General features: G+C 46.7%; 4 protein-coding genes and 1 long non-coding RNA gene across 22 annotated transcripts; 1 reads left to right on the top strand and 4 right to left on the bottom strand.

Annotated features, from left to right (window-relative positions):
* Nucleotides 1–7682: 7682 nt before the first annotated feature.
* Nucleotides 7683–25163, bottom strand: RIBC2 (RIB43A domain with coiled-coils 2). 2 transcript variants are annotated; one of them, XM_025881707.2, is made up of 7 exons: nt 24872–25163; nt 23969–24050; nt 20972–21316; nt 17873–17991; nt 15163–15390; nt 10519–10685; nt 7683–7837 (listed from the first exon to the last, which is right to left on the bottom strand). In XM_025881707.2, the coding sequence occupies exons 1-7, from the start codon at nt 25025–25027 to the stop codon at nt 7759–7761; spliced, it is 1176 nt and encodes a 391-aa protein (XP_025737492.1). In that variant the 5' UTR covers nt 25028–25163; the 3' UTR covers nt 7683–7758. The 2 variants fall into 2 exon arrangements, with proteins under 2 accessions (XP_025737492.1, XP_073738735.1); XM_073882634.1 differs by having other exon boundaries at nt 10519–10715.
* A 46-nt stretch (nt 25164–25209) lies between these two features.
* On the top strand, nt 25210–92852 carry SMC1B (structural maintenance of chromosomes 1B). 9 transcript variants are annotated; one of them, XM_025881961.2, is made up of 25 exons: nt 25210–25419; nt 34129–34317; nt 36545–36657; nt 36747–36950; nt 39388–39626; nt 41552–41810; nt 42745–42885; nt 46305–46387; nt 46986–47193; nt 49632–49817; nt 51425–51604; nt 61552–61698; nt 64891–65028; nt 65507–65623; nt 67011–67117; nt 77468–77609; nt 78411–78556; nt 79927–80080; nt 82425–82523; nt 84755–84911; nt 85741–85895; nt 86923–87074; nt 88912–88981; nt 91485–91595; nt 92718–92852. In XM_025881961.2, exons 1-25 carry the CDS (start codon nt 25311–25313, stop codon nt 92817–92819), a joined length of 3708 nt encoding a protein of 1235 aa, XP_025737746.2. In that variant the 5' UTR covers nt 25210–25310; the 3' UTR covers nt 92820–92852. The 9 variants fall into 9 exon arrangements, 8 of the variants coding, with proteins under 8 accessions (XP_025737746.2, XP_073738727.1, XP_073738726.1 ...); XM_073882626.1 differs by lacking the exon at nt 86923–87074 and having other exon boundaries at nt 85823–85895; XM_073882625.1 differs by lacking the exon at nt 91485–91595 and having other exon boundaries at nt 92718–92839.
* Nucleotides 85671–92289, bottom strand: LOC112831505 (uncharacterized). Of its 2 annotated transcripts, none has more exons than XR_003210162.2 (4): nt 92022–92289; nt 88890–91691; nt 86959–87018; nt 85671–86458 (listed from the first exon to the last, which is right to left on the bottom strand). It is a non-coding gene; the product is annotated as an uncharacterized lncRNA (long non-coding RNA). The 2 variants fall into 2 exon arrangements; XR_012375294.1 differs by having other exon boundaries at nt 88890–91712.
* Nucleotides 92853–94556: 1704 nt separating the features above from the next.
* Nucleotides 94557–120941, bottom strand: FAM118A (family with sequence similarity 118 member A). Of its 7 annotated transcripts, none has more exons than XM_073882641.1 (10): nt 112522–112539; nt 111950–112044; nt 109836–109891; nt 108797–109052; nt 105432–105653; nt 103294–103422; nt 101726–102011; nt 99733–99765; nt 98791–98874; nt 94557–95772 (listed from the first exon to the last, which is right to left on the bottom strand). In XM_073882641.1, the coding sequence occupies exons 3-10, from the start codon at nt 109880–109882 to the stop codon at nt 95753–95755; spliced, it is 1077 nt and encodes a 358-aa protein (XP_073738742.1). In that variant the 5' UTR covers nt 109883–109891; nt 111950–112044; nt 112522–112539; the 3' UTR covers nt 94557–95752. The 7 variants fall into 7 exon arrangements, with proteins under 7 accessions (XP_073738742.1, XP_073738741.1, XP_073738736.1 ...); XM_073882640.1 differs by lacking the exon at nt 94557–95772 and adding an exon at nt 96682–96839 and having other exon boundaries at nt 105432–105620; nt 112522–112541; XM_073882635.1 differs by lacking the exon at nt 94557–95772 and adding an exon at nt 96687–96839 and having other exon boundaries at nt 112522–112540.
* A 6552-nt stretch (nt 120942–127493) lies between these two features.
* Nucleotides 127494–135258, bottom strand: UPK3A (uroplakin 3A). Of its 2 annotated transcripts, none has more exons than XM_073882826.1 (6): nt 135121–135258; nt 133926–134081; nt 132664–132943; nt 131008–131090; nt 129220–129337; nt 127494–127796 (listed from the first exon to the last, which is right to left on the bottom strand). In XM_073882826.1, the coding sequence occupies exons 1-6, from the start codon at nt 135170–135172 to the stop codon at nt 127637–127639; spliced, it is 849 nt and encodes a 282-aa protein (XP_073738927.1). In that variant the 5' UTR covers nt 135173–135258; the 3' UTR covers nt 127494–127636. The 2 variants fall into 2 exon arrangements, with proteins under 2 accessions (XP_073738927.1, XP_025737583.1); XM_025881798.2 differs by having other exon boundaries at nt 129220–129352.
* Between the last annotated feature and the right edge of the window lie 6725 nt (nt 135259–141983).

Genomic DNA, 141983 nt, shown 5'->3' on the forward strand with positions numbered 1-141983 from the left:
GTGGCCCTGGAGCTGAAAGGCCAATCTGGGCCACTTACCACATGAGCGAGCCAAGGACAGAGTGACCCTGATGAGAGGCTTAATGGTGGCTGGCTGGCTCCAGTGCTCATCCCGGGGAGGTGTCAGTCCTGTCCTCAGGCTGTCTGAGCTCCCACTGGACATCCAGTCAACAAAGGCACACTTGCTGAGCCCAAGAGCCCCAATGGGAACCTTATGGGGTGATGAGTTCACAGCTCAGCCTGGTGTGGGGGAAATGGCCTGAGCCTCGTCTTTCTCCCATGGATTTTGGAATGCTCCATCCCCACCAATTGTAGACAATAGGGTTGAAATCTCTTCTGGCACTGTCAAAACAAGTGTGTTTGGAAAGCTTTCTAGAACATCTGGTAAGAAGAAAAGACCCACTAAATCACAGGCATTCCATCTCCCCACATTCCCACCCATGTCCACACTGGGCCCGTAACCAGCACTAGCTAGGGATTGGCCCTTGGGGCTCTGGATCCATCACTCATTTGGCAAAAGAAAAGAAGGAAGGCGGACTTACCAGATACAGTGTGGGCAAAACTGACTTTGCCAGGGCTTGGCAGATGGGTGGCTGGGTTCCTAGATGGGGCAGCATGAACTTGGGGGTGTTTGGGCAAGGATGTAGGGTGACACCTGGGCCTTTGCTGATTAGGAGGAAAGCACAGAGGAAGGCCATGTAGGTCCACCTTCCTCATGGTCTTGCCCTCACTTGGCTTCCTCCAACTTCTCTTCATCATTGTTTTAGCATCATGTGGACACATCATAGGCCAAGAAGATGTCTCTTTTGGAAAATGTACTCAGAAGGCCCTCTCACCAGACTCCACCTGCCATGCTCTGGCCTGTGACCAGGCAAGAGGCGTGGGGACCAGTCGCCCCGGCAGCCCCACTCCAAGGTGGCTGTCACAGTGGGTTATACCCACAGCCTCCCCACCAGCCCCGTCTATCTGCCTAGAGAGTCCAGAGGCATGCATGGAAACAAGATGGCCCTGCAAAGGGCGGATGCATGCAAGACACAATGCCACCTGCTGGTGGACATAGGCATGACAGTCAGCTACCAAGCTCATTCCACAGGAATCTGGTAACAGGTGTGTTAAGGCCCCCGCTTTGCTTACTTGATGGGGGTGGGGGACAGAGTCTTGTTTCCTTCTTTTTTTTTCCCCCCCTGTACATTTCCTTCGCTCCAAAAAAGCTGCCTCGTGTGCTTTTACGGTCATCTCCATCGCCCTGTCCCAGGCGAACACCGATAGAATAATTTTGCTGATTCTAGAACTTCACATATATAGAATTGGATTTATGTACTCTTTTGGGTCTGGTACAATGTTCCTGGTTATGGTTTCTGATTCAACTATTTTTGGGGTATGCTAGTAGTTTGTTCTTTTAATTGGTGAGTGGTACAGGTAGAATATTTGTTTACCAGATCACTTTTTGATAGGCATCCCGGTGGTTGATTCTGGTTTGGGACTACTATGAATAAAGATGTTATGAACACTTCTGTAAAAGTCTTTTTGTGGATATATGCTTTCTTTTCTCTAGGAATAACTAGGTCACGGGGTAAATGCGTGGTCAATTTTGTTTAATGTTAAGTGCATGGTTAAATGTATAGCAAGTATACGGTTAGCTTTATTAAAAAAAATGCTTGTTTCCCACCAATGATGGATGAAGGTTCCAGTTGCTCTGCATCTCGGTTATTACTGGGTATGGTCGGTCTTTTTAATATGAGCCATTCTAGTGGCCGTGTTGTGTGGTATCTTGTGGGCTTTTGAAAAATTGAGATATAATTCATATACTATAATATTCACTCTTAAAGCATATAGTGGTTTTTATTATATTCACAGAGCTGTGCAACCATCACTACTATATAATTTCAGAAAATTTCCATCACCCCAGAAAGAAACCCTGAATCTTTTAGTCCCTGGAAAAAAACTAATCTACTTTTTGTTTCTATGGATTTGCCTATTCTGGACATTTCATATAAATGGAATCATGATTTGTGACCTTTTGTATCTGGCTTTTTTCACTTAGCATAATTCTTTCAAGGTTCATCCGTGTTGTAGCATTTATCAGTACTTCATTCCTTTTTATGGACAAATACTAGTCCATTGTGGGTATATACATACACATTTTGGTTATCCATTTATCCATTGATGGACATTTGTGTCATTTGCACCTTTTGCCCCTTGTGAATAGTGCTGCTCTGAACATTCATGTACAAAGTTTTGTGTGGACATACGTTTTTAATTCTCTCGGGCATATAACCAGGAATTGAATTGCCGGGTCCCATGGGAAGTCTGCTCCAGAGATTCCTGCTACCTCAGCTTCTCTGACTCTGAGCTCTTCCTCAGCTCAGTGAGATTAGTGGACTCTGCTTGGGGTCCCCCTTCCTGCAATATAGTGATGTCTTCAGGAAGAAGTGCTGGGCTATTGTACAGCTCACCTCGTTCCCCTTCTCTCAGAGATCACAGTCCTGCACCATCTGTCGTCCAATGTCTGAAACCAGTCGTTTTATTTTGTCCAGTTTTCTGTTGTTTATAGCAGGATAGCCCAGTACTAGTTACTCCATCAAGGCTGGATGCAGAAGACCAACACACTTTTTTAAAAAGCCTATATTCCATAGCTTCGTTATCTAAAGTTCTAGGGAGATCCAAATCTGAATGGTGGTTTCTACTGATGGTTACTCATGGTACCTTGTTTGCTTGCATGTTTTGTATGTTTGTGTGAGCTTGTCTTTGGTTGAATTTAATCTGGGAGGATCCTGAGGAGTCTAAATTGGGACTGCTTTTGTCCAGAGATTATTTATGTTAGGCTCTAGTAGGTTCTGTGGAGCCAAAATTAATCTGAGAACACTGAGATTTAATTTTCCTGCTGGGGATTTCTCTGCCCTCTTTGAAAAACATGGAAACTCTGGGGCTATATAAAAGTGAGCATCTCCGTGTGAATTCTCAACGACCACCATCATCAGCACCACCACCATCAGCAGCAGCAGCATCACCATCATCAGCATCCCCACCATCATCAGCATCACCACCATCCATCTCCACCACCATCACCATCATCATCACCACCAACATCACCATCACCACCACCATCACCACCATCACCATGATCATCACCAACATCACCATCATCACCATGATAATCACCAACATCACCATCATCAGCATCACCACCATCACCACCATCATCATCATCATCACCATCATCATCACCACCATCATCATCACCGCCATCATCACCACCAAAATCACCATCATCATCATCACCATCATCATCACCACCATCACCACCATCCCCATCACCATCATCACCATCATCACCACTGTCCCCACCATCACCACCACCACCATGATCATCACCACCACCATGATCATCACCACCAAAATCACCATCATCACCATCACCACCATCATCATCACCATCATCATCACCACCACCAACATCATCACCATCATCACCATCATCATCACCATCATCACCATCATCATCACCACCATCATCACCATCATCACCATCATCATCACCACCATCATCACCACCACCAACACCACCACCACCATCATCACCATCATCACCATCATCATCACCACCATCATCACCATCATCACCATCATCACCACCACCATCATCACCACCACCAACACCACCACCACCATCATCACTATTCCACAGCCACAGTGAAGACTCATTGCTTTCCAGCAGTCTCTGCCCACCCTTCCCTTTCTCTAAGGGTACAGTCACCTTCCAAGGTCCCAGATATATGCAGAGGTCTCAATTTTTGATACCCTCCCTTTATGAGGGCCTCTTATTTTTCTCCTAATTATTAATCCCCCAAATTCTGGATTCCTATTATCAACCTTGGCCACCAGGACAGCCCCAGTCTCTTTCTCATTAATGTTCTCTGTTTTAGTTTCAGTTCACTGTTCTCTTTATGTGTGTGTACCTTCCATGGTTTCATTTACTCCCTTGTGAGCTCAGCAATGCATATAAATTGCTTGTTGTAATTAATCTGGGATCTGGTCGAGTGGTAGTGGACAAACATTTTAGGATATTCATTCTGCCCTATAGATCATTCCCTTGGAAATAGAAATCCTCCACCTCAGTGACTTCATCTGTGGAAAATGGGGACAATAATCCTGGTTTGTGAGGATTCTTGCAAAGAGCTGAGATGTGTGGAAAGAATGCCCTTAGCATAGTGCTTGGCACAGGTAGAGCATGCGTGCAGCCTCCTTAATGACAAAGGAGGTGAGGCAAAAGCACTAACTGGAACACAATGCACTGTTTACTCTGACAAACGTATATTGCTCATTTAGGCCTTTATTGTCCATTGTATGGGTTTGGACAAATATATGACGACCTGTATCCAGCATTAGAATATGATACCAAGTAGTTTCACTGCCCTAAAAATCCTCTGTGTTCCCCTTGTTCATTCCTCTCTCCCCCCCAACACCCTGGCAACCACTAATTGTTTTATTATCTCCATAGTTTTGTCTTTTCCAGGAAGTCATAGAGTTAGAATCACTCATTATGTAGGCTTTTTCGATTGGCTTCTTTCATCTAGTAATATGCGCTTAAGGTTCCCTCATGTTTTTTTGAGGCTGATAATTCATTTCTGTTTATGACTGATAGTATCCCATTGTGCGGATTCCATTGTCTGGACATCTTGGCTATGTGCAAGATTTTGCAAGTATGAAGAAAGCTGCTATAAACATTGGTGGACAGGCTTTTGTGTGAACATCACTTTTCACTTATTTGGGTAAGTTCAAATAACTTTGGAATCCTATGATTTTTAACTTTTCTAGGCTATTTTGTGTTAATGTGTCTTTTTTCCTTAAAGATTTATTTATTTATTTATTTTAGAGAGAGAGCAGGAGGAGGGGCGGAGGGAGAAGGAGAGAGAATCCTCAAGCAGACTCCCCACTCAGGGGGCTCGATCTCACAACCCTGAGATCATCATCCAAGTCGAAACCAAGAGTCGGACGCTCAACCAACTGAGCCACCCAGGCGCCCCTTAATGTGTCTTTTGTAAGCAGCATATAAGTGGCATTTTTAAAGCCGGTCTGTGGAGAGAGAGGTAAGGAAGCAAATACAGCAAAATATTAATTGGAAAACCTAGGTAGTAGCGTAGGCATCTATACTGTACAATTCTGTCTCTTTTTCTGTTTGGAAATTTTTATAGTAAAATGTTGAGACAAAAAGAAACAAAACAAACCCAGGTCTTCGGGAGAGAGAGAGAGAGAGAGAGAGAGAGAGAGAGAGAGAGAGAGAGAGAGAGAGAGAGTGTGTGTGTGTGTGTGTGTGTGTGTGTGTGTGTGTGTGACTGTAAGGGGCCATGACTTGACTCAGAGGAGAGTCATAGAGAGGCCCCACACCTGGACCCTGGCTCTGCCTTCCAGCCAGCGCTAAGGCGTAAGCTCTCTTCTCCTGTTTTCTCTTGGCAGGAGGGTGACCGTGGCGTCCAACGGGGTCAGGGCTATGGAAGTAACCTGCCCAGTGCCTGGCCTGGGCGGGTCCTTCAATGGCTGGGTTCACTTTCCCCGCCTGAGAACCACGGGGAATGTGTTGTGCTTCTGGCCACCAGCAGAGGGCGCACGGAAAGCAAGCGCGTGCCCGAAGTTTCCAAGCCTGCCCTTCCTCTTGAACATTTGTTATGATGCAAAATTCAGAGAGTTAAAGCATGCCTCTCCACACTGGGCCCGTGATTCCGGGCCTATAATGTGTTATTAGCGGCGGCAGCGGCCTCTGAGCGCTATCTGCCCGTGGCTACCAACCCACATGTGACTCTATCCTGGGCTCCTTTGCAAGATCTACTTCTTTATCTGTATGTCTCCCACTTTATCTCCCTGTTCAAGCGCAGGAGGAGTGACAATATGGATGCGCGATCTCTCCTCCATCACCAGTACCCTCCTCAAAGTGTGGTTTGTTCAGCGTGGCCACCAATGTTCCTAATGGGATTGTCCTAGGAGGTAATGGGACCAGGTGCCCTCTGCATTCTGCCCGTTATGGGTTGAATTGTGTTCCCCCAGAAAGATATGTTGGAGTCCTAAACTCCAGTAACTCAGACGTGACCTTATTTGGAAATAAGGTCATTGTAGATAGAATTAGTTAAGATAAGGTCACTGGGGTGGGCCCTAGTCCAATATGACTGGCTTCCTTATAAAAAGAGGGAATTTGGACACGGATGGGCACATCTGGAGAATGCCATGTAGAGACAAAGGCATAGGTCAGGGTGAGGCATCGATAAGCCAAGGAACCCTAAAAGTCGCCAGCAAACCGTTAGAAGCTGCGGAGCCCTCGGAAGGAACCAGCCCCGCCAACACCTTGATCTCTGGCGTCCAGACTGTGAAGAAGTAGAAATGTCTGTGGCTTAAGCCCCCCAGTCTGTGGTACTTTGTTATGGCAGCCCCAGGAAACGAGGGGGTGTACCATCACAATCACTCAGGAGTGCATGCTCCATTCGGGATGGCCAGCAGCTGTGGCGAGGGGGTGAATCACAGGGGGTGCACTTGATTTGGATGGATCTGGAGGCCTCCTCCCCCGGCAGGAGGAGCATAGTCAACGTGGGTCTGTTGGAATTGCCCCACTGCCTAACGGGGACATCCTAGGGGCAATCTGAGCCAGTAGACCGCTCATTCCTCCGCCTGCCAAGGAGAACACCTCGGGCCCCATAGACTTGTAGTGAAGAAGCTCATCCACAAGAGGCACTAGTGAGATCCCGCATCAATGGACTTGCATGTCCCCCACTCCCCGGCGTAAGATCACAATTCCTATTTCAGCCCCCGCACCTGCAGGAGCCCCCCGCCCCCGCCCTGCCCCGCCTCGCCCTGGGGGTGGCAGCATTACTAGGCGAACTCTGGGTGCTAACTATGAACATTGGCTCAAATGCTTTGCCATTCTGGGAGCCCGCGTGAGCCTGGATTGGCCAGGAGACTGGGACGCGTGTCTTCAAAGTCAGCCTCTCTTCTGGCAGCCCCACCGCTGCTGGGCCCCTCTTTGGAAGCATGCACCCCGGATCCTGCTACTCCGTGGCCCACAGCTCCTCAGGAGCTCTCCCGGTTGAAGTCCACAGGATCCTCTCCTTCCACCCCAGCCCGTGCGGTGCCCCAGGCCGTCTGCATGCTGCGCTCCACAGATAACGTGCCTTTGTGTGTGCCCGGCTCGAGAGTCCCAAGAGCAGGAGGTAAACGGCTCTGCTGAAGCCGCTCTTGCTTTGGGGGGCTGCTAGCAGAGCCAGGAGAGCGAGGCGTTTGAGAGCCAGGCTCCCGGGGCTCAACCCCAGGCCCATCACTGCCCGTCAGTGTGACCGTGGGCAAGTCCCTTATCGTGTCTATACCTCGGGCTCCTCTCCTGAACAGGTGAGTCATAAAGATACCCACCACTGGCTGCGTAAGGGTCAGACACGTAGTGAGCGCTCGTGTTAGCCTTCACAGCAGGCTCACTGGGGGCTCAGTGAGATGCAGGCCCCCTTAAACGCCACTCTCTCTGGGATGGTCCTTCGCAGGGCCGCTTCTGCTCCATCCCTGCCCCCACGGCCCCCACGGCCACTCAGGGGACTCTCTCGGAGCGGAGCTGGACAGAGACTAATGCTCCTCATACACGTGCAAGGGAGAGAGAGGTTCCATGCCTGTTAGTCCGCAGGAGAAAATGAGATGGGGACTTCTGAAACATGGAGTGGATTTCTTTTTTTAATACATGTGACTCTTCACAGCTACTGCATTTTATGCAGAAATGGTTTCTCTTTCTTTAGCGACTTTGTGTATTAAATTGTGTGAAATAATCTTCAGTGGGTTGATTTGTACAGACTTCCTCCATATATTTTTTCCTGATAATAAAACAAGGAGAAAAAAACAATCAGCAAAGGCCTGGTTTCCTAAATATTTTACTTTTTAAATCTATATCTATCTATCTATACATATATATACATACATGTATACATTTATACACTATACACACATATATATACACGTATACACTATACACACATATATACATATATACACTACACACGCACATATACATATATATACACTATACACACATATATACACGTATACACTATACACACACATATATACATATATACGCTACACACACATTCACGTATACACTACACGCACACATAAGCACGTATACACTATACGCACACATATACACGTATACACTATACACACACATATATCCACGTAGACACTATACATACACATATATACATATATACGCTACACACACATTCACGTATACAATACACGCACACATAAGCACATATACACTACACGCACACATATACACATATACTTTACACACACATATATACACATATACACTATACACACATATATACACGTATACACTACACACACATTCACGTATACACTACATGCACACATATACACGTATACACTATACACACACATATATACACGTATACACTATACGCACATATATACACGTATATACTACATGCACATATATGCACGTATACACTACACACACATGCACGTATACACTACATGCACACACATTCACGTATACACTACACACACACAAGCATGTATACACTACACGCACACATATGCACGTATACACTACACACACATTTATGTATACACTACACACACATGCACGTAAACACTACACGCACATTCACGTATACACTACATGCACACACATAAGCACGTATACACTATACACACATATATACACGTATACACTATACGCACATATATACACGTATATACTACACGCACATATATGCACGTACACACTACACACACATGCACATATACACTACACGCACACACATTCACGTATACACTACACACACACAAGCATGTATACACTACATGCACACATATGCACGTATACACTACACACACATTTATGTATACACTACACGCACACACATGCACATATACACTACACACACATGCACGTAAACACTACATGCACATTCACGTATACACTACATGCACACACATAAGCACGTATACACTACATGCACACATAAGCACGTATACACTATACACACATATATACACGTATACACTACACACACATATACATATATACACTACACACACATATTCATATATACACTACACACACACATACACGTATACACTATACACACATATATACACATTTACACTATACACACACATATATACACGTATACACTACGCACATGCACGTACATACTACACACACATACATATATACACTATACACACATATATACACGTATACACTATACACACACATATATATACTACACACACATATACATGTATACACTATATACACATATACATGTATACACTATACACACATATATACACGTATACACTACACACACATATGCACGTATACACTGCACACACACATATACACGTATACATTACACACACACATATCCACATATCCACTACAAACATATATACACATATACACTATACACATATATACATATATACACATATACATGTATACACTATACACACATATATACACGTATACACTATACACACATATACACATGTATACACTACACACACACATACATACATGTATACACTATACACACACATATATATGATTTATACACTATACACACATATATGCATGTGTACACTATACACACATTTATATACTACATATATAGCGTGGCTATGAAGACATTTGTTCATCCCATCTGACTCCCCTCAGATCGTCTCTACTGATCCTTTGGGGCCCCCAACAGAAGTGACCGGCCCAGAGTGGACCCACCGGCAAACAGACACCTGATTGCAGAACATACCGGTGGGTCTCTGCCAAGTTCAAGCCAAGAGCTTGATGAACAGACAGGTAAATATGTAAATAATGTGTTTTTTAACAACAAGTTCACCGACGGATCTGCATTTGATGTTTTCTGTAGGCGGAATTGCGAACAGCTCCTGGAGTCTGTCAGTACGGCGAAGAGACTCCAGCTGGCCCTGGGCAGCCCGGAAGGCCCCTCGCTGCACTGGGTAGCTGCCGCCGTCCTCCCACCACGTCCGAGCCACAGAGCCTCCTAGGAAAAGCCCTCCGACTCCGCCAGGTTCACCCAGTGCCCTCCCCTGGGGCTCCCGTCCCCTCTGTGTACTCCATCACCAGCCCCCATGGCCGAGCCACTGGGGGTCACTAGTGTCCCCACGAGCACCTCCCAGAGTGGGTCATCTGGCCAGTGCCGGGACCAGTGGTTTCCAAGCACTTAATTTCTGGCCTGTGGCTCTCGGCCCTTCTCCCCTTCCTGTTTGAATTCTATACCAGGGGGCTGTGCCGCCCAAGCCACGGCTGCTAGGGGGCCCCCAGGGAGATCCACGGCACGGGCCCTGGGCCTCTGGGTGGGAAAGACTCGGGGAGGGTGGGTCCACACAGCCTGCTCTGACCCTCCCCACGACTCAGCCGGATCTCCGCTCCTACGTGCTGCCTGCTCCCCGCCCAACCCCTCCCGCCTCCCCGGGGCCCCTTCACCCAGGCCCTCACTGCGCACGCTGCTCCTTGGCCAGGCTGAGGTTGCTGCAGTCCAGAGCCCTGCGCAGGTCTCGCTGCTGGCGTTGCTGCCACCGCTCCCTGAGCAGAGCGGCGCGTGCCGTCTGTATACTCCGACGGTCCCAGTCCATGTCTCGCTGCCGCTCTTCCTCCTGAAGCCTCTGGAGGGAGGAGAGGTGACTCACCACCACCTGTCCCCAGACCCAGAAGAGATCCAGGGGATCATCTAGGAGAATCGGCCTCTCCTCTTACAGCTAGGGAAACTGAGGCTTGGGGGGGGGCAGGTAGGTGAGCAACATCGTGCGGGAAATCAGAGGAGACCACCCCCACCTGCCATCATTCCGGGTGGCCCAGGTGCTTCCCACACTTTGAAGGTGTCAGCTGGCCCTCTGAGGCCTGCAGGGACAGCAGCAGCCAGCCCAGGGCTCTGGAGGCAGGGCCTCCCACCCCGGATGCCACCAGTGGGGCGTGCTGCCGAGCACTGGGATCACCCGGTCGCTTCTAGAACATACGGAAGCGACAGCCCCACCCGACAATGGGCTCATGATCTTGGGGGTGAATTTCTGCATCTCAGCTCATTCCCCATTGCCTTCCAGACCCTCTATAAAAACCACTGAGCCTTCGAAGAGGCACCTGGATTAATGCAGAGGGAAGGGGCCACTCCGGAAACCTGAGTAGTTTTATCAGCCAACCTGAGTATAAATTACCTTGTCAGCTCACCCTTCTACAGGCAAAAGGAAGCAAAAGCAGGTGGGGCTGGGTCTGAGGACGAGTACGCCTCCTTCCATTCCATGGGTTCCAGGGCAGGGTTCCCGGCCACCCGATGAGCAGGGCTAGAGTGTCCAGTGGCCCCGCAGTCCTGGGTCAGCAGGCCACCAGGCACAGACGGGCTGGCAGAGGCCCCGGCCCCCTACCCAGGGACTAAGCCGAGGCTAGCATCTGGTTTTGTCACCTACAGGGTGAGTCATTTTGCCTGTCTAAACCTCAGTTTCCTTTCCTGTAAAATGAGGCTGCTCACAGCTGCCCTGAGTCATGACACAAGATGCTTTCATGAAGAATAGAGAATGCCATGGGGACATACTTGCCCCGGACTCAGAGACAGGCAATCTAACTATTCTTTGCATGATCTCCATTTTCCAAACTGTCTCCCTACCTGAAAGAGGCGCAGGAGGGAAGGGCACCAGGGGGCATACAAGGGTGCGGGGCAGGGGAGTATTTATGAGTGGTGAGACCTATTGTAGGCGTTTTTCCCCTTTGTGTTTTTCTGTCTTAATTTTCTACAAAGATGCTGCAGCTTTCCGGACAGATGGTCAACCTTCCCTGCCAGACAGCTGAGCTGAAACGCAGGACGGAAGGACAGAGCAGGGCCTTGCAAGGGGGACCAACGTTCCCTGCATCTGATGCCAACTTCGGGGCTCTTCCCACAGTGGGCTATTTCCCCGCCTCAGCCCTGGCTACCCCCCACTCCCGATGCCACACACTTGACCTTCTGGGCCTGGAGGAGAGCAGGCAGGGGAGACGTCCCACCTGCTCCTCATTCCCTGCGCCAGGCTGCTGCCCCTCCCCCTGTACTCGCCTGACCGTGGCACCTTCCACCCCACCTGAGGTGGTCAATTGCTGACCCTGGGGCAGCCCCGCCCACCTTGCAGGCCTGAGAACTTTCCTTTCGCTGGCTTCTCAGCCAGTCCCTCTCCTCTCCAAAGACCTAGGGCCAACCCATCAGCTGTCACCCCCTGGGCACAACCTACCAGTGACCCTCGAACTCCAATGGACATCAGAACCCCTGGGGGACTTTCCTAGCCACAGACTCTGGGCCCCGCTCCAGGGTTTCTGGTTCCGGAGGTCTGGGGTGGGGCCTGAGAATCTGCATTTCTCCCAAGTTCCTAGGCAATGCGGATGCTGCTGGTCCAGAGACCGCACTTTGAGGGCTTCTGCCCCCACCTTGTCATCACCAAGAATGCCAGCCTCCCTAGGGTCACCACCTTCAAGGGTCCTAATTCCCACCATTCTGACCCGCCTCTTCCACCCGCTCTCCGGTCCCCTGATTTCAACAGTTATTCCATCCCTCACCCCACGCCGGGCCCTCCTACCCACTGACCGCACACTTCCTAGTCCCGGCACCCGTTGCGACCTCATGTCCCTCCTTGCTCGGCCCAGCCTCCCTGGCTGACACCCCCTGGCAGACGCCCTCGGTGCCCTTGAAACTCTCACTTGGTCAGACTTGCGGGCAGGCCCTGAGCATGGACCCCTTACAGCTGAGCGTGGCCAGGGCACATGACCATGCTCACTGGGGATACTTCAAGTTCATGACCTTCAGCCTCCAGGGGGCCCCCGGCTCTGCCTGGCCATCCCGCCCTCTTCCCCTAGGCCGTTCCTTTCCGCCTCTCCTAGATGACCATTAGCACCCCGTTCTCCGTCCCCAGACCCCCAACTGGACCCCCTCCCCCTCAGCTGCTGGCCTCCCTTCCTGTTTCCCCAGGAAATAGGGGCTCCATACGCTGCCCCACCAACACGCCCCACGCCCATGGCCAGGGATGATCAGCCTGGGCTCCTACCCACCGCAAGCCTCAGCTAGTGCTGCCAGGGCCTCATGCGTCTGCCACCCGGGCCACGGGCTCCAGCAAATCCCTGCTGGTGTCAGTGTCCCCTCCACTGTGTTGTCCTCGTGGAGTGACAAGTGTGCTGTTATTTCTATAATCAGAAAGCCAAACACCTTTCTGACGGGGACCCCATGTCCCCACAGCTACCACCCCCTTCCCCTGCGCCCTTTAGAGCAAAACACTTTGGAAGGGTTGTCGGCACCTCTGGTCTCCACTTCCTTCCTGCCTGTGACCTTCTGTGTCCCCCGCCCCTCCTCCAGGGATGCTCCAGAGAGAGGCGCCAGGGACCGCCACCTGGATCCAGCATTCAGCCCGCAGCCCAGTGGCACTGTCTGATCCAGGGGCTCCCCTGCTGGGCCCCTCCTCCCTCCCTGGCTTCCCCTTCTCCAGCCCCTTCATTCTTCCTAAACGATGGTGGGGGTGTGGGCTGTCCCATGCCTCAGTCCTCAGACCCCTTCTGTCTTCACTCACTTCCTGCGTGACTTTAGCCAGGTTCACTGCCTTAAACGCTGTCTGTGTGGCCATATCTCTCTGCCTATATCTCCAGCCCGGACCTCGTTCTGAACTCCAGCTGCTGGCTTTACTGGGACGTCATGGCAGAAAATATTCCTTGTCTACCGGTAGCCATTTTTTCTTTCTTCCTTAATAAAACAACTGCCAGCACCTTACAGCCTGGAATAAACACTACATTTCCCGATCTTCTTTACAATTTGGGGCAACCCTGTGACTAAGTGTTATCCAAGGGAATTTAAGTGGAAGTGTCCCATGAAACTTTTGGGAAGTGTCCTTAGAGTGTTCTTCCTCATTCCTTCTTCCTGCTAGATGGTATATGTGCTGCCGAAGCGAGCACTCTTCCTGCTAGATGGAATATGCATGTGATGGCTGGAGCTCAAGCAGCCAGCGTGCACTAGGAAGTGGGAGCCAGGTGCCAAGGATGGCAAAGCATTAGTCAATGACCATGGAGTTGCCATACCAGCCCTGGACTATCTTCCTAAGGATTTGGTCTCCATGCAAGAGACAAGTTCTATTTTATTTAAGATGCTGTTAGTCAGGGTTTTCTGCCATGATCAGGCACAGAATCCTAACAGATATAGATGTCTAATAGGCACTGCACATATAACATATCCAAAGTTGCACTTGTGACTTCTACTCCAGTTATCAACCTGCTCCTCCCACCATCATCCTATCTCAGTAAACGCCAGCTCCACCCTTCTCACTGCTCAGGCCGGAAGGCCTGGAGTAATCCTTACCTCCTCTGGGTCTCATATGCCACATCCAACCCTTCAACCAATCCTGTTTTCTCTACTTTCAGAATAGATCCAGAATCTGACCATTTCTCAGCACCCTCGCTGCCAGTGCCCTGGACCAGCCAGCACCATCTCTCACCTTGACCACTGCAACAGCCTCCCCAGTGACCCCTCTCCCCCCACACCCCAGTGCAGTTCTTCCTCAACACACCTGCGAGAGGGATCCTGCTAAACGTTAAGTCAGAGCATGTCACTCCTCTGCTCAAAACCCTCCAGAGCTTCCCATCAGTCACAGAAAAAGCCAAGTCTTCCCCATGGACTGCCAGGACCTTGACCTTCCACCACCCAGACCTCCTTCTGTCCCTGTCCTCACTCCACCCCCAGCCACCTGGCTCCTCACTTCTCCCTGAACAGGTTGAGCTGGTCCTGCCTCAAGGCCTTTGCCCTGGAATCTCACCCTGCCTGGTGGTCATTCTCCAGATATCTGCATGGCTCGATCCCTCCCCTTCTTCAAGTCTTTGTTCCAGCATCACTTCCTAGTCTCCTGGTGACCCCCCTCAAGCCCCAAACCCTCCATCCCCTTGGCCCAGCCTTACGTCCACCCAAGCACATCACCCGTGTGTGGGGTTATTTGACTCTCGTCTTCCCCTGCCCCCCCCCAGAACAGAAACCCCTTGAGGGCCTCTTCTAGGGACAAGCGCGGCAGCAGCTATAACCCGACGCTGGAGGAAGGCAGCGGGAGGGTGGCCCAGGGCTACGTGTGCGAGCTCTGGGGGGCGGGGGGGAGGCACCAGCTTCTCCTGGACTTGCTGCTTCTGAACCAGGCGGATCTGCTCCAGCTGCTCCTGGGTCATGCCCTTCCAGCGATCAGGGACCACGCGGTGGGGCCCAAAGGAGCTGGCTGCCTGGTGCGGGTTCTCCGAGAGCAGGTCCCCACGCAGCAGGTTGGAGATCTCAGCCAGGTTGTCTTCTTGTTCCTGTTTTTTCTCTCGAATTTTCCTTTCCAGCGACTCGGTGGCCTGCACAGGGGAAGACATTAAGGAAGATGCCCTGAGTGACCCCATGGGGATTGAGGGACAGGTGGGCACATCTCCCTGGGAGCCCTTGACTTGGAAGAGTTTGCTGAAGTGCACGGGGGGCAGGTGGGGTGGGGGCAGAAGACTCATCAGGCATGGATGTGGGGGGGCCCTTGGACCCAGACTGCCTTGATGATGATGGGCATGTGGGCTGGGCTGAGGGAATCCCCACCTGTTGGTTGTGTGGGTAAAAACTGCAGGTGTTTGCGCTAATCTGTGAAAGCAGGGAGCCATCTCCCCAGGTTAGGCCACTGTCTCCCATTGGCTTGGCCTCACTCACCTCAGGGCAAGGCTCTGTGCCCCTCCCAGGGGCCCCGGTCACCCTTGGATTGCTATAGGCCACAAAGAACCCCCAACAGAGTGGTTCACCACAGTGGTGACTTCTTTTTTTTTTTTCTTTAAGATTTATTTATTTTAGAGAGAGAGCATGCGTGCACAAGCAGGAGGCAGAGGGAGAGAGAGAATTTCATGCAGACTCACCACTGAGTATGGAGCCCGATGTGGGGCTTGATCCCAGAACCCTGAGATCATGACCCGAGCCGAAATCAAGAGTTGGACACTCAACCGACTAAGCTGCCCAGGCGCCCCAAGACTGAGATTTGGGAAGTGTTTCCCACCCATGCCAACATGAGTTAGCCCACTCCTGACTGGCATGGGTGGGTGTCATCATTATCCCTACTCTGCAGATGACAAAACTGAGGCACTTGGCTGGCTTTTCCAAGGCGGCAGACAAGAGCCTGGTCTTGTGCCTGCACAGCTGGGCTCCAGGGCCTGCCTCTAATCCTGACACCACAACACACGTCTAACAAAAGGAGCAGGCCTCACCTCCCCAAGGGAGACTCTCCAATGTGTGCATCCTCTGCTGAACTGGACTGACCTGCTTCAAATTGCTCTTGAGGACAATTATGTAGACCTTTGTATTAATATTCCAGGCTAACGGACAAAGCCTATTTCTAGTCAGGAACTGAGCTGCAGAAGCCACAGGTGGCTTTCCCCCGAACAGGGGGCATTTTCCATGGTGTCGCCTCACAGTGTGCACATGAGGAGTTGGGGGACCCAAGAGTGCCAGCACGTTGCAGGTGCTCACTGAAAATGTCACTGAATGAATAAATACATCAACTAGTGCAGCAACATGGTTTCCAGAAAACAAAACAAAAACAGTCCCCAGCAAGAGGGCTAATAGATAACCTGTTGAGAGAACTCAGAGAGTAAAGAATGGGTGAGCAGTCACAGCACACTGAGAATCAAGAGCCCCATCCGCCAGGAATTCCCTGCAGGGCTGGGAGCAAATGACCTCTCCTCTTAGGCATTGTCTGCAAAATGAAGGGCAAGGACCCGGTGCTGTCTAGGATCTCCTGCAGGCTGCTGATTGTGACCTGGGCTCCAGGGGCCTTAGTCTGTCCTTGGGCTCCGCCCCCCCAACCCTGGCAGTGCGCCCTCCTCAGGCCTCCACAACCCCTCCTTCCTGCCCCACTGAAAACCAACATTCTCTCTGGTCTCTGATCTGGCCTCTCCAGGATTTTCGGATGACATCAATGTCCCACCAGTAGGACATTTTTGAGCTTGTGTCTCCAATATCTTTAGTTCACAATGTGATACTATTAGACCATACAAATAGCATGTACTTCATAATACACACACACACACACACACACACACACACTAACATAGGGATTAAAAACGATGTGGTTAAAAATAAATACTGGAGGCAGGATTCTCCTATTCCCTTCCCACTCTCTGGTGCATCATCTGCTCATCTTCACAGACCATAGTTCTGGTCAACCAGCTTGTGGGCTAAATGAATCCGGGATGGCCTCTATCCCAACCAGGAAGTATAATCGCTTTTGAAAAGAAAATCTGGGGGAGGGGCATCTAATTAACAAAAGGAATAGAGAACAGGGAATGGCCAGGCGAGGAGGAGTGTTTGGAAGGAGGCCCTACAGAGTTTAGAGAGGAGGGAGGTGTCAGGAGCCGCCGGGAGTTTGTGTCAATCATCACCACAGTAATTGCTCCTGTTAATGAGCACCTGTGGACCTGTTCTTGGTAAGGACCAGAGCTCTGAGAGGTGATAGAGAGGAAGTGAAACCAAAACAAGGTGTCAGAGCAGTGCTAGGTGGCACCTGTTTAGGTAGATGTCATAGTCCTCGGTATTGGAGAAGACTCTGAGGTTTAGAGGGTCAACGGAGACCTCACCCCCCCACCCCAGGCTCACATGACTAGTTTTGTTGAATTTCACACCCTGATTCAGCGCTCAGGAGCAGGGACTGGGTCCATTCATCTCTGTAATTGGGCAGCCCTGGCAGGGCTCTGTTGGGGTGTGGTGTGAGCTGGTGAAGGGCTGAGCCTGGGCACAGGAGCCTGGAGCACCCCGGGGGGAAGTGGCTCTGTGCGTGTCCTCACCCCCGAGACAGAGCCTGGGGTGTACCTGGCTCCTGTTGAATTCTTTCACAGCTGTGCACACTGCCTTTCTGGTGGCGCTTTCCAGATTCTGTAAATGCTTAGCTCTTTCATCAAACTGCAGCCTTGTCTTCAAGTAGAGGTCCTCTGAAAAGGAGGCAAAACGCAGTCAAACCTTGTGTGCCCATCCCGAGCTCCTTCCCAGGCACACAGAGCATCTCTTCTTACCCTGCCCTCATGCACAGAGCAGGGGATTCAGGCAAAGCTCTTGGGTGCAGGCACGGGGTGTTAGCATTACTACTGGGGATTGCTGATGTTGGCTGCGGTCCTGGGCCAGGGCACTGATCGGTCATCCTCACAATGGGCAAGGGAGCTCCGCCAGGGGGAGCTGAGGATTTTATTCCCTCGCCAGTGGGAAGCCACTGGAGGGTTTTAAGCTGGAATGGAGGGAGTGGGGGTGACACTGTCCAGCTTGACACTGTTTTAAAAAGTAGCGCTCTGACTGCTATGTTGAGACTAGACTGGAGGGGACAAGAAAGAAAATGAAGGGCAATTAGAAAGCCCTCGGCGTGGTCCCTCCAGGTGGAAAAAAGGTGGTGGCTTGGATAACCATGGTGACAGCAGGGATGGGAGAAACGGACAGTTGCAAATATACACAGGAGGTAGAAGGATGGAAGTTAAGGGTGGCCGGGAGACAAGAGTGGCTCAAGGAGGACTCCCAGGTTTGTGGCTTGACTAGGGATGGAGGTGTCATTCACCGGAGGGAGGAGGGTGGAGGGAGGAGCAGAGCCAGAGAGAAATTCAGGGTTACTTTCCAGAATGTTCTGAGGTGCCTGGGGAGATGTCCAGGGGGCAGTTCAAGGAGCAAGACCAATGCTGAGATAAAAGCTCTCAGCCAGACATGGAAACCTGGGAAGTGGGTGAGATTTTTTAAAGGCCTATGAATGCATTTTTCAACAGGTATCTATGTGCCAAGAATTAAAGATAGAGCCGTGAAAAAAACAGACAAAATCTCCTGCTTCCATTGAGCTTGGGATAGGTTACTGGGGAGAGGGATGACAAATACATAACCGTACAGTATGTCAGTAATCAGTGCTATGGAGAAGTGGATAAGAGAGTGTGGGGATGGGGAAGGGTACAGGGTTGCCATTTAAAATAGTGGTCGGGGGAGACCTCTCTGAGAAGATGGCATTTCAGCAAAGAACTGTAGAAGGATAAGGGGCAGGCTATGCAGATATATAGGGAAATGTTTCCAGGCAGCGGAAACAGTTGGTGCAAAGGCCCTGAGGCAGAAGGGAGTCTGACACACTTAACATTCTAAGTGAGGAAGCCAGGGTGGCAAGGGTGGGACGAATGAAAGGCAGTGTGGTAGGAGATCAGTCCAGACAGTGAAACCTTATTGGTCCTTGAAATGAATCTGTTTTTTATTCTGAGCGAAATGAGAAGCTATTGGAAGGTTTTGAGACAAAGACCTAGCTTAATTTTTTGCAGGTTCCTTCTGGTCGCTGGATTGAGAAGAGATTACAGAGGGACAAGGGCAGAAGCAGGGAGACCACTTAGAGGCTACTGCAATAATCCCACTGAGTGATGTGGATAGCTTGGTCCAGGATGGTCATGGTGGAGCTGGAGGGAGGTAGTTGCAGTTTGAGATGGTTTGCTGCTGGACTGGATGTGGCATTTGGGAGAAAGGAAGGAACCAAGGTGCCTTGGGGTTGGGGCCTGAGCAACTCAAACAGTGGAGTTCCCACTGACAGAGGTGGAAGGTCAACTTTGGGGGGAAGGTCAGTGTGTCTTGTATTGACTTTGATGATTTATTAGACACCTAAGAGCAGACAGACGTCGGGAGGTGACTGGATGTATGCATCTGAATTCAGGGAAGAGTCCAGGCTGGAGACGTAAATATGGGGAACGATGGCCTGTGGGTGGTATTTAAACCCACGAGACAAGCTAAGGTCACCAAGAGAACAAGCGTGGTTGAGAGAGGAGGGGTGCAGAGGGCCCCGGTGAGCAACGGCGTCTGGAGGTTTGGAAAGAGAGGAGAAAATAGCAAAGGGCCTGGGGGGGAGCATGGGGCTGAGGGTATGTCCTGGGAGCCAGTGGAAGAGAGTGGTCCCAGGAGGAGGGGGTAACCCGCGCCGGCAGAGGCTGCCGACGAAGGAGAGGTCTGAAAACCAAGCTTGGGTGGGGCGGCGTGGAGGTCCTGGCGACGGCAGCCAGGCAGGTTCGGGGCAGGGCGAGGGCAGAAGGCTGGCCGGGGGGGGGGGGGGCATCTGGGGAGACATCACTCCTGGAGAGCAGAGTGAGAAGAGGGGAGAAGGGAAGAGGGGAGGGGAGGGGAGGGGTGCTGGGAGGAGGGCGAGCTGCCCAGGGAGGCTGCAGGGAAACCACCAGAGAGGCAAGGCTGGGGTTGGGGGAGTTGGGAGGGTGTGAGGGGGCCTCACTCCCTGTCACAGCTCGTCTGGTCTTCACCAAAGCCCTTCTGTGTCCTGTCACCCCCCCCCCCGGCACGTGCACGAGAGCCGTGACACCGTCCTCTCCATTACAGCGTCTTCCTGGCACGAGAAGTCGCCAGAGATCAGAAGCTGCTGGAAGTCCACACGCAGGGGCACCGGTAAAGCAGAAATGTTGGCCACAGGAGTGCCAGCAGGATGGGCTGGTCTTGCAGCGCCCTCCAGGAGAGAGGCTGTTTCCTGCCTTGGAGGCTCTGTCAGAGAGGATCCCTGGGCCCAGAGGGTCCTGGTGAGGACATGTGACCAGGGTGCCCTTGGCCACACCCCTCAGACCCTACAGGGACATCTAGCACAGCCCTGAGACGAGCCGGCTGCACCCGTGTATTCCCTAATGTCTTCCCAGCAGACTGTGAGCTCTCCGAGGGCAGGGTGCATTCCGAGGTACTGTGCGCCCCAGCACCCCGCGGGAGCCCAGGCTCAGAGTGCAAGCTCGGAGTCGGTCTCCTGCACAACTGACATGTGACTGAAGACATTCGAATCCTAGAATGCAGGCTGACTTTGGCCAACACAGCACATTAGTAGGACTTGAGAGACAAAAATGTTGCGGGGGGAAAAGACCAGGGGGCCGATGTGTTGAAGAAAGTACTGAGACCAGTTTGTCCTTCTTGTTGCATTACCTGCACATCTCTGGTGGGCGCGGGCTTTCTCCCACTCCCTCTGCTGTTGCAAGGACCATTCTCTGTTTTGTTCCTCCTGGAATTTCTTCCTCTCGCAGAAGTTTAAATCCTCTCCCATGAATCTCTGCATTCCTGATACTGTATTCCGAATATCATTATCTGACTGCCTAGCTGGAAGATCTTTCCTAAGGGCTAGGGGGTCTGATAGGTCAAATTCACGGCGTGTTTCTGGCCTCTGGAAGTGCTGCTGGAAGTCATTGATGGCTTTACAGAGGCTTCTCTTATCTTGCCTTTCCCGGCCTTCCAATATGCATGTGATTTTGTCATTTTGCCTCATTTCAGCAGCTGGAAGGAATAGAGCATATCCGTAAGATTAAGGTTAGGAGAAAAAATAAATTTGAATCCACTTTAAAAAATGATTTTTAGTGATTCTAAAGTAATATAAGCCTTTGAAAAGGTAACACAGCCATCAAAGAATTAGTATTCTGAATATATAAAGAGTCCCTACAAATCAGTTTTAAAAAACCAAACAGGGACGCCTGGGTGGCGCAGTTGGTTAAGCAACCGACTCTAGATTTCAGCTCGGGTCGTGACTGATCACGATGCAAGTCAGGCTCTGTGCTCCATGTGAAGCCTGTTTAAGGTTCTCCCTCTCCCTCTGCCCCTGCCCCTCCTCATGCATGCACTCTCTCAAAACAAAACAAAACAAAACAACGCACCAAACAACCAAAGCAAAAAATAGGCCAAGAATAGGATCAGGCAAATCACTATAAAGAAACCTGAATGATCAAAAGGCTTCTGAAAAGATGACTGGCCCTTACAAGATGGGAACCATCTGAGAAACTGGCAAAATATTTAAAATGTTAATAATAGCATATATTAGTAAGGACATTAGTAAGGATAGTAAGGAAACAAGATTTCTCATTCACTGCCTGGGAGAATGCAGCTTGGTACACTTATAACTTTGGAAAGCAATTTGCCAATAAATATCCCATAAAATTGAAAACATGCACACCCAATGACCTACCATTTCTACTTCTAGGTATCTCTCACCTATGTACACTAGGGACATGATACATGGATAGTCACTGCAGCATTGTTTGGAAAAAATCTAAATCAGCCATTGGTAGGGGAATGAATAAAGAAATTGTGGTTAATTCATATAACAAAATATCATAAGATAATTAAAATGAACATTCTACATGTAGATCACTGATTAATTTTTTTAAAGATTTTATTTATTTATTTGTCAGAGAGAGAGCACAAGCAGGGGAAGCTGCAGGCAGAGGGAGAAGCAGACTCCCTGCCAAGCAAGGAGCCCAACTCGGGACTCCATCCCAGGACCTGGAGATCATGATCTGAGCCAAAGGCAGATGCTTAACTGACTGAGCCACCCAGGCATCCCTAATTTTATTTTATTTTTTTTAAGATTTTATTTATTTGAGAGAGAGAGAGAGAGAGAGAGAGAGACTGTGCAAGTGGGGCGGGAGGGCAGAGGGAGAGGAAGAGAAGCAGACTCCCTGTTTAGCGAGGAGCCAAAATCAAGAGTCGGTCACTGAACTGACTGAGCCACCCGGGCACCCCATGACTGATTAATTTTAAAAATATGTTGAATAAAAAAAGTTGCAAAAGGATCCATTCAACGTATTTATGTAAGATGTAGGTGAAATTTTAAAACACCCACACAAAATTGTATCTTAAAACACACACAAAAATTTTTATATCATCATGAATATGTATATAAATAGTACAATATTACAAGAAACCTGCATGGAAATGATGTACCTGTCTGAGCAGGGAGGAAGAGGGAAGATGAGATGGGGGAGTGGTCTATCTATCTCTAAGTATACACACACATATGTAGGGTTTATACGTATTTATGTATATATTTAAACATTTATACATTTTTATATATACATTATAGCATTTATGTATCTATAACTATAGATACACATACATACATACATATACAGAATTTAATTCTCAGAAAGAATTCTTAAAATCAGGTATCTAAAGCCAGTTTGGCAAAATATTAACATCTAATCAGGTAGTAGGTACGTATGTACCTGTCATATTGTTCTTGTAAGTTTGAATAATTTTTAAACATAACATAGAAAAAAGGTGAACTGTTCAGAAACTAGAGAAGAAAATAAACTTCACTCGTATTCTATCATTCCAACATCACCACTGCTTACATTTTGGTATATTTTCTTTCTGTCTTTTTCTAAGCTTATTTTTTTTAAATATATTATGGTAGCCCATGGTATATACAATTTTGCATCCTGCTTTTTTCTATTTAAAAAAAAATCCTGATAGGGGCGCCTGGGTGGCTCAGTCAGTTGAGCATCTGACTCTTGATATGGGCTCAGGTCATGATCTCGGGGTCATTAGATTGAACCCCCAGTTGGGCTCCACACTGGGCGTGGAGTCTGCTTAAGATTCTCTCCCTCTGCCCCTCCGCCTGTTCTCTCTCTCAAATAAATGAATATGTCTTTTAAAATTTTAAAAATCCTTATGGTGCTTTGAAAAAGATAAGCTGGAATTGTTGCACCTGATGTGGGAAAATGAATTCTATTTGAAATTTTTATCTCAGAGCTACCACGCTATCAAATCTAGCTCCGAGTCAGCGCAGGGGTGTGAGTTGGGATTGTGTGTGTGTCATTTAGTGCAAGCAGTGGTCCCCAGGAGAGGGTCTGGAACTTTTGGGCAGAGAATGGTGTGTGTTTAGGGTTTTTCATATCCAGTTTTTAAAGAAAACCAATAAAACGTACATTTACCCTCAAAATATATTTCCTACAACCCACATAGAATTCAATATCTGTTTTCCCTTTAAGAGAGAAAGAATCAGCACATCAAGTTACTTAAACACAAGCCACTGTGACATTTTAAAAGGAGGAGGAGTGGGAAAATGACAAGTTTTACGTATTTGAAGACATGAGGACTGGGTCGAGAGGTACACGGCCCTAAACTGCTAGGGAGGCTTCAGGAAATGCTCACCAAAAGTTTCATGTCTAGCTTTTTCAGTTGCTTCTTTTATCTTCTGGTCATGAACCTGAACATCCCAGGCTTCTGGGTCTCCCTAGGAATGGAAAACAAGGGGAGACAAGTTACAGCCAGATAATTTTAGTCCATCGATGACAATCCTACTTACCTTTTTTAAGCCTTGTTCCACTGTTGTCTTAGGTACACTTCAGGTCTTTTCATACCTGGATGCCTTTGCTTATAGTTGGTTCTTCAGCCTGTCCCCAGAGCTTCCTTCTCCCTTTCTCTTAGTCAATAGATACCTTCAGAACACAGCTTAGGCAACACCTCCTCTGGGAAGCCCTCTCTGATTTCCTTTCCTGGCCCCAGTCTGTGCTCCCCTGACACCCCGTGCTCCCCTCCCTCACGACACTGATTCCACTGCATGTTAATGTGGCCATTTTAATGCTTGCCTCTCCTCTCCTCCATGGGCCACGAACTCTGCAAGGTCGGGCAGGGATTGCCATATTCCCCATTTGCTGGGACCAGCCCAGGCTTGCCACAAAAGAGGAACGCCACCGGCATTTGTCAAGTGGATAGACTGGAAGGAGTCCCTGGCAGCGTAGAAAATCTGTCTCAGAGCAAAGAGACCCACGCTCGGGTCTCTGTTGAGCCACTCAGGGCAGGCAAGCCCCCTCCCTGCCTGCTGCAGGGCTCCGTTTGCCTGCCCCGCAGGTGAGAGGGTGCAGTATGGGGTTTGCGACGGTCTTTCCTGTCCTCAGCAGTCAATACAACGAACCGGTCTTCCCCAGCACAGCTGGTGCTGTTTGCAGCTGTGCCCGCATCAGCTGTTTCACTGCAGGGGTTCGCCTCCGCTGTCCCGCCGCCCGCCTGCCTCGCCACCCCCCTGCACACGCCCTCCCGGTCCGGGGACCTCACCCCGAGGATCCTGTTCCTGGCGTTGAAGATCCGTTTCTGCCTGCACAACTCGTTATGCCTCCTCTTGCCCAGAGCCAAGTACTGCTCCAGGTCCCTGGGCTGAGCTAGCGCCATGACTGGAAGCTGCGAAGAAATCCTAGGGGGGTTTTCAGGCATGCGAGATGAAAAAGGGAAAAGACAAAAATAAAACTAGCTGTAGCCTAAGCGAGGCTGGTTCCGCTGCGATACGCGCGGGCTCCGCAAGCTTCCCGTCCGGCTTTCTGCGGCCTCGGCGAGGGCGCGGAGCCCGGTTTCCTCGAGACGTCAACAAACCGGTTGCCTAGGAACAGCGCGGCGCCCGCTGGGCCCCCGCTCTCCTCTCGCGAGACGCCGCGAAGCCCTTCCCGCGCTTTTCCTGCGGGCGTGCGGGGAAGCCGCTTGAGGCGCGGAGGGCGCCGCCATGGGCCACCTGGAGCTGCTGCTCGTGGAGAACTTTAAGTCGTGGCGGGGCCGCCAGGTCATCGGCCCTTTCAGGAGGTTCACCTGCATCATTGGCCCCAACGGCTCCGGTAACTGGGACCCGAACGCCTCTGCCCGCCCCGCTCGTCCAGGCCGCATTTTGCCAAGGGGGACGTGAGGGAGGCCTCGCGTGCGGGACTGAGGCCGGGGCTGCCCGCGGGTCTCCGCCGGCCTCACCGCAACCCCGACGCCCCGCGACCCGCCCTAGACCCTCACCCTCTCCTCGGGACCCTGACCCTCACCCTCTGCCCTCGCCGCCGGGTGCCCAGTCTCGTCCTCCGGCCCCCGGCCCTCTCTCCGCCGCCTGGACCCTAGCCCCCTGCCCCCGGCCCCCAGCCCCCGGCCTCCGCGGCCCGCACCCCAGACCCTGACCCCCCCCCCCCCCCCCCCCCCCCCCCCCCCACGCGCCGGCCCCTCCACCCTCTGCCCCCGCCCCCGTCACCCTCGGCCGCCCGGCCCTCATCCTCACCGCCAGCTGCCCACCCTCGCCCTCTGCCGCCGGCCCCACCCTTTGCTGCCCAGCCCTCCGCCGCCGGGTGCCCACCCACGTCCTCTGCGCAGCCCCCAGCCCTCTGGCACCTGGACCCCGACCTTCGCCCTCCGCCCCCCTGTACTCAGCCCTCCACCGCCAGGTGCCCACCTTGCCCCGTGCTGCTGGGCCACGACCCCCACCCCCAGGTTTGACTAGGACCCTCCTCTCCTTTGCTCTCTGGCTCCCGGTGCTTTGGGAGTTTCTTCTCCAGCCCTGAGCCCTCGTCACCTCTTGTCATGAGCATGGCTGGCATAATTACAAAGCCGGTTCCGGAGTCCAAACTCGGTGGCATTTCAGCACGTGTTTAACTTGGCTCCTTACACAAACAAAGCCCAAGACAGGTCACAGAAAAACGAGACAGAACAGGAGGTGGGAAGTTCACCTGCGCATCCTGAAGTTAGTCTGCGAGTTCCCGGTTGAGATGCGGCCTGGGTCAGGGTCGATACTGGGCACTTACTGCCTGTTGTGTTCAAGTGGTGAGGGGTCAGGGTCGGTGCTGGGCACTTATGCCTGTTGTGTTCAAGTGGTGAGGGGTCAGGGTCGGTGCTGGGCACTTAGTTGTGTTCAAGCGGGGAGGGGTCTCTGCTCCTTTGGAAGATCGGTGGGGCGGAGCCTTCCCCCTCTGCCTTTTTGAAGTGGTCAGACACAGAGGGGCCAGTGTCTGAGAAGTCTGACGCTGCTGCAAAAATCCTCTTTTTGAAGGGATTTAATCAGTCTTAGGCCTTTGTAGACCTCCCTTGTTTCGGCTGGTCGTCAGTTCTGAGTGAGTCATGAGCTGGTGCTGGTCTAGGTAACATCTGGTCTTAGCTGCAATGCTCTTACCGCTACCTCATTGTTTGACCCAGGCCCCCGCTTGACAGGGGTGACTCGGTCCTGCTACACCTTTCCTCTCCACCCCCTTCCTTTTCTCATCCAAAGATTAAGGGAGAGAGAGAGCTGAAGGAAATAATTGGTTTTAAGGAGCCTAAACAACTGTTTGGATTCAATCAACCTTCTACACAGGAATTTTGTAATAATAACGGCATTCGTGGAGCTTTTACCAAGTTTCTGGCACCCCTATTTCAGTGCTCACAAGTGGGTGTTATCCCATTTTGTAGTATAGGCGACTGAGGTTCAGAGGGGTCAGATGACTCTTCAAGGTCACCCAGGAAGTGGCAGAGCCTGGACTTGAGTTCAGGCCTGGCCAGGCTCCCTACGGCACTGTGGTAAGATCCATAGATGTAATGACCCCAGCAGGCGGAGGGCCTAAAATGATAGTTACTTTGAGATTTTTCCTAACTCACATCTTCTTTGTGGCTCTCTCAGGCCAGATTGATTCTGTTATCAAAAAGACATTGGAAAAAGTAAGGGTAAGAATACAATGAGTATATCCACTCGTTTATCAGGTTGGTAGTCCCACCATTGGTTGATTTTCACTTTTTAACTGGTGATTGTGTGAAGAGTTGCTCAATTATATTTTGTACTTCCAACAGTGTAATATTTTGAATGAGTATTTGGGTAAAGTCTTATACTGCAGTCAGCCTAAATTATTTGCTCACTGCCGTTCAAGATCCGGATAAAGTGGTGTTTTGAACTTTTTTTAAACTAGTGCCAAACGTAAGTTTCAAAATAATCTTATTTTCTTAATTTAACAATACGTATCGTGATTAACAATATATCTTTTTTTTAAAAGATTTTATTTATTTATTTGACAGAGAGACAGCGAGAGAGGGAACACAAGCACGGGGAGTGGGAGAGGGAGAAGCAGGCTTCCCACGGAGCAGGGAGCCCCGATGCGGGGCTCGATCCCAGGACCCTGGGATCATGACCTGAGCCGAAGGCAGATGCTTAACAGACTGAGCCACCCAGGCACCCCTCGTGATTAACAATATATCTTAAGGTTATTGTGAAAATGCCTTTACAACTTCCTCTTGTCCCACATGCCCTGGAAGTTCCATTCCCCTCCTGAGAATCACTGGTAACCCAGAGACTTGACTTAGAATCATACAAAGCCAGTTCATGGATTATTTCAGCATTACCTTTAATATCGTCTCTCCACAACAACAATTTCTGGTTTACTTACTGCTGAATTTTTCATGGGCTATTCACATTCTCCTATACAATGGCCAAAACTCAGTATAATACTGATCCATGACTAATTTAATGGGTGATACTCATTTATATTCATTTGAACACTTGTTCATAAATCATCTTTTTAAAAATCTTACAGAATTACCCATTTAGGTAGATTTTATTAAACCAATTGATAATTTTCTGTTATACTCACTTTCTCTTAAACTTCAATTTAGCTAGTTGTCATTCTTTTTGTGATAATTTCTTATTGCTACCACCTGTCAAAATTTGACATGTTCTCATTTGTTTTTAGTAAATCTAATGTTGGTTTTTTTGTAGGTAGTGGGAAAATTTCATCTTTAATCTTAACCTTGATGTTTTCCACTCAAATTTAGCAAATAGTTTTTGTGTATATACAGTATTAGAAGCAGAAGAAGATACGTAGAATAAGACAGGTTCTGCTCCCGAGGCATTGGGAGTATAAGAAAATGACACACTTATTGAAATAGAAGTCCCGATAACACTGTTTATGGAACTTTAAGCAAGGAAAAATTCTAGATCTGATTTAGGGAGGTATGGACAGGAAGAGGTAAAGATAAGGAAAGGTTTTCTAGAGGACTTACCATTTGAGCTGGCCCAAAGAGTAAAGAATATTTTTCTAGCGATTTGTGAGTCTGTTTGTGGGACAGTTAATAGCCCAAATTGTCAAGAATGTAGTGCATGTGTAGGGGAGCAGCCGTGTATAATGTTGGAATCCTATTGGGTAAGTACTTGCCAGGGTGATATATTTAACTTTATGGAAAAAATAGACTTTGAAGCAGGGACTGTTTAGCAGGGAAGTTCCATAAGTGTGCCTGAGTCTAAGGCTATCCTCTCCACTTGTGATTTACATCCTGCTCCCTCCTCAGTTCTTTGCTTCTGTGATTATCATTCTCGTTTGGATTGTATCTTCCTCCCTTACTGGATAATTTTCATTAGCAATAATACATGCCTTATTAACACTCTTATGACATAGGGTGGATAGTTATATGAAAAGAAAGTATAGTACAATGTTAACTGTAGAATTTAGTGGTAAATATATGGGTGTTTACTATGAAATTCTTTCAACTTTCTTGTGTGTTTGAAAATTTTATAATGAAATGCTTGGGGAAAAGCCCTTGAACTTCACTGTCTCTGTAGGCTGTTGCCCCATTTTATCAGTACAGTAAAACTCTGAACCATCCTCAGTGCTCTTGACTCAGTTTTCAGTCCCAAGCTCCAATGAAATGACACTTATCTAGGTCACCTTTGACCTACATCTTGTAAGAGTCCGTAGCCAATTTCCTTCCTCATCCTGTTTGACTTATCAGTGCTATTTCATTCGTTTAAAAATAATGAAATGCCTAGTATGTGCCATGCACTGTTCTCATCAGTAAACAGATAAAAATCCCTTCCCATATAGAACTTATGTTCAAGTGCACAGAGACAGCAAAATATGAGAAGTATATAGAATATTAAAATGTTAAGTATTAAGAAGAAAAATAGAAACAGGAGGGGAATCAGAAATGCTGGGGTTGTTTTTAAAGAAGTTGGTCAAGGGAAGGTCTTGCTATCTAGGTTGCATGGCAGGTCACATTTCATCTCCCCCTTGAGCCTCTTTGCTCTTCTGACTCTGTATCCAACTAGGTTTTCTCCTGTTTCACTGGCAAGCCTTCAGTGATTGGCTGCTTCTCCCCTGGGTCTCTTAAGCACTGGAGTCCTCCCACCCCCTGGAAATATATCCTCTGTCTGTGTCTACCCTCTGTTCTTTTCCCAGGTGATCTTATTCAGTCCCATAGCTTCAAATGCCATCCTTACGCTGCTGACTTTCAAAATTATATATCTAGGGCTATAATATTCAGCAATTTTTTTTTGCTATTTATAGGAGACATATGAAATAATCAGGGGTGCCTGGCTGGCTCCGTTGAGTTCAAGCCCCACATTGGGCATAGAGATTACTTAAAAATAAAATCTTAAAAAAAAATACTATAATCAGAAAGAACAGTAAATTTCCTCTCCCCTACTTCGCCCAAACTTGTTTCTTCCAAGGTCTTACCTGCTCAGTAAGGGGCACCATTTGCACATTCATTCAGACCAGATACCCAGAGTAATTCTTTATTCCTCCTTCTATACCCCACATCCCTCATCTAATCTTCTGTAAAACCTAATAACTCTACCTCTCAAATACATCCTGAATCCAGTTGTTTCTTGCCACTTTTCGCTGCTATCACCCGGTCAAAGCTGCTAGAGCTCTCATTTGGACTATTGCTATAACTTCCTAACATGTCCCTCGGCTTTCTTTCTTGTCTCTTTGCAATTCATTCTCACAGCGTCAGATTGAGCAGTTAAAAGAACAAACTAAAAAAGTAAATCTATAAATCTGAGCACTGCCCAGCTTAAAACTCTCCAGTGGCTTTCCCCTACACTTGGAATAAAATCCAGTATTTCTTACTATGATCCACAAAACCCTTTATAATCTGGCCCCTGTGTATTTCTCTTCTCTAATATTCTCTTCCCCCATATTTACTATGCTCTAGTCAGAAATGCTTTTTTTTTTTTTTTTTTTTTTTTTGCTTTCCTTACATAGACCAATCTTATTTCTGTTTCAGGGTCTTAGCATTTGCTGTTCCTTGGACTTTAGATTGCTTTTCTCCCAGAGTTCCAAGTTCCATATGGCTGCCAACTAAATGAATTCTCCTTCATCCTTATAAATTCTCCCTGTCACACCCAGAACATTACCAGTCTGGGCCAGTTCTACTACCTTAATAATCTTGTCCTCTTCCCTCTGTTCGCACAACTATCACTGTTTTCAGGCTCTCATCATTTCTTCCTTGGATTAATGGAGTAATCTTTTAGTTGAGTTCCCAACCTTTGGTCTTACCCTACTTTAATCCACGTGCCACACTGTTATCTCAGTAATCTTCATCTGTTCCCACAAGAAAAATCAATTCTATTTCTTTTTTTTAAGATTTTATTTATTTTTTTATTTGAGAGAGAGAGAGAGCACATGAGAGGGGGGAGGGTCACAGGGAGACGCAGACTCCCCGCTGAGCCGGGAGCCCGATGCGGGACTCGATCCCGGGACTCCAGGATCCTGACCTGAGCCGAAGGCTGTCATCCAACCAACTGAGCCACCCAGGCGCCCCCATTTTATTTCTTGATAGATGAGGAAAGGCATTTGAAAAAACTCAATACCTAAAAGGTTGATGGGTTCAAATTAAACATTTTTGATTAGACTCCCCTCATAGGTGATGTTGTATACCTCACATTGTATTACATCACATAATATCTATTTGTTTTACCACTAGTGGTGCTAAGATTGACCCCTGGATTAGGGTGGTGACAGTGATAACTCCGCTGTACAATTAGTTTTTCCCTTCTAACTAGTCTAGTGTTCTAGTATTACTAGTGTTACTTTGACATTAGGCAAATGTTCCTTATCCACCATTTACCCAAATGTTTTTTTAAATTTTATTAAGTTTTTAATTTTAATTCCAATATAGTTAACATACAGTGTTATATTAGTTTCAGGCCTACAGTATAGTGATTCAGCAATTCTATACATTACTCAGTGCTCAGCATGATAAGTGTACTCTTTAATCCCCATCGCCTATTTCACCCTTCCCCCGACCATCTTCCATCTGGTGACCATCAGTTTGTTCTCTATACTTAAGTATCTGTTTCTGTTTCTTTTTCTTTTTTTGATCTGTTTCTTGGTTTGCCTCTTTTTCCCTTTTGTTTTGTTTCTTAAATTCCACATGAGTGAAATCATGGTATTTGTCTTTCTCTGACTGAATGACTTCGCTTAGCATTATATTCTCTAGCTCCATCCATGATGTTGCAAATGGCAAGATTTCATTCTTTTTTTAATGACTAATACTGCACTGTAAATACATACCCCATCTTCTTTATCCATTCGTCAGTTGATGGACACTTAGGCTGCTTCCATATCTTTGCTATTGTAAATAATGCTGCTATAAACTTCGGGGTACCTGTATCCTTTTGAATTAGTGTTTTTGTTTTCTTTGGGTGAATACCCAGTAGTGTCATTACTGGATCACAGGCTAGTTCTATTTTTAACTTTTTGAGGAACCGCCATACTGTTGTCCACAGTGGCTGCACCAGTTTGCATTCCCACCAGCAGTGCACGAGGGTTCCTTTTTCTCCACATCCTCACCAACACTTGTTAGTTCTTGTGTTGTGGCAGGTGTGAGGTGATAGCTCATTATAGTTTTGATTTGCATTTCCCTGATGATGAGTGATGTGCAGCATCTTTTCATGTGTCTGTTGGCCATCTGTGTCTTCTTTGGAGAAATATCTTCATGTTGTCTGCCCATTTTTTAATTGGATTATTTGCTTTTTGGGTGTTGAGTTGTATAACTTCTTTATTTTAGATACTAATCCTTTATTGCGTATGTCATTTGCAAATATCTTCTATTCAGTAGGTTGTCTTTTAGTTTTGTTGATTATTTTCTTTGCCATGCAGAAGCTTTTTATTTTGATGTGTCCCAGTGGTTTATTTTTGCTTTTATTTCCCTTGCTTCAGGGAACCTATCTAGAAAAATATTGTTACAGCCAGTGTCGAAGAAATTACTGCATTTGCTATCCAAATGTTTTTTTTTTAAGATTTTATTTATTTGACAGAGAGAGACACGGCAAGAGAGGGAACACAAGCAGGGGGAGCAGGAGAGGGAGAAGCAGGCTTCCCGCTGAGCGGAGAGCCCAATGCGGGGCTCGATCCCAGGACCCTGGAATCATGACCTGAGCTGAAGGCAGACACTTAATCACTGAGCCACCCGGGCGCCCCTAAATGACCATTGCTTAATTATCTTTCAGTATCCCTTTTTGCAAATGCAAGCAAATATATATGTATTGTTATTTCTAGCCCCTCAGTTCTTTATGCCAAAGTTTATATTTAGTTTTTTACAATATATGCTGTTATAAACTCTTTTTTTCTCTTACTACATCCTCTTCTGTCATCTTTCTGCTGTGTAATTCTCCATTGGCTGCTATACAGTTATTACAAGTATTCCTTTGATTTCTAGACACTTGAGTTGTTTCTGATTTGTTAGAAAAACCTATAATGAATTGCATAACTGTATTTTCCATTGTATAGTTGTACACATATTTCAGGGACGTAGATTTCTGGAAGTGGAATTGCTGGCTCAAAAGATGAATGGATTTAGATAAAGGCTTAGTATCCAAAATATTTAAGGAAGTTATACAACTCAACACCCAAAAAGCAAATAATCCAATTAAAAAATGGGCAGACAACATGAACAGACATTTCTCCAAAGAAGACACACAGATGGCCAACAGACACATGAAAAGATGCTGCACATCACTCATCATCAGGGAAATGCAAATCAAAACTATAATGAGCTATCACCTCACACCTGCCACAACACAAGAACTAACAAGTGTTGGTGAGGATGTGGAGAAAAAGGAACCCTCGTGCACTGCTGGTGGGAATGCAAACTGGTGCAGCCACTGTGGACAACAGTATGGCGGTTCCTCAAAAAGTTAAAAATAGAACTAGCCTGTGATCCAGTAATGGCACTACTGGGTATTCACCCAAAGAAAACAAAAACACTAATTCAAAAGGATACAGGCACTCCCTCTGCCTTTCCCGCCCCTCTTGCCCCTCCCCCACTCCTGCATGTTCTCTCTCTCAAATAAATAAATAAAAATCTTAAAAAAAAAAAAAGGCTCAGGCCTGCTGTTTAACTTTTCTGTACCACCACCTCCTACCAATCATAAATATTCTAGCAACCTTATTGTCTGTGAGAATATCTTGGATGTAGTTAGCCATTTTTAAAAGTATGTGATAGTTAATATTCATAAAATGAGAATAACTGAAATTCAGAGATGATTTGCCATAGTGTAATATTTAATAATGGAAGAGAGTTGGGGTTTATCCCCTTATTTAGATCCTTAAATTTAGGCCACTCAATACTCTACCCTAGCTGCATAGAAGAAACCAGTGATCTACATAAAATTGTTCAGTCACATGCATCTTAAATATAGACGAGGCAGTACTATTGAAACGTGTATTGGCTATATTTCACTTCCATTGGTGGCCTGGTTTATTTGACTCTGGGCAAGGTTTTTTATTATTAAGAAGGAATAACTTTTTCCTCTCTCTTTTCTTTCCCAGGAAAATCTAATGTAATGGATGCACTTAGTTTTGTAATGGGAGAGAAAACAGCTAATTTAAGAGTGAAAAATATTCAAGAACTCATTCATGGAGCACATATCGGAAGACCTGTCTCTTCTTTTGCAAGTGTGAAAATTGTGTATGTGGAGGAAAGTGGAGAAGAGAAAACATTTACAAGGATCATCCGAGGTATTTTTTTGGTAGATAATTGCTTATGAGTCATTTGATTTTTCAAAAGTTAAATCAGATCATCTGTTTTTCTTCTTTTTTTGAAGGGTGTGATTTGTTAGTCCACTGGCATAGCAAACTAGAGATTTGGGTTTTTTCCCCCCTCTTAGATGGCAAATCTCAGAAGCAAGTAATAGAACCTGTTTGATTCTCCACTAAGAGTCTTCTTTAAGCAGATGGATTTGTTCATATTTCCCTGCTGTCAAATAGCATTTTTCTACCTGGTTATTAGGTTAAAATGAAGGAGGTTCTCTTGGTATGTGTATCTAGTTTTCTTAGTGATGAACTGATTATATGTATATTTTTGGTTTGTATTGAAAGTTTTTCTACCACCAAATAGCAACTTGAGTGAAATATTTGAATTTGTATTTTGTAATTATTCAGGAAACAGGGATTTCATGAATAAACCCGTTTCCTGAATAAGCAAGATTGAGAGTTGTTTACGTGTATCTTTTCTCTATGCTCAGAGTTTATAGAGCCTCCATAAAATAGGTATGTCTTGGTTTTGTTTTTTTGTTTTTGGTATTTCATTCTGGTGCACTAGAACATGGTCTTAATGTTCTAATGTATAAATATTGTCTTATTAACTTTCCCCAGATTCAGTCACTGGTAATTCTGGAAATACTTATACCTTAGTGTCTAACTTAAGTATTTCACCATATTACCACATAGATGCCTTTATTGGTGAGTTTTCTCACTTCCTTTGGGTTTTTATTTAAAAGTCTCTGTTACAGTAAAGATTCCCTAGCGCACTCTATTTAATAAATCATCATAATTTATGTTTTCCCATCTTTATTGAGGTATAATTGACAGGTAAAAATTGCATGTATCTAGGGGCTCCTGACTGGCCTAGTCAGAAGAGCATGTGAGTCTTGATCTTATGGTCGTGGGTTTGAGCCCCACCTTGGGCCTAGAACTTACTTTAAAAAAAGGAAAGAAAGAAAGAAAGAAATGCTAATTAAAAAATTGCATGTATTTAAGGTAGACATCTATGTTTTAATATACATTGTGAAGTAACCACCACAATCAAGCTAATTAAATGTGTATCGCCTTAACATGGTTACTGTTTTCTTTGCACGTGCATGTGTGTGTATGTTTGTGGTGAGAATAGCTAAGATCTACCCTCATCGCAAATTTGAAGCATATAATACAGTATTGTTAACAGTAGTCACATTGCCATACATTAGATCTCCAGAACATACCGTCTTGCATAACAGAAACTTAGTAACCCTTGACCAACATCTCCCCATTTTTTTCTCCCCCTGGTCTCTGGCATCCACCATTCTTTTCTCTACTTCTCTGAGTTTAACTATTTTAGATTCCGCATATATGTGAGATCATGCAGTATTTCTGGACTCTCTGTTCTGTTCCACTGGTCTCTATGTTTTTATGCCAGTGCCATACTGTTTTGATTACTGTGGCTTTGTAACATATATTGAAATAGAAGTGTGGTGCCTCAGTTTTGTTCTTGTTCCCTGCCCATCTGTCTTTGTGCTGCTATAACAAATAGCTTATAAACAATAAAAATTTATTTCTCACTGTCCTGGAGGCGGGGAAGTCCAAGATCAGGTTGCCAGTATGGTCTGATGAGAGGCTGTCTTCTGGGTTGCAGACATCTCTTTATGTTCTCATATTGGTGGAAGGAACTAGGGAGCTCTGTGGGGTCTCTTTTGTAAACCCATTAATCCCATCCCTGAGGGCACCACAGTCACAACTTAATCACCTCCCAAAGGCCCCACCTCCTAATACCATCACTTTTGGGGGTTCAGATTTCTACATATGAATTTAGAAGGGACACAAACATTCAGACCATAACATCATCCTATTTAAAATTGTAATGCCTGTTCCCCATACACAGAGACTTCCAAATCCCCTTCCCAGTTCTCTTTTTTCTCCTTAGCACTTAACATTTTCTCATGTGATATTTATTGTAGTTACATATCTCATTTTTGTCTGTCTGGATCATGGGGTATAAACTTGAGATCCAGACTTTCGTCCATTTTGTTCACTGCCGTAGAATACTCCTTGGCATATCTGTTGACTAATTATATGCATTTATTAATAACATGTATGTTATTGCATAACTAACCATTTCAATAAGAAAAATAATTTTACTAAACTTTGAAAGGTTGTTGTTACAGGTCTGGTATTTATACTTCCAGTAATCGTTTTTATTCTTTTATTTAAGGGGGATGCTCAGAATTTCATTTTGATGATAATCCAGTGAGTCGTTCTGTGTATATAGCTGAGCTGGAAAAAATAGGCATAATAATTAAAGCACGGAACTGTCTAGTGTTTCAGGTAAGGAGCTGTACTAGTTTATTTTGTTCATGATTTTGAAAATACACCCATATATTTTATATATTGATGTGCTTTACTGTTTTTAAAAGGGAACTATAGAGTCGATTTCAATGAAAAAACCCAAAGAAAGAACCCAGTTTTTTGAGGAAATCAGCACTTCAGGAGAGCTTATAGGAGAATATGAGGAAAAGAAAAGAAAGTTACAGAAAGCTGAAGAGGATGCACAGTTTAATTTTAATAAGAAAAAAAATGTAGCCGCAGAACGCAAACACGCAAAATTAGAGAAAGAAGAGGTAAGGTTGTGATGGTGGAACCAGTAAGTGTTGGATAAAAAGACTTTCTGTCTGTTAGCATTGCTAGGTATTGGCTTGGGGTTACTAACAAGTTTTTAAAATAAGGTAAGACAAAGAAAGCCCACTATTCATTTAAAATAAACTTTTTGATGTAGTTTCTACTGGTTTGTTTTGTTTTGTTTTGTTTTTTCCTTAATAGGCAGTACAACCTCAACCACAAAAATGTCTGATTTTACCAACTAAAAATAAGCTTGAGGGGTTTATATCTTATATGACAGAGGCTTTCAACTTTTGGATCTTGTCCCCTTACATTCTTAAAAATTTATAAGGTCCCTGAAGAAGTTTGTGTTAATGTGGGTCATATCTACCAATATTTATTATATTTGAAATTAAAACTGAGAAATTTTAAGAATGTATTTTAACAGTCAACATTAAATTATGACAGTAAACATTATACATTGACATAAATGACATTTTTATGAAAAATAACTGCATTTTCTAAAATTAATTAGAAAGGTGACATTGTTTTACATATTTATAATATCCTTAATATATGGCTTAACAGAAGAATCTCCTATCTACTTCTGTATCAAACCTTATTTATGTTAAAGCCTAGCAGCTTTACCCACCATTGGTGCAGGTATCAACACAATGAAAAAAGCAAATGAGGTCTTACTGTTATTATGAAAAGAGTTTTGACCTCAGGAGCTCCCTAAAAGGGTACTGGGAACCTCTAAGAGGCCATAGACGCACTTCACAAATACTGTTCTGTGGTATTTCTTGGTGCCCTTCACAATGCCTAGTATAGTGCCTTATTTATGGTTGATAATTGTTTGTACTTAGAGTGATGTTTGTCAAATGCACATCAGAATCTGTCTTTCTCTTGCATAAAACCTCTATCAGTGCAGTGCTTCTGTCTAGTCTGCCTCCCCAGCCTACTTACATGGCCCCTTACCCACCACTCAAGTTTTAGTTTCCTCTACTCTCCCACCCACTGACCTTTACTGTTTATTGAACATAATGTGCTCACTTCTAGCTCAGAGCTTTTGCTCTTTCCCCTGCCTAGATAGCTGTGTGCCTGATATTTGCATGGCCAATACTCTCTCATTCAAGTTGTCATTAAAAAGATATTGTCTCAGGCAGGCATTTGTTATCCACACCCCAATCTAAGTTGGTACCCCCTCCCTGGTACTATTGCATTACCCTGTTTCTTTTGTAACATATATTGCTGTATGAAATTATCTTGTTTATCATGTTTGTTTGTTTACTCTCTGATTTCCCCCTCCCCCACCATTAGAACAACTAGCTTAAGTGCCGATGTGAGCAGGGAGCGTTTCCGTCTTCTTCTCTACTACATTCCCATCAACAAGGGTCAGGCACATAGTAGGCAATCATTAATATTTGAAGAATTAAATGAAAGGTGGATGTGTTTCTCATTGTGATGTTTCTGTTTCTTCATATTTTTACATGTGTGCGTATGTCCTTGGTTTTGTTAGTGGAGAGGGGCGATGTCAGTGAAAGACTATGATATTCATAATATACTGAAACAGTGTATAGAAATGTAGAGTTGCAGAACTTTAAACTTTATGAGGACAGTTAGAATCATTGAATTTCCTTTTTTACAGTGTCATGGCAAATGGCTGTTTACCTATTACTTGGAATACATCATTGATTAGGAGCTTTCCCTTCAAAGCAGCCCTTTATTCCTTTATTAATAGTACAAATGCTAAGGAAATTCTTCCATTTTACATATATTTTAGAATTTTGTATTCCTGTTAACAGAAAAACTACATCTTAAAGCAGGAATTTTACCTGGAATCCTTGAATTTATCATGATCTCAGGGTCAAGGGGTTGAGCCCCTCTACAGACTTGCATTCAGCAGGGAATCTGCTTCTCTCCCTCTCCCTCTGCCCCTTCCCCTGCTTGCACGCATGTGGGTGCACATGTGCATGTGCTCTCTCTCTCTCTCTCTCTCTCTCAAATAAATATCTTTAAAAAAATAAAAATAAAGTTGCTAGGGACCTTACAAGTCATATAACTTCCTTCAGTTTACATATTAGGAAGCTGATGTCAGAAATATTAATGGACTTGCCATACTCTGAGGTCAAGACAGAAATGAGACAAAGACCAGGTTAGCAGATGCCACTTCATTGTTCTTACCACTGAGTATATGAAAATAAAATCATATACTGGCTTACTGGTTTATTATAAAACTGTATCCAGAAACCTCCAAATAATGCTACTTTTGGCAAGAATACTATTTCTTAATTACATAAGTAATTTATTTCATAAATTTAATAACTTGTGAATAAGAAATAATAGATAATAAATAATTTCATTCCTTAGAGATCATTTGTTGGTACTATTGTTGAGTTTATGAAAAGTCACCTTAAGTATACTCCCTCTTAACTGTCTTTGAATTGTACTGTTTTATAGGCAGAATGTTACCAGAGTCTCCTTGAAGAACTGAAAATGAACAAGATACAATTACAGCTTTTCCGACTATATCATAATGAGAAGAAAATTCATTTCCTGAACACTGAGTTAGAGCGTGTGAGTAGGGACTTGAGTGTCACAAAAGAGTCTCTTTCTCATCATGAAAACATAGTGAAAACCAAGAAGAAGGAACATGGAATGCTAACCAGACAACTACAACAAACAGAAAAAGAATTAAAGTGAGTTTTTAAAAATAGTTATTAACAGCTGGATTTTATGTATATTGGTAGAAAAAATAAAAATATAAGTGACACTTTGAAAGTTGATTTTTTTTAAAAAAACTTTTTACTTTGAAATACTTTTAGATACACAGAAAAATTACAAAGATAGCAAGTTCCCCTATTCCCTACACTCAATTTCTCCTGCTTTTCACAATAATATGATACATTTGTCAGAATTCATTAACCGTGAACTACTATTAACTAAAGTCCATGCTTTACTCATGTTTCCTAATTTTCCCCCAGTGCCCCGTTTCTGACCAAGCACACCACATTACATTTAGCCATCGTGTCTCCTTAAGCTCCTCTTGGCTGTGACAGTTTCCCAGCCTTTCCTTGTTTTTGGTGACCTTGATAATTTTGACATGTATTGGTCAGGTTTTTTGGTAGAATGTCTCTCAATTTGGATTTGTCTGATAGTTTTCTCATAAAAAGGTAATGTTTATGGATTTTGAGGAGGAAGGACATGGGGTAAAATGTCATTCTCATCACATCAGGAATGTCAACAGATAATCTGTTATATGATATACTGTCTGTATAATACATGATAATATGAAACTGATACCACTGTTGATGTTGGCCTTCTCTTGCCTATTTATAACCTCCATTCCACCAGCGAGAAACCTGGCTTCCATTTTGGAAGTCTGCTGTTCATTTTATTTTTTATTTTATTTTTAAATTTTATTTTATTTAAATTCAATTAATTAACATATAGTGTATCATTAGTTTCAGATGTAAAGTTCAGTTATTCACCAATTACATATAACAGTCAGTGTTCATTATATCACATGCCCTCCTTAATGCCCATCACCCAGTTACTCCTCCCCCCCCACCCCCCTCCCCTAGAGCAACCCCCAGTTTGTTTCCTATGATTTGGTCTCTTACAGTTTTTCTCCCTCTCTGGTTTTGTCTTATTTTATTTTTCCCTCCCTTCCCCTATGATATTCTGTTTTGGTTCTTAAATTCCACATATAAGTCAAACCATATGATAATTGTCTTTGTCTGACCGACTTACTTCGTTTAGCGTAATACCATCCAGTTTCATCTAGTTAAAAAGAGAGCTACCCTACGACCCAGCGTTTGCACTACTAGGTATTTACCCAAAGGATACAAATGTAGTGATCCGAAGGGGCACCTGCACCCCAATGTTTATAGCAGCAATGTCCATAATAGCCAAACTATGGAAAGAAGCCCAGATGGTGATCAACAGATGAATGGATAAAGAAGATGTATATATACACAATGGAATATTATTCAGCTGTCAAAAAAGATGAAATCTTACCCTTTGCTGTTCATTTTGAATTCCAGTAATCATACATAGCAGTACCAGAATTGTTAACCCATATCCTCATGGGAAGCAACTTCAGCAACTAGAGTATAATGCTTATGTACAATTCCTTTTGTTTTAGTTTTATAGATGTGATTCATTTTCAAAGTTATTTAGGTTAGCACTTTTCTCCCCACCCCCTTCAGTAAGGTGGTTTCATACATTGGTGATGTAGTGGATGTTTTGGTTATATTCCATATAGGATCCCTTGACCTCCTAAGTGAGCTTTTCTAATTTACACACATTACATTAAGCTTCACTCTTGGTGCTATAAAGTTCTATAGGTTTTGACAAATGCATGATGTCATATGTCCACCATTATAGTATCATACAGAGTAGCTTACCACTCAGAAAATTCCCCTGTGCTCCACCTATTCAGTCCCCCCACCTCCCTACCCCCACCACCAGCCTCTCCTCTGGAAACCACTGATCTGCTTACAGTCTCTGAAAGTTAATTTTTAGAATTTATTTTTAAATGTATGATTTGATCAAAAGAACTTCCTTCCTTTATATAGTATAGTTTTAATTTACTTTAAAGCAAACTTTATTTTCTTTTTAGATCTCTTGAAGCGCTTTTAAATCAGAAAAGGCCTCAATACATTAAAGCCAAAGAAAACACTTCTCACCACCTCAAGAAATTAGACGTGGCTAAGAAATCAATAAAGGACAGTGAGAAACAGTGTTCTAAACAGGAAGATGACATAAAAGCCCTGGAGACAGAGCTGGTTGATTTAGATGGTGCATGGAGAAGTTTTGAAAAGCAGGTTGAGGAAGAAATCTTATACAAGGGGCGAGACATTGAACTAGAAGCCAGTCAGGTGAACAAGTCAACAAATGAGAAAATTTTCATTTCTATAATTTCAGCTTCTTAGAAACAATTTAAAGAATGTTCTCTGATACATTGAGAGATTATCCTCAGACAATCCTCGTCTAAATTATGGGGGTTGAAAATTTTCAGTCTATATTCGGAGTCTAAACTTAATCTTTATAGACTAGGCTATTTTTACTTTATAAGATTAGATGGCATTATAACATTTGTGAGTTAATTAAAGTCATAGCAAATACTTCAACAAGATTACCTGGTATCATTTTGTAAAAAAATTAGGTAATTAAATTATGTTCTTATGTTTTTAAGGTGATAATTTTTTCCTTATGAATATAAAAACTTAAAAATCAGATATACATGGCTTTGAAGAAACATGACCGCTTAATTGGCAGGAGGGAAGTTGATTATTTGAGGTGGTTTAAATGTGGTGGTGAATTAATATCCAATTTGGTATGTAAGATTTAATTATAATAAATTAGTAGTAGATACCCAAGAATTTGTAATTCAGAGTTTTTGAAAGTCTCTCAACTGAATTTTTTATCATTTATCTTTCATTAATTTTATGATAATCTTACATCACAATATATATACTAAAATAACTGTGACTATATAAATAAAAGTTGTAATTTTATCTGAACTCCTCTTGCTTTTGGACTATTAGTGAGTTTTAATCTCCTTTCTCTTCTAAGAATTTCATACAGAGACGTTATAAAGTTGGTTTTGAATACCTTCTTTATCTTTCTAAGCAGTTTTAAAGAAGAAGAGGTTCATTTTGGGTTCACATTATCTTACCTGCAGAAGATGGCAAACTATCATCTAATTTATATAAGACTTTCGATAAGATTATCTGCTAGTAAATAGTATCTTAAAAACTTCCTCTCATGCTTCTTATGTGAGTTAGTAATATTTAAATGCTCCTTCTACAGCTGGATCATTACAAAGAACTTAAGGAACAAGTGAGAAAGAAAGTGGCTATAATGACCCAACCGCTGAAGAAGTTGCAGTGGGAACAGAAGGCTGACAAAGAAAGACTGGCGTTTGAAAAGAGGAGGCATGGAGAAGTTCAGGTACCTTGGTTTGTGCAGACACGATTGGAAACTGTTTCAGTGAACTTTTATTCTCTTTTCATATCAGCTTTTCAGTATATAAATTGATTTACACTAGACATAAGCAATTAATTTAAAAAAATTCTGGATTCCCTGTTTTGCTGCTTAGTACCATTCAGGTGCTCTTTTATCATGGTCTAAGGTAGAAGTAGACAGTGCCTTCTTTCATGTAATTGGTAAGCATTTTCCACACATCTGTGCAGTGACGGGCAAGGGCAGACCATACAGCTTTTGTTCTTACATGTACTTCAGTCCCGTAAGGTGAGGGGGAGGGTAGATAAAGGGAAAAAACAAACAAGTATCATAATAGAGGTGAATGCAGAGTCCTATGGAAACATTAAGGACACAGCCCAAGAGGAGCCTGATGCTCTACGCAGGAAGTGACCAGCAAGACAGCATGATCCTGTTCCCCACCCTGAGTAAGGCAGACCTGTCTTGTTCTGTCACTGACCTGTGTAATCTTGGGAAATAACTAAAGTATTTAACTTCTCTGAGCTTTGATGTCTTCATGTGTATGATGAGGACAGATGTGTCTACCTCACAGAGATGGGCAGGTTGAACAAGATGAAAGGGAGTGTGATGATATGTGAAGTAGTTGGTCTTTCCCTCTATGCCTCCTGACCTCCTTTTCCAAAGACTGAGAATTGGCCTGTAAAATTATTACTGAGGCATTCAACAGTAATAACAGCTTGTGATACTTCATGGAGTTGGTGGGCCATCCTGAAAACAGGACCATTTCTGATAAGAATTGTAAAGGGAAACGGTTCTGAATTATATATACATTTGATTTATATGTGGATATTTGGAATTTAGAGGGAAAATGTTTATTGATTACTTTGCTAGGCACTTTGTATTCATTAGTTCCTATATGTCTCATAATACTATAGAGTCGGTATTTGCTTTAGGGTAGAGATGAAGAAGCTGAGGACTGGGATGTCAAAATGAAATATGTCTCTGGAAACAGGTCTGACATTTTCCAGAGATAACAGCAATAATATTATAATATAGTGTTTATTTGTACAGATCATGTATATACCATGTTTACAGCCCTGCTATGAACCCAATTTATTTAATCCTCAAATAATTTTATGAAGTAGATATTAGTATTATTATGTTCTCATCCTGGTTTTTTTCCTCTTTTCTACATTCTCTGCCTTGGTGATTTATATTCTCATAGCTTTAAATATCACCTGCTGGTGACTCCCAGATTTGTATTTCTTGCTCACAACCTCATATATCCAGCTGCTTTGTCAGCATCTGGATGTTGAACAGATACCTCAAACTTAAATCCCAAGCTGACCTTCTGATCTTCACACTCAAATGCTTGCCACACATGATCTTTCTCATTTTATGTGATGACAGTTCAATCTGACTGGTTGCTCAGACCAGAAAACTTGGAGTCCATTTTTGCCTCTTTTAGGAAATTCTGCTGGCTCCACCCTCAAAGTATACCAAAAATCATATCACTTCTCTCCACTGCTGCTGTTCCAAGTCACCATCTTTTTGTTTGTTTAGACCACTGTGGTAGCCTGCTGGGTTTCCCTGTTTCCATTCTTATCTCCTCCACAACAAGTCTCAGCACTGTACCAAAGAAATGGTTTTAATATCTAAGTCAGATCATGAAACTTGCTCTTTTTAAGTCCTCCAGTGGCTCACCATCATACATAAAGTTTAAGTCAAGGTTCTTGAGTGCCCTACGTAGACCTACCTGATTTGTTCACCTCTCCCGCCCCAATTAACCTTTCAAATCTCTCTTTTTCTATTTTCCCTCTTACTCCCTGCGGTCTAGCTGTACTGGCCTCTGGAACACATCAGACATATTTCTGCCTTTGGGCCTTTGCATGGGTTATTCCTCTGCTTCAAACATGCTTTCACTATATTTCTTCATTTTTAACTCCCTCACTTCTTGCAAGTCTCTGCTCAGATGATGCCTTCTCAATGAGGCCTACCCTGACTGCCCTGTTTAAAATTACAGTCCCCGCTGCACTTCAGCTCCCCTTGCCCCGGCTCTGTTTCTCCCATAGCATTTATCCTAACACACGATTTAATTTACATATTATATTTGTCTGCCTCCCCCCTCTAGAATATAAACCCCACAAAGCAGGGATATTTGTCTGTTTTGTTCACTGATACATCCCAAGTGTCTGGAATACTTCCTTATTTAGAACAGAGAATCAGTAAGTATTTGTCGACCTAATGAATTTCACAGATGAAGGAAATCAAGGCACAAGATAGTTAACTTGACTGAACTAGTAAGTGGAGGAGCTGGGATTTGGTTCCAAACACTCTGTCTCCAGAGTAAGTCTTCTCAACCCCTACACTGCACTGCATCTCATTTTAGTCTTGTTGTGAGTTGGCAGATGAAAACGGGAACAAGTAGGAAAGGTAAACTATTTGATAATCACGAGTGGAAGAGAGGACATTTTGTGGAGGGACAAAAACGGGTGTAGTACCAGAGCAGTAACTACTTTTAAAACACTTGTATAGTTAGTGTCACATTATAAAATTATACATGGATTTCAGCAAATACTCATTGTACATTTTTGCCTTTGTCCATGCTAGTTTTGGAAAAACCTGCTCATCTTTACCTGTTAAATTCTGTAGTCACCACACCACACCACACCACACCACAAAGCCTTCTCTGGCGCGCTTTTTCTCCCCACCAAAAACCTGAATGTAATTTCTTCCTCACCTAATCACCTATTGTGCTTATTCTATAATCTATATCTAAGAGCTCGTATCAGATTGAAGAAAAAGCAGTTAATTGGTACCATTCTACTAGACTGGAAGCTTCTTAAAGGCAGGATTTATAACTGTCCATTGTGAACCTTGTATTTAGATGTCAGTAAGTGGTGGTTGAGTTGCAGTTGTCTTTTGAGTACAAAAACATTAGTAGAAGAAGAATAGCATGTCAGGTTGGAGAGAGATGGAGAAATCTGTACCCATACTCAGTTTCCCACAGGACTGGTGACTCCCTTCTGGGACAGGAGGAGCTTAACTTTCCACAGAACCTGAGGTCACTAGGTGCTGGGCAGTGTTTGGTTTTTCCCAGACAACTGGCATCTCAAATCCAGCATGCCTGGTACCAAGACAGTCTGATTATCCCCTATTATGTATTGAGCAGAATACCTAGGCCTTGACACACTTCTTTGTATGATGATGACCCTGGCCTTTTACATTTTCTTCAGCAATGACCATTTATTTATTTTATTTTTTGAGAGAGAGAAAACACCCTTATGAGTGTTTTCATAAGGTTATATTTGATATGCTTCAAATTTAGAACACCTTACAATTCTATAGTAATTTCTAGGAATATAGTGAAAAATAATTTTGTTTGGAGTTGCTGATACTGGTTTTATGGCTTTTTTTTCCTATTTTAGGAAAATCTAAAACAAATAAAAGAACAGATAGAAGATCATAAAAAACGAATAGAGAAGTTGGAGGAGTATACAAAAACATGCATGTGGGTACAGTTCTTATGGCTTTCTCATGTTTCAAGGGTCTGTTATGTTTGTGGGATATTCATGAAATGAAAGCTTCCACTGACTGTATCCTAATGTTTTCACTCCTCCGTTTTTGATTTGTTTTTCTTTTTCATTTCATTGTAAATAATTAAAAATTACACTTAACCACATAAATAAATACAATATGTAAGTTTTGAAAATATAAACTTTCAAGTGGTGAAATTTTGGTATTAATATTTTATAGTATAAGTTAAGACATGAAAGCTGATATGACCTAAGTATCCTACCACCAGAACTTTTATTTTTCATTGGCGCTTACTTACTACTAAGCCCACAATGACTGCTCTGGTTATAGCGATCTATCCTTACTTTCTCAGTATTCAGAAAAATGTATCTTCTGGATCAACCAAGAATGATCAAAATCTCTTTGGCCATGTCTGGTGCTAGGCTTATTTCATTGTATTTTTCATCATTTAAATTTGATAAGCACTATTCTGTTCCCCTGTGATGCCAAACCACAAGGGAATGTATCTTGTAATTAAATTTGTTGTTTTGTTTTGTTTTTTTGCTATGCAATTTGTTGTTATTATTGTGTAGGGATTGCTTGAAAGAGAAAAAACAGCAAGAGGAAACCCTAGTGCGTGAAATTGAAAACACAAAATCACGAATGTCTGAAGTTAATGAGGAATTGAATCTTATTAAAAGTGAATTGCAGAATGCTGGAATTGATAACCATGAGGGGAACCGTCAGCAAAAGAGAGCAGAGGTTCTGGAGCACCTTAAAAGACTTTACCCAGATTCTGTGGTAATTAGAAATGAATAGTTAATTGAAACAAAAAGGCTAAGCTTTCTTATTTGGGATTAAAAATGTTACTCTTATTAAGAAGCAGAATTATTTCAGAAATCTTTTAGTTTTGTGTTTGATTATTTATATTTAAAACATAATAGTAAATAATTGCAACATAATTTAAATAACTTCCAGTAGTGTCTATAGATAAGTAATTATTGGAGAGAAACATTGATGTGAACATATTACCCAGAAAGTCCAAGTTACGACCAGTATCCCCAAAGGACATGGGTGCCATAAAATAGTCTGCCCCTCCACCCCAAGCAGATAGCCTCAAACTGCATATTCTTCATGGTTTCAATTTTTTTAAAATTTATTTTCAGTAGACATCATTGGCATACTTTTGAAACAATGAATTTTTATTCTGTAAAGCTGATTGTATATCCACTTTTGCTAATGTATTTTATTAGCTCAAATACAGCAATATCTAACCTATTGCTTGGGGTGTCAACTTCACAGAATTATTTCCTCTGGTATTAGGGTTGTGGCATCTGACTCTCGTGTCATTAACTCCAGTTGCCGTCCTTAGTTTATGAGGGCCTGCTTTAACTTTTGATACTGTTAGCCACTTGAACTGTTTTGAAACTGGTCTTGACTTCTAGATCGTGATGAAGGAGTAAGCCTTGGTCACAGAATCCTTCCCCCCAATACCAAAGAAAATGGCAAAACTAGTTTTAAAAATGAGTTTAACGACCAAAGAAGGAAATGGCTATTACATCTAATGCCAGAACTTCAGAAAATGGTGATAGTCCATGATTTAAAAAAAAAAAAAAAAGATTAAACAATAACATTTCTTGTTCTTAACTCTGCAGAAGGAAAACTAACAAACTGATTACTTCCTGAGAATTCTCTCCTAGATTAAGTATTCCTTAATCTAGCAGGAAGCAAACACATATGTATTTGTTTCCTTTCGGTTAAAAAACTGGTGAATCAAGGAACATGCACCTCTGATGTTCTTAAGTGGAAGTGAAGGCCAATTCAAAGCCCCTTCCCAAAAATGGGATTTTCCCTCCTCTCCCATAGTAGAGGAAACTTGGTAAGGAAAAACTCAGAAGAAAGAGTGAAACAGGTATTCAAACAAAAGATACACACAGCCTCAACTCAGCTCTCACTTGCTCCTGTCCTCCAAGCCCTGAGATGCTAAGAAATAGATCAGAAAATACTTATTCCATCACCTATTGCTCAGAGGAAATTACCATCTCAGTTCTAGGTGAGGCAATCAAAACAGTTATCCACCACAGCAACTTCAAGGTCTGAACAGAGCTGCCCACCTTAAACATAAGCAAGGTGAAAAGAATCAATATGTTAGCTATAGGTCCATATGACAATAAAGCGAAAGAGTAATTTAAAAAGCACTTAGAAGTCTAAGAGCCTAGTCTGGGAGAAGGTTACAGAACAAAATCCCCCATAAGTAATTTGTGCTATGGACAATTTAATAAGAGCTTGAATTCATAAAACCAGATTCACATATGAGCTAAAACAAAGTAAAATGTAGAGCTATGAAAACAAATCAAGAACAAACAATATTACTGAACTAATAAATTGCAAGTAGCAAGGAGAATGGGTTACACAGATGAAAATCAAATTACTGACCTAGAAGAAAGATTTGAGTTAATCGCAGGTGAATGGAGAAGGAAAAAACAAAGAGCAGGGTAGTAAATATTAAAGACAAAGATGGTCTATCATAAAGAAATTCGTATTCCTGAAGTAGAACCTATCAAATGAAGAAAGAGTAGAAAGATGTAAAATTGAATCTTCAGGTATTCTGGGGAGCATTGATACAGGATGGTTGACGTTCTGACATTTTCTAGTAAAGGTGTTGATGTTCAGTCTAATTTTTGACCAGTCTTCAGACCTCAGATAACATTTCTTCATAGGAAGATTCCCCTGACTTTTCAAGTCAGCCTGGTCCCTGTTACAAACTCTCAGAGCATTCTGTGCTTTATCATAGTGTGTATTATTGCTCTATTTTGTACGTGCTCGAAATTATTATTTATATCTTTCTTCCCTACTAGACTGAAAGCTTGGTGAGGTCAGAGTGTCTATTATGTTCAGTAATGTTCACACACTGTCTAGCTGAGTATCTGCATGTAGTAGGTGCCTCATTAATTCTTATTTAATAACTTAAGAGAGTGGATGAATACTATTATCATAGCCTTGTAAAATATTTTAACACTTTGGTAAGGGTAATCCCTCCACACTACTCTTTTCTTAGTTTAAGTGCTAACACCTAAATGGATACTTCATGATGAAACCTATGTCCATTTGAATAAGACTCTGTTCAAATAGGTTTATAATTTTATAAAATTAGTTTTTGGTCTTGTTACATAAGAAACAATGAATTATATGTTCCTCAATAATGTGTTTGTTTTTCTCTTTTTTTGAAACCTGTTAAGTTTGGAAGACTACTTGACCTCTGTCATCCTATTCATAAGAAATACCAGCTGGCTGTTACTAAACTTTTTGGCCGGTACATGGTTGCCATTGTCGTAGCCTCTGAAAAGGTAGCAAAAGATTGTATTCGATTTCTGAAGGAAGAAAGAGCTGAACCAGAGACATTCCTTGCTCTAGATTACCTTGATGTAAGAAATTTGTAATGCTTATTAAATAAGCACTTCGTATTGGTAAAATCTTGTCTTTTAAAGTATGTCTTTATTGCCTAAAACTATAGTAGTGATTGAAAAAAATCATAGCCTGGATGCCAGTTAGTCATTCAAATGGCTGGTGTTAATGTATTGGTAGGCAATGAATAGTAATTATTTTTTTCTTAAAAGATTTTTATTTAGGGCGCCTGGGTGGCTCAGTCGTTAGGCGTCTGCCTTCGGCTCAGGTCGTGGTCCCGGGATCCTGGGATTGAGCCCCGCATCAGGCTCCCTGCTCAGAGGGAAACCTGCTTCTCCCTCTCCCACTCCCCCTGCTTGTGTTCCTGCTCTCACTGTGTCTCTCTCTGTCAAATAAATAAGTGAAGTCTTTAAAAAAAAAAAGATTTTTATTTATTTGAGGGAGAGAGAGCAAGAGAACATGAGCAAGGGGGACAGGGGCAGAGGAGAGGGAGAAGCAGGCTCCCCGCTGAGCAGGGAGCCCAATGTGGGACTCGATCCCAGGACCCCCGGGATCATGACCTGAGCCGAAGGTAGATGCTTAACCAACTGAGCCACCCAGGTGCCCCAAGAATAGTAATTTTTGATTTAATATCATTTCTTCCTAATTTAGTTTGCTGTAATTCTACCTTGGTGATTTTGAGGACATTACTCTAGCAGTATACCACCCTGCCTACTAGCCAGCAATTTATTTTGTTCTATAGCAAACTGTAGGAACAGTTAAGACATATGGTCTGTCCATGAAATGCCAACCCTGGATCTCAACTGTTAAATACACAATCACAGATTTACATACATTGTAGTAAACACATATCAGCCCGTGGTGGAACAGACTAAATTTTGGGCCTTAAGGTATGTATTGAGAGGCCTTAGCGTATCCAGAATAAATTACTGCAGCAGGAACTTTGCTTTTATCATAGCTGGTGTCCTTTACTGGTTTTTTTATTGCCTACTAAAGAAAATGCTCCACTTGGTCCAGCTTTCAAGACCTGAGCTGCAGGGGATGCACACAGTGGTTAGAGCTTGTGCCCTAGACTGGACTGCCCTGCATTTAATTCTCAGTCCTGCTTGTCATTAGTTCTCACTGGTTTCTTCTCATGAAAATGAGGTCATTCTTGCTGTTCTTCAGTAATCATTGCAGACACTTTTTTTTTTCTATTTCTGAAACCCAGGTTAGAAGTCATGTCAAAGAAAGTCTGAAGGCTTTCCTGGTCATTTAAGCCTAAAATGATTTTCTGAGTTCCATGAAGTGCCACTCTTATGACACATATGTAAATGGGTATTATCTCCCACTAGACTTTCTAATTTTGAGAGTATTGCTCGTGCATTGCTTTGTCCTAACTGGTCGGTGGCAGAGTTGAATCTGGAAATTATGTCTTCTGGCTTTTGCTGAAGTATGTTTTCTTTAAATGTTACATGAGCCACTGTTGGGATATATAGTTCATCAGGTTCTTGTCAAAATGTTATTATATATAAGTATGTACTATTAAATTTTTTTTGCTGTTATGCTTATTTATGCTTTTTGAGGATGTACTATTTGGTTTTTATTTTAGTGTATCTAATATATCAAGTGTTTTTTAACCTTTTAGATCAAGCCAATCAATGAAAGATTAAGGGAGATTAAAGGCTGTAAAATGGTGATTGATGTCATAAAGACTCAGTTTCCTCAGCTGAAGAAAGTAATTCAGTTTGTGTGTGGAAATGGCCTTGTCTGTGAGACTGTGGAAGAAGCAAGGCATATTGCATTCGGTGGACCTGAGAGACGGAAAGTAAGAGGCTTACATCATACTCTGGGATAACTTGAAGCAGTATCTATAAGACTAACATACTACACACACACAAATATCTACATACACTTTCATATGCTCTTTTTTAGAAGGAAAACCAACGTAGAACCTAAGACAGTTATGGCTTTAGTGGTTGTTATATCAGTTGAGTTTTCAAAGAATTAATTTCTGTAGTATTCCCCATTATCATAAATTATATTTTGGAAATTAGATTTGTTGTAATCATAGCCTAAAGCAGTTAATTTTTTTTACTTGATATGCAATAAATGTTCTTGGCAAATCTCTGATTTTTCCTGGCATTCACAATATAATGCATGTGTTTCTGAATACCAGGGGAAAGATTTAGGTATTTATTTTAGTTCTTCCCTAGCTTAATGCAGACACTATCCTTTTACATGTTCAAGGTTTTAACACATTTAAAGTTATAGAAATAGCACAGTTGAAATGAGGTTACTGAATCCTAACCTCAAGGGAATGATTTTGATTTTAAAAATAACTGTTTTACTTAGTCGAATAGTTGTATTTAGTTAAGCAATGTTAAATTCCTCAAATTTCTTGACGTGTTTTTTTTTTTTAACTACATTTGTGAAGTATAACCTAGTATCCAAGAGCATAAGGTATGAGGTAAGACTGGTGATGCTACTTAGTAATTAATTACATGACTTAAGGCTAATCTCTACATTTCTAATTTTCTCATCTAAAATTGGGGAAATAGGGGCGCCTAGGTGGCTCAGTTGTTAGGTGTCTGCCTTTGGCCCAGGTCATGATCCCAGCGTCCTGGGATCGAGCCCTGAGTCCGGCTCCCTGTTCAGTGGAGAGCCTGCTTCTCCCTCTCCCTCTGACTGCCACTCTGACTACTTGTGCTCTCCCTCGGTCAAATAAATAAATAAAATCTTTAAAAATAATAATAAAATAAAATTGGGGAAATAATAGCACCTATTTTGTAGGGTTAGAGGGTTAAATTCAGTAATAATGTGCACAGTGCCATTTGAGTGCCCAGCAAATAGCTCTCACAAAGTGCTGGTCATTTTTTTTTAACTTGGTCATTTTTCTTTTTTACTTACATCCAGAATGTCCACAGTTGCAAATTAATGCAAAACAGACTGTTCTTATTAAAAGTAGGAATTTTCAGTATTAAACTTATTAACTTATCTAACATGATTAATTTTTCAGACATTTTAGTACTTCTATTGGTAATCTTTTTTTAATTTGTTATGTTAATCACCATACATTACATCTTGAGTTTTTGATGTAGTGTTCCATGATTCATTGTTTGCGTATAACACCCAGTGCTCCATTCAATACGTGCCCTCTTTAATACCCATGACCAGGCTAACCCATCCCCCCACCACCCTCCCCTCTAGAACCCTCAGGTTGTTTCTCAGAGTCCATAGTCTCTCATGGTTTGTCTCCCCCTCCGATTTCCCCCCTTCATTTTTCCCTTCCTACTATCTTCTTCTTTTTTTTAAATATATAATGTATTATTTGTTTCAGAGGTACAGGTCTGTGATTCAACAGTCTTACACAATTCACAGCGCTCACCGTAGCACATACCCTCCCCAATGTCTATCACCCAGCCACCCCCTCCCTCCCATCCCACACCACTCCAGCAAGCCTCAGTTTGTTTCCTGAGATTAAGAATTCCTCATATCAGTGAGAGCATATGACACATGTCTTTCTCTGATTGACTTATTAGTAATCTTAATGAGAACTCAATCACTGTTTTAGTAATCACTGTCATTGATTTCTACATATTAAATTTAAGGAGGTATAATAAGTGAGCTACTAAGGTTATTTTGCTACCTAATTATGCTATAAATGATTTTTGTATCTTTGTAAAACATGTTTTTAAACTGACTTTTGAAGATTTGTGTGGTTAAGTTAAAGAAGTCATATGAAGATAAGACTTTATTCTTTCCTTCATTCAGCAAACAGCTTGCATCTTGTTCACAGTAACTAATGCCTTTCTCCTCTAGACTGTATCTTGTTTTCTTTTCATTATTTCAAAATTTTAATCTGTTTCATTTGTCTTACTTTTATCTTAAATATATTCCAGGAACTTTTATAGTCTTCCTATTGTTATTATTCCACTTACAGAATTTTCTGTTTTAGGATGTGTAAAACATTTGGATAGATGTCACATTTTCACAGAAATTATCTGATGTCTTCATTTGTGCTTTTGGTTTTCCATGGACTTATCTTTCTATAGACTTGATACCATGTTTTAGAATTTTTTTAATTCAAATACTGCAGGTGAAATCACAAAATGATATTTTATATACAAACTACATACAGGATATATACATAATAATAAGTTACAGCAGTTCTGCTAGCTATAGTTTGGTCATCAAGATTTTTATGATAACTCAATTTTTAAATATTTTTTAAATTAACATAACAAAATTTTAAAATCTGGAATCTGTTTGAATACATGTGATTATTCCATCCCTTCCCCTTAACCAGAGAAACAATTATTTGCTTCCTTTCCATAGACTGGATGATTGTTACTCAAAAAAGTATGTGGAAATGTCTATTTATGCTTTGCCCTTTTATAATATGGCGTGGCAAAAAACAGACCCAGAAAAGGTCATTAACTAGCTAATAATTCATGAAAAGATCATTTTTCCAAAAATTACATACATTGAGCAAGAGAATAAAATGCAGGGTACAGAAGGTTGGAAAAAATGGTACCATCTGGAACAGAATATGGCTGAATCTAAACTTCATACTTTATATCAGAATACATTTCAGATGGATTTGAAGTATAAATGTAAGAAATGAAATTGTAATTATACTGAGAGAAAGCATGGGGGAATTTTTCCTTAATGTCAGAAATAGCAAGACCTTTTCAGTATGACAAAAAACCCAAAAACTGTAAAATGTGGGTACATTTAAATAAACCTAAAAAAATTTTGCATGGCCAAAATCACCATAAACAAAATCAAAAGACATGGCAAACCAAGGAAAACATTTACAGCTCATGGTAAAGAGCAAATTTTCCTATAAATCAACAAGGAAAAGAACACAAAGTAGAAAAATGGACAAAGGTATGAATAAACTTATTTTATTAAAGGAAATATAATTGTTCTTAAATATGAAAACTCATCCTCACTTAAAATATGGGAAATGCCCATTAAAATTACACTGAAATACTATTTTCACCTGTCAGATTGATCAATGTTAAAAAAGTTTGATAACACTTTATGAGGAAGGAGGCTCTCCCATTTACTGCTGTGGGAGTATAAGTTTGTATCAGCTCCATGTTGTGGTTTTTAGGAACTTCACATAACAGATAAACTCACATGTATATGAAATGATACATATACAAGATTTATTTATTGAACCATTTTGTGTAACAGGAAAAATTGGAAACAATCCAGATAAGACTAGTTCAATAAAATTATAGTGCTTTCATAGAAAGGAATACTATGCAACCTTAAATAAGAATAAGGTTCTTTGTATACAAGTATGAGACAATCTCCAAGATCTATTCAGTTTTTTTAAAAAGTAATATGTAGACTAGTATATAGTATGTGACCATCTGTGTAAGACAATGGGGAAATAGATGTATACATGTATATGTTTATGAAAAACATTTCTGGAAGAATCCATAAGAAATTCACAGCATTGATTACTTCTTGGGAGAGCACATGGGTAGCAAGGGCCAGGGGAGTTTTTCACTCTACAGTCTTGTATCTTTTGGACTTTGAAATATCCGACTATCTTATCCGTTCAGAAATAAAATGTTAAAGTATATTTTTCATACCAATGAAAGACAACTTTAAAAATATATATAATCCACATAACATAAAAATTATAGAAGCTACCTTAGCAGTTTATAACACTGAAACTCTATTTCTTAAAACAGTTGAAGTTGATTCAGTGAAATGGTTGGTAATCTTGCAGAATACGTTTTTAATGCCAAAGAATTTTTTTCTACCCCATACCATAGCCTCTTGAATTTTTATTTAATGTTATTTAAAAATTCCTCTAACTCCTTATTTTAAATGAAATCCCAGTTGTGTCAGCCAAGTTATTTTTCAGTAATGTAACCCCCAACGTAGGCATAGGACTACTGCCCAGGCCAACTAATGTAAGCTGTAAGTCAAGAAAATTACAGGCTGGAGATAAAAATTATAGTCCTTCTGGAATAGGAATTTGAATTCCTATTGTAAATTCCTATTGTAAATCAAATAAAAATAAGTTATCTGAGACTACATTAACCTTTAGAAGAAATAAATTGTTTTAATAAACCCAGGAACTATTAAAACCCCTAAGACCCACAAATTCTATGAATTGTTGCTCACTACGTTTTTGGAATTGAAGGAGGTATATAACATGATGGTTGAGAACATGAGCATAGATGTTTGACCAACTTGGACTTTAGTCCCTGTGTATGGCCTTAGGCAAGTTACCTAATATCTTTTAGCCCCTATCTATAAAATGGAAACAATATCTACCTCAGCGGCTTGTGAACATGGAATCAAATAGCATAAATGCACTACATGGAGCACAGTACATGCAATATAAATGGTTGCAATAACAACAGCAACAGTCAACTAAGCAATAAAGTAAAAAGAACCTCAGAAAATCATTTTTTGTACCCCTGCTCAAACAGGAAAAGTTGACTTGCCTGAGTTTGGCAGCTGGGAAGAGGGTGCTGGCACTGTAATCCCACACACAGTGTGGCAGATTCTTAGTAGCACAGAGTTCTTGATACACTTCTTTCCAAGCCAGCCCCCATAGAGGTTCTTTGTCAGTATTATGTTTGGTTTTTATATATCAGAAATAGAAGTTAATAAATGTGCAGTTTAGAAATTTTGGAAAATAGAGCTCAAAAAGGAAACTGAAAACCATCCCTAACTTGTCTCCCAGAATAGAGTTGCCAAAGAAGATATTCGGACATACTTATATTAAAAAACTATTCATTGTTTATCTGAAATTCACATTTAACTGAGCATGCTTATTTCTGTTTGCTAAATCTGACATCCAGACTCGAAGGATCTAGTATGTACTATGGTGTCTATGCTATATATTTAGAAATCAGTTTTATCCCTTAACTTTTGTAAGTTTTGTTTTTACGTGTAAATTGGGTTTTTAGTATGAGATCAAATATATATATTTTTTAATTTAATTATGTTAGTTACCATATAATACATCATTAGTTTTTGATGTAGTCATCCACAATTCATTGTTTTTGTATAACACCCAGTGTTCCATGCAGTACGTGCCCTCTTAAATACCCATCACCAGGCTAACCCATCACCCCACCACCATCCCCTCTAAAACCCTCAGTTTGTTTCTCAGAGTCCATAGTCTCTCATGATTTGTCTCCTCCTCCGATTGTCCCCCCCTTCATTTTCCCTTCCTTCTCCTAACATCCTCCATGCTATTCTTATGTTCCACAAATAAGTGAAACCATATGATAATTAACTTTCTCTTCTTATTTCACTTAGCATTATCTCCTCCAATCCCATCCATGTTGATGTAAAAGTTGGGTATTCATCCTTTCTGATGGCTGAGTAATATTCCATTGTGTATATGGACCACATCTTCTTTATCCATTGATCTGTTGAAGGGCAACTCGGCTCTTTTCACAGTTTGGCTATTGCGGACATTGCTGCTATGAACATTGGGGTGCATATGGCCCTTCTTTTCACTACATCTGTGTCTTTGGGGTAAATATCCAGTAGTGCAATTGCTGGGTCATAGGGTAGCTCTATTTTTAATTTTTTGAGGAAACTCCACACTGTTTTCCAAAGTGGCTATACAAACTTGCATTCCTACCAACAGTGTAAGAGGGTTCCACATTCCTACCAACGGTTTAAGAGGGTTTCCCTTTCTCCACAACCTCTCCAACATTTGTTGTTTCTTGCCTTGTCAATTTTTGCCATTCTAACTGGTGTAAGGTGGTATCTCAATGTGTTTTTGATTTGAATGGCTAATGATGAATATTTTTTCATGTGTCTATTAGCCATTTGTATGTCTTCTTTGGAGAAGTGTCTGTTCATGTCTTCTGCCCAATTTTTATTTTATTTTTTTAAGAGTTTTTATTTATTTATCTGAGAGAGAGAGCATGAGCGGGGGGAGGAGGGGCAGGGCAGAGGGAAAGGGAGAAGCAGACTCCCTGCTGAGCACAGAGCCTGACGCAGGGCTCAATCCCATGACCCTGAGATCGTGACCTGAGCTGAAGGCAGATGCTTGACTGACTGAGCCACCCAGCTGCCCCTGCCCATTTTTAATTGGATTATTTTATTTTGGGGTGTTGAGTTGTATAAGTTCTTTATATATTTTAGATCCTACTCTTTATTGGATATGTTATTTACAAATATCTTCTCCCATCTAGTAGGTTGTCTTTTAGTTTTGTTGACTTGTTTCCTTTGCTGTGCAGAAAGTTTTTATCTTGATGAAGTCCCAAAAGTTCATTTTTGCTTTTGTTTCACTAGCCTTTGGAGATGTATCTTGAAAGAAGTTGCTGTGGCCGATGTCAAAGAGGTTACTGCCTATGTTCTCCTCTAGGATTTTGATGGATTCCTGTCTCACATTGAGGTCTTTCATCCACTTTGAGTTTATCTTTGTGTGTGGTGTTAGAGAATGGTCGAGGTTCATTCTTCCATGTTTAGCTGTCCAATTTCCCAGCACCATTGATTGAAGAGACTGTCTTTTTTCCATCGCGTATTTTTTCCTGCTTTGTCGAAGATTAGTTGACCACAGAGTTGAGGGTCCATATCTGGGCTCTCTATTCTGTTCCATTGGTCTATATGCCTGTTTTTGTGCCAGTACCATGCTGTCTTGGGGATCACGGCTTTGTAATATAGCTTGAAATCCGGCAATGTGCCCCAGCTTTGTTTTTCTTTTTCAACATTTCCTTGGCAATTCGGGGTCTTTTCTGATTCCATACAAATTTTAGGATTGTTTGTTCCAGCACTTTGAAAAGTGTCATTGGAATTTTGATCGGGTTGGCAAGATCAAATATATAGTTACTTAACTTTTCTTCACTTTTTTTGGTGGTATCACTTCTGTATTTTAATTTTAATCTGGGATTTATTTTGATGTATACTGTTAGATGTAGGTATTAGATTTCCCCCTAAATGGTTAATTACCTGCCCCAACATCATATACTGAATAATCTTTCTTTTCCTACCTGCCTAATTGAATTCAGTGATTTCTCATTATAATAATCTGGATTATTATACTTGGTTCTTTTTTCACCTACTATAATTTATCTCTAGTATTTGTAGCTATCTTATTGCATATTTATATTTATTATAATCTTTATTATAATTTATAGAATCTAATTTCTTTCAGAAAATAATCAAAATATACCTTGTAAATAAATAAGTAAAATATTAGCCCACAATTACTGTAAAATCATGTCTAAATTTATGTTCTTTCTAAATCTTGATCTCCTGTATTTAATTTTTGGTACTACTCTTCTAGCATGAAGTTCTGGTTTTTCCTCAAGGATTTCCTTGTAACCTCTCTAATCCCCAGGCTTTTCTGATTATACCTCCTAAACATTTTTCAAATCTTTTTCCTTTTTTTCATCCTAGCTATTATTGGCTGATTTCTTACCATCACCTCTAACTCACTTGGACCAATCCATTTTCCAAATAGTTGCCAGAGTGGTCTATTTAAAGCTCCTGTCTGACCATTTCTCTCTCCTGGGTGCTGTCACCCCATTCAGTGCTAATCCAACTCCGTGCCCTCGAAAAACCCCATCAGTCCTCAGTTGTTCTCAATCCCCATTCTTCCTGTGACGGCACACAAAGAGCCCCAATATCTGCCCTGCCTACTGGCCTCACCTCTAAGCTGTTCCTTAGCTCTCATTTTACCTTCTAGGAATTCTAAACTCTTTATGTTCCCTCTTTCCTTACCCCACCCCTGTGGCGCATGCACATACTATCTGTTTAGGTGTCTGTGCGCCACTGCCAGCGTTTTGCCACTGTTCTTTTCCTGGCTGCGTCCTACCTGTCCGTGTCAGAGACTGCAGCTGCCTGCTTAATAGCCCTCTCCCTTTTCTCCATGCTAACAGAAACCTGATCTTACTGTGTAACATCTCAGAGGGGCCACTGGAAGTAAATGGCAGTCATCAGTAGGCCTGCCAGGAAAGTTTCTTAATAGAACCCTTTGACTTTCTTTCTTGAAATATAGACATGATAGCTGGTGCTGTAGGATTCTCCTGGACTACAAAATGACTTTGAAAATTGTCATATGAGAGATCCTGACACACACATCACTAGTGACACATAGTCACATAGTAAAGTAAGCTTTATGGAGAACTTAAAAGCGGAGGAGCCTATGTGGATCTTCATCTTTCATTCAAGAGAGGTATGGTTTGGCCAGGCAAAACTCACAGCTAAAAGTGTTCCAGGAGAGGGATGCTGCCTCCATACCACTTGACATTTTTATGGAGAAGTTGGAGGAGTCAGTGGAATGTGTAACAGTGGGCTTCCTGGTCAGGGAAACTAACTGCCTTCCTGACCAGAGAGAACTTCCCATTAGGAGCTCACTTTCCATGCCTCTGCTGTTGTCATCCAGTAAAGATCTAGTGTTTTCCAAAGAGCCATTTCAGACCCAATGAGCAAACTCATTGCCAGGCTAACAGCTGGGAAGGAAGGGAGCCCCTAAGGCCTTCCAGAAAATAAAAAGGCTATCTCCCTTGAAGAGTTATCCAAATACTAAGGATGACAGAGCAATAATATATCAGGAGTCTGGGTTTTGTTAACTGTGGCGCCATCATACAAACCCTGGAATGCGTACTTCTGTAATTGTGAGAGAGAAAGAAACTGAGTTTTCTGCTAAATATAACTAACTTCTAACTAGTTCCTCTGATACAATGAAAATCTTCCCCTCTTCAGGAAGCTTTCTGTGGAGGATCTGGGTTGGGACCCCCCAGTTTTATGCTTCCAGATTACCCTGTGATTCTAGCTTCTCCTTACTTTCTGTTGTAATGTTATGTTTCTTTCCCTACTAGCATGATTCCCTGGGGGTCAGTGCCATATGTCCCTCCCTTCGGTCGCTCCGGTGTCAGTATAGAATGTCTCAAACACAGCAGCTCTCAGGGACAGTCTGTCTGAATGAAGGAATGGATGAGACTCCTGTTTGTTGGCTTTTTTTCCCTAAGCTCACTCTGCTGGTTTTGGTCTTCCACAGGTGGTCCCCTCCTGCTTTTGTTACATAATTAGAAACATTTGTAAGACATTGAGAATCATTTACTCCATAAAGCATATACTTAATCACAAGACTATAAACTTGAAGCTATTTTATACCTTTGACTCCATTTAAATTTTTTTCTTGGTCCCGGTTTCATATGTACCTTGGAGAATGCACTATGTTTGGTATCCTAAAGTTGCTAAGGCTATTTTCATAATATACCATTGACGTGACAACAGATTCTTCAAAATATAGGATTACATAATACAAACCATTTGATATTAAATACAAATATCCTTGGTGTTTGCTTCTCAATATTGAATATGTTTGGAGCTAATATATAATTTATTTTTTTAAGATTCTTTTCATTCATGAGAGACAGAGAGAGAGGCAGAGGGAGAAGCAGGCTCCCCACAGAGCACGGAGCCCAAAGCAGAACTCGATCCCAGGACCCTGGGATCACAACCTGAGCTGAAGGCAGACGCCTAATCGACTGAGCCACCCAGGCGCCCCAATATACAATTTATTTTGAACCTTTTTAACTGCTGCTAATTTGTTGTCTAGAATTGCTTTGGGCTTTAGCAAAACAGGATGTTTTATTTGTGGTTTGTTTATCGGCTAGTGTCCTTTCATAAACTAGGTATTTTATTAGTAAATTTCAGTAAGTAGTTTTCTCATCTATTAATTCTCAGCTGTAAAAATTGCCATTTTATATCCTATTTTTATCTTCCTTATGTACATTTCTCCAGGATAAAATATTTTTAATTTTACAGACAGTAGCTCTTGATGGAACATTATTTTTAAAATCTGGGGTGATCTCTGGAGGGTCAAGTGACTTAAAATACAAAGCTAGAAGCTGGGATGAGAAGGAGATAAAAAACTTAAGAGACAGAAGAGCCCAGCTGATCCAGGAGTTAAAGGTAAGCCCATGCTGTAAAAGTTGTGGAATACTAAGCTGTAGAATAATTGTGTTTTAAAATTAATTTTTGTGGTCATAAAAGTACCATGCCTATAGTTTAAAAAATTCAATAAAGCAAAATAGAATAAAGTCAAAGACAATATTTCTCTTACCTATCCTCATATCTCAGTGATACTTGCTAAACACAGTTTGATATATAGCTTCTGGAAATTTCCTCTGTATATGCAAGTATATGTATTATTTTTCCTGTTTGTTTTATGATGGGCTTTTGCTACAAATATTGTTTGCAACAAGCTTTTACATTTACCATCATAACAAGGACACGTTTTTATCTTAGCATACAGAGAACCACTTATTTTTACTGAATCCTGCCTGGTATTTCATTGTATAGGTTGTGTTTACTTAACCAGTCTCCAATAATGGACATTTTAGGTTTTGCTATTACAAGCGAGGCATCATTAAACATTCTTCAGAGAAGGAGAATAACCAGTACCTAGGAGTATAAATTCTGTAGCCACGCTGCCTGAGTTTCAGTCCTGGTTCCGCCACTTACTAGGCACTTAGTAGGACCTTGGACAAGTTACTTAACCTCTCTGTACCCTAAGTTTCCCACCTGCAAAATGGGTATAATAAAAGTATCATCCTTTTAAGTTTAAGGATTAAATCACATAATCCAGTTAAAATACTTAAAACAGTGCCTGGCATGTGTGAGTACTATATAAATGTTGTTATTTTAAAATAATTTTATTTGTATAAATATATCTCTAAGATGAATTCCTATATGTGGAATTTCTGGGTGTAAGCAAATGTGGTTTTATACTATTAGATGTTGCCAAGTTCCCATCAAAAGAACACTTGTAGTAGTGTATGTCCCTGGATTGCAACACGAAATATTAGCAGATATTTCCATCTTTGCCAATCTGATTGGTAAAAAAATATATATATGACCCAAATGTTTGAGTATGCATTTCTTAAATTATACCTGAGATTGAGCATTTCTGCTTGTTTTATTGGTTCTTTGTAATTTTTTCTTCAAACTGCTTATTTATCTCCTATGCACATTTTTCTATTAGGTTGCTTATTATTTTATTACCTATTCTAAGAATTATTTGTATAATGAGTAAATTAGTTCTTAGTCATATATGTTGTAAATATATTGTTTGACTTTTGTTGGGTTGAGGTATAATTTATATACAATAACTGCCACCCATTTTAAGCGGGTGATTCAGTAAGTTTGGACAAATGTATGTAGTCATGTAATTGCCCCCGCAATCACAGAATATTTCCATCATACCCTGGTTTCTTTGTAGTCAGCCTCCTTCCAGGACCCCGGACTGAGAGTGGGGATAACAATAGCGCATCTTTCACAGCACTGTTGAAAGGGTTAAGTAGGTTAAAAAATGTAAACTTGATAGAACACTGGTAAGTGCTCAGTAAATCTGAGATATTACTTAGAATATCCACGAAACACTTTAAAAAACTAATTATATGCTTGTCCATAATGGAAACCTCAGTAGCTTTTTAAAAGGTCATCTTGATTATAATTTAATGAAGTTAGAAGTAGTAACTAAAAAATTTTTGTTTGCATAGAAATTAAGAAAAGCCCTTTTAGGTAGTTTGGGGATCAAAGAAGTAATCAAAAGGCAAATTACAAAATGTCTCGAAAGTGGTAAATGGGAAGTCTTTGAGACACATACAAGCTACATCAAGAGGAAATACCTCCATTTTTAAAGAAGAAAGATGAGATATCGGGACATTTATTACTTTAAGAAACTAGAACAACCACCACAAAATAAACAAGAACTTATAATGGAATTTTTTTTAAAGATTTTATTTATTTGACAGAGAGCACACAAGCAGGGGGAACAGCAGGCAGAGGGAGAAGCAGGCTCCCCGCCGAGCAGGTGGAGCCTGATGTGGGACTTGATCCCAGGACCCAGTCGCTTAACCAACTGAGCCACCCAGGCGCCCTAATGGAATTTTTCAAGCTGAATTTAGAGAACAAACCAAAAGAGAAAAGGGACCAGTGAATCTAAAAGCTGTTCTTTTGAAAGACTAATAATAATAAACTCTTTGCAACACTAATAAAGGGAGGAAAAGTTAGAAGCAAAAATAGACTGGGAACGAAAAGATTAAAATAATTTAAGGGATCTTATGAGCAAATAACTATATAATAAAAAAATTGAAAACCTGAAAGAAATGGAAGATTTTCAAAAATCTTAATTATAGATTAAGAATAATTAAATATTTTAATTATTTATAGTTAAATAATTAAAAATAATTAAAAATAAATATATAAATAAAGATTGACCAAAAAGAAGTGGGATATTTGAAAAGTTAGGCAATGGCAGGCGGTGGTGTAGTCTGCTGGCCCAGTCCCTATCTACGTCCTCCTTTCTTCCTGGGCTCTATTAAAGAATCATAAAAAACAAAACAAAACAGCTAGATTTCCCAACTTTCATTGTAGCTACCAGTGGCCATGTGACAGTTTTAGAGCTATAAATGAAAGTGTTGGTTTCATCTCCTGCATTTTATTCTTCCTTACCGGAATGCAGTCGGGAGGCCTGGAGATGCAGCAGCCATCTTGTAAAGAGACAGCAAGCATGAGGATTAGACCATTGTTCTAAGAAGCTAAAAGTTATATGCCCTTGTTGAGGAACTGCACTACCCTAGACAGCTGTTGTGTGAGAATCATAAACCCACATTTGTTTGAAAGCTTCTGTTAGTTGAGTGACCCACCACTGAAAAAAAAAAACACATCAGGAACATAAAACAGCAGCTCTGGGAAACAGTATAGGTAACTGTGCACACGTGTACTCGTGTAAAAACCAGGAGTACAAATACAGAACACACCTGCACTGGGGAGTTAAGCTGGTTGAGTAATGGGGTGGGTGAAGGAGAAAGAGAATGTACTAGAAGCAAGGCTGATCCCATTTATGTCACTTGTGTGCCTTGGGTGGAACGCACACTTCGCGTTCCTCATTTTTCACTCCTGTTTCTGCCTAGGAAGTGTGTTAGTCTCTGAGGGTGCTGTAGGGCATTGTGGTCCCTCCAGATGGCTTGTGCACTTAACTGCCAGTCTCTTATCAGAAGGGGGAAGACCGGGTGTGGGTGACTTATGACACATGAAAGCACTTTAAAAAAGTGAAAGTGCCTTTCTGTTGTAAAATGTTCTGTTTCTCTCCCTTTTTAGGATTTAATGAAGATACTTCGCAAGGAAGCAGATTTGAAACAAATACAGACTCTAGTACAAGGAACTCATACACGACTCAAATATTCGCAAAGTGAACTAGAGATGATTAAAAAGAAGCACCTTGCTGCTTTTTACCGGGTAATATGGGCTTACAGAAAACTTGGTGGAGATGAGAACCAGGACAGAGAATTTCAGGAATTACATTTATGTAGCATCATGTAATTTTTACACTTTACCCCATGATTGAGATTATATTTTAGTTTATTTTTATGGTGGTTAATCTTGACATACAGCTGTGCCTCCATTTACCTTATCTCAGGGATCCTCCCTTTTAAAAAAAAAGATTTTATTTATTTGTTTGAAAGCACAAGTGGAGGGGAGCTGCAGAGGGAGAGGGAGAAGCAGACTCCCCGCTGAGCAGGGAGCCCCATGTGGGGCTCAGTCCCAGGACCCTGGGATCATGACCTGAGCCAAAGGCAGACGCTTAACCATCTGAACCACCCAGGTGCCCGTGGGATTCCCTTTTTATTCTAAAAGGTACCTTCACATATGTTTGTTTCACTGTATAAAGGTAAAATAGCTATGTTAAAAAGAAATCTTTCTCTTTTGTAATTAGGAACAATCTCAGCTACAAAGTGAACTGCTAAATATTGAGTCTCAGTGTACTATGTTGAGTGAAGCAATCAAAGAACGGCAACAAAGAATTGAAGAATTTCAAGAAAAGATAGATAAGGTCATGAATGGTGTATTTATTACTGATTGACATGTAAAATATAGTTCTAGACCAGATACCCGATGTAGCTTCTTGAATATATGCTAAAGCAGTTTGATAAGTGCTTAGTTTTATTGGTCTGCCAAATGAGTTTCGTTGTGTCTTTGGAGAACTACTGTTGGCCCTCTCAAGAGATAATGACCAGTGCATAGTTACTCTCTTCTGCTCTCCAGCATCTCCTTGCCCATTGTAAAAATTACAGCTTCTTTCTTCTCCCACTGACCTTAACACCAGAAAGAAAGAACCTTTCTTTCAGATTATCTTTTTAAAAAGTTACTCATTCCCTTAGCAATTATTTCTTGAACAGGCACAGTGCTTGGCTCTGAGGCAACAAAGATTTGGTCATCTAGCCTCTGCTTATAAAATGACAAGAACTTTCTGGCTTAATTCATTCTGCTGTTGATCTTCTCTAATCCTTGGAAAGTTGTCTGTCCCACCATCACTTAATAACTTCCACCCATTGCTTTAGTTCTGCCTTGTATCACAGGATTTGAAACCACACTTCCGTTGCTCCTTAATTAACTCTTTTCCAGGTTAAGTACCCCTAATGCTTTAATCATGGACTTAAGACCAGCTCTGGCAACCATCCTCTGGGTGCTCTGTTGTTTGTCAACGCCCAGAACCAAGTTTAATGTCAAAATACTGTCTGACCTGTAGAGTACCGTGGGACTCAACACACAGAACTATAACTTGCCATAGTTTTTATTATCTAGTTATGTAAATTGTAACTTATCACTGCATTAGTCATATCCCATTCATATTTAATTTATATTCAACTAAAATCTGAAAGTTTTTAACATGTCCTGCTGTTTAAAACAGGTCTCCCTTTTCCTAAAATTGTATATAAATGCAGGACCTTAAAACTATTGAGGTTAAATGTTGTTTTGTTGGATTTGGCTCATTCTAGTTCTTCCAAGTCTTTCTGAGTCTTAATTCTATGCTCCAGTCCTTTTGGCTTCTACTGCCTGAGACTCTGTATAGTATCACTCATATCTAAAGAATATTTTATTTATTTATGTAGAATGTTGTATTATGGTGTGGCTAATGTAAAGGCAATAGTTCTAACTTTGTTTCCAACGCTTCATAAAACCAAAAGTATTAATAGGCCAATTATGAGCTTTCTTATTTAGTTTTCAGAGTAAGAAATTTGAAAATAGAGGATGTAGTTTGAGGAGTTAAAGAAGAAAAAAACAACAACACTGGTTCCTCAGAGTATGATAATGCTTTTCAGATTAGTTTTTGGCCTAATATAGGAAATTCTTGGTGGGAAAAATTTAGGTTTAAGTATTGTCTGTATACTTTCTTAAAATTAATTATTAAAACCAGTTGTTTTGAAATAATTTAAAAGGTAGAAGATGAGATTTTCCAACACTTCTGTGAAGAAATTGGTGTGGAAAATATTCGTGAATTTGAGAAGAAACATGTTAAACAGCAACAAGAAATTGATCAGAAAAGGTATTTTTTTTTAAAGATTTTATTTATTTATTTGAGAGAGAGAATGAGATAGAGAGAAAGAGAGCACGAGAGGGAAGAGGGTCAGAGGGAGAAGCCGACTCCCTGCTGAGCAGGGAGCCCGATGCGGGACTCGATCCTGGGACTCCAGGATCATGACCTGAGCCGAAGGCAGTCGCTTAACCAACTGAGCCACCCAGGCACCCAGAAAAGGTATTTTTAATAGAAGATGTTAGTAAGCAACTTACACATATATAAATGTAACTGTTATTTCATTTTTTTAGAAATTTATTTATCCATTTTAGAGAGAGAGTGGGGAGGGAGGGGCAGAGGGAGACAGTCTTCAAGGAGACTCCCTGCTGAGTGCAGACCCCAATATGGCCCTTGATCTCATGATACGAGATCATGACCCGAGGCAAAACCAAGAGTTGGATGGTTAACCAACTGAGCCATCCAGGCTCCCCTGTAACTATTATTTCTTAATTTAAGGGAATTGTGCCTGAGTGAGTATTTCATTTCATCAAGAAATAGCTAGTAAACATTCATTATACATTATAAAGAGATACAGTTCTTTTATTCTGCAATTTTTTAAAGAGAAAAAGCATAAATATTACAAAATAAGAGAATGGGGACATAACTACACACATAGCATTTACTTAAAAAATAGTAAGACAATAATTTAATTATTTCTCTGTAAATATCCATGCATGTGGATAAAATTGATAATCTTCAAGAAATAACATGTTCCCAAGATAGAAAAATGTAAGGAGGCCAGCTGCCATAGGAAAAAAACGTAAAAAAGCCTCCTACCCAGCACTCTCTTCCCCAGATTCACCAGGCACATACGGTTTCACAAATGAATCATCCCAGTAAACTTTAAAGGCACAAGTAACTTCAACATTTAACATTTAAACAAATGTTCAATATTTAAACTGCTTCATAGTATAGAAGAGGAAGAAACATCTTTTTGTGAAATGAACATTATTTAATAATATTGATGCAAAAATTTTTAAAAAAGGTATGTTACAGATACCATAAGAAACTCATTCTTACCTATAAATAACCAAATAAGGTTACCTAGAAACAAGCAGTAAAACAACACAGCAAAAGAATACACCATTATCTAGTGTAGACTTCATTCGAGAAATAAAAGGGTAGTTCAGTATCAGGAATTATTGCTGTAATTTGCCATATTAATGATCAAAGAAGAAAAATAAGAAGATGAAGGCACTTGACAGAATTCAGCATCCATTCTTGATTTAAAAATCCTAAAATGTAACTATTTGTTACATGAGAAAATACACCCTATTCTTTTTTTTAATTTTTAAATTCATTTAGCCAACATATAGTACATCATTAGTTTCAGATGAAATACACCTTGTTCTAAGCATCATGTTTTCATGGAGTAGCACTAGAAGTGTTCCTAGTAAAGTTAGAAATGAGAAGAATATTTGATATCACCGCCATTACCTAACGCTCTTCTGGAAATCCTAGTCCATTGAGTTAAACAATAAATATAAATAAGGTATAAACATTTGCAAAGGAGGGAATAAAATTTCCACTATTTGTGGGTTATATGGTATATATCTAGAAATTCCTAGAAAACAAATTAGAAACTGAAATTCTTAGAAAACTGTTAGAAACAAAAGACTTCAGTAATGTGGCTGGATATAAACATTAATATGAAAACTTTAAATTAAAAATTAATATAAAAATTAATTTAAAAATTTTTAGACTTTCTATATAAAAACTACCAGGAAGATAATTTGTAGGGAGAAAAATATCTCAATTATTAAGAGATGGAGAAGGAAAAGTACTTAGTGCTTAGGAGTAAACTTACTAAATGTGAAAGTATATAAAGAAACTTTCAGGGGCACCCGGCTGGCTCAGTTGGTGAAGCATGCGATGCTTGATCTTGGGGTTGTGAGTTTGAGCTCCACATTGGGGACAGAGTTTACGTAATAAAAGTTTTTTTTATATAATATTTTAAACAAGACAGAGAGATAATAATCTTGAATAAAAAGAAAAGGCATACTAGTTTTTTCATAGGAAGATTCAACATTATAAAGAAGTTGGTTCTCCCTAATTTAATCTCTAATTTACATATCATCTCAATACATGTATGGACAAGGATTTTTTTAACTAGATAAGCTGATTCTAAAGTTCACATTCAGAACTAGCTAAGAAAAATCTGGAAAAGGTAATGAGAAAGGACTAGAAGTCCCAGATTTTAAAACATGTATAAAGTTGGATTAATTAAAATCTTGAAGTGCTTGCTCACAAGTGGAATCCAGAAATATACTCGGATCTATAAGGGAAATTTGATTTAATATAAAGCTGGCATTTCATATCAGTGGAAAAAAAATATACTCTTCAGTAAATCATGTTGGGAATACATGTGTTTGCAACCTGGAAAAAAACCTACTTGGATCCCTGTCTCATTCCTTAGATTAATGCCAGCTGAATCAAAGATTTCAATAAATAAAATGAAGGCATAAGAATACTAGAATAAGTCATAAGAGAATTTTTAAAAATAATCTCAGATCAGAGAAGGTCTTTCAGTATGACATAAATGCTGGAAGCCACAAAAGAAAAAATGCAAATGTATGAAATAACATGTTTTGCATGGCAACGGCACCATGAAGAAAATCAAGACAAATGACATTCTGGGGAAGAATATATGTACATGTATGTGTTTAGAGATCATTAAGAGTGGTTGCCTCTGAGGAGACTGAGAGGAAGGGATAGAGATATTTTACTTTTTGTGTATTCTTACATCTTTTTAACTTTGTACCATAGCCATGTATTATTTATTTGAATATAACTGCATTGGAATTATGACTATAAATTCTGAATTGAAGGGCACAATAGTGATGACAATGTTGTATTGTAGGTCAAAGGACAGTCCCTTTGCCCAAGGTATAGTCATTTTATATTTAAAAGGAGTCAAAGTCATGCAGAAATAAGAAAGCATTTATGACTGCAGATTATTTAAGATCTAGACTTTACTGTACTTATCTAGATGATTGGTTTATTTTGTATTAGGCACTTCTCTTTTTTTCAGTTTTATTGAGATATAATTGACATACATCACTGTGAAGGTGTACAGCATAATGATTTGAATTAGGTGTATTGTAAAATGATTACTGCATAAGTTTAGTTAACATCTTTCATTTAGATACAAAAGTCAAATATAATTTTTATTCTTACTTATGTTTTTACTTTTTATTTCCAATATAGTTAACATACAATGTTATATTAATTTCAGGTGTACAATATAGTGATTCAGTAGTTCCATATGTTACACAGTGCTCGTCGAGATAACTATGCTCTTAATCCCCTTTACCTATTTCACGCATCCCCTCACCCACCTCCCCTCTCAGAACTTTTGTTCTCTATCGTTAAGAGTCTGTTTTTTGGTTTGTCTCTCTTTTTTTTTCCTTTGTTCATTTGTTTTGTTTCTTAAGTTCCACAGAGGAGTGAAATCATATGGTATTTGTCTTTCTCTGACTTACTGCACTTAGCATAATACTCTCTAGCTCTATCCATGCAAATGGCAAGATTTCATTCTTTTTTGTTGCTGAATAATATTCCATTGTATATATATATACCACATCTTCTTTATCCATTCATCAGTTGATGGACATGTGGGCTGCTTCCATAATTTGGCTATTGTTGATAATGCTGCTGTAAACATAGGGGTGCATGTATCCCTTTGAATTAATGTTTTCATATTCTTTGTGTAAATACCCAGTAGTGTGATTACTGGATTGTAGGGTAGTTCTATTTTTAACTTTTTGAGGAACCTCCATACTGTTTTCCACAGTGGCTGCACCAGTTTGCATTCCCACCAAAAGTGCATGAGGGCTCCCCCTTCTCCATGTCCTCGCCAACACCTCTCGTTTCTTGTGTTTTGATTTTAGCCATTCTGACAGGTGTGAGGTAATATCTCACTGTGATTTGTATTTTCCTGATGATGAGTGATGCTGAGCATTTTTTCATGTGTCTGTTAGCCATTTGTATGTCTTCTTTGGAGAAATGTCTGTTCATTTCTTCTGCCCAATTTTTATTTTATTTTTTTAAGATTTTTTATATATTTATCTGAGAGAGAGAGCATGAGCGGGGGGAGGAGGGGCAGGGCAGAGGGAAAGGGAGAAGCAGGCTCCCTGCTGAGCACAGAGCCTGATGCAGGGCTCAATCCCACGACCCTGAGATCGTGACCTGAGCTGAAGGCAGATGCTTGACTGACTGAGCCACCCAGCTGCCCCTGCCCATTTTTAATTGGATTATTTTATTTTGGGGTGTTGAGTTGTGTAAGTTCTTTATATATTTTAGATCCTACTCTTTATTGGATATGTTATTTACAAATATCTTCTCCCATCTAGTAGGTTGTCTTTTAGTTTTGTTGACTTGTTTCCTTTGCTATGCAGAAGGTTTTTATCTTGATGCCGTCCTAATACTTTATTTTTGCTCTTGTTTCCCTTGCCTCAGGGGACCTATCTAGAAAAAAGTTGATATGACCAATGTCAGAGACATTACTGCCTGTGCTCTATTCTAGGATTTTTATGGTTTCAGGTCTCACATTTAGGTCCTTAATTCATTTTGAGTTTCTTCTTCGTATAGAGTATAAAAGAAGTGGTCCAGTTTTCCCAATACCGTTGCATACTCTTTGTTGAAGATTAATTGACCATATAATTGTGGGTTTATTTCTGGGCTTTCTGTCCCGTTCTTTTGATCTGTGTGTCTGTTTTGTGCCAGCACCATACTCTGCTTTAAGTACTACAGCTCTGTAGTATAACTTGAAACCTGGAATTGTGATACCTCCAGTTTTCTTTTGCTTTTTCAAGGTTGCTTTGCCTTTTAGGGGTCTTTTGTGGTTCCATACAAATTTTAGGATTATTTGTTCTAGTTCTGTGGAAGATGCTATTGGTATTTGGATAGGATTGCATTAAATCTGTAGATTGCTTTGGGTAGTATAGACATTTAGACGGTATTTGTTCTTCCAATCCATGAGCATGGAATGTCTTTCCATTTCTTTGTGTTGTCTTCAATTTCTTTCATCAGTGTTTTATAATTTCCAGAGTACAGGTCTTTCACCTTTTTGGTTAAGCTTATTCCTAGGTATTTTGTATTTTTGGTGTAATTATAAATGGGATTGTTTTCTTAATTTCTCTTTCTGCTGCTTCATTATTAGTGTATAGAAATGCAATGGATTTCTGTAGATTGATTTTGTATCCTGCGACATTTACTGAATTCATTTATCAGTTTTAGTAGTTTTTTGGTGGAGTCTTCAGGGTTTTTGACATATAGTATCATGTCATCTGCAAATAGTGAAAGTTTTACTTCTTCATTACCAATTTAGATGTATTTTATGTCTTTTTCTTTTTTTTTTTAATGTCTTTTTCTTGTCTGATTGCTGCAGCTAGGACTTCTAGTACCACGTTGAATAAAAGTGGTGAGAGTAGACATCCTTATTTATTCCTGACCTTAGAGGAAAAGCTCTCAGTTTTCCTCCATTGAATATAATCTTAGCTGTGGGTTTTTCTTTTTATTTATTTAGAGAAGGGGGTGGGCGGACAGGAGCAGAGGGAGAGGGAGACAGAGAATCTCAAGCAGGCTTCATGCCCAGCGTGGACCCTGATGTGGGCCTTGATTTCACGATCCTGAGATCACGACCTGAGCTAAAATCAAGAGTTGGATGCTTATCTGACTGAGCCACCTAGGAGCCCCAGCTGTGGGTTTATAATCAAGTATAATTTTTAAATACAAAATGTAGTATGTGCCTCTTGGAGAACATAGAGAAAACTTTTTTAAAAATTCAGTCACTATCCCATTGCCCAGAAATAAAAACTATCAATATTTTGGCCCATTTCCTTTAATTTTATTCTAATTCTCTCATGGTCCATTCATTCATTCAACACCTATTTACTGTAAGCCTCCTATGAGCCGGGCACTGAGACTACAACAGTGGACAAGGAAGGTCAAGCCCCTGTCTATTTTTTTTTTTTTAAGATTTTATTTATTTTACAGAGAGAAACACAGCGAGAGAGGGAACACAAGCAGGGGGAGTGGGAGAGGGAGAAGCAGGCTTCCCACGGAGTGGGGAATCCCAGGACCCTGGGATGGTGACCTGAGCCAAAGGCAGACACTTAACGACTGAGCCACCCAGGCGCCCCGCCCCTGCCTATTCTATGTCCTTTGGCATTTCCATGGACATTTTAGGATCAGCTCTTCAATTGCTTTTAAAAGTCTGCTGGGATTTTGATTGGGATTGTGAATATATAAATCAATTTGGGAAGAAATGACATTTTAACAATACTAATGCATGAACATGGTGTCTGTCTGTCTTATGTAGACCTTCCTTATGTAGATCTTCCTTAATTTCTCTTATTAGTATTTCTTAGTGTCCAGTGTACAGGTATTATATTTTGTTCAGTTTATTCTAAGTACCTTATATCTTTATGCTATTATACATAGAATTGTTTTTAATTATCAATTTCAAATAGATTGTTGGTAGTATATTGAAATAACATTGGTCTGGTTTTTTTAAAGATTGATTGATTGATTGATTTAGAGAGAATGGGGTGAGAGGCAGAGGGACAGAATCTCAAGCAGACTCCGTACTGAGTGTAGAGCATGACACAGGGCTCAATCTCACAACCCTGAGATTATGATCTGAACTGAAATCAAGTGTTGGATGCTCCACCAACTCAGCCACCCAGGAGCCCCTAAATAAGATTGGTTTTTATTTTTATTTTTTTTAAGATTTTATTTATTTATTTGGTAGAGAGAGAGAGAGAGCACAAGCAGGGGGAGCAGCAGGCAGAAGGAGAGGGAGAAGCAGGCTCCCGCTGAGCAGGGACCCTGATGCGGGGCTCGATCCCAGGACCCTGAGATCATGACCTGAGCGAAGGCAGATGCTTAACCAACTGAGCCACCAAGGCACCTAAGATTGGTTTTTATAAATTGACCTTGTATCCTGCAATTATGCTGCACTTATTAGTTCTAGGAGCTCTTTTTTTTAGATTACTTAGGATTTTTTACACAGGTGATTGTATTTCAGTGAAAAGTTTATTTCTTCTTTTCCAATTAGTGCACCTTTTATCTCTTGTCTTATTGCACAACTAGGACCTCCAGTAAAATGTTGAATAAATAAACGTGGTTAAGAGCAGACATCCTGCCTTATTCCCAGTCTTAGGGGCACAGCAGTCAAGTCTTTCACAGTTAAGTATGGTTTTAACTTTAGGGTGCTCTTTAGCAGGTTAAGATAGTTCCTTTTTATTTCTAGTTTGCTGAAATTTTTTATAAATGAATATTGAATTCTGTCAAATATTTTTTCTGCCTTTTTTTTGAGTGATTGCATGGTTGGGGTTTTTTGTTGTTTATTAATATGGTAAATTATATTGATTGATGTTAAACCAACTTTATATACCCAGGATAAACCCCACTCAGTCATATTGTATTATCCTTTTCAAATATTTTTGGATTTCGTTTGCTAAAATTTCATTAAGAATTTTTGCATCTATGTTCATGAGTGTACTAATATATAGTTTTCTTTTCTTGCAATACCTTTATCACATTTTCGTATCAGGGTAATGCCAGAACCACAAAATGATTCAAGAATTGTTGTCTCCTTTTATGTTTTCTGGAAAGGTTTTTGTAGAATTATATTACTTCTCTCAAAAAAGTTTGGTAAAATTTGCCAGTGAAGCCACTGGGGCCACCCACCTTTCTTTGTGAGAAGGTTTTTAGTTACAAATTCAGTTCTCTTAATAAATATAGGACTACCCAGGATATCTTTGTTCTTGAGTTAGTTTTGGTAGTTTGTGTCTTCCAAGGAATTTATGTATTTCATCCAAGTTGTCAGATTTATTAACAAAGTTATTAATAATATTTGCTTTTTATCCTTTTTAATGTCTGTAGGATCTATACTGATGTCCTTTCTTCCGTTTCTGATATTAGTGATTTATCTTCTTTCTTTTCTTATTGATGCCTACCTAGAGATGTATTCATTTTATTAATTTATTATTGATCCTTTCTAAGAGCAGCTCTTGGCTTCATTGATTTTCTCTCTGGTTTGTCTGTTTCTGTGTTATTGATCTCTGCTCTTACTTTTATTATTTTCTTCTTATTTTGGGTTATTTTCTAATATAGGCCTTTTAAACTATATATTTCCTTGTAATTACCACTTAAGCTGCATCCCACTACTTCTGGTATGTTGTATTTTCATTTTCATTCCATTCAAAATATTTTCAAATATTTTGTGATTTCTTTCAATGACCCATGGGGCGTTTAGAAGTGTGTTGTTTACTAGGTACCTGCTGTTGGATGGAGTGTTCTTTGGGTGTCAGTTAAATCCAGTTGGTTAGTATCACTCAAGTCCTCTCTATACTTACTGGTCCTTTGCCTAGTTGTTCAGCAGACACTGAGAGGAGTGTTGAAATTTCCAAGTATACTTTTGGATCTGTCAGTTTCTTCTTCCAGTTCTGTCAGTTTTTACTTCATTTATTTTACCGCCTTGTGATTAGGTCCATACATAATTTGGGAACATTATGTCTTTTTGGTGAATTTATCCCTTTATCACTGTGAAATGCTCCTTTTATCCTCCTGTCATATTCTTTTTTCTGAAGTCTACTTGAACTTTGATAGATTTTCTTTGTAAAGAATTATGCCTATTACTGTTTATTGAGTTTCTTATAAATATCCAACTGGAATTCTGATTGAGATTGCATCAGATTTATAGATTTATTTGGGGAGAACATCTTCAAAATATCGAGTCCTCTAACCTAAGAACATGGTATGTCTCTTCACTTATTCTAATCATCTATATCCTTTATTAGAATTTTAAAGTTTTTTTCCCATAGAGATCTTATGTGATCTTAAGTTATTTCCTAGATATCTTATAGGTTTTTTTCTCTTATGAGTAGTATTTATTTTTATATTTTTCTAATTGGCTTCTACTGGTGTAGAAAAACGCTATCAAATTTTAGATTGGTGTAACATAAGTTTGCTAAAACCTCTTACTGCTTCTAGTAGCTTATCCATTATGTGTCCTGGGATGCCTTTGACATCCAATTGGAGATGTGGAGTAGGCAGTTAAATGTGTAAGTTAGGAGTTCCTGGGAGAGGTCCTGGCTGGAGGTATAAATTCTGGGATTGTTTGTATGCAGATGGTACTTAAAGCCATGTGCCTGGGTAAGATCACCAGGAACCATCAAAGGAGCAGCCAGTGAGGGGACAGGAAAGCCAGAGTGGTATGGTGTTCCAGAGCCAAGTGAAGAAGTGTTTCCCTTGTACATAGTCTGCATGTCTGCCTCCTGCAGCAGGAATAAATCCTTCAAGGGTTTGTTCTTAACCCTTCCTGCAGGCACTTAACCAAAGTTGTTAAGAGCAGGGACTCTGTGTCACGCCCACTCCATCCCTTCCTCATGGGGTAGGCTTGGGCAAGAAACTTGACTCTGTGCTTTGTCTGCTCAGCTTCCTCATAAATAGGGATAGTGGTATTAGCCACTCAGAGAGTCCTACAACTGAAGTGAGTTAATTCTTGCATGTGTGACAGTCTGGCACACAGTGACATCTCACTGAATATCACTCTGTGTCTTTAATCATCACTGCTATGGTGGTCTTTGTATCAGCAGTATCTAGCACAGTTAGTCTCTGGTAACAGTTAGTGCTTGAAAATCTGTCTGGATTGAATGATCCTTTAGCAGGGTATGTGAGGGAGAGAGGATGGGAAGGAGGAGCTACAGTTGGTCTTGGAGTTCTTTATGAGGAGGCTGGCAAAGGAGGAAGGAGCTTCAGGAAAGATATGCTCTTCAATTCCCGAGTTGGGAGTTTGTGGATGACTAGCCATTTGGAAAGACAGACTAAATAAATGAGAATAAGTACATCACTTGTAACTTAAAGAGGAGGGGAGGGAGCCCACCGATAACAAAAGACTGAAGAAACATATATTCATATGCAATGTATGGATTCTGATTCAAACAAACCAGTTTTGTTTTGTTTTTAATGAGACTCAGGAAATCTGGCAATGAGAGCAATCTAATATTAAGGAATTGTCATCATTTGTATCTATAGTAGCTTGTGGTTTTGTGTTAACGGTCACTTCACTTGCAGAGACACAGACTTAAATATTTACAGATGAAATTATATGATGTCTGAAATGTGCTTCAGACACCCTGGTGGTGGAGCAGTCACGGGCACAGCTATAGATGAACAGGACTGACCGGGGACTGAACTTCTTATAGTATTCCTTCTACTTCATGTTTTCTTGACATTTTCCATAATAACAACTAAAAAGTAAAGAATTAAAAGACTCTTTACCACTTATAACGCTTGACTCTATTATACTAGATTAGAATTTGAGAAACAAAAAACTCGTCTTAATGCTCAACTCGAATATAGTCGCAATCAGCTGAAGAAGAGACTGAGTAAGATCAACACGTTGAAAGAAACCATCCAGAGAGGCAGAGAGGACATTGATGACCTAAAGCAGGTAAGAACAGGTGGCTGAGGTGCCCCATCACTGAGATGATGACTTCCTCCATTAAGTAAACACGGGTCGAGCTCCTGAAGTGTCCTCCTGGTGACCAAAAGGGTGGTGGGCAGATTTGGGAAATACCAGAAGTCAAATCAGCAGTTTCATGAATTACTAGATGTTGAAGTGGGTGTGGGAGGCTAGGGGGGATGCCACTGATGACTCCTGAGTTCTAGTTTGGGTGATTGGTGGATAAGAGGAGCAAGTTAAAGGGAGAACATTCTGGACCCATGGAGCTTGAATTGCCTGTGTGACACCTAGGCAGTGATTTCTGGCAGGTGAAGAGCACGTAGGTGGTGGGAGGAGCCCGGGCTGGTTTATGGGAGTGAATTGAAACCGTGTATGAGCGGTTGAGGCTCCCAGGCAGAGCAAAGGACCACGAAGAGCAGTGAGGCAAGGGTGGAATTCTGGAAGGAGTGGTCACATGGGTTACGAAGATAGAGCCAGAAACCCCGCCGCTCTGGGGGGGTCAGATTACCAATTAAGAGGTCATAGTAGCAAGAACATTTTCACTGGAGAATGGGAACAGAAGTCAGACGGCAGCAAGCTGAGGGACAAATCCAAAGTGAAGGACAAAGGCAGTAATTTCCAAGAAGTGTAGAACCAGAGTGGGTCACATGCTGGGATAGGGGTTCAAGCAGCACACAGAATAAGGGTTTATCCCAGAATCACTGGGTTGGTTTCTTGACAATAAGATGATCTGTTGACCTTATTAATGTAAAAGATGGTGAGTCTACAATGCAAATCATCTTCATTCAGGCTGAAGAAAATTGTCTGCAAATTGTGGATGAACTCATGGCAAAGTGGCAGCAACTTAAGGACGTATTTGTCACTCAGAATGCCAACGCTGAGAAGGTCCAAGCTCAGCTGGAAGAAGAACGGAAGAAATTTTTGGCTATTGATAGGTAATTCGGTATATCAGTTTGAAGGACCATAACCAGAATTTTAAAGACGTTTATTATGAATTTGAAATTTATTGTAGGAAGTTTTGTTATTTGAATATGTACCCTTGGTGCTTTTAGTCCCACATCACACCTTTCAAGTGTTCTTTGGGGGGAAAACCAAAAGAGACGATTAGTTCTTTAGAGTGAATAGTTCTCTTTGGCAGAAGAAAACATGGACGTGTATGAAGAGTCCCTTACCCTAAATCCCTCGGACACTGTTGTACCGGGCCCCTCTCTAGTCCGCTTGTGGGACAAAGCCGGGCGGGGCGGGGTGGGCGTGAGATCTGGAGGCCAGTCTGTGTGGTTGCATACCCCAGTTCTGCTACTTACATACTATGCTGTCATTTCCTCATCTAGGAAATAGTAACATGGGGTTACTCCTAGCGCCTTCCTCCCAGGAGAGGTGTAAGGATTAAATGAGGGACTGTTCATATGACACTTAGAATGGTACCTGGCACATAATAAGCATGTGTGTCTGTCATGATGGGGACAAAGACACTTGGAATCAGGCAGCCCTGCTGTACCACAGTGACCTCTGCTTTCCTGTATGATTGGACGTGACCGTAAGCGATCAGATGAAATGTGCTCTGGTTTGGTCAACGCTTGGCATTTCATGGTTTTCCTCACTGGTTAAAGACTTTCAGCATTTCAAGATAGAGCCAGAAAGTTCTTTGTCTAAGATTTTTGAGTGGAATTAAAGTTCATTTATTCCTGAGTTTTTTTTCACTCTTGTATTTAGTATAAACAGAACTACATTTCTGTTCATCATTGTATTTTTGAAAACCATATACTTCTTAATTTATTTTTGGTCCTATTTCTAGGTCCTCTTTAAAATCCCATATTGTTTTAACTGGTAAAACCCCCAAGCCCTCGTTCATTTAAGATAGAGGGCATTATATTAATAGTGGTTGTAGTAAAAAGAAATGTTCAGACCATTAGATATGTAATTAATTGGTAAGACATTTCTCTTATTAAAAGGTTGTTTCTCTTGTTTTGAGGTTCTAAAGCGTAGAGTTTACATTGAGGGAGAAATGCCGCTTGAAAAATTACATAGATTTTAAAACAAAGTAGGAAACAAAACCAGCCTGATTAAAGTAATTGTTTATTATTTAAAAAATCCTCCCTAGGATTAACTAATTGCATTCATGGCCTTTCCCAAGAGTGTTAAAGTTTATATTATAAGCATCAGTGAGGTAACTCTAGAACTTATAGCACGCATAGGAAAAAATCTTTTTTCCATGTGAGTTTATTTATAACACATTCATTTTTCTTCTTTGGTGCAACTTTACGTAAGGAGTAATAGCTCACTTTTCATATCTGTGTATTTACAGGGAAGTGGGAAAATGGCAAAAAGAAATTGTAATCATTCAAACTTCTTTGGAACAGAAACAGCTAGAGAAGCATAATCTGCTGCTTGATTGCAAAGTTCAAGACATTGAAATAGCCCTTTTGTTGGGATCACTGGATGACATCATTGAAGTGGAGGTATTCTACCTCAGGATTTCAAAATAAGTGTGGTCGTGGGGAACTTTATGTGATACCCTTTGGCTGCTTAGTGAAGTCCCAGGTCTGCAGACGCTTCCCCTGGGCCTAAAGCTCCACTAGGAGTGGAGAAGGCATCTCCTCCTACCACGATCATCATTGCAGAGGACTGGGCATTTCGTGCAGTTCTGTCTCTTGCTGATCCATGCCTTTTAGCCCCACAGGATGGGCCGTAGTTTCTTTCCTACACATTAGATCCCAAGAGGAATCAGAGAATTTGAGCTGTTGGCATCAGTAACCTTTGGGGCTGGTGTTAGGGAAGCAGCTGCTGTGCACTTTGGAAAGAGCATCTTCCCATTAGCCCATCCACAGCCAGTGACAGAAGGGTTTGTCCTGCCTCTCAGGTCATCTCTGAGCTCTTCCCCGGGGTCTCCCTTCCACATCCCCCCTCCCCTCTCTGCTCTGCCCCAGCAGACAGACAGCTACTCCGTTCCATCCATCCCCCACCCCAGAAGTGCCCTGAGTCCTTTGGATTCTTCAGAGTGAGGCATCTATAAAACACTTCTTCTCTTGCCAACGTTGACCAGATCTCATAACCTTACACTCAAAAAGTCTTTGTCTTTTTTCTCAATTGTAGCAGAGGTCACATTGCAGACAGAGGTAAGGAAGGGAGAAAACCCTTTCCTGGCCACAAGAGACATAAACCCAACTCAGATGGCTTTAAAGGGGGTAAAGGGATAGGGTTGGGTAGGGGGGTGGGATCGGGAGAGGGGGCGGTCTCATGCTTGACTCAGTCTAGGAATTTGAACACCGTCAAGAACTCTTTCTGGCTCAATATATATTGGCTTTATTCTCCCAAATCGGCTTTCCCACAGGCCGCAGCTGTAACCACTAGCTTTGACCAGAGAAGAAAGAGAACTCTCCCCTGCGCTCTCTGTTAGGAAAATCTGGGGAAGAACTCTGGGTCAGAGAGAGAAGGGAGGGGTCTGTGAACAGCAGAAATAGATGGGAGCAGAAAAACAATAGTTTTATACTATAGAAATAGAACGTCTGTTTATAAAAGGCAATGTAATTTTAGAAGAGGTTACAGAGAGGAGGAAACAATTTTAATGGCTGACATTGAAGTGAGTGTTACTCGTCAAGTATTCATGCCGCTGCTTTCTTCCTATTGCTTCCTAATGAACCTTCAGAATTGTTCTCCAGCAAGCCCATATGAATGTGAAATGACTTCATTGGCTTGAAAGAATTTCATACTCATGGTGTGGTATTTCAGAGCAGGTATTAAAGGCTTTAAGCTGGACTGATACTGAATCATTATCTAAAAAGAAAAAATGATAGTTCTCCTCTACTTTGTGCTGGTCAGGCCAAATGGAATATTACGTTCACTTTTTAAAGCCTGATGCTTCCTAAGAGTAAAGCATTCAACTGAGCAAAAAGGCCCAGACCATGTGCTGGGAAGAGAAGACTTGGGGAATACAATCATTCTCCTCCATTAGAAGAGAGTCTATCACAGAAGGAGGATCACATTTGTTCTTTCTCGTCTCAAGGGGGATACAGGGTTAGGGAGTAGAGGCCACAGAGACAGATTTCTGCTCCTAGGGAACACTTTCTACCAGAAAGATGGAGGGCCTTTAGTGGTGAGTTCCCTGATTGGAATTTTGTAAGCACATCTAGAAGTGGCTATGTAAAGGGGATGCTATACAAGATGTTCTCCATAAAGCCTGAAACAGAAAAGGCATGAGGTCTAAATTGTCTCTCTCCAGAGGGCTGAACAAGGATCACTGGGTAGAAATAATTACAATAATCATTATAGGAGTACTTGTCTTACCATAATTGGTAGGTGGGACCTGAGATTTTCCTTCCACTGGAGGGAAAGTGTGCGCTCTCTCAAAATCTTTTATTTTTTTTTAAGATTTTATTTATTCATTTGAGAGAGAGAGCACAAGCAGGGGGAGAGGGAGAAGCAGACTCCCCGGCAAGCCAGGAGCCCGACATGGGGCTCGATCTCAGGACCTAGAGATCATGACCTGAGCCGAAGGCAGATGCTTAACCATCTGAGCCACCCAGGTGCCCCTCAAATAAATAAAATCTTAAAAAAAAAAAAAGTATGTTACCTAGACCTGCCAGGGTTCTTATAGAAGATTCTTCTGTTGTGGGAGAGACTTTACTAGATTACTAGTTCTGAACTCATACCGTGCACATGGAAGTACCTGGGGATCTTGTTGCCAGATCATCATGGCCTTGGAGGCTCCAGTAAGGAGTGAGGTGGGAATCAACTGGAGGGCTTGGGCAGATGGATAAGATCACCATTTCATATAACAAAGAAAGGGCTTCGTCTGTGTTTCAGTTGGGAACTGAAGCAGAAAGTACCCAGGCGACAGTTGACATCTATGAGAAAGAAGCAGCCATCAAGGTAGACTACAGCTCTCTAAGAGATGATTTGAAGGTAATCGAAAGATTTCTGTTAGGACTAACTCACTGTGATGGTGAATATTTAAATATACTACACAATACTTTTTAGACCATAGAGCCTACATTTAGGGAAAAATGTAGATTTCCTAATGGTTTTTGAAGAAATGGTTTAAGTAGGTGGCTTTTTAAAAATGTTTAGATCAGCATTTCTCACTGTGTGTTCAGCAGAACATGAGTATCGTGAAATTTCTTCCCAAAGAAGAAAAGCTTCTATGGTCAGCCAGTTTTTTTTTTTAAAGATTTTATTTATTTGAGAGAGAGAGAGAGAATGAGAGCACGAGAGGGAAGAGGGTCAGAGGGAGAAGCAGACTCCCTGCTGAGCAGGGAGCCCGATGTGGGACTCGATCCCAGGACTCCAGGATCATGACCTGAGCCGAAGGCAGTCGCTTAACCAAATGAGCCACCCAGGCGCCCTTTGTTTTCTTTTTTTTTAAAGATTTATTTATTTGAGAGAGAGAGAATGAGAGATAGCACGAGAGGGAAGAGGGTCAGAGGGAGAAGCAGACTCCCTGCTGAGCAGGGAGCCCGATGTGGGACTCGATCCTGGGACTCCAGGATCATGACCTGAGCCGAAGGCAGTCGCTCAACCAACTGAGCCACCCAGGCACCCTGTGGTCAGCCAGTTTTTTGAAGGGTTGTCTCCTTGAAGATTCACAATGATCATTAGTCTCTGAGAAATCCTGCAAGTGACAGAAGTAGCCACCATACTCCAGCGTCCTAGCTATTGCCCGTCACAGGGTTCCGCTGTGGCCCCTGCATTCGGGGACACAGCCTGCAGGGCACACACCTGGGATGCGGTTTCAAGGGCTCTTTAATTGAGCAGCTCTAGCTCTGTGTCATAGGCACCCCTGTAAGCCATACTACAATGCTACGTTTGTTTCTGTTTTGACTCCATCCTGACTAGCCCTCCATCAAGCAGGGACCCCCACCCCACCCCACCCCCAGCTACAGGGGACGCTTGAGGGAGAAATGGTTAAACACGGGCTCTGTGAGAAAGGAGGGAGTAGAGGGGCGCCTGGGTGGCTCAGTCGTTAAGCGTCTGCCTTTGGCTCAGGTCATGATCCCAGGGTCCTGGGATCGAGCCCCACATCGGGCTCCCTGCTCGGCGGGAAGCCTGCTTCTCCCTCTCCCTCTGCCACTCCCCTTGCTTGTGTTCCCTCTCTTGCTGTCTGTCAAATAAATAAATAAAATCTTTAAAAAAAAAAAAAAAAGGGAGTAGAAGAGCGGATGCCAAGTAGCAATACCCACATCTTTTAATTTCACATGTCCTTAATATATGTTGTGAGATTCACTGGGCTCTTGGATTGTATTTATGCTCTTTTGAGGCAATCAGAAAATAGCGTTTGTCTTTTTTATAGTCTATTTAATGCTTTCATTTTAGAAAATCCTTCCCCACCTTATTACTGAGTATAAATATTCTTCCTGTTCATGGTTTTGCTTTCATTACCTATTTAATTCATCTGAAATTCATTTTGGCATATGGTATAAGGGAAGAATCGGTTTTTAAAAAGTGACCTAAGTTAGCCCATTTATGCAACATGTTTCAAGTAATTCTCTTCCCAGGGACTTAAAACGTCACCTTTATCATATATAAATTAAAGATCCTGGGAGGGCAAGAATGCTTTCCTGCAAGGTTAGGCCTACACACTTTTTCCCTCCCCTCCTCATTCAAGCTGTACCCACTGTTCTGGTTTCAGCTTCAGTGCCACCCCCGCCTCCCAAGTTGGGTCCCTTCTCTCTGCCTCGCAGCACCTTTGCTCGCCGGTCACAGCGTATTCGCGCTGTTGTCAATGCCAGTGTGACTTCCCTGTGAGCTCTTCACGGGCAAGGCCAGAACAGTTTTCATCACCGAATGCCTAATACATAGTAAACAATCAGTATTTTGTAATGAATAAGTGAAAGTAATATGTGAATTGTTGCTTTTTAGCCAGATGAGGACGTACGGAAGGGAAGCAGGTTCCAGGAGAGCAGGGTCTTTAACACTAGAGCCGTGGACGAGCACAGCCGGCTCCGGAAGCGAGGGATAGCGCAGCCTGCTGGCACTTCAGACTCAGAGGGCTTTGAGGGAGGGAAGGCATGGATGTGGAGGGAGGGAGGGAGGCAGGGGCCCAATCCTGAAGGGCCCGATCCTGAAGGGCCCTGTGCCTAATTACTCAACAGTTTGGAAAGGCAAGCTAATCATTGCTGTTCTTTACCCAATAATAGGCTCTACAAACTGATAAGGAAGTGGAGGCCCACCTGAGGCTCCTGCTGCAACAGGTGGCATCCCAGGAAGACAACCTCTTGAAGACTGCGGCCCCAAACCTGAGAGCCCTGGAGAAACTAAAGACGGTCAGAGACAAGTTTCAGGAGTCCACAGATGGTGAGCCTGAGCTATAGTTGTCAGCAAGGCCATATTCTTGGGTGTGGCGGGTTTGGATTTCTGTAACACTTATCAGCAATCCCCCCTGGATTGTAGCTTTATTTTTATTTAGCTTTTTATTTGTATCATATATTTTCTCTGTTGTTTTATAATAATGTGCATTTTTAATAGTAATTGCTTCCTTTTTTTAAAGTGTTCTGCTTTAACTCAAAAACAGGTTTATTATTTTTTAAAAAATTTATTTGGGAGAGAGAGAGAGAGAGAGCACCCCCACCCCACCCCACACGGGGCTCAATCTCATGACCCTGAAATCACAACCTGAGCAGAAACCAAGAGTCAGACGCTCAACCGAGCCACCCAGGTGCCCCAGGTGTATTGGTTATTTTAGAACAGATATTTTTTTATACCAGCAGGATGGTCATATTAGATACTCTTTCAGAATTTGTCATTATCTTAAAATTAGCCCTACTAGAAAAATGGCTCATCAATTTTAAGAGCCATGTTCTTGGAATTAATAACAATTGATGTATTTTAAAGGTAGACTGTACCCAAGACAACCAAATTCAAAATCCAGTTTTTAAAATATTCTATGCTTTCGGAATGCCTAGGTGGCTCAGTCCATTAGGCACCTGCCTTTGGCTCAGGTCATGATCCCAAGGGTCCTGGGATCGAGTCCCGCATGGGGCTCCCTCTGCCTGCCTCTCCCCCTGCTTGTGCTCGCTCTCCCTCAAACAAAATCAATAATAAAATATTCTGTGCTTTAAAGTTGAAATAAGAGGAGCCAGCCCCTCAGTGGTCTGCAAAATAAAGAACATTGATTTTCTCTTAGCTTTTGAGGCCAGCAGAAAGGAAGCCAGAATGTGTAGGCAAGAGTTTGAACAGGTGAAAAAAAGGAGATATGACCTTTTCAGCCGGTGTTTTGAGCACGTCTCGATCTCAATTGATCAAATCTACAAGAAGCTCTGCAGAAACGTCAGTGCCCAAGTATGTATTTTTCACCCCCAAATGTTACTGGGAACTTTGTGTTGGTGGTGGTGGTTCTCTGGTGGGAAATAAATGTGTCACATTATCTGAGTGACCCACTTCTGGAGCAAAGTCAGTTCCAGAAGATTGGTTCCCATCGTAACTGGGTGTGTTCTAGATCCCACTCACTCTACCACTGGCCAGCCCGAATACGGCAGAACCTCTCTGGGCCTGTCTCTTCATCTGAAAAATGAAGGGGTTGGTCACTTAGTTTCCAGATTCTCTTCAGTTCTGGAGTTCTGCTCTCTGGTGCTAATTTGATTTTATGGAACAGTCAGTGGTCTCTGTAGTGAAGGTACCTGTAATGTAGAGGGTCTTGGGAAATGGCTGACCTGGGGTCAGGAGAAGGAAAGAACCAAAGGCAGGATTGTGTCGATAGTCTCTTTGCTAGAACCCTTGCCCGACCCACAGTCAGTCCCCATGGCAGATCCTGTGGCGCTGAATGTGGACTCAAGATGTCGATCAGGTCTTCCACATCTGCTTTTACCTTTCTCGTGGTGGTCTTTTATGACTGAAAGTTGATCCTGGATCAGATATTGAGAATTTTAGCCAAAAATTGTTATTTTCAGTAAAGTAAGACTGAAATAAGCCCAGTAACTCCTTAAAGGCAGGATTCATCTCTGTAGCCACAGTACCTGGCCCACAGCAGGTATTCAGTAAGTGGCTGGTGAATGGGCCACCGAGTGGGCTAACTGAAGACTGTTTTTGTCAGACGGTGGTGCGTGCTGCTGAGGTCTGCCTGGCAGGCCTGTGGGGAGGCCTGATCCTTTGTGTGCGTTAAGAGTGTTTTCACTCTACTCCCCACCCAGACAGCCCTGTTTCCTGTGACTACACTGTAGAGCCAGCTACAGGCATTCGTATTTTGCCATCACAGTGGAGGAAAACCGAACCAATAGACTATTTTGCAGTTAAGCTCTATTGCAGTTTCCAAAGTTGAAATTTACTAATTGCTTTCCTGATTTTGTTAAGTAAATAACCTGTGTTTCAGGCATTTCTTAGCCCAGAGAACCCAGAAGAGCCTTACCTAGAGGGAATTAGCTATAACTGCGTGGCTCCAGGCAAACGGTTCATGCCAATGGACAATCTGTCAGGGGGAGAAAAGTGTGTGGCCGCGTTAGCCCTCCTGTTCGCCGTGCACAGGTAAAGGCCACAGCAAGCTATCTGATTTTGCATCGGGGCTGAAACCAAACGGACCCTCCTACAGAAGACCTGTTTTAGCATATGTGATACAAAACTGTTTTCTTTAGCCAGACAATATTCAGGTTCTGTTTTAGGCCTATAATAATTTAGACTGCAAATCTAACACACAATTCCATCTTTGACAGATTTTCATTAATTTTCTGTAATCATCAGTAGCTACTAATATTCTAGCTTTACCGAAAAGAAAGAAGAAAAAGAAATACTGGAATGGCCACATAGGACATCAGGATTGCCAACAGTTAACAACAAACCCAAACAGAACAAAAACTCCTGACCTGTGTATTATTTTCCTAGTGCCTGTTCACAGACCTGTGTTTATGTAAAGAATGTTAAGTGAAGTATTTCTTCTGAAAAAAATGTTTAACTTCATTTCCTCTAGTAGTGGTGGCAGTTGAAGTAAATCAAGAAGACATTAGCTAAAATTAGGGCAACTGACTTTCAACATGCAAATCCTTAGATGAAGATCTAGGTGCACATGATGCTGCCTCTCTGCTTTCCTGACCAGGAAGATCAGCCTAAGTTCTCCAGCTGCTTTTTACTGCTCCCAAGGATAAAGAAGAGGCCATTACAGGAGAGGAACAGGAAGTAGCATTAATGCCAGCAGACTCTGGGGAGAGCAGGCCGCAGGAATCGAAGCACGAGCCTGTGCTGAGCAAGTTTCAGCAGAACAGGACTAGTACCAGGTGTCACTGCCATCCATTTATTCAGCAGATATTTCATATCTACTGTGTGTCGGGTGCTGGTGTAGGCTTTGGAGATACAGCAGTGAACAAAACAAAATCTTTGCCTCAGAGACTTCATTTTTGTTGGGCAAGACAAATGAGAAGGTATATTGGTAAACTAATTCTCTAACATAGAGACTATCAGGAAATGACAGATGCTACAGAGAAAAAAAGTAGGGAATGGAGATCATAAGTAGCAGTAGCAGAGTAGGGTTTGCAATATTAAAATAGACTCACCTGGGAAGGCCTACTTGAGAAGGCAGCATCTGAGCAAAGATTTGAAGGAATGGAGTAAGTCTTGCAGATAGCTAAGAGAAGAATGTTCTAGACATGGAGAACAGCAAGTGCAAAGGTCCTGAGGCCAGAGAGAGCCTGGCATCTGTAGCAAATAGACTGTATACAACAGTGGCAGGCACAGGGCTGGGAAACTATTGTAGCAATCAAGGTGGAAGATGAGGGTGGGCTGGACCAGGGTGAGAGCAGAGGCTGAGCAGACAAGGTGTGGGGTGTGAAGGAGGCGGCAGGATGACCCCGAATCAACTAGAGTGGGAAGACCCCTGGAGGGAGTAGTTCTGGGGGGCAAGGTGAGGAGCAGGACCTTGGATGACCTTGAGCTGTTTACCAGACACCCACATGGAGCTGTCGAGTCAGCTGCTGGACAAGGGAGGCAAGTGTGGGAGCCGTGAAGACACGGATGGTATTGAAACCCTGAGAGGAGATGAAATCACCAGGGCAGCTAATTAGTGTGTAAGCACTGCACCCCGAGGGCACTGCACTGAGAGGAGTTGGTGGAAGAGATGGAAGGAGCGGTGGGTCAGGTGAGGGGAGCAGACGGTCACCCTTGATGTCAGAGCCACAGGCCGGGGGCAGCCCCAGATGCCACCTGCAGTGGTCACGGGGGACACGGATTGAGCATTGCACATTGGATTTAGCATCATAGGGGTCATTGGTGACTGAGGCTAAAGCATTCAAAATGATGTATCTTATTTACTCCGAATACTGTTAATCCTCTTAATAGAAAGCTGTAACTTACTGGAGTGTAACTTTTTTTCTAGTTTTCGGCCCGCTCCGTTCTTTGTGTTAGATGAAGTGGATGCAGCTCTGGACAACACTAACATTGGCAAGGTCAGTTTCTTTCTGCTTTTAATTTCCAGTAGATCGCTTACAACTCGAGGATCACATTCTGGTCAGAAAGACAGTTTACCCTGAACACACACAGTTTGTTGGTAATTGCTGATTAAAAGTCAAATCTAGGTTAAATATCTGAAAATTTGGGGCAGTTTTCATTTGAGGTTTAGGGGACCCTCAATGAATTCCTAGGGAGTCAGAATAGGAGTCAGGTGAGGATTGTTTTACTGAATCCACAGCATTGCTAGTGGGTAACTTGTCCCCAGATCTAGATTTTGGGACCTAGAGGGTCACCAAGAGGCCTGGTGGCAAATGGGGCCAAATCAGTTGTTTAATAAAGTCCAAAAATAACACTTCTAAATAAAATTCCAAAGGAATTAAAGTTCAAACTTCTGCCCTCCCCCTTGCATTTATTAAAATTTACCCGATTGTTGCACTTCATGATCGTATTTCTCAGTATTTGAGACGTGGGAACTAAGGAAACAGTTTAACTCTTGGGAGTTCAAGTTAAGGTCAGCCTTTAAGATGAGAGCATAGATCTAAAAAGCCCCCTGAAAGAGAAGGACACTGAAGCCACATACCGCCACTGTGACTTTCTGACATGAGAACGGAGTCGGCCATGGAAGCCTGACCAAAGGCCGCGGAGTCCATCGCTGGCAGTACCTGGCCCACGGCTGCCGAGGGATGGGACAGCTCCGGCCCACGGACTCTGGTGTCATGGTCCTACTGCCAGAGCCGTCGTTTTGGAGATGGGTGAATCAGACTCCTAGTTCCGATTCCAGGCACAGTGGAAGCTGGCATCCTGCTATACACTTAAGTCTTGTGAGCTTGGCTAAGGAGTCCTTCTCGGAGCGGTGTCTTCAGTTCTCAGTGCCACTCCGGCAGGCCGCGGCTCCGAAGCTGGTCCGCCTGCTTTCTCAGTCGGCTGAGTCTGCCGGGAGGGGCCGGAGCTGCGGCTGAGGGGCCTGTCTTCTGCCCGCGCTCCCCGAGCTGTCCTCCCCTGACCCTTCCTGCATGGGGCGCCGAGTGCCTAAGGACAGCCTGTCAGCTCCACAGTCACAAAATGTAGAAAGCTGATCCTCAGTCCCTTGAACCTTGTGGAGGACAGCAAGAGGCCCCTTCTGGGACCTGCCAGGTTTCAGAGTAACCAGGGAAGGAAGACATGGGAGCAACAGAAAATCTGTTCGTCTCTTGAATGCCAGCTGGTGTGCACTGGCTAAGGGGACTCAATGGCCTCATTTGGGAGAAATCGCCCCTGAAGAGGTGACTTTAGGTACTCTGTACCCATGTTTTGTATGTTGGGGTTGGGGCTCCATTTTTGTGGACTGCCTTTTTTAAGTTATCTGTGTCTTCTAGCAAAATTTAGATGTTTGTATTACCACCATCTCCAGGGACTCTTAAGACTCTTCTGTTGGCACCCCTCCTATGTTTGAAAACCCTTTTAACTTCCAGTCTTCCCTTGAGATTTACCCTCCTGGCCACTCCACTGCCCTACTGAGCATGAGCGAATGGAGGAGGACCAAACCCAAAGTAGCTCCCACTCCGTCCCGTGCTCAGGGTGCCCCGTTTACCACAGGTAGCGCTCCAAGCCAGACACGTCCCTTCTGCCTCACCTTCCACTCGTGTCGGCATCCCAGGGCCTCACAGTCCCGCATATCCTCGTGGCCACCATGGCCTCGAGCGCCAGATGGAGTTCCTTCTGCCTGTGGATCCACCCCTCTTGGCCCAGGGCACTTTCCCCTCATCACTCACCTGAGCTAGTGACTCGCTCCCCACCCAGGGCTGCCGTACCTGCTTCCAGAGCTGCGTCCTTACCGCCCTGGTGCAGTCGGGACCGAAGCAGATGGAGAAGAGCCCTTCTGGCCCCTCACCCCAGCTGGGAGTTGGCAGACGGTTTGTGAAACTGTGGCCGAGTTCTTCCCCATCTTTCTCCGGGTTCCGAGCAGAGTTTGTTCAACAAGACTCGTTTCTCTCCAGAGTCCATTTTGTTCTTATATTCTCATGCCTGGGATTTGAGCTTCCTGAAGGAGCCACTGAGTTCAACTCCAACCAAATAATTAGATTATGGTTATGAATACATATATAATTGTCATTTTTCCCACTTCTGGCTTTGCGTTAGCAAAACAGGAAATTGGAAGTTTAAATACCAGTCTGTCCTTTCCCACATAGTGTCTGAGTGGCAGTTTTTATCTTGTTATGAAAGCTGATTGCATTTTCACCTGACGGTATCTTAAGTTAGACCTCTGTTCTTAAAAATATTCTTAAAAGTTTTAGATGCTAGGTTTAATAAGATTTACAACTTTTTTACTAACCTCTTATTTTAGAATCTGAGTTATTTCCATTTCTGCAGTTATAGTGGATTTACTGAGTTACCAGAAAGGAAGGTAAGTGCCTTGTCACCTCCCACGGGCAAAGCTGGAGACAGGCCCAGTCACCATCCAGGGGCCCAGCAACGAGGCCTTTCCCTGCTGGTGAAATGTGGGCTTTTCGTTCCCCCCAGGTCTCAAGTTACATCAAACAGCAGACGCAGGAGCAGTTTCAGATGATAATCATTTCCCTAAAAGAGGAGTTATATTCCAAAGCCGATGCGCTGATAGGCGTCTATCCAGAGGTAAAGATCAGCAACAGGGAGAGGAGAAGTGTCCCTGAGTTCTTTCCTGACACCTCATCACAAGTACCGGTGGAGTCTGGAGATACGCTTTGAGTTCTGGAGTTGATAAATATAGGCCTAAATGATTTTTTAAACCAAATGAGATTTTAAAAACTCGTATTTTTCTATGGCAGTACACAGAAATTTTAAAGATAGGCTTTAAGTGAAAAAAGCAAATCAAAACTTGCAGAACAGTTAAAGGTACGAGCTAACGTACACAGCAAACTATTACTATCCTATTTCCTATTTTTCTAATGTTTGAATGTTTTAGGCAAAATAAATGCATTGTGGGTAGCACTAAAGGACCAGAGGAAAAAACAAGTTGATCAGACATTCCAGGTTGTATAAATTCACACCCACCTTTCTTAAGCTGTTCAAAATACTGACCTGAGCTAATGGAGTAGAGCAGCTAATTCAGATCATTCAGTTTGGGGACAGTTAGGCTTTACTTCCTGAGTTTTCATTTAAACGAAGATAAAAATTAACTTCCCTTCCTGTGCCCCCAAGATGTGAGGGGACCCCTGGAAATTCTCATTCCAGCGTAGGGGAGCCAAAAAGATCTTCCTCCTCTACCCATCTTAGGTTCTCTGTAAATCAGACTGGCAAAGGCAGCTCAACGAGAAAAACCGCTCGTACCGCGCGCACCGCACATGCGCACGGCGGACGCACCTGGTGAAGCGTAATCCCAGGGCTGGCTGGCTGGGACTTGGGTTTCTACCCCGTTCCAGGATAAACCAAGGGGAAGGGGCTTGGGGCTTCCAGGTCAGGGAGGCAGGTGAGGGGAAGGTGAGGAGTGGGGCGAGCGCGGAGCGAGCGTCCTCCTGCAGCAGCGCGTCACCTTTGCCCGTGGGACGCTCGTGCCCACTGTCAACAGCCCCTCGGCGCGGGCATCTGGGCTGGCGTGCGCGCGCACCTTCACCAGAGAACGCACCAGCAGGAAGCGGACCTAACCGGAGACCAGTGACTAGAAGGAGGCCCCTTTTTAAGTGCGAATCCAGGTTCCCTAGTGGCCCTTCCTTGACGTTTGATGACACTTCGTCCCTAAGCAGAGAGCTGACTCTCTGCTGTCCTTTCTCATTTCAGCACGATGACTGCATGTTCAGCAGAGTTCTGACCCTGGATCTTTCTCAGTATCCAGACACCGAAGACCAAGAAGGCAGCAAAAGAAACCGAGAGTTGCCTTAGGACCGCGAGTGACCCCGAGCCAACAGGACAGTCGGGCAGGTCAGGGTCACCAATGCTTAGTCCTTGCTCCTCAACAACAAAGCGCGGGAGCAGTCGAGCGGCCTGTGCCACCGTGACCTACCAGACGCTGGAGCTCGCTTCCGTCCAAGTTCAGGCCCCTTAGCGTTGCATGGGTTAAAAAAAAAGGTGCAATTTTGTACCATAGTTTCAACTGCCATTTTGAAAGCCAGTCAGAAGAATGTTGAATTCTGCATTATTTTCACTCAGGTCTTGCCTTGTACGTTTAAGTAATCTTTAAGAGAAACTCTTGGTTCTCAAATGTACTAGTTATAGGGCATAGAGCCTGGATTTTATAGTTATTTCAGAGAATGTTATCAATATTGAAAATATCAATAAAGAATATTCTAATTTCAAATGTCTCCAAACTACAATTATAGAAACAACAAAAAAGTATTTTAAGGTGAAACTGAATTATGTCCACCTCAGTGAAATCCAAATTTCTCTAAGTATAATTTCTGTTAACAAAATACTGAAGAACACAGGCTTTCCCAAGTAACTGACTTCCCTACTTACACACATTGTTATGGGGAGGAAAGGAAGTTGCCACATTTGCAATAATACTTCATTTCCATTTCAAGATGGACTAAAATTTCGTACCTAGCAGAGTAGCTCCCTCACTGTGATCTACTGAAAGCCACCCCTCCACACAAGGGTTTGTAAACACATAAACATAAAAAGAAAGCAACACAACATGAAATAAAACAGAATTCTGAGGTGCTGGTGGTCTTCACTGAAGACTGGGCCCACCTGTGGACGGGGGGTGTGGGGGGGGCGGGGGGAGGCCTGAAGAAAGAACCATCACTTGTGAGCGCTGCTCACCACTCACCGCTTCACGCAGACTCAGGGCACCCCGTGCCCAGCAAGTAGACCACAGCCACACACATGCTTCCTGCCCTCACCCCGCCAAGCTCTAGCAGCTGCACAGGGCAAGCAGAAGCCACTCGATCCGTCCTCTGCTCCTTTTTTTAAGAAACCATCGGCAATACCCTCTAAATCACAGACTTCCTCTGCCTCGGAAAACATCAACTTCACGTTGAAATGTCCCTGTCGGGCCCCATGAGCTCAGAGCAGTCCCTTATCACTGCCTGGGCTGTTCTCACTCCCAGTGATCCCACAAAGTACGGTCCGTTTTGTGAGAGCACCACGCACCCCCATTCCTGCCAACCGCGGGACGATGGGGGGGTGCGGATGGGGCGCTGCTACCAAAGGGCCTTCATCACCCGCCCCCCGCCCCGAGCCAGTGCTTCTCACCGACAAAATCACCCCCAAGCAAATGAGTGATGCTCAAATTGTCTGACAGATCAATCCTGTTGAAAGACGTTTGCATTTTAATACAAGCATTAGCAGAACTGACCGCAGATCTCCCCGTTCGTGAGGGCAAGGAGGCACTCGATGCTCATCCTGAGCTGGTTCCACTTTTCCAGTCTCATATCCTCTCTTCCACATCATTTTCCATGCTTGTCTACCCTGTGTCTAACCAACTTTCAGATTCATTCATCCCTGATTGCACTTTGTAAACGTGTCTTTAAAAAACCAACAACTTAAATATTTGCTTTTTTTAAAAAATTTAAACACATTCAAGTAGTCATTTGACTTCCCAACTGATAACTCAGGATAAACGTTCTCATTAACTACATCACATCAAGCCCTGTCAGAACTAAAGTTGAGCACACAAAGTTGCAGTTAAAATTTTATTTATGACCAGAGTAACATAAGATTTTTCATGCTTCAAAAAGAAAAAAAGTCTTAAGCGGATCTCTGGCTTCTCTCTCATTCACAACACATCCCAACCTTGTGTTTTCTGTTCTTAACTTTCTACCTGGGGGAGCTCCAGCGCCTTTGATGGGGAGTGTCATGGGATTTGGCAAGAAACCACATCAAAAATAGCAGCCTCTGAAAGGGAAAGTGAGCAGGGTCCCCGCCAGGGTCACAGTCGGAGCAGCTCCCGGCGTGCGGCTTTCTGCCCCTGGCTGACCCTGAGCGCTCCCAGGCCGCAGGCCCTCTAGAGGCTCTGCCTGCCTCACGGCGTGCGAACCCCAAGGAGGCCGGAGGAAGAGACTTTTAAGACACGAACGGAAAGGTTGGACCTTACCCCACAGAATAAAAACTCGGAAAACGGAATTTACACTCTAACTAAAAGCTGCAATCTTGGGCTTGTGCTCCAACTTGTCGTTTCTCAGCTGTTCGCCAGTGTGCGGACTCGGCCGGCACCGAGCTGCCGTCCGGGGCCCCTCCGCCGAGGTCAGGCCTGCCGTTCCGGGAGCTAAAGTCACTAAAATTAGGTGATTCCAAAGAAGGCCGCTGAGCTGGTCTTTTTCAAAACATCCCATTCTCAGCAGCAGATGCAGTGCCTCCAACGAGCACCGGCTCACGCTTTACTATTATTCAACAATGCAACAGACGCTTCTAAGTTTTTCTCCACGGTAACAGACGTTTCCACATAAAAATTATAAAATTTAAGTGTCTAGTTTTGTTTTGTTTTGTTTTTTTCCCTCTTTGGCAACTACTGTTGCTTGGACAGTCCTCACCCTCCCCTTCTTATTAGAAAAACCACCCGGACAAAGGGGGCGTGTGGCGCGGGAGCCCGGAGCCCGGGACCCCTTCCCGCCGCCGTGGTCCCTGAGGTAGCTGGCCACCGGCCGCACAGCGGCCCCCTGACGGGTGCGCCTCACCGCCCGAGCAGTCACACCCCACGGCGGGACTTGCACGCAGCCCCCGAGGCCGCACAGCCCCACGGCTCTTCAGGGTGCGGGAGGGGTCAGCGGGAGAGTTCCCCCGCAGAGTTCTCCGAACATTCCTCATCGTTTGGGTTATGGCACTGTGGTTACAGAAGGCTGGTTTTCAAGTTGCAGATTTTATTGGTTTTAAAGATTTCAAGACCCTCCAGCATCATCTGTTTCAACAACAAAAAGAAGGAATACGAAAATGTTAAAATTCAGCTGAAAGGAGTGTTTGCAGAGGATCTCTAGTTCAGGAACTGTCTACGGCTTTTCTCCCACGCTAAACACTTTCAAAGTGACCCCCTCCGGAAGCAGCCACCGCCGCCCAGAGACATGGCTCTGGGACTCGTACAACCGTCAGGAAACCTCGACGCACAGATGTGGCCCTTTCCCTTCCTGGAGGACCGGGAGCAGGCAGTGGTCACCGTGGGGGGGGGGGGGGGGGGCACGTCACCACGTGGATGGCAGGAGCCCGCCGCAGGGCAGGGAGGACGGCAGCCGGCCACACTCCTCTGCGCTCTCCAGCCCCCGGGGACCCGGAGGGCTTCCCTGAGGACACATGCCTGCCCGGGGTGCTGGCATCGGGGATCCCCTGGGGCCCCACTGGCTCATCGGCCACAGCGCCCCCCTGCCCGGGGGCGGCCCTGAAGGGGGAGCCGCGCATACGCAGCCACAGCAGCACAACGGGCCCTGCCTTCTTCACTGTCGCAAGTGACCAAGCGGCCCCAGACAGGGCGACAAACAAGGGGTGGGAAAGAGACCGGGGGGAAAAACCACCCGTCCTGGAGGAAAACAATCAAAGCGCTCGTTTCACTTTTTTCATTTTCATTTGCTTACAGATATCCCCACTAGCTGAATTCACACTCCAAATATCTGCCAAAGACTGGAAAGAATTGTATTCGAAATGCCAGGGAAACAGCCCTCTCCCCCTGCAGGTGCGTGTCCGAGGACCTGCTGCAGAGCTGGCCCGGAGTCCTCCAGAAGGCCCCCTCCCACCTCCCCCTGCGCCGGGCCCCCTCAGCGGCGACACTGTGCCCACAGCACTCAGCGCCGCCTGCTTCTCCTCCTGCGGTGGCGAGGGTTCCCCCAGTTGTTTCTCTCGACTCTGTTCCCTCCTCCGTGATCTCGTCCCGCTTGGACCTCCTGGATTGGTTTCTGCTGTTTTTCTCATGCGTTCATGTTCATGTTGTCTTTATCTTTTCCAAAACTTCCTGGGACGTTCTCAGATTTATGCTGTAGCCTTTGGGTTAAATTTTTATTGTGAGAGCGTTACCGTTAGTTTCTGGCAGCTCTTCTTTTCTGACTTGCCCTCCTTCAGAGCACCTCCCCTCCCCCACCCCCTTGGCCACGACTGCGATCTCTCTTCAAATTTCTAGAGACCCCAGGGGCTTCCCTGGGTACCTGACTCGACTCCACTCCTGAAAACACTGGGATTGAGGATGTTCAGATAACAGAGTTAACCTGTTATTACTTTAAATAAGAAAACATAAGCAAAATGCCCTTAAACACCTCTCTGATAACCCACTAAGAACATCTAGGGCTATGAAGCATGTCACATGTCAGGTCCCTGTTACTCAACATTTAAATGACGCCCTGGGGTGGGGGGTAATGTTTGAGCAGTGCTGGGACACTGCATTTTCCTTCTACATCATGAGGAACACGTGCTGTTGAAACAGTCTGTGGAGGGGCGCCTGGGCGGCTCAGTCGTGAAGCGTCTGCCTTCGGCTCAGGTCATGGTTCCGGGGTCCTGGGATCGAGCCCCGCATCGGGCTCCCTGCTCGGCGGGGAGCCTGCTTCTCCCTCTCCCACTCCCCCTGCTTGTGTTCCCTCTCTCGCTGTGTCTCTCTGTCAAATAGATAAAGTCTTTAAAAAAAAAAAAAAAAGAAACAGTCTGTTGAAGATACAGAGATCGCTGATGAAGACAGAGAACACTGAAAACTGAGCCAGGTATATAAAAAAGATTTCCACCTAAATATACCTTCATCAAGTTTGAATGTGAGAAAAGAAAAAGAAGATCCTAAAAGCTTCCAGAAAGGAAAGCAACAGGTCACCTACAGGTCACAAAGACCTGAGCTGGCAACAGACCCTCTCCCAACAGGAAACCAGGACACGTAAGACAGCGGAGTCCCTCGGGGAAGTGGGAAGCAGAACCCCACATCCGACCGTGCGTGGAGAGTAAGGACCACGAGAAGACACCTACAGACACCCCGGGCCTTGGGGAGCCAGCCCGCCGCACACAGGGCTGTCACAGTCCCTCAGGGGCCTGCGCAGGAGAAAGAAGAGGCAGCAGCGGCCCAGGAGGGAGGGCAGCTTGGGCCTGGAGCGGAGCAGAAGGTCAGGGTCTCGGGAAAGGGGGGCAGGCGGTATGACTGAGAGAGTGCTACAGTAAAACACCGGGAAACGTTGATGTTTTTGGACAAGGCAAACAGAAATCTAGAAATGCCTCAAAAAATAAAGGGCAGTACCAGCAACTCCAACATGCAACAAGCAAAAAACGCATTTGCCTTTGATACTGAGCACATCCTGCAAACGACTCCGGGCCCGTTAACTCGGCACACGAGTCGGTGAACCAGGAAAAAAACATCTGCGCTGTTTTAATAAAGGAAGTGCTTTTGTTTCCAATTTTGAGACAACCGACAGGCAGACCGGGGGGCTCGCTGCGCCCGGTCCGTGACCACGTGTCCAGCACTGCCCGCAGACAAGCGGCTCGGAGCGGGGAGCTGGCTGAGGGGGCGCGGCGGGCAGGGGCCGGGGCAGACTCAGGAGTCCCACCCGCGACCTGGGCAGCTAGAGATGAGGCGCCCTGGGCCCCGGAGGGAGGCCGGGCTGGGTGAGCGGCACCAGATCCCCTCCCGGAGGCCACAGGCCTGACCCACTTAGATCATCGGTTTCCGAACATCTCAGTCCGTGACGGAGGGAACAAGAAACAGGATTCGAAGTGTTTTTTTCTGGAGACTGAGAGGATGTAAGTCGGGGCAGCGGGCAGCCCTGAGTGCCCACCGGCGCTGCTCGGGGAACTGGCCGTGACTGAGTGGCAGGTGCGCTCCATGAAACCGGGTGACCCGGCGGGCGTGCTGCTGGCCTGGTGCGCGACCCCCAGCACCGAGACCCACTCCCAGCCGAGGCCGCGCCCGCCACCCCGCCAGCCCCCTGACCACGCGGGGGGCCCCGCTGCGCAGAAAGCACCGTACCCGCGTCGGACCGGCGGGGCCGTTTGGAGACTTCCATTCCGTTCTCCTCCAGCTTCCTCTTGGCGCAGTCCTGACACGCATTCCCTGAAAGAGGAAAACCTTTACTTACAAGCTGATCTCTTCCAGAATCCACCCTTCAAGGACCCGTTTATAAATCTGACTGTACTGAGGCGCCGGCCCGCGACCCATGCCAGACGCCCCAGGGGACGCTTTGTCCCAAAGAGAAGGTGGATGTGGGAGGCACGTGTAAGTGACAGCGTGACTCTAATAAAGGTGTCCCTCCGCAGGGCAAGGAGGCAGAGATGCAAAGCGGAGCGCAACACTTGCGGGGTCCCTACACTGAAGGCCAAGCACCGGGCGGCGCCCAGAGGCCCCTCTCCCCCTGCCCCGCACCCTGCCTGACCGAAGCAGACGGCCTGGCGCCGAGGCTCCGAGGCCACCGACGGGAGGACACCGCCGTGACCGAGCACAGTCCTAGCTCGTGATTCGTTGACAGCCAGAGCTGAGCCTAGCGACAAGAACCTTCACCTTGCCAACCAGCAGCATGCAGAAAAATTTTATACAAAAGCTCAGAACCTTTGCAATGAACATTTTGGAAGGGGACGGGACGAAGCTACTACACCACAGACCCCATGGTAAAATACGAATCGAATCTCGTTCGGATTGCCCTGCAACTCTTGCTTGTGGGACGGGAAATCATTTTCAGGTGCCAGCACACAAGCCATGTTCACGCTGCGCCTCCCCGCCGGAGGGACACATTTTTAATCCCTCCACTGTCGCAGGGACCATCCCGAGGCCCCGCTGGTCCCCATTTCTGGTGGGGCCGGGTTACAACAGGCTAGGTATTTACTGCGAGAAACACTTTCACGATTCTACAGTGGCAGGAAGATAATGGAACGTGTAGGCAAAAACCAGGCTGGTAAAAATCAAGATCTGCTTTACCCAACAGTGTGGTGCTGTCCACTCGGTCAGCATCTGGAGAAGAAAGGAAAACAGTCAGCAAAACCGACACTTCGCAGGCTCTTCGTCCTCAAGCCGGAGGAGGGGACGGCGCCCAGGTCTGCTCAGAGAGGCAGGGCGACAGTGACCAAGAACCTGGATGCCAGCTCGGGCATGCCGGGGCGGGGGTGGGGGGGGCCCCAGGGCCGCGGGCACCCCCCCCCTCCAACCAGTGTCAGCGTGAGGACCGGGAGGTCAGCACGTGGCGCAGCTGGGCCAGCCTGGCACACAGGGAGAAAGGGCACCCGCCGTCACAGTCATGGCTGTCAGTGCTGCGACAGCACCTCTCCAGTCAGGAGAGGTCCTTCACGAACGTCAGGACAATGTCCTTAAGGACCCAGTCACGGATTATAAGTCCAGAAGATCTTTCGGCCCCGACAGCTTGTCAGATCCGCTCAGCTGCCAGGGTCTGGGAACGCGGCCTCCGCGGGGCCAGGAAGGCACCCAGGGGCCCGCGCTCATGCGGGTGTCCATGAGGTCCTGGTCCTCCAGGGAGCCGTGCGTGCAGTGGCAGGAGAGGCCGTGGGTAGGGGCAGGATGGGGAGCGCCTCTGCCCCGCTCCAGAGCCAGGCCCGTGGGCCTGTCTGGGACACACCGGATTCCAGTCCCAGCTCCAAAATCTCTGGGAACTACCTGGGCAAGCGATTGACCTCTCTGAGCTCGTCTCACCACCTGTCAAATCACCTATTAGAGGCCGTGGATACTGGGACTGAAAATGAAGGTCTCAAGGAGGGGAAACTCAGAGCGGAGTGTGGCCCAGCAAGCGTCCGGCCCGGCTCCTTCTCTGCCTCAGAAACGGACTAGTGCCCTGACTCTACTCTCCTCCGTGGAGATGCAACTTAAGCCGGTCCACAGGCTAACCACTGGCAATTCTGACTAGGACTAGTGGGGACAGACGACGCTACTGGACCCTGTGTGCATCCAGTTACCCGTGATCTTGGCACCCCCTAGTCTTCGAGGTCACAGCGGGCACATGCAGTGGCTACGTGGCTGACCCAGTTCCCCTGCCCGGTGCAGCAGGGCTCGGTTCTTGTTGTAATTAAATCCAGCCAGTCCAGGGGCGCCTGGGTGGCTCAGTCGTTAAGCGTCTGCCTTCGGCTCAGGTCATGATCCCAGGGTCCTGGGATCGAGCCCCGCATCGGGCTCCCTGCTCCGCGGGAAGCCTGCTTCTCCCTCTCCCACTCCCCCTGCTTGTGTTCCCTCTCTCACTGTCTCTCTGTCAAAAAATAAATAAAACCTTAAAAATAAATTAAATCAATCAATCAATCAATCAATCAATCCAGCCAGTCCAGACCTTTCCAAGTCTGCCGTCATCCCTGTTTTATGACCCCAAACTTAAAGCCATTAACTGCCCTACGTCAGGATGACCAATTTAAAACCTGCTCCATTATCTTGGTCATTCCTGGCAGTTCCCCAAAAGCTGGGCCCAGGAGAATTACTTAAAAAGGTGCGTTGCACGCAGCAGAACAGGGTAAAGATGTTATGTGCAAAAAGATGTAAGTCTTCGTGAGACCATTCTGTGCCTCTGCAGTTTTAACTTGTAAAACGCAGCGAGGGCATGAGGGCACATGAGGACTCTGCACTCTCCCAGCTTCGGTGTCTCCCCTGCAGACACTGGCAGGGCGCTGGATCCTGGCTAAGGTAATCGGATGCACGGCGAGTCATCTGAAATGGGAATAAACTCGGACCGCCATCGGCACAGCTTTAAGCACTCACGTCCTGTGAACAGAGGTCACCATCACACCAACTACCCCGGCTTTCTATTTGGCACACACACCTTTTTAAGATCACCGGAGGGCTCGGGAACTTAGTGGTACGGAAGTTACATCTCCGTTTTATTTTACAGCTTGTAAATTGTATCTCAAAACAAAAAGGAAAAACCGGAAAGAACTCAATCATTCTCATACCTGGAAAGGTCGAGAAAGAAAACCCCTACCTGGACTGCGCTGCCTGCAGATCTGAGTGGCAAGGTCCTGCACGTAGCCAGGAAAGTGGTCAAAACAGTCCCCATAGGACACGACTTTAATCCCATGCAAAAGCATGTCTGCTTGGTGCTTAAAGAAATGGTCTTCATTCTCCTTGAGCACAACCATGTAGTGCTCCAGCTCCACCTTGTTGGGCACCGAGTACAGGAAGAGGGCCTGGAAGATCTGGTCACGAAGGGTCTCTCCACAGCCCACAAACAGGAAGGACTTGGTGCGGTACAAGTTCTGGAGGACTTCCTATGGAAAAACCAATGAAGAGCCTGGAACACTCATCCTAAAGACAGCGAGATCCTTGGCCCGACCGCCAGCTATAGGTTACACCTTTAGAAGGTGGCTCAGTGACAGGCCCTTCCCACCAGCCACGCCGGGGACAGAGTGAGAGAGGCAGCGCGCCCTCCAGACGTGCTGTTCACGTCAGCCCAGCGCCGCAGGCGAGCAAACAGAGGCCCACGCTGCGCGGACATCCCTGCTCGGTGCTCATGGGAGCCCCTTCCTCTCCCAGGTGGGAAAACGGGTGCAGACCCCAGTCAGGTCCAGTGTAGATGTGCCTCCAAGTGAGGAGAGCCTAATGCCCACCCCACCCAGCCAGCCGGCCACCCATCCTGTGGTGCAGCCCCTCAACTCAGATCTTCTGGGGCTATGTATAATTTTAAATTCTTAAAACACGAAATAAGGACCTTCCATTTGTTTCTGTTCAGAATCGTGCACATGGAACACTAGGGAACTGGTGTGTCTCCACGGATCACAGGCGGGAGCCAGGGGGCTGCTGTCAGGAGAAAAGGGTTTTCGGGAGCGAGAGCAGAAGAGCTGAGGGAGGAGGGGACCCATGACAGTGACCCAAGGGAGCCGGGCAAAGGGGGTGGCAAAGATTCAGGGGGCCATTCAGGCACGCAGCAGAGAGTCACCGCTTCAGACATCCAACACCTTAGCGAGAGGGCCCATGTCCACCCAGGCCTCTCTCAGCCCCCAACGGCGTCCAGTCACCCGCCGGGCCACAGGTGCGCCCCAGGCCGGGATCAGCACAAGGACCAGAGCGCCGGACCCAGGATGACCAGGGACTCAGTGAAGATACCGGGGTTTCTAAATGCGCTAATAAAAGACTTTACAAAAAGCTGAAAAGCAGCTTTTCCACTCTTCGTCTTCTCCAGGATATCAAAAAAGCCCCCCAGAGAATGAAGTTGTAAAATGAGGTTTTGAAAGCGAGAGAGATTGCCACGCAGAGAAAGGAGGTGCCTGAAGCCGTGCGCACACGCAGGCGGCGGCAGGAGCTCCCCGAGCGAGTGCGCACGGTCGGTGCAGGGCCCCGCAGGCCGCCCGGGGCAGTCGGACTCAGCGCGTGAGCACGGGGCATCCGGCCGAGGCGCCAGCGCCTGGAGAGCCAGCTGCGAACAGGGCCAGCTGTGTGCACCGCAGGGCAGGTGGGCCTAGAGGCCAGGAGACCGCCCGGACGGCCACCAAGTACCTAGTGGCCACCGCGTCCCAAGGGACACAACCAATGCCTAATGAAGGCGGGCCGTACCATTACTTCTGGGTCCTGTGTGACATCTTTATACCCCGACGGGTCCAGGACCAGCCCGCAGGGGTCTGTGTACAAGCCGTGAATATGAAGAACGCCGTACTTGATGTGCCCTCTCGCCCACTGAAGGACCTGTCAAAATCAAGCCAAGACAAAGGGGAAAACCGCGTGTTACTTAAAACAGAAGAGGAAACTGGGTGCGTGGTCTTTCCAACCGACCTCGGAGAGAACAGGGAGCTGCCTCGCTTCACAATGCTACCTGCAGAGCCCAAGCGCCAGCGGGCTACTGGTGCTGCTGCTCCCGTGGGGCCGGAGAGGACAGCAGCACGGACAGACGGCCGTGCGGACACCACCTCTGGCCCCCGACACCCAACACACCGTCGGGACTGGTGACTTTAGGGGGCTGAGAGGATCCCTTCTGAGGGGCACACTGTGCTTTAACTCCTGCTGTGTGTGTGTTGTGCTTACACCCAGAAAAAAGAGATACGGAAAAAAAATAAAATAACCTATCAAATAGCTCTACACCGATTTCAAGCTCTAGAACAAAAGTCCTTAAAAAGAGGCATATCCCGCATGCTGCAGTTTGTCCTCGTGGTACGACCCAGACAGATGAGCCGGCCGGCACCTCCGCCATGAGCCCTTGACAGCCTATTTCCAGAGATGCTCTTCCCAACAGCAAGCAGGCCTCAAAGAAGGGACCAGTCTCAGGGGTAGAGAGCGGGTGTCCCCTCACGTGTCACTAACAGCTCAGGAGAGGGTGTGACTTGTGGCCGCACGGGCACCGTCCCATGGGCTGTCCCACAAGCACGTGGCCATCCGCCAGACTTTTGCCAAGCTCTGCAGCGGGGAAGAGCCGCGGAAGAGAAGCTCGGGGTCTGAGCCCGCCGCAGCCGCACTCTTACTCGGGGCCTCAAGGGGGCGCCCTCTCTAGGCCTTGGGTTCCTGCGAGGAGGGTGGGAGACCACCCTCAGGGCAGAGCCGAGAGGTGGGGGAGGGGAGGGGTGCCCGGTATTAGTAAGGACATAAAATCTTGAAGCAAATAGCAAAGGACACAGGTCACAAAAGAAATACAGTCAATACCATGAAATCATGATCAACCTTAACAAGGAGAGAAACAAAAATGTAAAAATGTTCACCAATTTTCACCTCAACGGGGGAAATGTGTTTTGTTTTCTGGTGACACCATGCGTTCGCAAGTCATGGGAAGGGGATACTCTCCCATGTGGCTCATGAAGTTTTAAACTGGCTACTATCTTTCTGGAAAGCAATCTGGTAACATATCATCTGTCTAAAACACTCGGGCCCTTGGACCCCAGAACTCTTCTAGGAATTTACCCTAAAGAAGTAAACAGAAAGACAGGGAAGCATAAGGATTTTCACCATAGTGTTACTTATTATCAAGGAAATATGCTAACGATAATAGAGGAAGGCTAACAATTATACTTTGGTTTGATGATGACACTGCCATTTACAAACATGCTTTTTTTTTTTTAAAGATTTTATTTATTTATCCGACAGAGAGAGACACAGCGAGAGAGGGAACACGAGCAGGGGGAGTGGGAGAGGGAGAAGCAGGCTTCCCGCGGAGCAGGGAGCCCGATGCGGGGCTCGATCCCAGGACCCCGGGACCATGACCTGAGCCGAAGGCAGACGCTTAACGACTGAGCCACCCAGGCGCTCCTACAAACATGCTTTTAAACACAGCTTAATGACAGCAAAATGCTCAAAGTATAATATTAAGGAAGAAAATCAAGATAAAAACGCTACACATGGCATACGGCACAATCCCGACTTGTGAACGAGGGGACGGGCCCACCCAAGCTTCGCAGCACTAGGGCCAGGGGCGATTTTGCTATCGGGACTCTTCTCGCCCCTAGCCGTCCCCCGACCCCGCACACACACCTCGGGCCTGTAAGGAGTCCACGCACACGAGAAGCCTGCGGGACAGAATGCACATGGAGACAAGGGTGGGCGGTGAGCAAAGTCCGGAGTCGGGAAGGGCTCAGGGTCACTAACTTGTTAGAAAATGAAAGCTCAGTCCGCCTCCCAAGCAGCGCAGACACCGCCCACCCCCCCCCCCCCCCGCCAGCCCCCCCCACCAGCCCTTTGCCTCCTCCCTCCCTCCAGCCCGCAGCCCGCACCTTCGTCTTATCCTTCAGGTCCAGAGACTCCATGGGCTTGCTCTGCTGCTGCCCGAAGAGCTCCAGCAGGTTGTCGTAGTTGGTGGTCAGCACCATGGTGCCCCTCTCCATCAGGCTGAGGATGGACTGCAGCACCAGCGGGTTCTGGATGTGCTGCTCCAGGTTGTCGAAAATCTCCATCAGGCAGTCCTGGAAGAAGTTGGGCTTGGTGTCACCCGTACGCTACAAAGAAGTGGAACAGAAGTTACTAAAAACACCCTCTTCTCCGCAAGTACCGAGCACCTAAGCAGCAATGTTCTGGTGCTGGTTTAGAAGAAAGGAAACCCTGACTCGTCGAGTTAATGAAACCCTGGGGGAGGGAGACAGACCGTGGACAAATCGTAAGTGATACATCGGTAGCGGCCAACGCTACGGGAAACAAAGCCGGGTGCTGCTGGGGGCGCAGGCTGGGGGGGCCGAAGGGCACCAGGGAGGGCCTCTGGTAAGGGGCGTCTGAGCAGAGAACTGAGGAAATGAGGGGCCTCTGAGAGCGCGTCCCAAGCAGAGGAAAGAGCAAGTGCACAGGCACCGAGGGAGCAACAGCACGGGTGGGTCCAAGGGTGAGCAAGGGGTCCCGGTCGCAGGAGAGGAGTGTGGCTGAGGTCAGCGGGTGAGGCGATCCGCAACCAGATCGTGTGAGGCTCTGAAGACCACAGGGAAGGCTTCAGATCCCCCCCCCCCCGCCCCGCGCTGCAGAGGTCCTGGTGTAGAGGAAATCTCCAGTTAGGGGAAAACCAGTATGGTCTCTGCTGCTGAGAGATTCGGCCTCTGGACGGAGCAGCTGAGCTGCTTCAGGCGAGTGGCGGGGACCAAAGCCTGGCTGGGCCGGGCTCCCGAGGACAGGTAAGCATCTGGCAGCAGCAAATGCACACACCTGTCGGGGGGGGCCCTGCTGTGAGGGGAGGAGTGGGCTGGAGGCTGGCTCGCGGGGTCAGGCGGTTTCCCGCGCTCCAGGAAGACCGAGCCTCCCCAGGCACCCCGCCAGCGCCAGCTGAGAGGTCCACGGAGCCAGGACTGTGCACTGACACCAAACACCTCGGCCCGCCCTCAGGACTGTCCATCAGAGGTCACTCCGTCCCCGTGGATGTCGCAGGTCACAAGACCCTCGTGTGAGCACTCCTGGCTCTCCGCACTCCCTGACACTCTCGTGTCCCTCCCCAATCCTGGAAACCCTTCCCTTGTTCCCAGTGGGCCCATCAGCAGGAAACCCCCACACCTTCCTCTTCTTGTATGAGGCGCCGGAAACCGGCCCTCGCCATCCCCGAGGCCCTCACGCCCGCCGGGCCTGGGAGGGCAGGGGCGGATGGGGGGCTCGTCGCCGAGTCTCCCCAGCGGTACTCCTGGCACAGTCCCTGCCGGTCTCTTCATCCCCTGAGATGGCTGCTGTGCATCATGGCCTCCCCCACAGACCTTGTCCCACCTTGGCCACCCAGGCTCCGGTCACATCCCACGCCTATCACTCCCAAGAGCGGGGCCCTTCCAGAACTTCTGGCCCAGGCTCCCACCATCTGACCCTGCAGCACCTCGGCTCCCAGGGCTGCCCCAACCCCGTCAAGGCCAGCACACCACCAGCTTGGCGGCCCCGAACCCTGGGGGTCTCGAGCCCCGCCAGCCTCACTTCTCCCACTCAGCAGCCGACACCCCATAATCTGTCACTGCGACCACCCTCCCAGGCAAGCTTCCCACCTCGCCACCCTTCCCGCACTTTGCTGGATTTCCTGGCAACTCGGATACAGCGCCCCCCAGCCCGCCCCGTGCTCCGCCTGCTCAGCATGGTGCAGGGGGACCCCAGAGTCCTGACTGGCCTTGCTTTAACTCCCGTTTAGCAAGTCTTATGTGAATGGGAGCTCTAACTGGGTTAAACAAGCGCCAGCCTCGCTGGCCTCTCTCTGAATGAAGCACCTCACCTGAACGTGCCCCCCCCACCTGCCCCTGGCGCTGCCCAGCACCCCCACCCTTCTGTCCACGGACCCGGCCCCTCCTCCCAAGACAGGGCTCAGCAACCCTGTCCATAAAGGATCAGAGAGCCACTGTTTGAGGCTCTGTGGGCCTCAGGCTCTGTCACAACTACTAGACCCTGCACCCCAGCATGAAAGCAGCCACAGACAACATGCAAATGACCCGTGCGGTTGTGTACCAGTAACTGGATTTACAAAACGGGCGGCGGGCCAGGCTTGGCGGGGCTGTAACCGGCCAGCCCTGCCCTAGATCCCAGTTGCCCCGTATTAATAGAACACCCCCACGTGGGAGAGCTGCCGGGCTGAAAACCCTTCCCAGGCTCTGGGAAGCTGGGTACAGCCACGTGGTCGATGTGGCTCCCTCATCAGGCCCTGGAGGGGAGGAGGCAGGAGCTCCCCTCCGTGTCCCCCTCGCTGGATAGGCACACCATCATGGCAGGAGCCAGGGGGGAGGCTACCTCACAACACGAGGCGGAGGCCATGCCACGAAGACAGCAGAGCAGCAAGACAGGGCCCAGGCCTCCAACACTGGCCACCCACCTGCTCTCCCGCGGCTGCCAGCCAGATGCTTACGTGGGAAACAGAAACGTGATCACGTGGAAGCCAATAGTGGGGGTGTCTTTACGGCCGCTAAACTCTCCCAGGCTCCCTGATGACTGTGCAGACTCCTTTCCATGCTTTCTGTGAAGCGTCTCCAACACCTTCCCCCACCACCACCCCCCCGAACTCTCAGAGGATTGCTGTGCTTTAACAAATCTAGAAGTAGCGAGCAGAAACCCGCCACGAGCCTCTACCACGTCATGTGGCTTCCCGGCGGCTGACCTGGCCGAGCAGCTGCCCGAGGCGAACCCCCACTCCCGCACCAGCGCCCGACTTGAGGGCATCCCTTGGTGACGGTCTCCTGTACGTCCTCTCTACTAGATCACTTCCACCTGCAGACAAGCAGCTCTAACTTCTCCCATCCTCAACAGTTTGCAGGAACCATCTGTCATCTGAAGATCCGTGGATGGCCTGCTTACACCCAAAACACACTTCGAGGACACCCCTCCACTAACGGAGTATGAAATCCTGCAGCACGGCGACATCACAGATGCCCCCGCACAGGTTCAGGCCCCGGCTAGGCTAGCAGGGGACGCTTCAGGAACCGCCCCCCGCCCCCGACACCCCGGTGCGCCTGGCATCACCGCTGCTGAGACAGGTGCTATTCTAACGGACTTGAAACTTCCGGCTCATCAGCCTCCCTCTGCCGAGAGCTGCGCACAACAGAGGCTCGTAGAAGCGTGTGTGTTAGAGCCACAGGTTCACCGACTCAGTCGAGAACCATGTTACCCCAGGGAACCTGGAAGCGACTGTCTGGAAAAGACTTACAGGGGACATCTTCCGGATCAGATCATGCGCGACCACCAGCAGGTCCCGGTCCTTCGTCACCTTCCGGCGGAACTCCGCCACGTCCCCTGGGTGAAGGACCTCCAGCTGCTCAGCGGCCTCGATGACCGCCTCGATGCAGCCCCTCCACGAGCAGAGAGCGGGGATCCCCGGGGCCACGGCGGCGCTGACGCCCGTCCCGATGACCAGCAGCAGCTCCTGCGGCTGCTTCCGGATGAGGCTTTTCAGAAACTTTCTACTTAACACAACGGAAGGAGAAAACAGAAGTCAACACGTAAAGTATCGCAGCCACAAGGAAAAACAGTGCCTAGGAATATCTGTGAAGTGTGAGGTCAAACATGGCCACACGCCCTTCCCCTACCGCACACCACCGGATGATAAAGCCTGTGCATTATTCTCTTCTGTGTATTATTTTACACGTTCTATCCTCGTTCCATTAAGGACCTGGGGACAGTTGTGTCTTATTCATCTTGAGGCCCCCATGGTGTTAAGCACCCATTTAAGTGATACACATGGGAACAAAAAGCTATCAATTTTAATTCCTTTGAAGCTGCCAAGAGCCTGTAAATACCAAGCATGATGACAAAACGATCCCTGCTTGCAGTGACAAGAAAATTCCTGGCCAAAGCTGGTTTTCTGCCTCTTACACACCCGAGCCCCTCCCAAGCTAACACCTCCTGTGATCTAGCAACACTTTTAACAAGAACCAACCGTGGTCCACGGAGGGTCAGAGAGTGCTCGCCAGTGACTCCTGGCATGCCTCGTCTCAGACTTGACTCTGGGACCACATGTTGCTTGGAGACCAGGTTACTGTCACCTCTTTGGGCAAAGAGAAAACTGCCTTCTGGAACATTTCTCATGCTGAAGCAAAGGGTGGCTGCACGACCCCGAGCTTCCCTCCTGACACAAGGTTCTCACTCCATGCTCACCTCTGCAGGTGCTAAATAAACATAAGTAACACCGAAGGAGACGTATGACAGAGGCCATCTACCTGTGCAAAGGTGTAGCTGACTTTATTTACCTGGATTTTTGTTCACTTCTGTTTGTTGTCTTTTCCACTGGATCCATCTGTAAATCCTAAAGAGAAAAATTAGTCAGAAGTGACTTCCATTTCCCAGATAAAAGTTCTTTTATTATATATATTATATATATGAAGAGAGTTCAAGCAGCAATTAAAATCAAAGGTCCTGGATCTTTATTTAAATTAGAATACCTAAAAAATGTCATAGACAAAACACAGACTTCGTAAGCCACTGGTCCCTCCAACCAGGCCAGGCAAAGCCTCAGAGGCAGATTCTCCACAGCTCTGCACTGGACAGAAAAGGAACAAAAGGGAACTCGCATCCCACCTGGACGGTGCAGGGGGTGCAGTGGTGGGTGTCCCTTGCCGCCCCCTTTATGACTCTACTGCTCCAGAAGGGTTTCCAGTGGACACGAACACAAATGACTTATCACAGAAGGAGGAACGGAAGGTGGGCGAACAGAGTGAAGCCAGGAAGCGGTTTCTCAGGGGTGTCTATGTGCCCCGTGGGGTGCGGTATCCTAGCGCAGACGGAGCCCGGCCCCACCCAGCAAGTCTTCCGGGGCACAAGCCCCTTGGCCAAGCTCAAATCCAGTCCAAAGAAAGAGTATAAGTAAAAGGTCAATTCTTAGTTTATGTAAAACAAGAATCTTAAACCAGCTAGGTCTCTATTGCCAAACTATCTCCATATTCTACAAATTTTGCAGAATCACTTTCCTCCAATTCCAGAATATTTACTGTAGACAAGGAAATATACAGAAAAATCAAGCTGAAAAAGCCCATAACCCTACTACCAAATGAGCAAGAACTGTTATGAACATTTGCATATGGCCTCTAGATGGTTTACATTTTTCCCAACATTTGAGTCCAAAGGTCCAGCCCACTTTTTTCCATGCGTTATAATAAAAGCATTTTCCTGACAACCATCTTTGTGCACAAAGATTTTTCTCTATTTTGGAATTTTTTTTTTAGGAGAGATTTCTGAGAATTGCTGAGTTAAAGAATATAGTACAATATTTCAGCACATACTGGCAAACTACCTTTCAGAAAAATGGTCAGCAGAATATGGGGGTGCCCTGCCTGAAAACCACCTTTCTACATGTGCAGTCTTGTTTTTTTTAATCTCAGTTAGAATCAGGTCACCAAAAATAATTTCCTAGGGTAGGCAAACAAGGCTTAATCACCTTATGGCTTCATTAGATTTTAGAGCTAAATGGGTTCCTAAGAGTGTCCCCTGACAATGTACACACAACTGTGTAGACGCCTGGATGCCTCTTCCCACCCTGCCCTCCCCGCCCCATCCGGTCCCATCCGGTCCAGTCCCTCCCCACCCCTGCCCGGGGGTGGTGGGGGCGGGGGGGGGGGGGTTGTTCAGAGCTTCCATCAAACTCCCAATGGTGTCTGTGACCTTTCCCCAAATGTTAAGAAATCTCAGTCCACAGGCAAGAAAAATGCTGCTTCCAGATGCCTGTCATCTGTCCAAAGGGAAAGCCTGGCAAAGTTAGGGCTGGTTCTCCACCTTCACTCCATCCTCCTTCCCGATACAAAGTTACTACAAGAGCCATCAGGGTCAAATCTTTTTTTAACCTACTAGATATCTTCTAAGGAAAATAACAAATATTGGGGCTTTCCACTACATTAAGAAACCCTGGATGCCAGCCCTGAGATTTCAATGGCTGACCTAACTATTCACCAATCCTCGGTTTTAACAAGTATAAAATACAAATTCTTGCTAACCAAGTTTTGAAAGCTCGAGAATCTCTCCTATGAAAGGTGTTCTGGAAGCTCCGTTCGCTGAGTCCAACGGCTCAGGCTCTGACACGCCAACAGGGCGGCTTTCTTAACCTCCCACTTCAGGGCAGAACTTGAAACTCATTCCTACTCAAGCCTATTGGACAAGTGAGTATGAGATGCTTATCAGCTGACTAATCCAACTGCCTCCCACCCCTGCCCCCCAAAATCATGCACATCCCTTTGAATAGTTACTCCTGGGAAGGGGCCTTTTATCTCAGCCTCCTCTGCACAGCATTGTATTTTTTAAACAGTCACTGGTCAACCAAAGACTTAAGAAATGGCCCAAACAGCTTCCGTGGTAAAGACCTTTAAAAACCTACCTGTAGTTCTTTCAATTCTTGTGCAACTTCGTGCTCGTGGAGTCCTATGCAGGACTATCGTACAAACTGGAAACCTAAATACTGCATTTGCACATCTGCAAAAGGGTATGAACAATTCAAACTTCTGTGGGCTAGACTTAACTCCAAAATTATGTGATCCCACAGTTTTCCAAAAGAACTTATCCCCATAAGCACTGAACACTTACAGAACAGATCCCAGCTCGCCCTCCCGTGCCGTCTGCTGCTGGCTTAAATGCTCAAACCTCTTTGTCTGCCTGAGCTTGATGAAGGTCAGGAGCTGGCTCCTCAGACGGCACTTAAAAAACAGAATCCCAGGCTCCTACCTCAACAGGCAGATGCACCTCTAGACTTCCACACCACTGTGCACCTTTAAGAATCAAAGTCAACAACAGGGAAGTCCCCAGTGATAGGAAGTCTCCGCACAGGCAGTGGGATGAGCCGCTCGGCTGCCCATATTTAGACATCCACAGCTCATTCTTAAGACTGCATGCTAGAGACACGACCTCACTTCCTGTTCTTCCGGCAGAGTTCACATCAGAGCCAAATCTCACCAGAATCTAGAAAGTACCCCCAAATCGCTCCTTCTTCTGAAACCAAGGGCCAAGGAGATTTCCAAAGCAACTAGTACCAGATGCAGGACGGGCGGCAAGCCTCTGCCAGTCGGCTCCCATACTCAACACTGCTCTGCTAAGCCAATCAGCTTCGCTACGAACGAAGGCAACAACAAAAGCCTTCAGAGACCTTTTAGAAGCTGCATCTTTTGGTTTCCTTGGTGACCGTGCCGTCACCACAGTTCGCAGGCCCAAAGCCAAGTCTTCATAGCAACCCTTTTTTTTTTTTTTCCCAAGGACTTATCAGCATTTTCTGAAAGCAAACTCAGCCCCACACAGATCTGTAGAAGCAGTTTCTGTCCTTTTCATCTAAAGCCATGAATAAAAGTCCTCACAGGATGTTTCTGCTTCAAACCTGAGATCATGAGCATATTATGAACTAGCTTCAGAGTAGCCAGAGACTGCCTTATTCTTTGAACCCCCAACATCCAGCACGAAAGAAACGTTCATCACACTGAGTCCAATGCAAAAGAGAATCAACTATGAACACGGCCCTTGTTATTTACAGCCAGTAACACAAAGCCCCCCCCAACTCCCTAACCCCACTGTATCAGACCGCTCCTGACCTTCCCCTACCATCCTGCCTCCTGCTCATCACGCCTGTGCACAGTCCTGTGCTTTGACTCTGGGGCCAGCAGTCTTGGAACTCGGGCCTGGGAAAGCATGGTCCCGCCTCCCGGGAGGGTGAATGGCCTCCGGGGGAGGGCTGAGGCACACTGTCAAGACACCCCAGCACCCGTCCGCCCAACACGTCAGGAGCTGCCTGGGGCTATTCGGTGCCAGTCCAGCAGCCAGATCACAACTCCAGGAGATCCCAGGGAGGCCTGCCGAAGACCCGCGGAACCAGGCCCAGATGCTGATCCACAGAAGTGACCTCCGAAGCGCTCACTACCCTGTTGTCCGCTGCCAACAAGAGCCCAGGGGTGGGAAAGGATGATGACAAAAGTGTCAAGAGAAGAAAAAAGGAATGAACAGCTCCATGAGGGCTCCAAACCACAGCTTTGGGGGGGGGGGAGAAAACGTTTGTCCAGAATAGTCTTTATTATTAAATTAGCATAACAAAAAAGTTAAATTGAAACGAATTGCTTTCTATTACAAACTACACTTTCACTTTTACAAGCACAAACCACAATTTCGAATCTGTGGGGTCCTCAAAAGTATCCTTAGAAAAACCTCTTCATTTTTTTCTCTAAATGGGTTTTATGCAGCGAGATGGGAGCTCTTGAGTTGTGTAACACCTGGTTACTGGGGAAGAGGGCTGAACTTAGATGTATACGCAAAATACACCCCTCTCACACAGCCGGGGAGGGGATGCTGCAAATATCTGCTGAAGTTTCCAGATGTTAGCTTTTACTTCACCTGTAGTCGATCCCCAGAGTGATGGAATGAGATGCTCCCAGAACATGTGGGAAAAGTCTGACACTGGTCACTGTGTGTGACTGTAAGTAACCATGCTTTCCCAGGCACGCCCTTGTAGAACACACTAGCAAGACTACCACCTGCTACTGTTACCTACTGTTACACAGTAACCCACGCTGAGAAATGATGTAACGATGTGCTGCTCACAGAAGACAGGAGACTGGGGGAGCGGCGGGGGGACGGGTTAGAGGCACCCTGCATGCTTGAAAATCTGCGTCTCACTTTTGACTCCCCAAAAACTGAACTACTAATAGCAAGAGCCACAAGGGATCACTTTTTACTGAGACACAAAATTTACGGAGAGATGAACCGTTCGCGGCGAGATTAGCACACAAGCCATTTCAGGCAGATCGGGCAGTCCTCGAACTCCCCACATGCGCAACAGGCGTTAGCCACAAAATACGGACAGCCGGACAGGGTTATTCCAGTCAATTTTATGCAGTTACGTTTTCATACTTCATCTCTACGTTTGTTTACATTTTCTCTCCACTGAGAATGAAGTCATGTACCGTCTATAAATTTTGATGAGTTTTAACTTTTTTATAACAGATTTGTGTAGACTTCATGGTAGTAAATGATAAAACAGACTAGTACCTACAAATATCTTACACATTCATGACATACCTAACTTTTTCTGAATGTTTTAGTTCAAGGTTATGCAGCTTGTCTGGTTTTTTTTTTTTTTCCAAACTGTTGCAAATCTCAAAATACACGTCCAACAGATTTACTGAAAACAGTCTGTGTGTAAGTGGACCCACACAGTTCAAACCCATGTTGTTCAAGGGTCGACTGTTACTAGTATTAAGTGTAATCCATGGAACCAGTGTGGTTCCTAAGGACTGGGATGTCCTACAAGGAGGCCAAAATCCAGCCGTTGTACCCTCGCTCCACCAAGGCGGGCCTGGAGCCCTGGGAAGCATAAAGCAGCCTTTCCCGGTGCGCCTCCCCCTGCAGCACCCTCCGGCGGCTCCCAAAGCTCCTGACACCGACACTGCTGGTCAACTCCGTCCCCTCCTTTTACTCCGATGGGGTTCCCACAAATGGCCTTTTTCTTTCTTTTTTTTTTTTAAGATTTTATTTCTTTATTTGACAGAGAGAGACACAGCGAGAGAGGGAACACAAGCAGGGGGAGTGGCAGAGGGAGAGGCAGGCTCCCCACCGAGCGGGGAGCCGGATGCGGGGCTCGATCCCAGGACCCCGGGACCACGACCCGAGCCGAAGGCAGACGCCCAACGACCGAGCCACCCAGGCGCCCCAAACTGCCTTTTTCATAGCAACCTGGCCCCCCATGTGGACTCGGGGGTGGGGGGGCACAGAAGCAGAAATCACTGGGTAACCAGAGTAGGCTTCTAAGAACATCTGACAGCCGTACTTCCAATCCCATATGAATCATCTGGGAGTGATAAAGGTACTTCTGGCGAGTTTGATTAGCATGACTAGGTCCGCCTGATCTGGAAACAAGGTGCAAATGGACAACAATCAAGCTTCCAGAACTGCAAAAGAGAGGTTTAGCCCAGAGACCACAACGGAGGCAGCACTGGGGCCACCAAGGGGGAAACACCACCCCTTCCCCAGCAGGGACACCTTTCTGAACCTGTTTCCAAATGTGTCAGCTGTCTGTGAAAACTTCAGGCAAGTCCACCATCCCAAAGATTCTTAATCAGCTGTAAAATGTTTACCGCTATAAACTACTGACGCAGCGGCGGACCACCCTCAACATCTGGGGGCTTCCAGCTCGACCACATACTCATTTAGCCACAGTTCTGCTTAGATTTCCTCCCAGCCGTTACTAACAAGGCATCTTTGGGACGATCGGTTTTTCTTCAATTTACAGAAAACACAAAACCTTAATTTGAACACATGACAACTGACCAATCACTTTTTAAATGTAGTCAAAATAAGCTACCACAGGGGGGAAAAAATGCTTATTTTTAACAGTTATAACGTATTCATTTGTTTCTTGAAACCAGTGCCTCCAGAGTTGCTTGGGCATATATCCCAAAGGAAGAAAACAACAAAACCTACCACTCATAGGAAATGTCCAAGTCACAGTTTGGTTACAATGGCAACATGAGTTACTGGCATTTCCTGTACCCTTACTCGATTCAGGGGAAAGTACTTGGCTCTTGACACGCATTATCTCACGTAATCCTGTTAAGAACCCTGCGAAGCAGTCCTTACCATTGCCCCTCATCTGTCGAGGCCGACAGCAAACCCAGAGGCCAGTCACCAATGGTAAATACAGTCCTGTGCGCTTTCTCCCGACCCGAGTGCGGCTCAGAACGGCAAACAAATATACCTGACATTTTACCAGCAAACGCGCCAACCACCAGTGTTCTCTGTTTCACAGCGTGTCCATCAGATGAGACACGTCGAATTAACTCAAATAGACACGTTACTTAGTGAGAAGCCAATAATGGTGAGACACACCACCACAAAGGCCAAAGGCAGGCTGACCCACCAGCGTTTAGCCATCCCAAGAAAAATAAGAGATGTTCTAGAAAGTAAACCTCTAATGAGATGTTAACATTACAGAATCCTAGAGCTGGAGGGATCCAAATGGTTATGGGATGCCAGATGCCCTAATTTTAGAGCAGTGAAAAACGGAGACTCTGGGAGGTAGTGACTTAGTCCCGGCCCCCCGAGGAGTAGGGACAAGCTAGAAACTCGCTCCGGGCTCAGGGCCCCTAACCTTGCACCAACCTGGGTACTACCTGCTCCCCTGCGAGTCCAAAACTTCCTCTAAGGCACTCATTGCAACTAAGGCACCTCTTTTTACCACCAAATCTTCACAAATAACCATGGCGTTTAGCAGTTTCACCGGCTCCCTTACACGGCTCATTTTCCAGAAATGCTAAGAACAGCAGCTGCCGTGAGGAAGTCTAAGAGGTTGCAGGCAAAACCACCAGCTCCCAACAGTTTTCTGTTTGGTCTAGGCCGGCTCAACACCCCACGGTCTATGCTGACTTCAGCGGGGACAGACCAGACGCGCAGGGCTGGGCAGGAACCAATGCCACCTCTCAAAAGGATTTCACTCTCCCAGCAAGGAGAGGCTCTAGGCTCTAGCAGCGTCTCTAGGAAAGAGCCCAGACTTCGTAGTTCAAACAACCAGGCGCTGGTTGTACTACTTAACACAGGGGTAGGTAACTTACTCTGGGTCTCTCTTTACCTGTAAAAAAGGAATCCTATCTCAAGTCTCCTAGGGTTGCTGGAAACATTAAAAGGGTAACATTTAAAAGAACACAGCCTAAAACAGGATGCTTCCCACTACACCCTGTATGTGACTGGCTGTCCTTCCTGGATTTAATTAAAATTAAATAAATCTACAAATTCAGTTCTTCAGTCCCACCAGCCTCATTTTAAGTGCCTGATAGCCTCATGAGACCAGTGCCTCGGAGAACACAGATCCAGAATGTTTTCACCACCACACAAAATCCCATGCCCTCGGCCACTGCCTACATCCTCACGACTTGTGTGGACTACGGAGAACCACCCTGCTGCCAGCCCCACACGGTCTCCGGAGGGACATTTCTGACAGGACGCATCTGAACTTGCCTCCCCTTCAGGGCCCCTAAGTCCAACCTCCAACCTCTATCCTGTTTCTTCTCTTCCTGCCCCCTTCACGCTGCCCCCCGTGCCACGTGCGCATCTCCTGCGTGGCTGTGGGGCTCACGGTGACACACAGACAAGCAGTTACCCTGATGAAGCCCTCGGGACCACCCACCCTTTGGGCAAAAGGACACAACCTCTCCCACAGGGACTAATAAGTTCCAAAGTCAATTTCCAGGCAGCAGAGTGTAGGCTCCGACAGGAAAGGGCTGAAGAGCAGTCTCCGGGGTCTAGACTCGAGAAGCACAGCCATGCTTGAGGAAGCCACAGTCACCACTGCCACCACCCCGGTCCGGGACCCTCTATCTCTCAGCCAGCTTCCAGACAAGAGCCGCCCCCCTCCGCTGCCACAACCAGCGATTGTTCATAAACACAAAACCCATTTCCCTCCCCTCCGTAGGCCCCGACTCCGTGCCTGCATCCTGACCCCCCTCACCCACCCCCTTCTTTGCCACTCCGCGTCCCAAACCCTGCACTCTGCCAAGCTTCCGGATTTCCCCATTCTGGTCTCCCTGGAATCTCCCTCAGTCCTCCCCACAGACCAACTCCTACCGTGCTTCAGCCCTGAGCTGCATCACCATTTCCTCAGGAGACAGTAGAAGCAGTAATTCAAGAAAGGACCAAGGGCATGAGCCTCAGGGAACAACGGATTCACCCCACTTAGGATTCCCTCTAATACTACCCTGGGGACCTTTTCAATTAACCAAGCAATACATCTCCAGCAGCTGTCCCCCAGGATGGTTTTCTGCTCCAGCCACACTTGTTTCCAAAATCTGCAATGCTACACACACACACACACACACACAAACACACACCCCGCCCCCTCCCTGGAATGACTGTGGCAAACGTTTCAACCTCAACCTTCAAGATCAGCGCACCTGTTACCCGTCAGCTTCCCCCCCCTTAAAAAGGCCTCCAGAACAGCGCTTCCCAGGAACTGGGCTCCACCCCAGCTGGGCTCCAGGCCACTACTCGGTTATTCTCACCTTGTGACAATCACCTACTTGCTTAACCATCCCCAGTCCATCCCACCCTCATGGGGCCCCAAGAGCAAGGACTCTGTCATCTCCAGCTCCAGTGCCAATTCCTGGAAACCACCGGGCGTTCAAAAAAAAAAAAAAAAGCTCCACGAATGAAAAAATTAAGCCAAGGAGACAAGCTCAAAGCCTCATTTGCCCTAACTCCCTCCAGGAGCTCAGATCGGTTCTCTAAGACTCCTGCGAGGCCACTGGAGTCTCACCAAAAAGCATTAAAAGTTAAACACTGTCCCTGCTCCAGCCTCAATGCAACAGTAAACACAAATGAAAATGTGGGGGCCGAGATCACACCACCTCGGTTACAAAGGGTCATCAGGTGACCTATTAGATGCCCCTACTTCTTTTATAGGAATTTTCACACCCCAGGGAAGACTGTCACAGACGCCCCTCGGGGGTCCTGGAACTCAGGTCTGAGAAACCCAGCCTGGAGATGAGCCGAACGGGGACTGGACGCTCAGAGCAGGTGGTAGAGAGAGGCAGGGGGGAGCCCCGGGGTGGGGACGGCGGCCCCGGGCTCTGGGAGGTGGCCGGGGGGCGAGGGCACCGGGGGCCTGCGCACCCGGACGGCTGACCCGGGGCGGGCTCAGGGGGGTCCCCGGGCAATCTCAGGAGGCCCTCAGGGGGTCCGGGCGTCTAGGGGAAATCCTGAAGGGTTTCGGGGTTCCGGAGTCCTGGAAGTGGCAGGGGCAGAGGTGGCCAGGGGCTGCGACAGGGTCTCGGGGGCTGGGGGACCCCGGGGAAGGCGGGGAGGGGTCACCGGGACCGAAAGGGCTCTGGGCCCGGCCCCCCGGGCCTCCCCGCCCGGCCCCCCTCACCTACGGGGCCAGCTCCCGCCGCCGCCGCCCTCCCGCTCAGCGGTCCACCTCGCCTCCGGGTCTCGGGGCGGCCGCGCGCTCCCCGCGCTGGGCGGGGCGGGCGGAGGGCTGCCAGCGGGCGGAGGGCTGCGCGCGCAGCCGGGGCGGGAACCCGGGCCGGAACCGGAGCGGGAGCGGACGCCGCGTCGCCCTCAGCCGGCGCGCTCCCGGTGGCCGGCCGCGGCGCCGCCGCAAAGTCTTCCCCCGCACGCCCGCCGTCGCCGCGCCGAGGTTCCGCCCCGAAACCAACGGCCCCGCGGAGGCCAAGGCCCCGCCCCCCCCGGCCGCCGGCCTCGCCCCCGGGAGTCCCGCCCCCTCGGGCTCTCCGGCGCAGACGCGGTGGAGGGCGCGCGGAGAACTCGCGCCTTTGAACCCGCCGGGCTGCGCGTCCTCGCTTCTCGCGTCTGCAAAATGGGCGCAGGCGCACTTTGCAGGCACGCGGCGAGCGTTTCCGTGAGGCCGGAAGCGCCGCTCGGCTGCCGCGCGTTGCGCGGCGTTTGTGCGCGGCTTCAGCTCACCCGCCCCGGGCTGCGCTCCGCGCCCCAAACACGCGTTGCTGGCCAGAGTCCTGTCCACCCGGAGTGGCCGGTCCTCTGCCCAGCCCCGCGCTCTGCTTTTTCAGAGCCCTTCGAACTCAGAAGCTACGCACGCTTGTTATGTTCTCTCTCCCTGCCCTCCACGGGCGTCCCTGGGTCCCCAGAAGCTCGCACGGAGCCGGCGCTTGGGGCCCAGGTGTTGGTGAATGCATGAGGGCCCTCCCCGTGCGCTCCCCTCATCCAGAAATGCGCTTCCCCAGAGGCTGAGGGTGGCACCGGCTGGGGTTCGGTCCCCGAGGCCCATGTGGCCTGTCCCCTCTGTGCCCCAGGATCTGCGTCCGTGAGACGTGGGTGCTGGGGCGAACTCAAGGTCATGCGTGCATGGACTTGGCACAGGAGCACGCAGTCCTATTACTCGGGCGGCCACCTCCTCCTTTTGTCTGCCCCTGGAAGTCAGCTTCCCTGAATAAGACCCGATTGGATCAAAAAGCACTTCCTCTGCGCAGCCTTCCCAGATCCGCCCTCCCTGCCCTGCCCCGGGCCAGCCGGAGTTAGTGATTATTTTTAAAGTTCTCAGCATTATTTTTAAAGTTCTAAAGTTGATTGTTAACATCCCCCAGCCCACCCGGGAAGCGTCTGCGGTTCAGCCTGTGAACATCCAGGGGCCCAAGACACTGCGGGGAACCGTGGCTTGGGAGTAAACAAGGCAGAGGTGGGCTCCCTGTGTGGTGCGGGGCACTCACATGAGCACTTGGTCCGTGCGCCTTCAATCAGCCCTCGGAGCCTCCCTGTGTGGAAAGCGCCATCGTGATTATTGCAAGAGACACGCAGCTTCTCTCAAGTTGTGGGAAATTACTGAGAGGTGGTGCCACCTGGCTGCCTTGAGCATTCTCGGGGTAGATAAGGGGCTGGCACGGTGCTGGCGTCCTGGCGTGCGTGTCACATGGTGTAGTCGTCTGTCCTAGCCTCCTCCCAGCTGCCATGAGCGTGCCCTAGTGTGTGTTGAACAAAGGAGTAAAATGTGTGTGCGTGAAACAGTGAGGCTCAGCATCCCGAGCCCAGGGACCAACTGGAAGTTGGCAGGGGCAGAGGTGGCCCTGTATTTCTGTACCGATGGTGCTCTCGTGGGCACACGACAGGGGCTGCCCGGTGAAACGCTGGAGTGCTAGGAACGGACCTGCTTTTGTGTGCCTGTATTCCTTACTGTTTACTGAGCACTTACTACGTGCCACGTTCTAAACCCTTCCTACACATCTTCATACAGTCACCATACGCAGTAGGTATTATTCCCCTTTAACAGACCGAAAAACAGGACTGAGAGTACCCAGGGCCAAGCTGCAAAGTGGGTATCTGCTTGGTACGGCTGCCAGGGGCTACCTGGCTACAGAGGGAGCTTGGCACTGTCAGGAGAGAAGGCACAGGGTCACCAACAGGGTCCCCAGGAGGGGGGACAGAAAAGACAGCAGACACCAGCCAAAATCCTTCCATCCTGGAAAAGAAGTCGTTGCTTTATTGTGTGGGAAGACCCACATCATAACACAGATGCGCTGCACTGGTGTAAGAAGCCAGACATCCATACATCAGATACCCTGGACCACACCTGCCATGGATAACATACGCCGCACACACACAACCTCACCCTGTGCATTTATGTCCCCGCATTACGCATGCATGCTATAGACACTCCAATGGAGGAGGAGCTAATTGTGCCTTTTGGACACCCCCTCCCCTATCAGTCTCCTGTAGAAACTTGTGTTGTCGGCAGGCCAGCAGGTAGGGCTGCGATGTCAGCGCTGGGCAGAGGTGGGGTGTGTGTGGCTAGTGGGATGGCTCGGCTGTCAGGAGAAGGGAGGAAGGGAGCTTCACAAATGCACCTTGGAAAGTCTCTCTGGCCCTTTTTCTGCCCCATCCCCACTCATGCACATGCCCCAGCTCGGGCCTCCCTGATGCTGACCTGGAAATTTCCAACAGCCTGCTCTAGGGTCTCCACTCACCAATCCATGTCCCCCAGCCCCTGGCAGCTGTGATATGACCAGGGGGACCGGCATGGCCACTGAACAAATCTGTACTGAGTGCACACTCTGCTAGGAGCTGAGGACACAGCCCGAGAACCATCCCCTGAACTCACGGGGCTGACGCCGTAGGACGGGAAGCAGGCAGTAAACACACCTGTCAGAGTGTGACGAGGCTATAAAGAAAAAGGAAGTTTGGGTGAGGGACAGACCCCACAATGAAAATAAAAGGGCGATACACAGACCAGGGAGAAATTTGCAAGATGTGTATCAGACTAAGGACCCAACTAGAACATTGAAAGAACTCTTCTAACACACAATAAGAGACAAACAACCCAATTTTCTAGACCTTGAACACATGCTTCATCGATGTAGCTCTATGGATGGCAAATAAAAACCTGAAAAGATGCTCAGTCTTTTTAATCATTGGGGAAATGCAAATCAAAACCATAATGAGACAGCACTGCACACCACTCAAATGGCCAAAATGGAAAAGACTGACCATACCAAGTGTTGTTGCAGGTGTGGAGAAACCGGAACTCTCACATGCTGCCGTTGGGAGCGTGAAGTGTTACAACCAGTGCACACCTATAGAAAGGCTAAAATAAAAAATAGTGGTGGGGCGCCTGGGTGGCTCAGTCGGTTAAGCATCTGCCTTCAGCTCAGGTCATGATCCTGGAGTCCCAGGATTGAGCCCCGCATCGGGCTCCCAGCTCAGCGGGGGGTCTGTTTCTCCCTCTGATCCTCCCCCCTCTAGTGCTCTCTCTCTCTCTCTCTCAAATAAATAAATAAGATCTTAAAAAAAATAGTGATAACACCAAATGCTGGGAAGGATGCAGAAAAACTGGATCATCCACCCACTGCTACAGAAACGTAAATGGTTTCCAGCCACCCTGAAAAGTAGTTCGGCAGTTTCTGTTAAAAGTGACCAGGCACTTGCCCTGCAACCCAGCAATTGCCCCCTTGGGTATTCATCCTGGAAGAAAATGAAAACTGTTCACGTCAAAGCTGACACGCATGTTCACAGCAGCTGTATCCCTAGTAGCCCCCGGCTGGAAACACCTGAGTGTCTCTCAGTGTGGGACTGCCACGGCCGGGGGAAGTGACAGTAGCCAGCAGCATGCAGGGTAGGACCTCTCTCACAGTCTACACTTGGTGAAACCTGGAACAGAGCGGCTGCGAGAGCACATGACATTTTAGCAGCATCCCTGACTGCCGACCAGAGAACCGAATGAAGAGGGAGGGAGGGAGCAGGGAGACAAGTTGGTAGACAGGGACAGATGTATCTGTGTCCAGATAGTTTTCCACCCCTGGGCTATTCTCTGTGTTATGACAGCATGTCTGACTCGAGCCAAGCCTCCTCCACCGCCCCTTTGTGTTCCGAGGACTGGGATTGTCCTATAGGAGCTCACTGGGTGTGGGAGGAGAGGGCGAGCTTCGGAGGACGAGGTGGGGGCTCCCTGGGTAGGTGAGGAGCCACAGGGACCTGTTGCCCGGGGGCCCCAGTGGGTGTTCCTGAGCTCCCAGGGGCAGCCATGTCCCCAGGTATGCCCCATAGCTGGCATAAGGTACGAACTAGATAAGCAAGGCACCCACGCTGCCCAGAACACCAGCACTTGCCTCTGGGCAATTTCCGTGTCCATCCTTAGGTGGTCACATGAGCCACAAAGGAGGGGCAAGAGTGATGGTAGCCACCTCTGCAGCCAAGTAGAGCCAAGGCTCTGAGGAGGGGGCTAGAAGGAGACAAAATGAATCGGAAAACTCGGTACCCCAGAGGAAAGCACGGGACCTGAGACTGAGGCCTTGCTCAAGGGCACCCTGGGCTCCTCTTCTCTTTTCTCAAGCAGCCTGTATGCTGCGTTGCTTGTAAAATTTAGAATTATTAATTAAAATTGGAGGAACAAGAAAAACGACATCCCAGGAACTTGTCACTGTTTACTCAGCATCTATCCACCAGTGACAGGGCCATGGACTATGACCTGGAGCCTCAGGAGCTCTGGGTCTAGAAATGGTGGGAGCTGAGAAAAGTACCACCTCCTCCAGGAAGCCTTCCTGACTACTCCAGCCGTGATTCCTTCTGTGCTTCTAGTCTGACCTGTGTGTTGAAGGCCAGGTCGTGCTCTGTTCAAGGCTCTGCTCTGACAATTCCTCTGTGCATTTCTGTTCTTCTGCCCAGCTAGGTGGCTCCAAGCTTTCCTAAGCCCGGGGTTCAGGGTTCTATTGGGTTGAATTGAATGGCATCACTCTGTGATTGATCAGATCTCAGGAAAAAAAATCACCTACTTTAGAGCAGCCTTCCCTAGCATTCTGACCCTCTTTGCACACATGAGGTCAAGGGCGCTCAGAGAGGTTACTTCCTTGCTCCAGGTCACACAGCATGTCTGTGTCTTTAGCTAACTGATGAGGTGTGACTGGGGTGGAAAGGCAGGTGAAGCAGTATCTATGCAGAGGCAGAAAGCTCAGCTCTAAAGGCCCTGCCCTCTCAGCCATGGGGCAGGCGGGATAGGGGCCACCTCAGAATCCGAGAAGTGAGCTAGGAAAATTGTTCCTGTGGGTATGTATAATTAGAAGTTTCTATGAGGCCTCAGTCCAGACTAGAACTCATGAGCCATACGCAGCATGGTCCACCCACCTCTGCCCACCTACTTGGGTTATTCTGCTCCGATTGGGTAGAGCTGGCGGGAAGTTAGCAAAGCCTTGGCCTCCGCCTTAAAAGCACCCCCTGCATGATGCTGGTTTACCTCCCCCACCCCACCCCCCGGTGCTGCACGGGAGGCGAGTGGGAGCCATATTCCACGGGGACCAATCAAAGGACTCCAGACAGGCTGTTTTGTCCAGAGAAGTGTGTGCTGGGGGGGCACGGTGAGCAACAGTGTCACTGTCTCCGTGACCGGCAGGTTCTGGGGCTGAGCAGAATAGAGGCCAGAGACAAAGTGGAGTCACAGAGGGTAGGTAAGTTTCAGCTTTCCAGTGAGTTCTCTTCCTGCCCCTTGGGCATCCCTCCTTCCCGGTCCCCATGCTGAACGGGCTCTGTCTTTTGCCTTCTCTGTATCCACCTTCAGTGATCCCAGCCAGTCCCAGGGCTCCACACACCATGCTTGCTCAGCGTGTCAGAAAGCCTGCTGTGCCTTGTGCTGTAATGACTGTCAAGGCCAGGCGGCTGGATTCGGCTGCTAACAAACACATGGAATTCCTTGTTAGATGCCGATAGCGAAGGAGAGCCGAGCCAGACCCCAGGTCCCTGCATTCCACATCCCGCAGGCTGACCCTGAAACAGAAGGGGTAGGCGACTGTCGACTGTCGCAGGAGTAGTGAGACACCCTGGGCCGAGCTTTCCTGCTATAGCTGCACCCCCGGGAGGGGAGGAAGGTAATGCAGGAAGCCTCAAACCTCATCAGAACCCGGGGATGGGAGCCACGCAGCCTCGTGGCGGCAACTCCCACACCTCCTATGCTCGCCTCTCCTGGGCGGACCACAGGGCGTTCGGCCAAGACCCAGAGCAGCCGTGGGGAAGCCTTGCCTCCGAGGCCTATGTAACTATGTGCAGGGGCTTCTGGGCACAGGCTGGGAGCTGTTCCCGTCCAGGGACAGCCAACCCTGAAGTCTCAGGGGTCTGCAACACAAGGTCTCGTTCCTGGGTGCGGCACCCACAGCGCTGAGGCTGTGCTCCACGCTCGGGCCTTCTTCCCCCCTGCCCCCGGTGGGCAGGGCAGCCACTGGGCGGTAGGCTCCCTCGCTAGAGGGGAACCACCCGATGGCTCTTGAGCCGCCGCTCAGAAGTGGTCGCAGCAGGCCCGCAGTGGGGCCTGAGCCGGTGGAGAAGGCAAGTACAACCTTTTCAAAGTGTGGGGGGCGGGCAGTGGGTAATTGAGCCAACAATGTAATCTGACTCCTCTGATACCTCCAGTCCTGATGTGGGACTGATGCTGAGCTCCCCCCAGAAGTTCCAGACCTGAGCAAACCACTGTCTCTGGCTCAGCTCCACCTGCTACATCAGAGGTAACTTACAAGTGATCCCCAAAATCCTGATTCCCTCCAACCCAACCTGCTTGTCCCCCATTTTGGTTGAGGGCACCACCAGGTACTCAGCGGTCCCGGCCCCAGACCCAGAAGTCACACATAGTTTCTTTTATGTTGTATGTGAATCTCATCTCAATTAAAAATAAAATAAATACAGGCATGTTATAAAGCAGAATGCAAACTTGCATGAATTTCCAACAACAGCAGACTTCCAGGGAGCTTTGCCTCCCCTCTGCTGCTGCTGAGGATTCTCCGAGAGAAGCTCTGGAGGGACTGTCCTAACTGAGGCAGGGCTGGGGAGGATGCACAAGATGGGGGAAGCGGGAATTTCAGTGGCTGCCCAGGCCAGCGTCCTGTGTTCTGGAAGACAGCCTTGAGGGACTGGGAGCTGGTCCAAGGCACACCCAGGCTGGGTGCCCTCTTGAGAGCAGCACCATCACTCCCTCCCATCCCCTCTGCCCGGGGACGGGGCTCCTCTCAGCTCCTGGGACCCTCAGCTGCTCTGGCTTCTCCTGACCCCTCCCTGCCTTTAGGTTTCTTCCCACAGCTTCTGCCTCCAGCCTCCTCAGCTTTGGAACCCTCTAGCAGATCTGTGCCTGTCTCAGCATCTGTGCCCCCAGAGGACGATCCGGGGCCCTCAGAGCACCCCATCCGACCACAGCTGATGAAGGCCAGTGGGGAACATGCTGCCACTCAGGAAGGAGGTCTTCCTCACAGCTGGTGGGTAGCGTTCCTGCTTTATAACCCCAGTCCTGCTCTGACAAATTTCTCCTTTTGGTGATGGGAAGTGGGACTGTGACTCGTTTTGCACATTCCCCCAAAGGGAAGTGGTCTTGCTACCTGGCTCAGAAGACAGAAGTGAGTCATCTGAGCCGAGAAGCAGGACTGGGAGAGTCCCTTCGCCCCCCCAAGTGGACTTGGTGCCCCTCTTCCGGGTCCCGAAGCCTCTTCTGCCCACCCACCATGGGGCCTTCAGGGATGGCTGAGAAGGAGCCTTGAAATCAGCCATTTACATCAGCCCATTTTTCGGATGAGGAAGCTGAGTCCCAGAGGGAAGGAGATGGCTGCTAGGGGTGACAGGAGCCGCCAAAAGCTGCCCCCGGGGGTCCAGTTGGCTCCCAAAACCTCATAGCCAGCGAACCCCAAATACCATCTAATGACTGCATGCACAGCCCGTCTCTCAGGACCCCCCCAGCTCATGAGAGGTGATCAGGGTGGGACTGGTTCCCCCATCTTCCAGATGTTCTGACAGCCCCGGTTTTCCTAAGCCTCACCACTTCTTCTCTGACTGAAAATTAGCCCCCTGCCCCACCCTCTAGAGAAACAATCCAACCCCTCCATATGACATCGACTCATTCGCTCGTTCATCCACCGTCTCACTTGTTCATTCGGTACATCTCTACTGAACTCAGAATCTTGGGAAGATTTTATTAAAAGTGTTCCTGCAAGTTGGACCAACAATGCCCTGTGCCTCCGCGGGTGGGGTCAGGGCATGAGCACCTGCTGCGCGCAGACCCCTGGGCGAGGCCAGGCGGGGAGATGCGGCCGCCCAGGGGCGGTGCCCAGGTTCAGTCCTGGAGCTTGCTGGTGTACGCCTCAGCCCTGTCCAGCGGCGGCCCCCGGTTCACAGACGTGTACGCAGCCTCCGAGGTCCCCAGGGACCTGGGGATGGCCTCCTGCGTGATCTGGGAGTCGTGTGTCGTTTCCCTGTCCGAGCTGCCCGTGTCCCTGACCGAGGGGATGGAGAAGGTGAGGGTGAGGGGCACAGAACAAGCCTAAACCTCTCTAGCTGGTCAGGAACTTTCTACTTAGACACTGCTTTCACAGATGTTGTCTTATGCACGCACAGCAAAGAATGACCGGACAGAATGGGCAAGTCTAGGTGGGAGGCACGGGAAGGCTTCCCGGAGGAGCGAACAGTGACTATGCCCTGAAGGAGGAGCGTGGGGGCTGAGGAAGGCATTCCAGGCATGTGATAGGAAGCGCTGGGAGTCCTGGGGCAACACTGGGAAGTTTGGTGGAGCTGGAGCTGGGGTGGGGACGGAGGGGGGTAAATGGAAGAGTCAGGCCAAAGTCGGATAACAGGACCTTTGGTGCCAGAAGAACGTGTTGTCCAAAAGGAGGGAGGGACATAAGCATGTCCTGACGGCTCCCAGGTCTGGCCAGACAGACCAGACTCCTGGTGGCTAATCTTATCTATTATTTGTGTTTTTATTACTTAAATGTCAGAGGGCAACGTGATTTGCAAGTTCACTGCCCCCTACTCCATCCCCCACCCACATGGCTTTTTCCACATGGCTAATTCCTGTGTCCACTCACTCTCACCTACTCCAAGAAGCTTTCCCGTCTCCTCCCCCCATCCACACTGGGACAGGCACCCCACCATCTTCAAAGCCTCCCGGGGGCTCCCTCCCTCTCGCTGAGACGCACGTGGCTCCTCCCTGTCCTGAGGAGACTTTGCTCCTGTTGTTCCTTCCTCCAGGAAGCCCACCCTGGTGCTCCAGGCAGGATCTTCCTCACCCTCCTCCGGATTCCCACAGCACCTGCTGGTGCCTTGATTCACCCCCTGTGCCAGCCTCCCAGGATGAGTGGATTGTGTGCACACCTGACATCCGCTCCAGACACCCACAGGAGACCTGACCCGACGTCAGAGCTATTGGTAGCGTCAGGAGACCAGGGCTCTGGCCCCGGCTCTGTTTTAACTGGCTGTGCGACCTTGGGCCACCCTTAACCCCTCTGGCCTCAGTTTCCCCACCTGTCCAGCCAGTGGGTGAATTATGACAACAGAAGCTAATAGCTGTTGAGTATCCAGGTGCTGCCCTAAGAACTCTCTAAGGATTATGTCACTTAACCGTCATGACTCCACATGGAGGATAAGATTTATTAACATCCCCATTTCCCAGATGAGGAAGTTGAGGCATAGAAGGAGAGGTGTCGGAGCTGAGACCCTCCCACCCAGCCCCGCTGCTGAGCCCCTCCCTACCCAGCTGAACGACCCCAGGACACTGCTCCCCTCTCACCAGACCCAACCCCACCCAGGGTGGAAGGCAGCTCCCTTGCCTTCTGGGCTCGCCCCTGCCTCGGGAGACCCTCTGAGTGGAGTGTGCCCAGGGTGCCTCCGAGTCTTGCCCTCCAGATGGCGGATACTCACAAAAGGCTGAGGACAATGGCGCCAGCAAAGGCGATGAGCAGGAAGAAGGGCAGGGAGCCCAGGATGGATGTGATGACGATCATGCCCCCACTCCGCCGGCCTGGCCACGTGTCGATCTCTGAGGACGGGGTGACTAACAGGACACAGGCCCACTTACTCCCCAGACACTGCACCCCTCAGCCTTCTCCCGGGACACACAGGGGCCCCCCAGCCTGGCAGCCTCAGATTTCAGGATGGAGTGGGGACCCAGGTCAGAGTCTGTCTCCCCCCAGGTCCGGGGAGCAATTAACTTGCTTGCCCCACCCCTGCTTCCCAACTCCCTCGTGCGTCTCGTCTCTTCCTCTTTTAACTGTCTTTCTGCATAATTTTAAATTCTAAATGAACTCAACCCCTCTGGCGAAATGGATGGGACACGGATTATAAACAATTAAAGATGCGACAAAGGGCCTGGGTCTGAGGGAGCTGGATGCCCCAAGGGTCCCCCTCTGCTCTGGTCCGCGTCGCCCTTCCGGAACTAAGTGAACAATTTATAGGTCCTCCTGTGAGCCGGCTGCTTTCTGGCCACTGTCCCATGTAGACCCGACAAGACCCTCGTTCTGGAGATCGCTCACTGCCGCTGCGGGAGGTGGAGTTCCTGTTCAAGGGCACTCAGACTCCAGACTCAAGTCTATAGGCCTGTCTGGTCCCAAAGGGCATTCTCGCCCCACAAACTGACCTCAGGCCCTGCCCCAAAAAGAGCCAGGCCTAGTGCTTTTGTCTGGGTTACTCCAAGGAACCCTGCTGGGGAGGCAGAGCAAAGATTTTTCTTCCCACTTCTCAGACGTGGAGACTGAGGTCCTAAGGGGTTCACGGAGCAGTGAGGTGCAGAGGCCGGGCTTGAACTCAGCACTTTCGGTCCCAGGGTAGCCCTGTTGCAGGGGGATGGCAACACATGGGCATGCCCCTGGAAGGGCAGGCGGGGGGCCACCCCGGCCACACGCGTGTGCACACATGCCTGTCTGTCTATGCCCTTCACTAGCCGTGTGACCTCAAGCAACCTGTCAGAGCTACTGCATGCCCTGTAAGCTTACCATGGGGCGGGGGCGCTCTACAGGTGATATTCTCGGCTCCAGGCTGAGCCCATCATAGCATGAAATCTCACCTTGGGGGCCAAGGTATGGGGGAGGGTGCTCTAAAGTTAGGGTCGGGTGCTGTCAAGATTACCATCTGAAATCTCTTCTGTTGCCCTCAGGTTCTGTAGACACGATTCTGGGTATAAACCTTGGATGGTGTTGAGAACCCAGATGGAGGCTTGAGGAGGGACAGGGCAGGGCCACAGGCAGATGCCTGGGCCTCCGAGCCCCCTACCTTTAGGAAACCCACCCAGCCTCCAGAGAACGGGGTGGAGAGGTGGGCAGCACTCTCGCTCCCTCCCAGGCTCACCCCCTGCCCCGGGTCCTAGCCTCCGGAGCCATCCAGAACCATCAGGATCCATCTCACGTGGCTGTGAGGTCTCAACGAAGGGGTGGGTGAGGATGGAAAGACAGGGTAAACTCCATGCCCCTTGGAGGCAAATGCCTTGACTTCAGTCATGCCAGCCTATCCTTCACCTGCCTCTGCCACAACACCTGGCCCTCAGGGAACGGGGGGGGGTGGGGGGCGGATGTCAGGTCAAACCATTTCAAGATGCATTTTCCTCCTCAACCCGACAGCCTGCCTGGGTCTGGGGAGACCTTTCTGAGTGACAGCCTGAGTGTGTTTTCCCACGTTCCCCTGAGGGTCGCCCCCCAGCCCAGCCCCATCACTTACGCCGGTTGGTGCGGATGGGGTCGGACCACAGGGTCTGGTCCTGTACCAAGCCCGTGGACATATTGACAAGGACGTACTTGAACCTGTAGGGAGACGGAGAGAGGGGGACTTCTGTCCATCCTGTGTGCCCGGCCACAGGCAGGTGGAGGGATTAGAATGGTGGGTGTCGGGGGGCAGAGGGGGTCCATCTTGGAGACGGAAGTTTAGACGGCCACAGGGTGGGCTCTGGGCAACAGGACAGTGCTGGACTTGGCCTTGGCGCCGTCCCCCCCTTTCCCGCCCCTGGACCCTTTCCATGAAGACTTCAGGGTCAGTGGTCTTCCTCTCAGCTCTGCCTCTGGGGCCCCCGTTTCTCTATTATCCACAGGATGAGTGTAGCATATTTGCTGAATAGCGACCAATTTACCCTCTCAGCATCCCTGCCTTCCACCATTCCCAGCCCGCTCCTTGGTATCACAAAAGGGACTTTAAAAAAAAAAAAAAAGTAATAATATTCATTCCCAACCCAACTGCCCTGGGACAGGGCTGCCCTTTTTCTGTAGAAAGCCCCAGCTGAGTGTCACTAATCATAAAGGAAGATCACCAGAAGATTCCCAGAGCCCACCTGGGGCCTCAGATACGGTCAGTTTAAAGTGATGGCTACTCTGAGAACTCAAAAACCAACAGCCTCTCATTTAACACTTAAAAAAAAATGAAGACCCTTAAAATCTCTACAGCCTCCAGTGTTTTGCCTAATCTCCTATTTCTCTGACTTTGAAGAGGAGAATTCCAGAAGCTGGGATATGTGCTTTTGTGTCCCCCAGGTAGGAGGTTTGAGGAGGTAGGGGGAGGTTTTCCCACATTGAGAACAAGGTCAGAGGTAAGAGGTTGAGGGTGGGGACCAGACACTAAGGCTTTCATCCTGCCCTGTGGCCAAGGCCAAAGGAGAGGCAAAAGCCCTCCGACAGGACGGCGGGGGAGCGATGGTCTGGGCCCCCGGTGTGTCTAGCAGGTGCAGAGACTCGGCCTTAGGAGTTTCCACAGTAACGGGAGTGGGTGTACCCAAGGCTTTGGCACCAGGCGAGACCCCATGGCCACGGATCAGGCCTGAGCCCCGAGCTCTGCACGGAGAAGAAATAAGTGTGGAAAGGAATCAGGGACCCGCTGGGGCCAGGAGAGGGGGCACAAAAGGATATGGCAGAAGGAGGCAGGAAAAAGCAGAAGATGAGGTGGGAGCTGGAAAAGCCTTCAGCGCGGCTCTAGCTCGGGTGGGGCCGCTGCTTTTCAAGCGGTGACCCCCCCCCCCCGGCTCCCTCTCCAGACCAGCTAGTTTCCTCCCCTGGCAAATGAAGCAGATTGGGTAAGTGACTGCCACGCGGGTGATGAGCCGGGATCAGGCACAGAATCTGTGGAGCCCGGGGCAAAATGAAAATGCAGGTCCCCTGTTAAAAAACAATGAAGAGTTTCAAGATGACAGCAGCAGAGGATTAAGCCAAGCAGGCGTCCTTCTGAGTGCATGGGCCCTGGCCCGGTCGCACAGCCCAAAGTACGCCCCTTCGGGAGACCCGGGACAGTCCTGGCACAAGAAATGTGGCCTCGCACACCTCACCCCTCCTGGGTCTCCCTGAGTGGGGATGGGAGCATAACTGCCCCGCCCCTGCAGCCGCTCACACCCACCTGTATTCCGTGGCTGCCGACAGGGGCGGGTTGCAGAGGCCCCGGAAGTTGGGGTCTGACAGGCAGGTTCCGTTGGCACCCACCCTGACGAGGTATGCGTTCAGGATTTCCGAGGCCCGGGCCACGTCCGCTAGGGCATCCAAGCTGGGCAGGTCGCTGCAGGGGGCCAGGTCAAAGGCCGCGGCCTTGTAGGGGCCCGTCCTCCCTCCCTCTGTCTGCTGGAACGTCGAGCTCAGCGGGGTCCTGCTATGGTCCTGCACGGAGGCGTTCCTGGAGCTGGCTGCAGAGACAGCGTCAGCAGTGAGGCCCCTGGCCACCCCGGCTCAGCCGGTCACCCAATACCCCCAAACATCCTCTCTGAGCTAGTGCTGTGCTGGGCCCTGGGCTCCCAGTCGGAGGCAGGGTCAGGCCCCGCTCAGGGGCTCCCTAGGCACTGGAGGCAGATAGACAGGAGCACCGCCGACTTCGGGCAGGAGGAAGGTTCCTCTTTCTACAGGCCAGTGAGATCTTAACGGGTCCTCCCACCCCTACAGACTTCCGTCATTTTCCCCCTGAGAGGCTGCCCCCCCCCCCCCCCTCCCCCCGCCGGGCCAGTGAAATGGGAGAGAAGCAGCCGGCGGTGTGCACAGAATGGGCCCCGGGCCCAGGTGATGGCTCTGAATGAGCTGCTGTAAATGACCGGCTGCCAGAAATGTAGAGGCTGTCACTGGGTTCCTTCTCCCAGAAGCCCAGGATTGCTCCGGGGAACAGGCGGGGCTGGCCCAGAGCACATGGGTCCAAGTGCATGGTTCCCCTCGCCAACACCAACTGTGACCCACCTGCAGAAGCCAGGGAAAGGGCTGGGGCTTGAGGCACCACAGAGATCTGAGCTCACTTTCCAGCCTGGGAGCTCCCGTGAGTTATCCCACCTCTATGAGCCTTGATTCCTTGCTCTGTGATGGGACAGTGGCCTTGCAGGCTGGTTGTAAACATTAGCACCAAGGTACGCGAAGCACCGAGCATGATGTATGTGCTCAGTGATGTGTACTGTCTTTATTTCTCCACTAGCCTGCACATCTCTCCAGGGCAAAGACGTGTGTGGGTGGCCGCACCATGCAGTCCAGGGCTGGCCCAGGGCAGGCCCAGGTGCCTGTCAGTGAGGTACCTGGGTGGGGGGTGTTGAATGATAGAGCTAGAGCATCCCACTACCAGCCTCCTTTCCTCCTCCCTGCAGAAAGACCAAAGCCCCTTTCAGCTCAGCCGAAGGGAAGCAGAACCCTTACCTAGGTCGACGAGGACATAGAGGTAGATCTCATAGTTGTTGCCAAGGGCCGCTGAGCTGTCAAACATGCAGAGAGGCTTTTCCAAGGCCACAGTGGTGAGGGTGGGGTTGTTGGTGGCGAAGGTCATGCTGGCCAGTTGGGGCTGGAGGTGCACACCTAGAAGAGGCAGTGAGGACAGGAGCTGACCCCCAGTAGAACTGTCCACACCCATGGGCACACTCTGTGCCCCCCCATGTCTGCATTCAGTTACTGGGCACCTAGGGTGTGCCAGGCACTGGGGTTCACCCTCCCCATGGGCCGTCTCAGGAATTTGTCTCAGACCCAGGCAGCTCTCCTGCCCCCACCAGCCATCCCCCGCCCCAGAAAACAAGCAGTCCAGCCTAACTGCTGCCCTCTCTCCCCACCCACAGATGGTCAGCTGCCAAGAACCCCACTGCCTCTCCTAAGCATCTCTTCACCCAGTCAGCGCGGTCTTGGAGTCCCACTCTCTTTCCTTGGACCCCAGAAATAAGCCTCCCCCCAAGTCCTTTGCTCTCTAACATGCAAATCTGACCCTGTCACTCTTCTGCTGGACCCCTTCTGTGGCTCCCCACTGCGTTGGAGGGGCCTCCCACATGGTCCAGCCTCTCTGGAGGGGCACCAAAGTCCCAAAGCTCTGGGCTTTGCTTCCTTGGGTCTCCAGCCTCACCCCAAGCACGCCCCCCACCTCACCCCACCCCATCCTACGCTCCAGCCTCGCTGATGGACCGGTCAAGAGAATCCCACGGTGGACCATGCCGCCTCCCTCCTTGAACTTGCCCTCGCTGCCTCTTCCCCTGAAATGTCCCTCCATCTCCTCCAGTCCCGTCATCTGCAGGGTCTAGTCCAGCCTGTTCTCTGCTCTCCCACAGCCCCCTGCGTGTCTGTCTCTCACAGCACCCATAACAGGGACCTGTGACCCATGAGCCCTGGGACCGCCACCCAAGGAAGCTTATTAATCAATGTTGTCTTTATTATTAATATCCCACTCCCCAGAGCCTGCACAGGGCTTGGCACAGAGCAGGCATCCTGCCTATTCCTGGAGCGAATACACGAAGTTCCCCTTCCCAACGCGGCTTTCCATCCCGGCTCCTCTCAGGACGGTGGGAGGATCAGCGCCGAGGACTCAGCTGCCCGCCCTCCCGGGGCACGCCCCCTTCTGCCCTTCCCCGCTTACCCACACCGAGCCGCAGGCAGCCGAGGGCCAGCAGGGCCCAGAGAGGAGGCATCGCCCTGAACAAGCCGCGGGAGCGCGGGCAGGGTGGTGCAGGAGGCCGGGAGCCCAGGGCCTCTCTGGGTCAGCGCACCTGGAGGCCGGGACCCGCCCTCGGCGCGCCCCGCCCCCGCCCGCGCCGGCCAATCCCTGGCCTCCTCGCGGGCTATTTGCATACGCCCTTCCCCGTCTACCCCGCCCCGCTGCGTGCCTGAGGCACACACCTGCCCCGCGGGACCTTCCCGGCCCTTCACCGAAGCGCCTACTGTGTGCAGAGGCCGGGGCGGCGCTTTCACAGCGTCTCTCGCCGTATCATCCTCTCTTTGAGCGGCCCCTTCCACACTGGGAAATGGGGGCGCTAATTCGTACAGCTCTTTATAGAGACCCTGCTAAGTGCCAGGTACTGGCTGGGCTCTGGTGGAGATGGACCAGGTTAATCAGAGAAAGTGCCGTCGTGGAAACCTTGAAGTCCCGGGCCTGTGAGGGATCCGGAGACCCCGCGGTGTGACCCTTGGGGTTCACTGGTGCGAGGCCAGGGCCGCACACGGACTCCCGGACACGCCCAGACGGGAGGAGCCCAGTCCTGCCTCCCAGCCCCTGCTGTTTCAGAAGGCCTGCTGCCCAGGGGAGCGTTTGAGAACAGTGCCGTGGGTTTCACCTGGTCTAGAGGGTTCCTTCCAGCATCAGGAATCGCGCTTTTCTCAAACAGCACCTTAAATATTACATTTTTCATTGAAGACATAAGCCAAGGAGGATAGGAGAAAACTAAAACTGGAAACCAACAGAAAGTGTAGCGTGAACGACATAACCCCGTGCAGAAAAATACCGTGTCTGAGACTCTGGAAGGCTGGTCGGGCAGCACCCCCTTGTAGAGAGCACTGTAAGGGCAAAGAGGACTCTAGCAGAGCCCTGGTCCGCAGGAGCCAGGTGGTGGGGAGGGCAGAGCAGTTCTGTAGCAACTGGGTATAACTGGGGTCAGGACCCAGGCCCTCACCACAGGATGAGGGAGATTTGGAAGGGAGGAAGAAGAAGAACTTCTGGCGTTTTCTATTAGTAGTATTGTTATAACAAAATAACAACTCCTTAGCTCTGTCTGCTCCCCCACTTAGCACTCTGGGTCCTGAAACAGCGGTCCCCAGTAAAAGGCACCAAGGTCCCTTGGAGACCTGGTGACTCTGGGGCTGGGACAGGGAGTATCAAGAGGAGCCTAGACACTAAAGGTTTCGAAGATGATGGGGTTATGTCCAAGGTGCTGGCACAGAAGGGGCTTGAAGGGGCTCCAGCAACCCGTCGATGGAAAGTTTGCACACAAAATAAATAGTAGAAGTAACATATTTAGCCCATTGGATGAAACATGAATCCATGAGTCAATACTGGTACTTTTTAAAAAGAAGTTGTAAAAGAGAACATTTTTCTTCAAAGAAGAACACCAACTAATAAACGTACAAGGAATGACAAAACAAAAATCACCATTCTGCAAACATCTTGGTAATAATGGGTTTCAGGAAAGAATCCTCTCAATCAATGTGAAAACCATAGACGAACGATTTTTAAGGAACAAGAGGTGCAGGAATCTGGGGATGTCAATTTAGTGAAGTAATTGAACCTCACATCACCAAGAATGGGGTGGGTTGACCTCATGTGCTTCCTGGGTCATGCCTCTGAGAAGGGCTCAGGACCATCTCTGTAGTGCTCCCACCCAAAAACTCTAACCTGAATCCAAACAAGAGGAAACAATCGGACAAATCCAAATTGAGGGATTTCCTGCAAGCCAACTGGCCTGGATGCTTTGAAAATGTTCATATCAGCAAAAGCAGAAGCAAATACCAAAGGCTGAGAACCGTTGTAGATTGAAGGAGACATGACAACCCACTGCCCCTTGTGACCCCGGATTAATTCTTAATAAAAACAACCTATGGGGTGCCTGGGTGGCTCAACTGTTTCAGTGGCCGACTCTTGGTTTCGGCTCAGGTCATGATCTCGGGGTCCTGGGATGGAGCCCCATGTCGGGCTCCCCGCTCAGCGGGGAGTCTGCTTCTCCCGCTGTCCCCTCCCAGATATAGGGATATTCATTGTATTGTTCTTGAAATGTGTCTATAGTTTGAATTTTGCCCAAGTAAAAAATGTTTTTAAAAGCCAAACATGCTGCTCCTCTCTCTGGGCCTCAGTTTCCCCTCTGTTACATGGGCGGGGTCCAATCGCCAGACCCCTGACATGCTGAGTGGATGGTCCGATCCTTATCGCCGGGGGACAGAAAGTAACAGAAAGTCTCTGCCCCAGAGATAGGGATCTCCTGGGCAAAGCAGTGGGGCTTCCTCCAAGAATTTTTATGGGCTGACATTTCTCGTCCAGTGATTGTTTGTGAACCTGGACTTGAACAGGGACTGGCCGAGCTGATCACAAAGGCTCAGCCCAGAATCACCCACGAGAGGGAGAAGACCCCAGGCATGTTTGTCTTCTCCCAGACACTGCAGTTTCTCATGAAAAAAAACATAAAAAGTCCTCCAGTCTCTTGTCTTGCCCAAATATGGCGAGAACATCTGGGGAAAAGAGTTACAATAACAATCTGCTAAGGCCCCAAAACATTCTGGGAAAAAAAAAAAAAGTCTTGGATTTATAAACAAGTCTCCACTTCAAAGATGCCGAGTTTTGTTTGGCCAGGTCTGAAGAGGCGTGAGTGTAGGAGAAGGAAGTCACTGTGGCGCATTCATCTAGGAGACACCCAGGCTAGTGTGCGTGGAGGGAAACAGGAGACAGGGGTCCCCGACACCAATCCCCTCCTGCTGCAGCCCAGCGCCCCGGGTGCACATTCCAAAAACATTTTTGCCAAAAAAATATATATTTTTTAAAAAATTGTCCCTTTTTGATCAAGCAAATTCCAGGGCACCGAGCTTCAGTCTGACTTTAGATCTGTTTACATACCTCAGTGCATCAGACCGTCTCTGTGAACCCTGGCCCAGATGACAAGCTTGTCAGGAGGCCACCAAGCAGGAAGTTCTGTGATGTGAAAGGTTATGCAAACCCCAGCCCTGCACAGGCCTCCTTTGAATTTGAAACGTGGGGAGTTTATGGGTTGGAAATTCTTGACCCAGAAATGTTTCTTCCAGGGCCAGAGAGGCCTGAGACGGTTTCCACTACTCTTTTCTTTAGAGGTCGGAGACGGTCACCCCAGCAGGTTCCGGCTTTTAGTGTTTGCTACGTCCCAGAGGTCCTGAAAGCCAAGCTTTCCAAAGCACTCAGACTCAGTCACTTTGACCCTAAACGAAACGCAACGCAAGCAAAGCACCCCAAGCCCCGGGCTTTGGGGGCTCACGGGTCCACCCCCAGCTCCAGGTTGCTCCCAGCAGCCCCCATCTCTCCCCCCGGGCTCCAGACCCCTGTCCTGCAGAGCGTCCCCACCTTGGTGGTCCCGAAGGATCCTGTCCCTTTCCAAAGCCTTAGTTTCTTTTTCAGTAAATCTGGGATATCGAGGTGCCCCCTTGCCAAGCAGAGGCATAAAGTGCAGTCAAGGGGTGAACGTGCTCTGAGACTGGGGCGCTGGGCAGGGCTGGAGGGTAAAGATATCTCTCCCGCTACCCGCCCCCGGGCCGCCACCCTCTGCCCAGCGTGATAGGGCTTGTCCTGCCCTCACCAGGCTGTGCCAGGCCCCCCTTTCTGGCCCCTCTCATGCCGAATCCAACTTTATTCAACAGATATGTCCTAAGTGCCTACTGTGTGCTGGGCACACCAGTCCCCCAGGTGACCCAAACCCGTCTCTTCCTTCCTGGTCCAGCTACGCTGCCTGCATCATATTAGTTTGCTAGGGCTACAGACGTAAATACCACAGGCTGGGGCCCTAAGCCCCAGAGACTTAGTTTCTCAGAGTTCTGGAGGCCGGAACTCTGAGATCAAAGCGTGGGCAGGGCTGGATCCTCCTGGGGCCTCTGTCCTGGGCATGCAGACGGCTGTCCTCTCTCCCCGTCCCCACGTGTGTGTCTGTGTCCTGACCCACTCCTCTTGTAAGGCCCCCAGGCAGACTGGGTTAGGGCTCATCCTAATGACCGTATTTTACCTTAATTGCGTCTTCCAAGTCCCCGTCTCCAAATACAGTCACGTTCTGAGGTCCTGGGGTTGAGGACTTCAGCCTATGGATTTTGGGGGGAGGGGGACACAGTTGACTGGACAGATGGATGCGTCCGGTGACCCCCAGGTAGGAAATAGGGAAGCAGATTTTAAGCTTAGGTCACGGGACCCCATGGGACCCCATAGGGGCCCTGCCTCCTCCTGGGTCCACTCTCTCACCTGTCCCCTCTCCGGGGCCTCTCCACCCAGAAGTCACGGAGACATTTCTAAAGTATAAATCTGGCTGTCACCTCCCTCGTGCAAAACCCCTCGGGGGCCCTGACTGTCCTCAGGACACAACCACGCTTCTGGCCCTAGCGTCCAAGGCCCTGCGTGGCCACTCATCTCCAGCCAACCTGTCTGCCTCCCCTCTTGCCCCCCATGCCTGGCACCAGCCCCTTTGGACACTGGTGTGTCCCCAGGCTCCCCACGCTCTCTCTTGCCCTTTGTGCTTCCAAAAACAAGGGCTTTCTCTGTTCTCCCCGACTTTGGTATCCGCGACTAATGCTTTCTCAAGGCCCCTCCCCGGACTGCTGCCCTGAAGCCCTTTCTGCCCCCGCTGGGCCCACTGCCTAGGGGGCCCGGGCGGTGCTCCTATGTGGAAGTCCCCCAGCCCCAATCCATCCTCCTCCAGAAGTCTTCCTTCCGTGGCTCTCCTGCGCATGACCTGTAGGGTTTTGATGTCATCATGCCATTGGTGTGTCTTGCTCCCCCAAGCCCCAGAAGAAGAGCCCCCCGCCCTGGGGCCGTGATAGAGTCTTCTTCATCACAGTGACTCCTGTGCCCTGCGAAGGGCACATGCCCATCAGTGTTGAATGAACGAGCGAAAGAATTTTTAAATGAACATTAAGTAGAAGGGAGGAGAGTCTTTCGAGGTGCCAAGCACGTCTCGGTTCATAGCGGACGCTCTTCAGGCAGGAGCTAGAGCATGGCACGGAGCAGGCTGCCATCAGCGTAGGCAGGAAGAGTGTTCACACTGTCGATACACGTTGCAGGATGGGCCACGAGGACTTGGCTGATGATGGGACGTGGGGAGTAGGTAAGGGGAAGTCGAAGGTGGCCTCTGGTCTGGCCTGGGGAACTGGAAGGTTGGAGTTGCCCTTAACCGAGATGGGAAAGGCCACAGGAAGAGTGGGTCTGGAAGGGAGAGGAATCAAGACATCGGTTTTAGAGCTTTTCATTCCCTTTTTCCCAGTGGGGGCCCTGGAGCCCAGCAATGGAAAGCGGCTAGGCAGGAGCCCCCCCAGACGCCAGGTGCCCTGGTCAAACTGCAGTGTTCTTACTGTTCCCGACGGCATCCACTTTGGCATCCGTGAGGCTGGCTCTCCATCGGAAGACCTGGCCCAGGGCTTCGGGCTGCGGGAGGAGCACAAGCAGAAGCTTCTTCCCCCACCACCCCCCCCCAGCAATACCTGAGGGTGGCATGGGGTGGGGGGACTGATCTACAACCTGAATTTACCGAATGTCTCCAAGTTCCTTAGGGCACAGGGGACCGAGGGCAGTAGGACCCGCTGGGTCCTGGGGAAGCTCTTGGAGCCCCTGAGTCAAGGCCAAGGGCTGTCCTTGAGGCAAAGGAGGGTCAGCCAGATGCTCAGGTCCCCACCCCCTTGCCCTGGGGGAAGGCGAGGCTTCTCTGGTTGAGCAGTGGCAAACTGGTTTGTCCATCTCTGGAATGAAGCCTGGCTTAGACATTAATCTCTCTTTATCTGTGGGATCGGAGCCTGGCAGGCCTGGGGGGCTGTTCTTGCCCGGCCACAAATATCTTGGTTGGCTCAGAATTGCTGTCCCTCTGCCACGTGGGTCAGTCCCCACTGGCTGCCCACCCCGAGCTGACCGCGGTGGGTCAGAGCTAGGAGGATGAGCCCGGGCCCTGGAGGGAGGAGGGGGAGCACTTTATAGCTCCTAAGCACCTTCCCTTCCCTCACTCCCCTTCATCCCTGCAGCAGCTTGGGTAGGCCTTCGGTGTCCCAACCCCCACTTTACAGAGGAGGAAACAGGACCCCCAGACCCCGGGGGGGATGGCTGGACACTGGAGCCTGGTCTCCAGGCCTCGGTCTGGTTTAACTGCTGCTGCTCACCCCCTCCCCGACCCCATCCATCCCAGCCACTGCCCGGCCAGCAGGAAGGGGCCCACCCTGTGTGCATCCAGATCCACCGAGGCCTGGAGGGAAGAGCTGGGGATAGCCACGCAGCACAGCCCCAGGAGGCAGGCTCAGAAGGCCCTGTTCTTGCCCCCCGTTTATGCTCCTACGTCCCCGTGGAGAATCATGTGGGGGCCTGGCCCCTTCTGGGGCCTCTCTCAGCTCAGACACAGAACAGTTCCATCTTGGTGTTTTCTGACCCTGCCCTTTGTGTGCTGGAGCCTGCATTTGAACACCCCGCCTGCAGCCCCACATCTAAAATGACTTTTCCATGTCCCATCCCCACCCTAACTCAAGCCCTATGAGGGCACCTGAAAGGCCCGACAAACGAGTTCGTGGATCTATGACTGCCTCGGGCCTCCTTGCACAGTTCCCTGGGGAGGCCCAGAGACATCCAGGTTAAACCCAAGGGACTTATCATCAGCCCCTCGGGCTGCAACTTTGAGCAAGCAAAGTACTTGCTGCGCAGTGCCCTCCTCTGGAAGTGGTCAGAATCTCTCCCTCATGGGTCTGCTCTGAGAATGAAATAAACTCACGTATACAGCAAAGGACTCCGTTGGGAGGATTCAGTGAGACAGTATATGT

Source organism: Callorhinus ursinus, unplaced genomic scaffold (assembly GCF_003265705.2).
Source record: "Callorhinus ursinus isolate GAN/ISIS: 27379988/994484 unplaced genomic scaffold, GSC_fseal_2.0 scaffold48, whole genome shotgun sequence".
Taxonomy (NCBI): domain Eukaryota; kingdom Metazoa; phylum Chordata; class Mammalia; order Carnivora; family Otariidae; genus Callorhinus; species Callorhinus ursinus.

Bases quoted from the DNA above. Each gene is read 5' to 3' on its own strand.
- RIBC2 (XM_073882634.1), bottom strand. From the start codon at position 25,027: ATGCCTGAAAACCCCCCTAGGATTTCTTCGCAGCTTCCAGTCATGGCG. The intron at 24,051-24,871 runs GTGAGGTCCCCG...TTCCATTCCTAG, and splicing joins CCAGGAACAGGATCCTCGGG to GGAGACCCAGAAGCCTGGGA. The intron at 7,838-10,518 runs GTGAGGGCCTGG...TTTTATTATCAG, and splicing joins GCCAAGGAGCAGCGTGCGCA to GAAAAAATATATGGAGGAAG.
- SMC1B (XM_025881961.2), top strand. From the start codon at position 25,311: ATGGGCCACCTGGAGCTGCTGCTCGTGGAGAACTTTAAGTCGTGGCGG. The intron at 41,811-42,744 runs GTGAACAAGTCA...CTCCTTCTACAG, and splicing joins TTGAACTAGAAGCCAGTCAG to CTGGATCATTACAAAGAACT. The intron at 47,194-49,631 runs GTAATTAGAAAT...AAACCTGTTAAG, and splicing joins GACTTTACCCAGATTCTGTG to TTTGGAAGACTACTTGACCT.
- FAM118A (XM_073882635.1), bottom strand. From the start codon at position 109,882: ATGGATCCAGTGGAAAAGACAACAAACAGAAGTGAACAAAAATCCAG. The intron at 105,654-108,796 runs GTAAGTCTTTTC...ACTTCTTTGTAG, and splicing joins TGATCCGGAAGATGTCCCCT to CGTACGGGTGACACCAAGCC. The intron at 96,840-98,790 runs GTACGGTGCTTT...TTTAACCCAAAG, and splicing joins GCCCCGCCGGTCCGACGCGG to GCTACAGCATAAATCTGAGA.
- UPK3A (XM_025881798.2), bottom strand. From the start codon at position 135,172: ATGCCTCCTCTCTGGGCCCTGCTGGCCCTCGGCTGCCTGCGGCTCGGT. The intron at 134,082-135,120 runs GTAAGCGGGGAA...TGCCTCTTCTAG, and splicing joins CTGCCTGCGGCTCGGTGTGG to GTGTGCACCTCCAGCCCCAA. The intron at 127,797-129,219 runs GTGAGTATCCGC...CCCCTCGGTCAG, and splicing joins GCCATTGTCCTCAGCCTTTT to GGACACGGGCAGCTCGGACA.